At 39.0% G+C, this 144,179-nt stretch overlaps 1 protein-coding gene across 3 annotated transcripts; it reads left to right on the top strand.

The window, feature by feature from the left end:
- Positions 1 to 41,332: 41,332 nt before the first annotated feature.
- Positions 41,333 to 141,133, top strand: FERMT2 (FERM domain containing kindlin 2). Of its 3 annotated transcripts, none has more exons than XM_064292491.1 (15): positions 41,333 to 41,422; positions 43,013 to 43,178; positions 77,290 to 77,523; positions 104,168 to 104,302; positions 113,159 to 113,384; positions 113,481 to 113,583; positions 118,652 to 118,759; positions 122,502 to 122,636; positions 123,597 to 123,646; positions 124,875 to 124,999; positions 133,827 to 133,933; positions 134,061 to 134,282; positions 137,923 to 138,047; positions 138,372 to 138,513; positions 139,868 to 141,133. In XM_064292491.1, exons 2-15 carry the CDS (start codon positions 43,022 to 43,024, stop codon positions 140,039 to 140,041), a joined length of 2,043 nt encoding a protein of 680 aa, XP_064148561.1. In that variant the 5' UTR covers positions 41,333 to 41,422; positions 43,013 to 43,021; the 3' UTR covers positions 140,042 to 141,133. The 3 variants fall into 3 exon arrangements, with proteins under 3 accessions (XP_064148561.1, XP_003408675.2, XP_064148562.1); XM_003408627.3 differs by lacking the exon at positions 41,333 to 41,422 and adding an exon at positions 42,552 to 42,651; XM_064292492.1 differs by lacking the exon at positions 41,333 to 41,422 and adding an exon at positions 42,595 to 42,617.
- The last annotated feature ends 3,046 nt before the right edge of the window (positions 141,134 to 144,179 follow it).

Below are 144,179 nucleotides of genomic sequence, written 5' to 3'. Positions count from 1 at the left end.
GTATTCACTTCAAATTCAGCCCATGCTCAAGGAGAGGGGAGTTAAGTTCCACCTCTTGAAGAGTATCAAAGGATTTGAGGATGTATTTTTTTAAATCACCACAGGACCTTTGCACTTGTTCCCTCTGCCAGGGATCACTGCATGGCTTTCCTCCTCTTTCATTCAGATTGCTGCTCATCAGAGAGGCTTCTTGCACCCATCCTATCTAAAATAGCATCATTCTCTATCCCCTTCCTCTGCATTATTTTTTTATAGCACTTATCACCACCTGATGTATTAGGTTTCATTTGTTTATAATTTGTCTCCCTACTAAAATATTGACTTCATAAAAGCAGTGTTATGGATTGAACCATGTCCCCAAAAAGATATGCTGAAGTCCTAACCTTGGGATCTGTGAATATGACCTTGTTTAGAAATAGAGTTTTGAAGATGTTATCACTTAACATGAGGTCAAACCAGGGTAGGGTGGGTCCTAATCCAATTTAAGGGGCATCCTTATAAAAAAAAAAAACAGATACAGAAAGACACACAGAAGGAATATGACCATGTTAACAACAAAGCCATCTACAAGCCAAGGAATGCCAAGAAACACCTGGGGCACCAAAGCTGGGAGAGACAAGAAAGGATCCCCCCCTGGAGCCTTGGGGGGAACACGGCCCTGTCACACCCTGGTTTTATATTGCTAGCCTCCAGAACTGTGAGACAATAAATTTCTGTTGTTTAAAATACTTCGCTATGGCAGCCCTAAGAAACTAATACAGGCAGGAACTTTGTTTTACTTGCTGCTAAATTTCCAGCACCCTAGACTTATGCCTGACATATAGTAAACAAAAATCCACTGCTGTTGAGTTGATACTGACTCATAGTGACCCTACAGGTCACGGTAGAACTTGCCCCACAGGGTTTCCAAGGAGCTGCTGGTGGATTTGAACTGCCAATCTTTTGGTTAGTAGCCTGAGCTCTTAACCACTGCACCACCAGGGCTCCAGCATATGGTACACAAACCAAAAACCAAACCCAATGTCATCAAGTCGATTCCGACTCATAGCGACCCTATGGGACAGAGTAGAACTGCCCCATAGAGCTTCCAAGGAGCGCCTGGCAGATTCGAACTGCCGACCTTTTGGTTAGCAGCCGTAGCACTTAACCACTATGCCACCAGGGTTTCCTCTCAGCATATGGGAAGCATTCAGTAAATAGCTGTAGGGAAGAAGAGGAGAGAGGGGAAGAGGGAGGCAATTCCAGAATAGAGACCCGACTCTTTGATGTCTTTCAGAGGGATACCTGGTTCACATCATCTAGAGTGAAATATCCGTCTGGACCAGCTCCTTGGAGATCTAGGGGAATCCCAGGTCCTGGGTGGCAGGCCAGGTAGGAACTTGTGGTTTTTCTACATATGGGAGTTTAAGCATTTCTTTGAGACCCTGTCCCTTGGACCTCAAATTATAAGTGATCGATAAGGATCATTTCCTTAACTTACATACAAATCAGGTATCTAAGGTCATTTTATGATCCTATATGCAAAATAAAAACCCTTTAAAGTCATATTGGTAACTACATATAAAACCCCCAGTGCCGTCGAGTATAACTTTGTAAAAAGAACTTTGCTTCTATATGCTAAAAAATTCTCTCTAAGGGTATACAAGAAATCATATCATTAGACACTCCTGGTAAAGGGGACTAAACAAACAAACAAACAAACAAAAACCCAAACCCCTTGCCATCGTGTCAATTCCAACTCATAGTGACCCTATAGGACAGAATAGAACTGCCCCATAGAGTTTCCAAGGGGTGCCTGGTGGATTTGAACTGCCAATACTTTGGTTAGCAGCTGTAGCACTTAACCACTGCACCACCAGGGTTTCCAAAGGCGACATGATGGAGGAAAATGTTGGAGGGGGACATTTAAAAATATATACCCTTTTGGGAGCCCTGGTGGCTCAGTGATTAAGAGCTCAGGCTGCTAACCAAAAGGTCAGCAGTTCAAATCCACCAGCCACTCCTTGGAACCCTATGGGGCAATTCTACTCTGTCCTATAAGGTCACTATAAGTTGGAATTGACTCAGTGGCAATGGGTTTATACCCTCTTGTGCTATTTGAAATTTTACCTTGTGCCTTTCTTGCTTTCTTAAATCCAACATACACATCCAGACAATTGAGAAAAGAAACAACATGGAGTTCCTATTTCTTCTATAAACTGTGATGTAGTTTCCACAGAGTTACATAAAAGTATCTTTTAGCCAACAACTCCTTAACCAAAATCAAACATCTATCAAGCTATTAATATGTTTTTACAAAAAAAAAAATGATACTACTCGTAATGATTTGCCAAACAGTAGTGCTTCGTTATGTTGCTATGACCTGAATCTGTTTGCAAATCAATTTTTTCTTTCTCCACTTGTTTAATTTCTTTCCTATAACTTTGTTTGGATTGTTAGGGCATATTTGCACCTCCCTAAATATGGCTGAATGAAAGTTAGAACATGTTGTTAATGATTGTTACACCTAGATTATTTTTTTTTTTTTTTTGAGTGGGGGAACAATGACCCCAGAACACATACCTTTTTTTTTTTTTTTTAATAGAAAACAGACCAGATAACATGTGAATGTTACAGCTAAGGGTAATGATTATTGTTCTGTCTTGATTAGTAAGTACTTTTGAAGACCCAAAATAAAATTTCAGTCATTAATATTTATTCATTCTTTCATTCAAATGTATTGCCTTGTAATGCATTAGAGGCTAAGGATAAAAGCACTAAAGCAGGGAGCCTGCTCTCAAGATGGTGGCAGAGATGTAAATAAGTGAGAGTGATTCACTATGATGGGTGCAGTAACATGCTGCGGAGGCCAGGGAAGCTTCAAGAGGACAGCATGCAAAATGTACAATTAGAGTCATATGGATTATTAGTGTTGCCAATGGATCCACGATGGACTATATTATAATACTGTAACTATAGTTCCAGGCCTTTTAAACTGAATAGTTTCATCCCCTTATGCTATTGACTTCTTTGATTATTGGTGGTATATTTTTGATGTTCTCTTAGCAACTTCTAAAGACCTAATTGGGTTAATTACATATGCCAAGGGAGGAAGACAACCGCCAAAAACAAATAAATCGGAAGCAGAGAGAAGGTTTACTGAAAGGGAAGTAAAATACAGGACTTATAATTTTTTTTTTTTTTTAATTGTACTTTAGATGAAGGCTTACAGGACGAACTAGTTTCTCACCAAACAGTTACTATACACATTGTTCTATGACATTGGTTAACAACCCCAGGACATGTCAGCACTCTCCCTTCTCAACCCTGGGTTCTGTATTACCAGCTTTCCTGTTCCCTCCTGCCTTCCAGATCCTGCCCCAGGGCTGGTGTGCCCCTTTAGTCTTTTTTTTTTTTTTTTTCATGAGCCTGTTCAATCTTTGCCTGAAGGGTGAACCTCAGGAGTGACCTCATTACTGAGCTGAAAGGGTGTCCAGGGGCCATACTCTCAGTGTTTCTCCAGTCTCTGTCAGGCCAGCAAGTCTGGTCTTTGTTTTTGAGTTAGAATTTTGTTGTACATATTTCTCCAGCTCTGTCGGGGACCCTCAATTGTGATCCCTGTCAGAGCAGTCAGTGCTGGTAGCTGGGCACAATCTAGTTGTTCTGGACTCAGTATGGAGGAGGCTGTGGTAGATGTGGTCCGTTAGTCCTTCGGACTAATCTTTCACTTGCATCTTTAGCTTTCTTCCTTCTTCCTTGCTCCTGGAGGGGTGAGAGAGTGGGGTATCCTAGATGGCTGCTCACAGGCTTTTAAGACCCCAGAAGCTACTCACCAAAGTAGACTGTAAAACATATTCTTTATGAACTGTTATGCTAATTGAGCTAGATATTCCCCAAGACCATGAGCACCTATAAACTTTGATATTAAAATTTGACATCCTTGGCTAATTCATCTGTTTAGTGATTTGTCCATGCACTGCAGTATGCGTGGCAATTTTCACCAATGCCTTCAGTATAACTTGGACTTCTTCCTTCAGTACTATAGTCTCTTCTTTTTTTTTTCTACATGTACAATTTAGTGACATTGATTACATTCTTCAAGTTGTGCAACCATTCTTTTTTTTTTTTTTTATCGTGCTTTAAGTGAAAGTTTACAAGTCAATTCGGACTCTCATACAAAAATTTATAAACACCTTGCTATATACTCCTAACTGCTCTACCCCTAATGAGACAGAACATTCCTTCCCTCCACTCTCCCTTTTCATGTCCATTCAGCCAGCTTCTGACCCACTCTACCCTCTCATCCAAACTTCAGACAGGAGATGCCAACATAGTCTCATGTGTCTACTTGATCCAAGCAGTTCATTCCTCACCAGTATTACTTTCTATCCCATAGTCCAGTCCAATCCGTGTCTGAAGAGTTGACTCCGAGAATGGTTCCTGTCTTGGGCTAATAGAAGGTCTGGGGACCATGACCTTTGGGGTCATTTCAGTCTCAGTCAGACCATTAAATCTGATCTTTTTACCAGAATTTGGGGTCTGCATCTCACTGCTCACCTGCTCCCTCAGGGGTTCTCTGTTGTGTTCCCTGTCAGGGCAGTCATCAGTTGTAGCTGGGTACCATCTAGTTCTTCTGGTCTCAGGCTGACGTAGTCTCTGGTTTATGTGGCCCTTTCTGTCTCTTGGACTCGTAATTACCTTGTGTCTTTGGTGTTCTTCATTCTTCTTTGCTCCAGGTGGGTTGAGACCAATCGATGCATCTTAGATGGCTGCTTGCCAGCATTTAAGACCCCAGACACCACTCTCCAAAGTGGGATGCAGAATGTTTTCTTAATGGATTTTATCATGCCAATTGACTTAGATGTCCCCTGAAACCATGTCCCCAAACCCCTGCCCCTGCTACGCTGGCCTTTGAAGTGTTCAGTTTATTCAGGAAACTTCTTTGCTTTTGGTTTAGTCCAGTGTGCTGACCTCTCCTGTATTGTGTGTTGTCCTTCCCTACACCTAAAATAGTTCTTATCGACTATCTAATTAGTGAAAACCTCTCTACCTACTTCCCTCCCTCCCCGTCTAGTAACCATCAAAGAATATTTTCTTCTCTGTTTACACTATTTCTCAAGTTCTTATAATAGTGGTCTTATACAATATTTGTCCTTTTGCAACCGACTAACTTCACTCAGCATGATGCCTTCCAGATTCCTCCATGTTACGAAATGTTTCGCGGATTCATCATTGTTCTTTATTGATGGATAATATTCCATTGTGTGGATATACCATGATTTATTTATCTGTTTATCCGTTGATGGGCACCTTGGTTGCTTCCATCTTTTTACTATTGTAAACAGTGCTGCAGTGAAGATGGGTGTGCATATATCTATTCGGATAAAGGCTCTTATTTCTCTAGGATATATTCCAAAGAGTGGGATTGCTGGATCATACGGTAGTTCTACTTCTAGTTTTTTAAGGAAGTGCCAAATTGATTTCCGAAGTGGTTGCATCATTTTACATTCCCACCAGCATTGTATAAGTGTTCCAGTCTCTCCACAACCTCTCCAACATTTATTATTTTGTGTGTTTTGGATTAATGCCAGCCTTGTTGGAGTGAGATGGTATCTCATTGTAGTTTCAATTTGCATTTCTCTAATGGCTAATGATTGTGAGCATTTCCTCATGTATCTTTAGTGAAATGCCTGTTCATATCCTTTGCCAAGTTTCTGATTGGGTTATTTGTCTTTTTGTAGTTGAGTTTTTGCATTATCATGTAGATTTTAGAGATCAGGCGCTGATCGGAAATGTCATAGCTGAAAACATTTTCCCAGTCTGTAGGTAATCTTTTACTCTTTTGATGAAGTCTTTGGATGAGCACAGGTGCTTGATTTTTACGAGCTCCCAGTTATCTAGTTTCTCTTCTGCATTGTTAGTAATGTTTTGTACCCTGTTTATGCCAGCATTAGGGCTCTTAGCGTTGTCCCTATTTTTTCTTCCATGATCTTTATTTTTTAGATTTTGTATTTAGGTCTTTGATCCATTTCGAGTTCATTTTTGTGCATGGTGTGAGGTATGCGTCTTGTTTCATTTTTGTGCAGATGGATATCCAGTTACGCCAGCACTGTTTGTTAAAAACACTGTCTTTTCCCCACTTAATTGGCTTTGGGCCTTTGTCAAATATCAGCTGCTCATATGTGGATGGATTTATGTCTGGATTCTCAATTCTGTTCCATTGGTCTACGTATCTGTTGTACCAGTACCAGGCTGTTTTGACTACTGTGGCAGTATAATAGGTTCTAAAATCAGGTAGAGTGAGGCCTCCCACTTTGTTCTTCTTTTTCAGTAATGCTTTACTTACCTGGGGCCTCTTTTCCTTCCATATGAAGTTATGCAACCATTTTTACCTTCCTCCTCTGAGTTGTTCCTCCCTCATTAACATAAACTCACTGCCCCCTGAAGTTCCTATCTAATCTTTCCAGTTGCCTGTTGGCAATTTGATCCCATATTGATAGTTCTTAAAATCTTGTATGCTCAAGGCAGACCTTTTTTCCTAGTTAAGCTGAGCTATTGTTCAGTTTTACGATGATTTCAGGGGAAATTTTTGGTTTAAGGCTTAAAGATTATCTCAGGGCAATAATTTCAGGGGTTCATCCAACCTCCATGGCTCCAAACAGTCTAGAGTCCATGAGAATTCAAAATTCTGTTGAGCATTTTCCCCCTTTTGATCAGGATTTGTCTATGGAATCTTTGATCAAAATGTTCAGTAATGGTAACTGGGCGTTATCTAGTTCTTCTGGCTCCATGGCTGAGGACGCAGTTGTTCATGAGGAAATTAACCACACATTCCATATCCTCCTCCTATTCCTGACTCTCCTTCTTCCTCTGTTGCTGCAGGTGAATACAGACCAGTTCTTGAGCCTTGGATGTCTGCTTGCAAGCTTTTAAGACCTTAGCACTACACAATGAACTAGGAGGCAGAGCAGAAGCACTAAACACATTATTATGCCAATTAACTGGGATGTCCCATGAAACCATTTTCCTAAACCTCCAAACCAAGAAACCAAACCCCATGAGTTGTTTGGTTGTACATAAGCAGCCTCAGCAACTATTCTTTTTTTTTTTTTTTTGTAAATATATTTCATGCACAACTTCTGACAGCTCGATTTTTTTTACAGGTGTACAACTTATCGACAGCAATTACAATAATCTATTTGTGCAACCCTACCTTTAATCAATGGGAATTTTCCATCACTGTTAACCCCCTTTTTCTCCTGCCTCTCACCCTTGGTAACCACTAATAAACTCTGGTCTCTATACATTTGCCTTTTCTTGTCTTTTTATCTAAGTGAGGTCATACAATATTTGTCCTTTTGTGATTGGCTTATTTCACTAAACATGATGTCTTTAAGCCCCATACATACCGTAGCATATATCAAATTTCATTTTCCCTACTGCCTGATTAGTATTCCATTGTACGTATGTACGACATTTTGTTTATCCATTCATCTATGATGGGCATTTAGGTTATTTCCACTTTCTGGCTATTGTGAATAGTGCTGCAATGAACACTGGTGTACAAGCCTCTGTTTGAGTCTCTGCTTTCAAGTCTTTTGAGTATATACCTCTAAGTGCAATTGCTGGTTCCTATGGTAGTTCTATTTTTAGTTTTGTGAGGAACTGCCACACTGTTTTCCACGATAGCTCTACCATTTTGTATCCCCACCAGCAATGGATAAGGGTTCAAATTTTCCCACATCCTTGCCAACATTTGTTATTTTCTGGTTTGTTTGTTTCCTTTTTCTTAGCCATCGTAGTGGGAGTGAAGTGATATCTCATTGTGATTTTGATTTGCATCTCTCTGATGGCTAATGACACTGAGCATCTTTTCAAGTGTTTGGTGACCATTTGAATGTTATCTCTGGTCAAATGTCTATTCATTTCCTTTTCCCATTTTATGGTTGGGTTATTTGTCTTTTTGTTGTTAACTTGCAAGTTTTACATATTTTTGATTATTAGATTCTTTTCCGAAGATATTCTCCCAGTTAGTAACTTATCTTTTCACTTCTTTGGTAAAGCCTTTTGATGAACAAAAGTTTTTAATTTTTATGAGATCCTATTCATTTTGTCTTTTGCAGTTTGTGCTTTTGTTATTTTATTAGATAATTCATTGTTACAAGTTAGGCCCAACAGCATTGCTTCTGCTTGTTCTTCTAAGAATTCTATAGTTTCAGCTTGCACATTTAGGTCCTTTATCGATTTTTAATTTGTTTTCTTGTATGGTGTGAGGCATGGATTCTGTTTCATTTTTCTGCATGTGGAAATCCAATTTTTCCAGCACCATTTATTGAAGAGACTCTTCTTTCTCCATCGAGTGGGCTTAACACACTTATCAAAAATCAGTTGACCATAGATGTGTGGGTTTATTTCTGGACTTTCAGTTCTATTCCATTCATCTCTATGTCTATTGTTATACCAGTACCAGGCTGTTTTGATTACCGTAGCTGTATAATATGTTTTAAAATCAGGAAATGTGATTGGTTCTTCGTTCTCTTTCAACATTGTTTTAGCTATTCAGGGCCTCTTACCATTCCATAAAACGTTAAGGATTGGTTTTTCTACTTCTGTAAAGAAGATTATTGGAATTTTGATAAGGATTTTGTTGAATCTGTAGATCACTTGGGTAGTATTGACATCTTAACAATATTAAGCCTTCCAATCCATGAACACGGAACTTCTTTCCTTTATTTAAGTCTTCTTTAATCTCTTTCAGCAGTGTTTTATGATTTTCATCATACATGTCCTTCGCATCCCTGGTTAGATTTATTCCTAGGTATTTTATTCTCTTAGTTGCTATTGTAAACAGAATCGTTTCCCTAATTTCCCTTTCACATTTCTCATGGCTGGTGTATAGAAACCCAACCGATTTTTGTTTGTTGACCTCATACCCTGCAACTTTGCTAAATTCCTCTATTAGCTCTAGTGAACCATAGGTTCTTGATCATATGCTACCTCCTGAAATGGTTAAATGTTGATCAATTCTTTTTGCTACAGTGACTCTGTGTATTCTTTCTATCTCCTTTTGATGCTTCCTGCTTTATTCAATATTTTGTTTGTAGAATCCTTCAGTATTGCAATTCAAGGCTCGAATTTCTCCTTCAGCTTGAGAAATGCCAAGCGTGTTCTTCCCTTTTGGTTTTCTAACTCCAGGTCTTTGCGTATCTCATTATAATATTATATTTTGTCTTCTTGAGCCACTCATTGAAATCTTCTGTTTAGCTTTTACTTCATTATTACTTCCTTTCACTTTAGCTACTCTATGTTCTCCTGGTATTTGAAATACCGGTGGCATAACTTCCAGCAGCACAGCAACATGTAAGCCACCACAGTACGACAAATTGACAGACACGTGATGGAGAAAATCAATAATTTTAGTCAGTAATAATTCACAGGCAAATTTTCTAAGTCCTTAGCCTGGCATTCAAGGCCCTGCATAATCTGGCCCCTGCCTTCTCTCCAGCATTGTGTTCCCCGACTGCCACTCTCACTCCTCCCTCAACACATAAGCCAGGAGAATCGCTGAGCTCTACCATGACTTATGGCAACTCCATCTCTGCCTGAGTAGAACTGTGCTCCATAGGGTTCTCAGTGGCTGATTTTTTCAGAAGTAGATAGCCAGGCCTTTCTTCCAAGGTACCTCTGCATAGACCTAAAACATCAGCCTTTTGACTCTTTCTTCTGAGGTGTCTCTGGGTGGACTCAAAGCACATTAACTGTTTGCACCACCCAGGGACTCTGTATCCCTATAACACATTGCTGTTGGGTCAGTTATCAACTCATAGCTACTCTGTAGGACAGCGTAAAACTGCCGCATTGGATTTCCAAGGGTATATTTTATGTATTTCTCCGACGGAGCAGCTGGTAAGTTTGAACCACTGCCCTTTTTGTTACTTAATAAATGTTTGTTGAATGCATAAGTCTTAGGATCGTTATGGTTGTGTGTCAACTTGGCTGGGCCATGATTCTCAGTGGTTTGGCACTTATGATGTAGTTGGGCAGTCATGTGATGATATGATCACTTCCATGATGAGATTTGACATAATGTGATCACGTCCATGATGGAATCTGCTATGAGTAGCCAATCAATTGAAAGGGAGATTCCTTGGGCATGTGACCTGTGTCGAATATAAGTGGACATTTTAGCAAGGCTCATGGGCTTTCACTTGTTCTGAATCGTGCAGCTGGCTCCTAGTCATCTAATCTCTGGTTCTTGGGACTTGAGCTAGCAGTTTACCTGCAGCCTTGCCTGCCAATCTTGGAATTTGTTGGTCTTTGCAGCCTATAATAAGAGCCCTGATGTCTGACGTGCCCATCTTGGGTTCTCCAGCCCCCGTGGCTACGTGAATCAGGAGAAGCCTCCAGCCTGACCCACAATTTGGGACATTCCAATCTCTACAACCACATGAGCCATTTCGTTTATACAAATATCTCTATATAGATATTTATATGCTTTACTGGTTTTGCTTCTCTAGAGAACCCAGCCTAAGACACGTTTCCAGTGGTTTTAGGCTTTTGTTAAAAACCAGTAGGTACACTGAAATTCCTGTAGGGAACCTAGGTAAAACTGTGGTAGAAGTGGGGACATGTCCCTCTTCTCTTCCCATTCACCTCGCTACAAAATCTGCAAACTTGGAGGAAGAATGGAAGAGTCCTGTTTCTCTTCCAGGACCTCTACACCTCCCTCCTCCCCATGGAATGAAGAGATGACTCATCACCTCGCCTTTAACGTGTTCAACTCACCACTAATTCCCAATGAGTAGCGTTAAGGATTGAGTTGTGTTACCCCAAAATATGTGTTGGAATCCTAACCCTTACACCTGTGGATAAGGAACCCTGGCTGTGTAGTGGTTACGCATTCATCTGCAACTGAAAGGTTGGCAGTTTGAACCCACCAACCTCTCACTGGGAGAAAGATGTGGCAATCTTCTTCCCTAAGGATCACAGAGTAGGAAGCTATGGGATAGTTCTACTCTGTCCTTTAGGGTTGCTATGAGTTGAGATGGACTAGGTGGCAACAAGTTTGGTTTCTTTTGTTTGTTTTTAATATCCGTGCATGTAAATACATTTGGGAATAAGATTTTCTTGGTTATGTTAATGAGGCCATATCAGTGTAAAGCGTATCATAAACCTAATCACTTCTGAGTTTTAAGGAGCAATGTAGACACAGAGACTAGAAGCACCAACTAGGGAAGACAGATGCCGTGTGAAGATCACCAAGGAACCCCAGGGCTGCAGAAGCGGACAGAGAGAGCCTTTCTGCATAGCTAGTGACTTGAATTCAGATTTTTAGCTTTCTAAACTGTGAGGAAATAAATTTTTATTCTTTAAAGCTACCAACTTACGGTATGTCTGTTACAGCAGCACTAGGAAGCTAAGACAAGTAGGATATGAATTAATGAAGCCTTGCTGTTATACACATTTATTCTTTTTGAAAAAATTTAGATTGTTTGAGTAGGTAACACATTCTCACCTGTCAAAACCAAAAAGAATAAAAAGCTATATAGTGAAAAGTCTCTCCCCACCTCAACCCATGTCTCTCATTTGCCCAGTTCCCAAACTACATAGATAATTACTGTTCTTAATTTCTTACATATACTTAGTTCTAGAGTTGTTTAATGCATATCCAGACAAATGCAAATATACATTCTTATGTTTCTCCCTTTTTTACCGAAGCATGGCATGGTTTACATATTTTCTGAACTTTGCTTTTTTTTATTTGATATGTTTTGGAAACCTCTTCTTACCTGCTCATAACTTGCTTCTTCATTCTTTTGTACAGCTGCATAGTATTCCAGTATGTAGATAGATAATAACCTATTTAACTAGGCCTTTATTGATAAACATATGAGTTACTTCTAATCCTTTTTTTGTAAATAGTGTTTATAATAATGCACATTCAATTTTGGTATGATTCGGTGTACAATTCTTTTAACTTTTTGACTTTGTGTTTTATTTCAAAAAACTTTTAATCTGTGGGTTAATCAATATGTAACATTTGCTAAAGGGTAAATTAAGGTTACAGAATAGATCAATGGTCTGAAAAGTTATTTAACTTTATGAGTTCATTTCTGGGCAATTATCCATAAGAATGTTGGACGATATAGCAGGGTATGAGTTCATTTAAATGGAGCAGGCAGCGTATGTGTAAACTTTGCAATTTCTGCCAAGGTCATTTGGACAAACCAGCATTCTGGAATTCCCCTTGGGAAAAAGCTCATCATTTTGGTACTTCTGATGATCAGTAATGCTTTTAATATTATTTGGGGTGCTGATACATTGTTTTCACCAGAGGTTTATAAAAAGGGGCAGATTTCAGCATGTCTACCTGCAATTACAGTACCAATGGCCTTTGAGGCAGGAAAAATGTGTTAGTTTCAAGACCTGCTCATTCTAGAGCTGAGCGGTCGCTTGGAGGTTCCTTGGCTACTCCCCAGTACAGAATAGACATGTGTGGGATAGTGTATGTTTATCTGGCACAGATCTGCTGCTGTGGAGGCTGGCGTTCCATTTGACCGATAGAGAAACTCCATTCAGCTACCCCTCTTATGTGGCTAGGTCCGGTGCTGGGCTGGTTGGGATGTTTGCTGTATTAGTTTCCTAGAGCTGTGGTAACAAAATATCACAAACTAGGTGCCTTGTAAGAACAGGGATTTATTGTCTCAGAGTTCTGGAGAGATTGTCGTCGTTGTTGTTAGGGGCTGTCGAGTCAGTTCCAACTCATAGCAACCCTATGTACAACAGAATGAAAAACTCATAGCAACCCTGTGTACAACAGAATGCCCAGTCCTGACCCATCCTCACAATCATTGTGCTTGAGACCATTGTTGCGGCTACTGTGTCAGTCCATCTTGTTGAGGTTCTTCCTCTCTTTCATTGATTCTCTACTTTACCAAGCATGATGTCCTTCTCCAGGGACTGGTCCCTCCTGGTACCATGTCCAAAGTATGTAAGACCAAGCCTCATTATCCTCCCTTCTAAGGAGCATTCTGGCTGTGCTTCTTCCAATACAGATTTGTTATTGTTCTGGCAGTCCATGATATATTCAACATCTTTCACCAACACTGTAAATTCAAAGGCATCGATACTTCTCTGGTCTTCCTTATTCATTGTCCAGCTTTCCCATGCATATCAGGCAGTTGAAAATACCATTGTTTGGGCAGGTGCCCCTTAGTCCTCAAAGCTAAATCTTCTGGAGATTAGAAGTCCAAAATCAAAGTATCGATAGGATTGGTTCCTCCTGGGGGCTCAAAGGAAGAATCTGTTCCAAGCCTCTCTCTTAGCTCCTGGTAGCTCCCAGCAATCCTTTGGGTTCCTTGTCTTGTATCTTGCACTCCAATCTCTGCCTCTGTCATCACATGGCTGTCTTCCTGCTGTGTCTTTCTGTTTCTTCTCTTCCTTTACAGAGACACCACTTAGCTGGGATTAGGACCCACTCTACTCCAGTATTACCTGATGGTAACTGATAACATCTGCAAAAACTCTATTTCCAAACAGAGTCACATTTACAGGTACCAGAGGTTAGGACTGTAACATAAATTTGGGGGGACACAATTGAATCCATAGATTGCCAAGTGAGGATAGCCCTCAGGCATGGCATGTGCTACATCTGCTGGAGGGCAGAGTAATGAGTTGAAAGGGGCCAATTGAATACTACTGGAGCTTTCTTCAAGGCTTTTGGTAATTCTGATGATCAGTAACGCTCTTAATATTATTTGGAATGCTAGTACATTGATTTCAGCAGATGTTTATAAAAAGGGGCAGGGTTCAGCATATCTTGCCCTCATTTCCTCCAAGGAGGGTGGTGGGAATCATTATGAAGCCACTCAGCCTAAACAATGCCTGGGCTCAAGACCAAACCTGTAAGACACAGACACGTCTTAAGTCAGGAGGGCTGGACCCCCAGGGCCTCGGAGGCAGAATGCTCAGCCAGGCTGCAATGGCATTGGTCAAACCTTTCTTGTCAAGCCTAAAGATTGAAATGTTTAAAGCAGTAAGATACTCTCTTTTATCTTATGTCCTCACATGTTTATTTTATACTTTCCAAGTAGATCTTTTTCTGATTTAAGAAAATAAAAGAAAAAGATGGAAGTAATATTAGAGGTCTAAATTAGAGTGAATCACTGCTGAAGGAGGGAGCCCTGGCAGTGCAGTGGTTAAGAGCTCAGCTCCTAACCAAAATGTCGACAGTTCAAATCCACCAGCCACACCTTGGAAACCTTATGGGGTAGTTCTACTGTGCCCTAGAAGGTCTATGGATCACAATCAACTTGACAGCAGTGGGTTTGGCTTTTGGTTTTTTAACATTCCGACTCTCCTTGGCCTCTCCATGGTATCCAGTTGACAATGATTCTTCTTAGAGTTTAATCCTCCTACCAGTATATCTGCCTAGAGTACATTTTTCTCATTTTAAATTGTTATACACATAAAATGAAAACTTTTGACAGGTTAAATTTTTTTTTTTTTAATTTATTGTTTCTTTTCCTTCAACCAACTCATAGTGACCGTATAAGACAGAGTAGAACTACCCCATAGGGTTTCCAAGGAGCAGCTGGTAGATTTGAACTGCCGACCTTTTGGTTAGCAGCCAAACACTTAGCCACTGTTCCACCAGGGCTCAGACTTGACTCTATGGCAACGGGTTTGGTTTTTTGGGGTTTTTCCTTCAACCAGGCTTATCTGCCAAAGGAGGAGATTCAATGAATCGAGCAAGGATCATTTGTTTCAAAACCATATCTTGTACTTTGTTCTCTTCTCAGCATTTCTAAATTGATATTTTGCCAGTTTATTGCATAACTTTTCAAAGTATTGCTGCTAGCTTCATAATTTTCAAGATCATCCCTTTCATCCTTTATTCAGAAAGAAGTTAAGCTGGCCTTTCTTCAATTTTTGGGAATGTATTAGTTCTCAGAAACTGCTACAGCAAAGCAGCACTACAGAGGCCTTAACTAGTTTGTGATGTATCGTAGAAGGCAAAACCTTGAATACCTTGATAGTGTCAAATAGTCTTTCATAAGCAAGTCAAAAATCATTGCTAAGTGTCTACAGTGTGCAAAGCTTGTGCTAGTTCTTCTCTGTGGTTTTTCTTCTTGCCTTCTCATTAGTGGGTGTGACACCAACTGAGGAGTTAATCAAGTGCTGCCGTTTGCACACTGGGCGAACAGAAAGAGACAGAATGGAGAGGATCCATGGGCTTTAGCAAACTCCACGTGATTTTCCACATTTTCGTCCCTGGCAGGGGGCACAGTCTCAGTGGCCCTATTTCAGTTGAAAACATAGTTTCCTGTTTATGTAATAATCAGTGAAGACCACCTCCCATTCATTCATTCCTTCACCCAACACATACTTATCGAGCCCCTACTCTACACCAGGTGCTGTGTTTCTAGTGCTGAACAAAACCAAATTCCAGCTCTCAGGAAGCTTACAACTAGTCATATATTCCTTTCTACAGTTCTTGCTTTAATAACTACAAACATCTACAGAAAACACCTCAGACTGTTGATGACTGACGCTATTATGACTCCCAAAAAGCCTTGGGCCAAAAAAAAGGAGAAAGGGGAGCTGTGCCCCAATTCTTATTCATATTCCTAGTAAGCGTCATTCAGACATGTTGAAAATATGTGAGTAGATGTCATTTTACCTGCCTTCTCACTCGAGGCCTCTGTAACCCCATAACAGCTCTTCACTGTTATGTGCCTTTCCCAAAACAATGACTCCCTACTGTGTTATGAGCTATTGCTACTGAGATATACCCTGTGAGCAGGGTCTCAAGGGCTGTAAATGTTGTATTTGGAGCAGCTCCTCATCATAAAATTCAAACGCCTAAATGCTATACACACACATATGTATGTATATATTCCAAAAACCAAACCCATTGCTGCCAAGTCAATTCCAACTGGTAGCAACCGTACTGGACATAATAGGACTCCATCATAGGGTTTCCAAGGAGCAGCTGGTAGATTCGAACTGCCAACCTTTTAGTTAGTAGCTGTAACTCTTAACCTTTGTGCCACCAGGGAGTGTGCGTGCTCTCTCTCTCTCTCTCTCTGTGTATATTTACAAACAGTTTTCTTTTACCATTCCCATCCTGTTCAGTTGGTGTAGCCCATCAAGTTTCCAGAGCTTTGGAGCTTGCTTTGTTTTCCACCTATTATTTGCTCCTTGAGGAGTCCTGCCTACAAAGCTACAGGATTTCGCTCTCTTCCCTGAAGTTGAGGAACTAATGCTAAATAAATCTCAGAAAACTTGAATACAGTTGGCTTTTAGCAAGCATTGAGCACACAGAATGTGAGGCGAGGTGTTTTCCAGCATAGGTAATGAACAAAAATTAAAACAACTTCTGAGAACCTGGATAAAAAGAGATAAACATTAGGATGGATGAGGCAGAGTCGTTTGGTAAATCTTCAGTTCAGTGCAACAAATATTCTCTTGAAACACTCTCTTTCCTTGGCTTTCTTCTCCACATTCTTCTGCTTTACTGCCACCTCTGTGGCTGCTTCTTCTCAGCCTGTTCTGTCAGTTGCACCTCCTCTATCTGACCTTTAGTTGGAGAGCCCCAGGGCCCAGTCTTGGGCCAGATTCTCTTCTCGATCTACACTTTCTTCTTAGATCTTATCCACACCCTGGTCTTTAATTATTATATATATATTGCAATCACTCACTGCGGTATGATGGATTGCTTTTGTGTGGCCTTTTTTGCCATGGTCTTGTAACTCCCACCAAACGATTGGGTGGGACCATGCTAATAAGGTATATGGAAAATCTCCTAGAACCAGGAGACCGAGAGAGAGCTGTAACACTGAAAACAGCGAGAAATGGTGGCAGAGAAATGGCAGCAAGAGAGACTGGCAGGAGATGCTGGTGCAATGAGCTTCCCAGCCCACAGAGCAAGAAAGCTGAGTGCTTTTGGGCCGAGGCTTCCTGGTAGAGTGAGGTGCCTCTGGGCACTTACTAGCAGAGCTAAAAGGGCTTTGTAATACTTCCCTGAGTGGGGGAGAGGCCAAGGGGCCAGAGAGAAGTGTGCCTTCTGCACAGCTGGGAAGAGACTGTCCTGATGGAAGAACTGTATCTTGAGCATTCCTGAACCTGAATTGTAACCTGTTACTTCTCCTGAAAACCCATAATCGTGAGTATTGTCTGTGAGTTCTGTTTGGCCATTGCGATGAATTATTGAACTCAGCAGAGAAGTAGATTGTGTCGTGGAAGGGACAGTTGGTGTCATAATTGGTAAAGATGGTGGAGAGAAGAGGCACATCTGACCTCTGCCTCATAAGAATCAGCCTTGGGCTGTTGACCTTGATTCTCCTTCCCCTTGTGAAGTTTGGAGAAGGTCAGACACTATCCCCATGCCATTTTTACACTCACAAACGTATAGAGCTTCAGCCCAGGCCTGAACTCTAGATCCACACATCCAATGCCTTCTTAACATGTCCATTTGGAAGTCTCAAAGGCACCATAGACTCAACATGTCAAAATGGAGTTCATAATCTCCTCCTTAAAGCCTGATCTTCTGCTGCTCCTGATATTAGTGAGTGGTGCTTCTTATTCACTCAGTTACACAAGCTGAAAATGCAGGAGTTATTTTTACACTTCCGTATCTTTCTTACTACCCACGTCTAATCTATCACCAAGTTTTGGCAACTTTCCCTTCTAACTATCTCTCAAATCTGTCCTCCTCTTTTCCTATTTACCCCCTTCACTTCAGTTCACACAGAGATCTTACATTCTCTGGATTTGTCTCTTCCTGATTCACCTACATCCATTTTAGTCTCCTAAAAGGCATTTTTCCACAGAGTAGCCAAATAGATAATTCAAAATATGATGTTCTCTAATGGCTCCACCACCGCTATTAGAAGAAATTTGGCCCCCCAGGGCCTTGGTGGCCCAGCGTTTGAGTGTCCACCAGCTAACCAAGAGGTCATCAGTTTGAATCCCCCAAGGGCTCCTTGAAAACACTATGGGGCAGTTCTACTCTGTCCTATAGGGTTGCTGTAAGTCAGAATCAACTTAATGGCAATGGGTTTGGTGTGTTTGTTTGTTTGCTTGCTTGCTTGCTTCCTTGCTTGCTTGCTTGTTTGTTTGTTTTCTACCTACAACATCAGCCCTCATTTGATCTACATTCCCTCTCACTCTCTCCATTCAACCCCCATGGTCTTCTTTCAAGCTCTCATACCTGCATGCCTCACCTACCACAGGGCCATTGTCCTTTAACCTGGAAATCTTTACCATACCTTCTTCTCCGAATTTGCTCTGATTCTTCCTTCAGAGCTCATCTTTCTCTTCCACAGCACTTAGCACAAGAATATTAAATGATGTTGGAGTTTGAGTGGGGGGATCAATAAATAAGACCTCTTTCTCCTGCTGGGGTTTAGAACCAACAGAGAGATAAGACATGGTGGAAACAAGCAGGAGGTAGTCAAATTATCAGTTTTATGACCAATAGAGTTGTTGAAAATGAGGCTTAGTTGTGCAGTAACATTGGTATACCCAATAAAGAATCCCAGAATTACACGGCTTCATTTACCCAGTCACTGGCTATGCTGGAAAACTTAGGGCTCCCATGTGGGGAAGGTCCCTCACTGAACTCACCTCCTGAGAGAAGAACAGAATATCCAAGAGGAGTGAAATGGCTGTGCCCACCCCCCCTCCCCCCCCCCCCCCCCCACTGCCCTTGGGACCTTTCCCAAGCTCACCAGTCAGGTTGGGAAGGAATAAAGAGTGCAGTAAGTATACAAGATTGTAAAACCAGGGGAGTGGATAAGATGCATTCTACCCATAACAAATAAATAAATGGTTGACTCTGTGGCTGAATGCATGAGTGAATGAACATTGACCAGGCATCTACTACATGGCGGGTACAGTGCTAAGTATTGGGGATGCAAAGATAAGAATATCTAACATTTATTGAGCACATACCACATGCCTGGCTCTGCGTGGTTCTTTTCTAAGTACTTTATCTGTATTAGCATATTTAATCCCAGTAACAACTCTATGAGGTAGGAACCATTATCTACACACCCTTACCTTTCTGCTCAACAGGAGGAGGCCCGAATGATGTGATAGTGAGTTTGGGAAAGCAACTATCTACACCTATCTCAGCCCCTTCTTTCTCCTCTTCCAGCTCTGCCTGCCCACAGAGAGTATGCCCTCTTTGATAAGCTCGGCAGGATAAACCTAGTTTTGTAGACCTTATTTACTTTCTTAATCAAGAAAAATCCCAACAGATTAATCAAAGTTTCAGATTATGCTCACATTGAATATAGATCACTGAGCATTAGCTGAACATGACTCTACCAGGTTGGGCCATTAGTAAAAAATCAGCACCTTCCCACGCATAGTTTAGGTCTGATGCTTTGGAAGACAACATCATGTCTCTCGTTTTGATAACTACAGTTTGAAAAAGGTGTAGTGAATGTGCTTAAGGTTCTAAGGAAAGTGACAGAGATTATCAAATTGATACATAATAAGTTGTTACAATGAAAGTTTAAATTTCTTTATGGAAGAAAAGGCTAAGAAATTATTTGATTACTCTGTTCAAGTAAATGAAGTGTTTCAATACATAGGACGGTTCCTCTGCCCACAGGAAGAAATAAATTAAATTGAAGCAGGTGGGTCTTTCGTTTTAGAAACTTTAACTTTTACAACTACAGAAAATCGCAGGTGATAAAACAAAACCCATATTCCTGGTACCCAGAACTGGCAATCATTACCATTTTGTCTTATTTTTTTTCTAGCCTTAAAAAAAAAAAAAAAAAATCATACGGTACATGATAAAAAATAGAACCATATCAAAGGGCATACAGTGAAAAGTCAGTCCCACGTACCCAGGCCCCTGATCTTTTCATCCAGAGGCAACCATGGGCTTCTTGTATTTCCTTACAAAGATATTCTATGCATATATAAGTATATACGTAAATGTATTCTTCTGTTTCTTTTTTCACAGATGGAAGCTCCCAATATACAATATTTGTCTGTCTTGCTTTTTCCACTTAATATATCTTGGAGACTGCTGAAACAGGTGAGTTTTAAGGAAGACATGAGAGAGTACTTTTTAACCATCATGAGTCACTAAAACTGATAATATTACTTCTGGCCTCTCAAACCACTACTGGCACCAAATGTGCTGGTTGGGTTTCCTGGGAAGCAGACTCTGAAATGAAGATGAGTATGCAGCAATTTTAGAGGAAGTGCTTTTCATCAAGACCTATAGAAGAGAAAGGAAGAAAAATAAAGCAGGATTGGGCAGAGAGAGAGTTTGGGCTGCAATGCAGTCTCAGCAAAGGTCTCAGCTGACCCCATGGGGAGCTCAGAGTTGTCCTGAGTTGAGGAGTCGAGGCTTTTATACCTCCACATCTATCAACTAATGAATGCAAATGGCCCTGGGGAAGGGTGTGACCTTGGGCCAGGAATCTTTTTGCAGCCAAGACAATTTCCAAAGAAGGCCAACAGCTAAGGGCTATCTGCCAATGGCACTCGAAAAATATGGAGGAGTAAGTCATTCATTCCTGAAGGAGGATCTGGGCAGAGCATCATAGTATTCACACACACAAAAAAAAGTTCTTGTTTTTGGAACAGCATGCTATAGTATTTAGGAATGGAATTTCAAATGATTCAACAAAATATATATATATATATATTTTTAATATTTATTGTGCTTTAAGTGAAAGTTTACAAATCAAGTCAGACTCTCATACAAAAATCTTTAAACACCTCGCTATATACTCCTAACTGCTCTACCCCTAATGAGAGAGCACACTCCATCCCTCCATTCTCTCTTTTCGTGTCCATTTGGCCAGCTTCTGACCCCCTCTACCCTCTAGTCTCCCCTTTAGACAGGAGATGCCCACATAGTCTCATGTGTCTACTTGAGCCAAGAAGCTCATTCTTCCCCAGTATAATTTTCTATCCCATAGTCCAGTCCAATCCCTGTCTGAAGAGTTGGCTTTGGGAATGGTTCCTGTCTTGGGCTAACAGAAGGTCTGGGGACCATGACCTCCGGAGTCCTTCTAGTCTCAGTCAGACCATTAAGTCTGGTCTTTTTACCAGAATTTGGGGTCTGCATTCCACTGCTCACCTGCTCCCGCAGGGGTTCTCTGTTGTGTTCCCTGTCAGGGCAGTCATTGGTTGTAGCCAGGCACCATGTAGTTCTTCTGGTCTCAGGATGATGTAGTCTCTGGTTTATGTGGTACTTTCTGTCTCTTGGGCTCATAATTACCTGTGTCTTTGGTGTTCTTCATTCTCCGTTGCTCCAGGTGGGTTGAGACCAATTGATGCACCTTAGATGGCCACTTGCTAGCATCTAAGACCCCAGAAGCCACTCTCCAAAGTGGGACGCAGAATGTTTTCTTAATAGATTTTATTACGCCAATTGACTTAGATGCCCTTGAAACCACGGTCCCCAAAGCCCTGCCCCTGCTACGCTGGCCTTGGAAGCATTCAGTTTATTTGGGAAACTTCTTTGCTTTTAGTTTAGTCCAGTTGTGCTGACCTCTCCTGTATTGTGTGTTGTCTTTCCCTTCACCTAAAATAATTCTTGCTGTTGTTGTTCTTATTAAGTGCCGTCGAGTCGGTTCCGACTCATAGCAACCCTATGCACAACAGAACGGAACCCTGCCCGGTTCTGTGCCATCTTTACATTCGTTGTTATGCTTGAGCTCACTGTTGCAGCCACTGTGTCAATCCACCTTGTTGAGGGTCTTCCTCTTTTCTGCTGACCCTGTACTCTGCCAAGCATGATGTCCTTCTCCGGGGACTGATCCCTCCTGACAATATGTCCAAAGTATGTAAGATGCAGTCTCGCCATCCTTGCCTCTAAGGGAGCATTCTGGCTGCGCTTCTTCCAAGACAGATTTGTTCGTTCTTTTGGCAGTCCATGGTATATTCAATATTCTTCGCCAACACAATTCAAAGGTGTCAATTTTTCTTCGGTCTTCCTTATTCATTGTCCAGCTTTCACATGCATATGATGTGATTGAAAATACCATGGCTTGGGTCAGGTGCACCTTAGTCTTCAGGGTGACATCTTTGCTCTTCAATACTTTGAAGAGGTCCTTTGCAGCAGATTTGCCCAATGCAATGCGTCTTTTGATTTCTTGACTGCTGCTTCCGTGGCTGTTGATTGTGGATCCAAGTAAAATGAAATCCTTGACAATAATTCTTATCTACTACCTAATTAGTGAAGACCCTTCTCCCTCCCTCCCTCCCGGGCACCATCTAGTTCTTCTGGTCTCAGGCTAATGTAGTCTCTGCTTTCTGTGGCCCTCTCTGCCCCCTGGGCTCATAATTACCTTGTGTCTTTGGTGTTCTTCATTCTCCTTTCAGCAAAATATATTCATGGGAATATGAGAAAGAGATAAAGGAAATTTACAAAATTTACAATTAGTGAATCTAAGCAAAGGACACATGGGTGCTCATAGTACTGTTTGGTACCATCTTGCATCTTTACTTTGGCACAGGTAGCATAGTAAGAAATTGTACCCAGAACCCAAATGTCAGGTTTAGATGTCATGACTTGTTAAAGGCAGATTTTGTGAGTATCTCAGGTCAATATGCTGAAGTTTCAGGATGACATGATGTGGGAGTACAAAAAGCTTGGTGACATTCCTTGGGCTCCAGTGCCCATGCCAGTCATTAAATATTTGAATACCACCCTTGAATTAATACAACTGTAATAAGGTTATTGTCACTTTTTCATCATTTAAAATCACTTTATACATTAGAGTTCAGAGGCAACAGTTCCATTAAAAAACAAGAATGAAACCACAAGTAGAAAGTTAGTTCATATAGATAATAACAGAAGAATAGGAAATAAATGGCAGGTGTTCAGAAAAGCAATAAAAACATATGGTTACGGGTATTAATTTCTTTGAAGAGACAAAAGAAATAGATCATATACTGGGATATTACTGGTATACTAATATCATTTTTAAAAATTTTAACTTTCACAGAGGGGAAATACTTAATCTCCAAGAGAACAAGATGAAATTTAAAAATTTGGTTTGATTACTGGAAACACTCCCTTGTCTGGGAGATAAATATTAAGTTATGAAATGGTCTCCTTGGGGAAATTGTGAAAGTCATCATCCAAAATATTAAAAATTAAATCAGATAAAACAGTAGATGGGCCTAATGTAGGAAATGATCCTGTTCTGGTTTTGGGGAGACAGACTTATTGGGGCTTTTCTATTATTTATTTTAAAGATTCTGCCAAGAGGCAAAACCCACATGGTGTTAACTCTGAAATTGCTATGGAGAATTACTGAAGAAACAACTGTGTTATTAGAGGTCGGAGGTAAGATTTTCATTTGATTTTCAGTGTACTAAACCAGAAACCCAGGAATGCCCAGACCCTGCACTGCCACCCATCCTTCATACTCACCTGGTTTCAGCCACATGAAAAAAAAAAAAAAAGAGCCAAATGCAAAACAAAGTTCTACTTCATTAATAGCTGAGCAAGCACTAGATACTCCCACAAAGAGGAAGGGAGGAGGGGGAAGGTCTCTGGCTGGATTGAAGACTGTGGCTTCAGTTTCAGGTCTAGGTGAGATCTCCTGTTCCCTCTCTCCCCTTCCCCATAAAAGAAGCCCAAGCCTCTGTAACACCAAGCCTCACGGAATGAAAGGGAGGAAAGTTAGTGAGCCTGACTTCTCGTCATTGGTGTTAGGTGCCATCGAGTTGATTCCCGCTCATATGCACCCTGTGTACAACAGAAGCAAACACTGCCTGATTGTGCGCCATCCTTACCATCGTTGTTGTTTGAGCCCATTGTTGCAACCACTGTGTCAGTCCATCTCGTTGAGGGTCTTCCTCTTTTTCACTGACCCTCTACTTCACCAAGCATGATATCCTTCTCCAGGGACTGGTCCCTCCTGATAACATGTCCAAAGTATGTGAGATGAAGTCTTGCCATCCTTGCTTCTAATGAACATTCTGGCTGTACTTCTTCAAAGACAGATTTGTTCGTTCTTCCAGCAGCTCATGGTATATTCAATATTCTTCACCAACACCATAGTTCAAGGGTATCAATTCTTCTTTGGTCTTCTTTATGCAGCTTTCACATGCATATGAGGCAGTTGAAAACACCATGGCTTGAGTCAGGTGCACCTTAGTCCTCAAAGTGATATCTTTGCTTTTCAACAGTTTAAATAAGTCTTTTGCGGCAGATTTGCTCAATGCAATACATCTTTTTATTTCTTGACTGCTGCTTCAATGGGCGTTGATTGTGAACCCAAGTAAAATGAAATCCTTGACAATTTCAATCTTTTCTCTATTTATCATGATGTTGCTTATCGATCCAGTTGTTTTCTTTATGCTGAGGTGTAATCCATACCGAAGCCTGTGGCCTTTGATTTTCATTAGTAAGTGCTTTAAGTCCTCTTCACTTTCAGCAAGCAAGGTTGTGTCATCTACATATCTCAGGTTGTTAACGAGTCTTCCTCCAATCCTGATGCCACGTTCTTCTTCATATAGTCCAGCTCCTTGGGTTATTTGCTCAGCATAGAGATTGAAAAAGTATGGTCAAAGGATATAACAGTGATGCACACCTTTCTTAACTTTAAACCACGCAGCATCCTCTTGTTCTGTTCAAAAGACTGTCTCTATCTAAGTACAGATTCTTCGTAAGCACAATTAAGTGTTCTGGAATTCTCATTCTTCACCATGTTATCCACAATTTGTTATGATCCACACAGTCAAATGCCTTTGCATAGTCAGTAAAATACAGTTAAACATCTTTCCGGTATTGTCTGCTTTCAGCCATGATCTATCTGACGTCGGCAATAATATCCCTTGTTCCATATCCTCTTCTGAATCTGGGTTGAATTTCTAGCATGTCCCTGTTAATATACTGTTGCAGTCACTTTTGAATGATCTTCAGAAAAATTTTACTTGCATGTGATATTAATGATATTGTTCAGTAATTTCCACATTCTGTTGGATCGCCTTTTTTTGGAGTGGGTAAAAATATGGATGTCTTCCAGTCAATTAGCCAGGTAGCTGTCTTCCAAATTCTTTTGCATAGATGAGTAAGCACTTCTAGAGCTGCATCCATTTGTTGAAACATCTCGATTGGTATTCCACCAATTCCTGGGGCCTTGTTTTTCGCCATTTTCCATGCAGTTTGGACCTCTTCCTTCAGTACCATTGGTTCTTGATTATATGCTACCTCCTAAAATGGTTAAATGTCTTAAAATATGCTATACTTACCACAGAAAAAAGCAGGCGGTATGTAGGCGCAAACTGTAAAGTACCAAGTTGTTGTTGTTAGTTGCCTCGTGTCAATTCTGACTCATGATGACATCTTGTATGCAGAGTAGAGCTGCTCCATAGGGTTTCCCAGACTGTGACCTTTCAGAAGTAGATCACCAGGCTTTACTTCTGAGGTGTCTCTGGGTGGGTTTCAACTGCCAGCATTTAGGTTAGTAGTCAAGCTCTTAAGCATTTGTGCCACCCAGGGACTCCAAAGTACAGTAACCCTACCCATTAACAAAACTAATAATCTGGGCTCGATAGATCAGCAGCTCCTCCCTTGGGGTATGGAGACAATAGAGATAGGTAAAGAAGGGGAAAGAAGTTTCCCATTTTCTCACAAAAGAATGTACTATTTATAAAATCAAACCAGTTGCCGTCGAGTTGATTCTAACTTACGATGACCCACGTGTAAGGGCTGATTAACTCTCAGAAATGCAAAATTATTTAATGTTTATCGATATGTTCACCTCCTTTAGAAGTGAGAAGACCAATGGAAACCTGTGATTGAAAGCTTTTATAGACTTTAAGGATAGATGTCAAGGAAAATTATGGCTTGTTACAAAAGGAGACATGTCTGTAGTTAGGCTATGAGGGCAAATGTTTTAGTTGGAAGAGAAACACTTTAAAATATAGACTATTAAGGTAGAGTAGTAGCATTACATGGAGAATGACATTGTCCTAAACATGAATGAAAAAGAAAACTAGAAGGAATGTAAAATTAAAAAATGCCAAAATGTAGATGGCATGAAGATGACTAAGAATCTGAGGACTTCTCAGATAGCCCTTATGCAAGTTATATGCGAAAGAACACTATCCATCCATTCGATCATTCATTCAACAAGTATTTACTGGGGGTCTATTTTTGTACCAGGCCCTGGTAGGTGTTGAGAGTAGATGTTGAGAACAGTTGAGGGGGGGCTGGGGGGCAGCAGCAAAATAGACACTATTCATTCCTTCAAAGTAGGGGTATTGGCCATTAATCAAAGGATCACATAAATACCTGATTACAAACTGATAAATGCTGTGATACACAAGAAAGCCCAGACCCAGTGCTGCCGAGTCGATTCTGACTCGATACACAAGAGCAGGGCAAAAAAGAGCACATAACAGGGAACTGATATAGTTTGGTGGGTGAGAGAAAGCATCCTTTGCATGGAGTATTTGCATTGTGTGTCTTCGGTTGATCTCTCCCAAAAGCCTAGCCTGAGACAAGAATTCGGGCATCAGTGATGTATTTGAGAGGTGACCTCAGAAAGCACTGTGAAGGAGTAGGGAAGGGAGACAGAGAAGAGAGGAAAACCCATAATAGGTCCACTAAGTAAGTGGTTGACTTCTAACAGAAAGGTAGGCTGTTTGAACACACCCAGAGGTGCCTCGGTAGAAACACCTGGCGATCTGCTTCTAAAAGATCACAGCCTTGAAAACCCTACAGAGCACAGTTCTACTCTACAACACATGGAGTCACTATGGGTCTGAATGGAGTCGGCAACTGGTTTGGTTTTTTAAATGAGTGAGTACCACTGTGGGTATCTAGGGCTCAGTCCTGCTGGGAACTGTCTGAGAGATCCTGCAGAAAGTCTCACTAAGGGAAGTGAATATTTATCCACCAGCTCCCATCCCTCACTAGTTAAGGGTCACGGGGGGGTGGGGGGGAGGTTAAGTCTTTAGCACTAGCAGCCTCCCCCTTAGGCAGAGAGACAAAAAGCTTATGAGGACATTATAGGCTCTGGTGGCTAAGTGGTATTACTAACCGAAAGGTTGGCAGTTAGAACCCACCCAGCCCACCCAGAGGTGCCTAGGAAGACAAGCTTGGTGTCTGCTTCCAAAAGGTCACAGACTTGGAAACCCTGTATGGTGCACGTTCTACTGTGCACTCATGGGGTCACCACGTGTCAGAATTGACTGGATGACAGCTAACAACAACAACAAGAACTTTTATTGTATAATCTAACAACAGTATAGGCCAATGGTTATCAAACTATCAGAATCACTTGGAGGGCTTGATGAAACACAGATTTCAAGACCCCACCCTAAGAAATTTGCATTTCTAACAAGTTCCAGATGATGTTGATGCTGCCGATTCAGGGACAGCACTGTGAGAATCAGTGTTCTACGCCAGCTGTGGGGCTGAGACGTCAGCAGTATCCACTGAAAAAAAACAAAAAAGAACCATTGCTGACTCGTGGTAACATCCTGTGTGCATAGTAGAACCGTCCCATAGGGTTTCCTAGGCTGTAATCTTTATGGAAGCAGACTGCCACATCTTTCTTCTTCGAAGGTTTGGATTAGCAGTGGAGCTTTTAACCAATGCGCCACCAGGGCTGTTTAGCAGTATTACTACATATTTAAGGGATGAGAGTCATTAAGTAGACAAAGTAGACACTTGTTTAGGTAGAGGAACTTCCTATGCAAAGTACTTAAGAGAGGTGGAATGAGGCAGGAGGGAGTAAGCACGGTTAAACAAACTGAAAGGGGATTTCAGAAGGAATGAAGATGTACATCAAAGATCTTTATCAAGAAAGTCAAAAGACAACCTACGGAATGGGGGGAAATATTTGTAAATCATATATCTGATAAGAGTTCAATGTCCAGGATATATAAAGAACTCCTACAACTCAACCGCAAAAAGATAATTAAAAAACGGCAGAGGACTTAAACAGACATTTCTCCAAAGAAGATACACATGTGGCCCATAAGCACATGAAAAGATCCTCAAGGTCCTTAGTCATTGGGTAAATGTAAGCTAAAACCACAATAAGGTACAACTTTGCATCCACTATTGTTGCTGGGTGCCATGGAGTCAATTCTGACTCATATTGACCTCATGTGACAGAGTAAAACTGTCCCATAGGGTTTTCTTGGCTGTAATTTTTCTCTCACTGAGCCAGGTCTTTTGCAGAGCAGCTGAGTGGGTTCAAACCGCCAACCTTTTGGTTAGCAGCTGAGTGCTTAACCATTGCACCACCAAGGCTCCTTTCACACCCACTAAATAAAAAAGCAGAAAATAACAAGTGTTGGCAGGAGAGCTGTGGGATGCAGTTCTCAATTTCTCATGAAAAGACCAGACTTAATAGTTTGACTGAGACTAGAAGGCCTCCAGAGGTCATAGCCCACAGGCCTTCTGTTAGCCCAAGACCGGAACCATTCCCAAAGTCAACTCTTCAGACAGGGATTGGACTGGACTATAAGACAGAAAATGATACTGGTGAGGAATGAGCTTCTTGGCTCAAGTAGACACATGAGACTATGTGGGCAGCTCCTATATGGAGGGGAGATGAGAAGGTAGAGGGAGACTGAGGCTGGCTGAATGGACATGGGGAATACAGGTAGAGAGAAGGAGTGTGCTGTCTCATTAAGGCGAGAGCAACTGGGAGTACATAGCAAGGTATATATAAATTTTGTATGAGAGACTGACTTGATTTGTAAACTTTCGCTTAAAGCATAGTAAAAAAATAAAATAAAAAAAAGAAACTTCACTGAACATGCCAAAAGAAAATAACAAGTGTTGGTAAGGGTACATTGCCGGTGGGAATATAAAATGGTGCCACCTCTGTGGAAAACAGTTTGGGGATTCCTCAGAAAGTTGAATAGAATGATATGACCCAGCAATTTCATTCCTAGGTACATACCCAAAAGACTTTAAAACAAGGACTCAAACAGACACTTGTACACCAATGTTCATAAAAGCATTATTCACAATAGCAAAAAGATGGAAATAATCAAAGTGTCCATCAACAGATGAATGGATAAATAAAATGTAGTACATACACATGAAAACAAGTGATGTTCTGATTTATGCTATGACATGGATGGACCTTGAAAACATTCTGCTCAATGAAACAAATAAGATACAAAAGGACAAATATTGTATGATTCCACATATACGAAATACCTAGAATAGGTAAATGCAGAGAGTCAAAGGTAGATTAGTGCTTATCAACGGCTAGATTGAGAGAGTAAGGGATAGTTACTGCTTGAAGGGTACTTAGTTTCTGTTTGTGGTTGGTGATTGTTTCGTAACAACTCAGTGGCACCTGAACCCAAGTTCAGCAGCATCTCCAAGAGACCAAAGACTCTGGAACCAGTGATTATGACATATGTTTTATCGGGAAGCTTACTTACCTGACTGTCAGCCCAGTGCAACAGATGGACCAGTTTGGCACTCTGCAACCACCTAGGAGGGGGCACAAGCTTATATACTGTTCCAGCTGGGACCAAGGCTCACTGTTTTTCTCCTACATCCTTGGGCAGTCAGCATTCTCAGGGGCTTCACGTCCAGGCCCAGATGTTTTCCTTCTTATTGCTAAGGTGTTCCTTGGCCTTGGCCACCAGCCCAGTCACGACACTCCTGGCCATGTACCTTAGCCCAAGTCCGTCCCAAATTCATCCCCAGCATGCTTTGGGGAAGAGCAAAACTGACTCCATTAGAAGGGGGTGCATATAGCTGAATAGAATCACCCTACGGTGATAAAAAAGTTTTAGAAAAAGATAGTGGTGATGGTTGTACAGCACTGTGCATGCGATTAATGTCACTGAAATGTATCCTTAAACATGGATAAAATGGCAAATTATATGACAAGTTGTATTAATATATATATATATTTTACCACAAAAAAAATTTTTTTTAAAGGGAGGAGGGAGAGTAGAACAAGATGAGGCTGGCAAAGTGTTCAAGAATCAGATCATATGGGGCTCTGGGGACATGTTAAGGATTTTGGTCTTTTTCCTAAAAGAAAGGGGAAGGCATTGGTTTTAAATGGGGGAGTGGTCTGATCAAGTTTGCATTGTTTAAATTTTTATTCTGGCTGCAGTGTTGAGAACACTAGAAAAGGCAAGGAAGATGTGGGGCCCCTTTAAGGCTTCTACTGCAAATTCAGATGCCAGGCAATGATGGCTTGGACTAAGGTGATAGCAGAAGAGATAGAAAGAAGTGGATGATGGATTTAGTAAATACGTAGGCAATAAAACCAACAGTAAATGTGTAGGCAATAAAACCAACCAACATATATGATGGATTAAGAAGAGCACGGTGAGAAAAGTACCAAGGATGACTTCTAAATTTCTGGTCTGTGTAGTCGGATTGAGGAGCCACACCTGTGAGAAAAGACCCAGGTTTCAGTAGTGTGCATGTTGAGTTTAAAGTTCATGTGGGGCATCCAAGTAGAGAACTGGAATAAAAATTAGATACACAAGACTGGAGCTCAGAGAACGATCTGGGTTGATGATTTAAATTTGGGAGTTATTAGCAAATAGCTGATATTGAGGATATGAACCTGGATGAGACCCTTAGAGAGAGATCCCCGAGTGAGAAGAGAAAGGGATTCAGACAGAGCCTCAAAGACTCCAGCAAATAATGGCTATGATGAGGAAGATAAGCTAGCAAAGGAGTCTGAGAAGAAGCAGGGGAAGACCAGGAAAATATGTTGTCATAGGAGGCAAGGGAAATGCGGCAAAGAGGGAGTGATTACCAGTATCAAAAAGCTGTCAAGAAATCAAGTAAAATGAGAGTCAAAAATGCCCTTTCAATTTAGTGACATAGAGGCAATTCAGGACCCCAATAAGAGCTGTTTCAGTGGAGTAAGGAGGCAGAAACAAGGATGAAGTGGGTTCAATAATAAGAGAGTAAGGAAATGGAGACTGTGAATATATAAACCAAAACCAAACCTGTTGCTGTCGAATTGATTCCGACTCATAGCAACCCTATGGTACAAAATAGAACTGCCCCATAGGGTGTCCAAGGAGCAGCTGGTGGATTGGAACTGCTGACCATCTGATTAGCAGAACAGCTCCTAACCACTGCTCCACCAGGGCCCTATCAATATAGGTGATGCTTAAAATGCTTTTGAGAAGTTTGGCTATGGAGTGAAGAACAGAAATAAGGAGATAGTGAAGTTCAGGAAGGGCTTCCTTTCAGGCATCTCCATTGGGCCTTCCTAAGGATGAGAAAAGACTTGAGCATGTTTAAATGCTGACAAGAAGTCTCTGGGTTAAGGAGCGTGAAGACAGTGAAGAAGAATAATTGAGAATTTACTAATCGATGATAGGAGCAAACAAGATGCAGGACACAGATGGATTAATCTTAGAGAAGAACATGGAAACCTCCTCTGCCTAAAGGCAGGAAAGGAGGAGCGGATATCTCATGAAGATACCGGTAGGACTGAAGGCTCAGTAGTGTAAGTTCTGCTCTGATAGCTTCAATTTTCAATGGGAAGTAGAAAATGAAGTCGTGGGCGAGTGAGGAGTGACGTTAGGTTGGAAGGCACAAGAGTACATAGTTCAAGGACAGTGGAGAAGATTGGAGAATGGTTTTTAAAATGGGAGGAAAAAAAACCGTAGCTTAAATTCAAACTCATATTCTTAAACGGACACTCCTTGTGTGAAGATGAGGACAGTGTCCATGTACATCGATACATCGATCTTCATTATTTGGGATTGTGTTTACAAATTGGGCTACTCACTAACATTTATGTGTAACCCCATAATCAATACTCCTGCCTCTTTCCTGGTCATTCACCAACAAAACAGCAGAAAACTTGTGTTGCCAGAGACGTTGGTTCCCAGCTGAGGTAGAACTAGGTTGGTTCCGTGTTGGCTGATTCAGTGTTCAGATGATTTTTATAACGAGATTTGGCTGTACTTGTCAACAGCACAAAACTCAGAGGCTCAAGGCTACTAAATACGCATGTGGACCTGAAAAACACATCAATACTTATATGTGATGTTTTTACTCTTCGTTCTAATGGTCTCTACAGTTTAAGTTTCTCAGAGGCGTGGCTCTAAGACTTGCATATGGGATCGTATGGCACACTACCTTTCATTCTTTCATCCATTCAACAAATATTTATTGAGCATCTGCTATGTGGCAGGTGCTGTGCTAGGTGCTGAGGATATGGCTATGAACAGGAGGGATAAGGTCAGGGCTGCAGCCAGAGAGAGCTCTGTCCACATGGACTGCAATACGGTGCCCCGTGAGCTATATGTATCATGCTGGAAGGGAAAGGTCCCTCCCTTCCTGGAGCGTATACTCTAGTGGCAGAGGAAGGCTGGATGGGATAGAGACAACTGAACAAGAAAATTTCAAAGTTTTGGTAAGTTTCATGGAAGAAAAAAACAGATGAAGAAATACAAAATAACTATGGGGTGAGGGAAGGGCTGCTAAGATTTCCCGAGGAGGTGACTTTGGGGATGAAAAATAGAGTCATGGGGAAGAGCCAGGGAAAAACTTTCCAGGCAGGAGGAATGGCAAATGCTAAGATGGAAGAATAAGGAGGATTGTGTGACTGGGTGAGCAGTAAGTCAGAGAGGTAGGTTGGGGCCAGATTATGCGATGTCTTTGAAGCCATAGTAATGAGTTGAATTTTTATCCTAAGTGTGATGGAAAGCTACTGGGTGATTTTAGACAGGGGTAAAATTGTGATGTGAATATTCACATAATTAAAGGAGCACTCTGGCTCCTGTGTAGAAAATTAACTGGGGAGGGAAATACCTGGGAGACCGCTTAAGAGGCTATTGAATAAATAATCCAAGTGAGAAGGCAGCAACAGTGAAGATGGAGAGAAGTGGATCAATTTGGGATCTATTTTAGAGATAGACCAGCAGGACTCGGTGTTAAATTAGTCATTGGAGTGGGCAGGGCAATGAAAGAAAGTGGAAAATCAAGGCTAACTCCTAGTGTTTGGTTGAGCAAATGGCTCATTTACTGAGATGGGTAATACAGGAGGAGATACAAATATTGGAGGAAAAAAAAGTCAGAGTTTCCTCTGGTATATGTTAGTTTTGAATGCCTATTACACATGTATCTACAAGTCTGGAGCTTCAAGGAAAGGGCCAGAGATTTAGGAATTATCAGCATAGAGATAGTACTTTAAGCCTTCAGATAGATGGAGAACATCTAGGGAGAGAATGCATACAGAGAAAAAGAGAAGTCCTGAAAGCGTTCTACAGCACACTGACTTTAAAGACAGGTAGTGGAGAAGGAACCAACAAAGGAGATTGAAAACAGAGGCCAGAGATTTCGAAGACAAACAAGGAGATGGTGATTTCCACAGAGTCCAAGAGGGGTGAGCATTTAGAAGGCGAGAGTGAACAACTGTCAAATGCTGCTGAGGGGTTGAGCAAGAAGAGGATGGAAACGGCACCATTTGTTTTGCAACATGGAAGTCATTGGTAATAAGAAGAGGTTCAGTGGAGTAATGGAAAGAGATTCAACTGGGTGTGAGTTGAAAAGTAATTTAAAATTGAGGAACTGGAGATGTTGCCTATAGGCATGTCTTTTGAGTGTTTTGTTCAAGAGGACAATTGCAGTAAATGGGTAGTGGAGGGATCTATGTGATCAATAGAGAATTTTCTTTTTTTCTTTAAAAGCGTGAGAGTTATGGTGTTGGGAAGATCTGGAAGCAAGGGGAGAATCAGATGCAGCAGGAAAAACTGATGATGTGGGAAGAGAGTGTATACTCTAAGGGTGCAGTTCTAAAGAGAGGCTGGAATCCAAAATGGAGAGATTATCTTTTAATAGGTGCAGGGACACTTTTTCCATTTGCTTACTAAGTTCTTAATGAATTATTCGTTGACTTTGGTTCAAGGGAGAGAAAGCATTTGCAGTGACACCTCCCAGGCACCAGATGGCGATGTTCAGCTGCTAGTTAGTTCGCTCTCACCTGAAAGCACCTTCTTTAGAGCTAGTAGATAAAAAACACTTTTGTCCCTCCAAGTTGGACTGAGTTGGCCTGGGGCAATTGGAATTGTAGGTGTTTTTCTGGTTTGGCTCTTTTAGTGGAACTGCAACTTCTAGTTTGGAAGAATAGAGGGCTTATGCATTTGAAGAGGACAGATACACAGGACAAAATGTAGGGATCATTTCTCAGAATGGGCGTTGGGAGTCAGCAGTTTACCTGCCAGACAACAAATAACACTGAAAGCCAGAGGGGAGTCTAGTGTGTTTATTAACAAGGAAACACGGATCAGGTCCAGGTCCAGGTCCAGGTCCAGGTCCAGGTCCAGGTCCAGGTCCAGGTCCAGGTCCAAGTTACTGTTGTGTTGTAGAAATTGACTAGTGAAGGCAGCTGTGGGGACTGACCTCTCTGACCTGTGGCCTTCCATTGACTTGCAAGTGGCTGCCCAGCCTAGCTGACCCCCAGCAACACCACTGGGCTGGGCAAATTGGCATCTGTGCTGTCACCATTGGTTTTGTCTTATCAGGCTCTGAATCTGGGCCAGAGTCATACTGAAATAATCTCTCAATCACATCCTTCCTCTCTTACATCCTGGCCCAGATTCGACCTCCTGGGAGGGCATCCATCTGAGCAGCACAATAACCCAACCAACCCCACCCTCTCATTGACTAATATTGACTGGATTTCTTTAAATATGTTTACGGAGTGACTTACTTTATCCTGCTTCACCTTTCTACTTTTACAAGATGGTTAAGGCCTATCCTTGCAAACCGGTATATTTCTTCCGGCTTGTCAGGGCTGCTCCAATTTCCCAGGAATCTTTGTTTTATTCTAGTAAGGTATCTTGGTTTTGATTTGTTGTCATTAGCTGTCAAGTAGTCCCCCGACTCATGGAAACCCCAGTCCCCCCTATATTTCCCGTAGTCTTAACTTGTACTCAGGTCTCCTTCATTTTGAAAAAGTGTGTTTACTCCTGCTGCACCACCAAATTAGCATCCTATTTCTTGCTTTCCTTTCACTGACAAACTTCCATTTTTCTTCTTTAACTCATTGAAAACTTAAAAAAAAAAAAAAAAACCCAGTGTCTTCAAGTGAGTTCTGACTCATAGTGACCCTATAGGACAAAGTAAAACTGCCCCTTAGGGTTTCCAAGGAGCACCTGGTGGATTCAAACTGCTGACCTTTTGGTTAGCAGCTGTAGCACTTAACTACTACACCACCAGGGGTTCCTCGAAAACTTCAGGAGGCTATAAATTGTCCTCTGTGAGGTTAACAGTTACGTTCTCCTGGTGGTCCTCATGTTCCTCAATCACTGTTTATTCTCCTGGACTTCTCTCTGTCATTTGATACTGCTGACCACCCTTTCCTTCTTGAAATCGCTTTTTCTTTTCCCTTTTTTTTTTGGTTTGCCTGACACTGAACTAACCTCTTTCTTTTCCTTTTATTACCTTAGCTGACTTCTTCCTCTTTATCACCTTAAATTACTTCTTCCTGCTTCTGCCTTTGAGGCGCTGTCACCCCAAGGTCAGTCCTATTTGGGGGGTTTGAACTACCCATTTAGGCTGGCCTCTATGTGAATGACTTTTCTGTGTCATCTGATCCTTTCACAAGGCTGCCAGCCTTGTTTATCTAATTGCCCTCTAAATGTTTCCATAGGTTCAGTATTTCTTTTAAAAAACTCCCTATCTTTCTTCTGCTCCCTGAAGAGCTCCTCGCAACTTCCATTTCCCAGTTTAGTCACTCCACTGTTCTGTTCACCCAAGTGGTCACGTGAAAACTTCGAAGAATTTAAGACCTTCGCTTCAGACCTAGTTTCTAATCCCAGTTCTTCCACATACCAGCTGTGTAATTTAGGACAAGTTATATAACCAGATAAGGAGCCCTGGTGACACAATGCTTAATGGAGACTACTAACCAAAAGGTCAGGAGGAAAAAACTGGTGATCAGCTCCCATACAGGTTACCAAAAAACCAAACCCCGTTGCCGTCAGGTCAACTGTGACTCATAGCAACCCTATAGAACTCAGCTGCTTACCAAAAGGTCAGCAGTTCAAATCCACCAGCTGCTCCTTGGAAATCCTATGGGGAAAACCCTATGAGGTAGTTTTACTTTGTACTATAGGGTCGCTATGAGTTGGAATCGACTGCACGGCAAGGAGTTTCATAAAGATTACAGCCTATGAAATCCTATGGGGGCAGTTCTACTGTCCTACAGGGTTGCTGTGTCAGAATCGACTGGATGGCACACAACAACGTATAACCAGATAACCATCAGTTAAATAAGGATAAAAATAATAACTCCAGGTTATTGTGAGGAACATTTAAAGTGCCCCCCACAGGCACCTGAAACATCAAAAATACTCAGAAGTTTTTAAAAATAATTCTTGTGACATTCCCTTCACTACCACCCTTCACCCACCTCCTATTGCTTACCTTATCAAGCCAAAAGCTTTTTCGTACGTTTGGTTTATGAGCAGATTCAGATCAATGTTTTGGATTCTAGTCCTTAGCTCTTTTAATTCATGCACATTTTACCAGATTAATCTTATTTGAACATTGCTTTCATGACGATACTACTGTGCACCAACTTTTAAATGTCTTCCTATTTTCTACCTCAGAGTCTAAACTTCCATCTTCCCTGGCCTGGCCTCATTCAATCCTCACTCTTCCCCAGAGCATTTCCTCCACATTTTTTCCTCACTGTGCTCACTTCTGCCTTATGATTTCTTATCTTCCTCTCAATAGGTCTCAATCCATCTACTCCTTCGGGGTCTGCCTAGCTTTACCTTTTTCATAAAACTGTGACTTCACTGATGAACAACTTCTTTCAGAGAATAGATAATCACAGTCCTCAAAATGAATCTGTACTTTACAATTTAGTCTTTAGATCCATTGAGTTTTTCTCCTGCTTTTAATGAATCATTTTTTAAATAACAGCTTTATTGAGCTGTAATTCACATACCATTAAGTTCACTCTTTTGATGTATACAATTTGGTGGTTGTGGAACCATCACCGCTGTATGATTCCAGAGCATTTTCATCAGCCCCTGAAGAAACCTCAAACCATTAGCAGTCCCTTCCTACCCCCGCCCCTCCCCAGGCCCTGGCAACCATTGATCTACCTTCTGTCTGTATGGATTTGCCTATTCTGGACATTTCACATGAATAGAATCATACAATATGTGGACTTCTGTGCCTGACTTCTTTCATTTAGCATATATGGACACTTTATTCCTTTTTATGACTGAATAATACTGCATTATATGAATATACCACAATTTGTTTATCCATTCAGTTGATGGACGTTTGGGTTTCTACTTTTGGGCAATTATGAATAATGTTACTATAAACATTCATGTACAAATTTTGTGTGAACATGTGTTTTCTTTTCTCTGTATATTCCTTAAGAATGGAATTGCTGGTTCATATAGTAACTCTGGGGCCCTGGTGGTGCAGTGGTTAAGCACTTGGTTGCTAACCGAATGATCAGCACTTTGAATTTACCAGCTGCTCCTTGGAATCCCCATGGGACAGTTCTACTTTGTACTGTAGCATCACTATGAGTCGGAATTGACTCAACAGCAACAGGTTTGGGTTGGTTTTGGTGTAGTAACTCTATGTTTAACTTTTTGAGGAGCTGCCAGACTGTTTTCCAAGGGAGCTACACTTTTTACATTCCCGTCAGCTAAGTATGAGGGTTCCAATTTCTCTACATCCTTACCAACACTTGTTATTATTCATCTTTTTACAACAATGACTAAAGATGTTGAGCAACTTTTCATGTGCTTATTGGCCATTTGTATGTCTCTGGTGTATTGTCTATTCAGATCCTTTGACCATTTTTAATTGGGTTGTCTTCTTACTGTTGAGTTGTAATAGTTTTCTATATATTCTAGACACCCCTTCTAAGATTTATGATTTACAATTTTTTTTTTCATTTTGCAGGTCTTTTCTCTATTTTGATGCTATTCTTGAAATATAATTTTTAAAATTTTGGTGAAGTCTCTCATTCTGTGGGTCATCTTTTCTCTATCTTGATGCAATTCTTAAAGAATAAAAGTTTCTAATTTTGATAAAATTTTATTTATTATTTCTTTTGTTGCTTGTGACTTGGTATCTTATCTATGAAACCATTGCCTAATCTAAGATCACAAAGATTTATTCTTGTGTTTTCTTCTAAGAATTTTATAGTTTTTCAGCTTACAGTTAGGCTCATGATCCATTTGGAGTTAATTTTTGTATATGGTGTGAGGTAGGCATCTGACTTCATTGTTTACATGTGGATATTTCTTCTGATGTTTTCAATATAAACCTGCTTCATTAGATAGGTGCTCCTTAAGATAATATGGCATGTGTTACATGTCTACATGTCTGTCTCGGCGTTCTGTACTGTGCTAAACTCATAATTAGCACTTTGTGTGAGTATATGTGTGAGCATTTTTTTTTTTTTTCAGGGTTCAGAACATTTCACAAAATGGTCTGGTATTCAAACTTAAATCAGGGGAAATTCTAACACACACACACACACACACACACACGCCCTGAAGTATTACCCAGTGCAGTTTTCTACAAAGAGCTTTCTGTAATCTAGAGCAGAAAACGCTAAACAAAAGCCGTACATTTCTTTTCCCTTGAAGTAGAGATGTAATTGTTATCTCAACATTCTTTTAGTCTGTGGTGAAAACAACCCTCCAAAAAAACCAAAACCCATTGCCTTTGAGTCAATTCCAACTCGTAGAGACCCTACAGGACTGCCTCATAGGGTTTCCAAGGAGCAGCTGGTGGATTCGAACTGCTGATTTTTTGATTAGTGGCCGCAGATTTTAACCACTGCGCCACCAGGGCTCCAGGAAAGCAGCCCTACTCATAGCAAATCTTCCTTGTTTCTCAGTTTGCCAGTCATTTTCTTGATGATTATAGCTACTGCCCGCTTCTATCAAAAAAAGCGGCCTCTATAACCTTCCTTTTTTTTTTTTTTATAACCTTCCTTGCCATTCTTAGCTCACGCCTCATGCCTCTTGCTTTCTATCTCCTTAGTTGCTTTACTAGTATGTCCCATTCTTAATAATCCTTGAAACAGAGAGAGAATGCTGTTCACCTGGTATTTAATAGGAATAATTCCTTGCATTTCATCTTGCTGGCCTCATATTGTATTTTTAATCCTCTCCCCTTTACACATTTACACTCACACAAACCCCCTCTTACTTTCTCCTACCCCCAATCTTTCTTTCAAACCCAATAGTTGTAATATTTTGTATTAACTTTTTAGAAATATAAAGCACAATCTAAGTAGGCTCAGCAAAAAAGCTGAAGTCAACCCCAGGATGACCAAGCCCGAGGGCTGCATTTGACGGCAGATCTGTGAGATATCATTTGGTCTAAATCTAAGTCCAGTGCTTGGTACCTTATTTGGATATTGCTGCTTTCAATGCTTGAGCTGTTCTTCCAAACACTGGAGTTCTCGGCTACTTTTCAGTATGATGTAAGTACCACAAGTATTGCATTATCTTAGAGGCTCTAGTAGGGGATTTCAGATAAGATTCTACATTGGGAAACTTTAGGTAGAAGTAAACATTTAAGAAATACACTTGAACGCTTTGCTTAATAAACTAGGAAAAAAAGAGTTTCAGAGTCTGACTTCTCTTTAATATTCAAATCAAGCAACAGTCTGAAATACTCAAAAAGAAGGCCTAAAGGGACCAGCTGTACCCATCCTAATCTAATTATTTCCCAATGGTACTTGACTGAGGGTCACTGTTTTCCTGTGCATTATACTGCTCAAACTGCTAACTTATTAAAGCTGGTAAAAATCTCTGATAAAGCTATATTTAAGCTATTTTGAATGTTGAGAAACAGGGCAGTTATTTACAGTATTTATCTCCCCTTCTGTCATTAAACATAGGGAACATTCATAGAAGTGGATTAAAGACAGACAGTTGTCAGAGGGCAATAAACACTATGGTAGGAGGCTGTTTAGAAAGTAATTCTCACTGGAAAATAAGAAAAGAACAAAAACGTGGAAACCTGAGTATTGAAAAAGGGTTTCTGAGACAGGACAATTTTGTCTAAAGGAAGGGGAAGATTAAGAAAGGTGATGGATATTTTTGGTTCTAGAAAGGTGTGTTTGAGAACGGGTAGTTATTTGGAGCTTCCTGGAGGATGTGTGAAAGTCATCAAGGTATAATTTTTAGCCTCTTTCCCAGCTCCATTTAAAATCTCTACCCCTCCCTGCTTTTTTTCTTGTTTCATGCCGTTTGCAATGTATGCTATCTTATAGTTTATGCACTCTTATACATTACCGGAAATTTGGAATGAGGTGGGGAAAAAAATAAACAAAGCTATAAATTTTAAAAGTGGATATTTCCCCAATAATGAGATTTCTCCATGGGACAGATCTGGTTCTTTGACATTTATGTTGATTTGCATGTTTTCCTCGCAATCATTTGTTACTGATTTTCTTTGTGCCAGGCTATTTGTAAGTTTGCAGACAATGCATAGAATTTGAAGTCCCTGTTCTCGAAGAACTCATATTTGGGGAGGGGGGGATATTAAAAAACACAAACTTCTGAAATTCCTGCCCAGGAGTCCAGTAGCTGCTCTATCAGTTGTATCACTTAGAGTGTAATCGTATGTACAAAGACACTGAAATGCTGGATGCAATTCAAGGTGGTAGAAAAATCCTGGATGCAAAGATTTTCAGTTTGTAGCAAGTAAAGAATAGAAGAAAAAAAATTACCCAGGATCTCATCACCAAAAGCAGATTCTTAACATTTTGGTGTATTTCTTTCCAGTCTTTTTCTCTGAATATTTAAAAACAGATAAGTTTGTGATTATACAGCTGCGTGTATACAGTTTTCTACATTTTTTTTACATTAACAAGTGATTCTCTATTTTATTTAAAAAGCTTTCGTATATATTTTCAACACCATAATTTACATAAACATCCCCTCCTCTGTGAACATCCCTATTTTGCTTCCAAGCGAAATATTTTGAACTTTCTTGAGAAGAAATAACTGGAGAGTGGAGTGACTAGAGACTTGAGGCATCAATTTCTCCATGATGACTAGTTGAAAACGCTGTAGTGGTTTTCCTTATTTTTTGTGCCAAACCTCTGGCATCTGACTAAATTTTGCTGCTTTCCTTTCACTTCTTTATGGGTCCCACCCCTTTTCTATGATTTCCAATCTCTTTTCCATTTGTTGATGAACAAAAGGTTATTTGCCTGGTGGCTTCCTCTTCGAAGTATTTGAGACAGCTGAGAAGACGGGATTTTAAAACTGGGGTCTTTTCCAGAAACCTAGGATATCTTATCTGAGTCTTCCTGACACAGAGTTTTTGAGGCTTGCGTTTGCTAGCGAGGCAGTTTCCCTGACTTGCTGTTTCTGATTCCAGTCCCCTCAACAGTACGCAACAGTAGATGGGGGAAGTGGGAGTCAAGTGGGAAGCAGGACCATTTCTCCATCACTAGTCAATCTTCAGCAGGTAAGGCTCTTTAGCTTGTCCCTGTACCTGCCAGTGCTATTAAAATTCCTTCAAGGCGTGGCTGAGGGTGGGGTAGAGGATGTATATTCATTTAGTAGACTATTCTTAACTGCATATAAAAATACACAAATACAAAGACCCGAGGAAGCTGGGCAAACTGTTTCTGAGTAAAACCCACAGCCCTGAATTTTATTTTAATCAATTAACAATTAATTAACTTTGCTCAAGCAAGAGCATCGTAGGACTTACTTGGCTTCGCATCTTGTCCCAACTTCAGAATGGGTTAAGAGCGAACGCAAGCTCCTGGGAGTCCCATAGGAGTTGCTGATTGTGTCGGACACTGCTTATAAAGCAATTTTTGTGGTTCACCTCCCTCTGGGTTTTCTCATTCTTTTGTGGCACGTTCGTGGAGCTGGCTTGGGCATTTGCTTTTTAAAGTTTTTACATCCCAAACCCCTCTCTCCAGCTCCTGGGGTCCGGCATCCTTCACCGGGCCGAGACTTACAGACTAGCTCGAGGTCTGGGGAGGGGGCGGGGGACTTTGTTCCCTGAAATCGACTTTGCCCTGAGAATTTCCTCTGCCATGTCTCATGGACAAACCCCCTCCTCCGGCTGGAAGCACAGACACCCACTGCCACGGGCCCTCGCAAAGCCGTAGCCCCGCTGGCAGAGGCGAGCTCACTCGCACCCCGGCGGGAGACCGGAGCTGCCCCCTAAGCTCCCCCTCCTCAGGTCCCGCCGCCGAGAGCCCGGATGTTGGATGCAATCCCTGCGCCGGGTCCTTCATTTCCATAAAAGGGCAGCGGCTCCGCGGGGCCGAGATTGCTGCAGCGGCCGGCGCCCCCCGCCTCCCCCGCGCAGCTCCCACCCCTGCCGCGCGCGCCGCCCTGCCCCGCCCCCAGCCCGGCGTCCGCGCTGTCCCCTCTCCGGACCTCGGCCGCGGGGGAGGGTGGCGGTAGGGGGCGAGGCCGGCCCGACCCGCTCCGGGCGGCTCTGCGGGGCGGAGGAGGACGGCCCTGGCGCGCCCAGCCCGAGCCGGATTCGGACAGAAGGGGCGGGGAGAGGGGGTGGGGCGCGGAGAGCCCAGCGAGGGGCCGCGACCACAGGACTCCATTAGCCGCTCGGGCCGGGAGGCAGCGCTTCGGCCGCCGGAGAGGGACGCCGCCCAGCGAGCCGCCGCCCCCGCGCCTGTTGGGTGAGCCCCAGGCCGGGAGCGCCAGGAGCGCGCGGTGAGAGGCCGGCGTCCCGGCTGGTAGCTGACGGGGAGCGCGGGTGGGGAGGAGGAACGTTGAGTCCGCGGGCGGCGTCTCCGGGCCAGGGTGCGGCCGGCAGGTGAAGTCCCCGGTGGTCCGCTAGGCGGGGACTGGGCCGCTACGGGGCGGGCGCGCGGCGCGGCCGCGGGGAAAGGGCGCAGTCCTGCCCGCCGCGCTGCCCGCCGCCCGACCGCGCTCCCGCTCGTTTCCGAATTTGCACGGAAACCCTCGCGGCCTCCACCCTCTTCCACCCCACGGCCCACTGTGTGAATTCGGGGGAATTTGCCTTCCTTTGGGGGAGTGACGCTTACAAGAGCCATTTCCTCCCCGCTCGCAGGAAGGAGCCATGGCTCTGGACGGGATAAGGATGCCAGATGGCTGCTATGCGGATGGGACGTGGGAACTGAGCGTCCATGTGACGGATCTGAACCGCGATGTCACTCTGAGAGTGACCGGGGAGGTGCACATTGGAGGGGTGATGCTCAAGTTGGTGGAAAAACTCGGTGAGTACAGCCCCAGCGGCGCCTAAGTATCAAGACTTCCCAGGCTTTGGGGGGGGGGCGGGGGGCGGGAGAGGAAAGAGACTTACAGCGGGGGGAGGGGTGGATTTTGGAACTCCCGGCATCCCGCAAATACTGTTTTCAAAAAATGTAAATCTTTCAGTATTTAGAGCTTTGGTCTTTTGCATCTTGTTTTGTTATTCTCGGAAATTTTCATAAAGTAGTGATCAGGACCTCCCAATTAGAAACGTAATTACGTCATCACGAGGGAAAACTTAATTCTTTACATTTTCGTACTTCACGTTAAAAAAAATGAGAAAAGTGTTCAAGTGGATGTTGGGAGGGTGATATTACAGGCCATGGCTATCCATTACTTATTTATCTTCAGTGTACCTGAATGTTGGTGACATTTGGTGTTGAGGATGATGTAAAATCTGTTTAAGAATAAACTGTTCTTGGGTATGTGCAACTTCTCGGGCCAGTATGAATTTATCTACAGTTGTTTGAATCGACTCGATGCTGATGGGTTTGGTTTTTTTTATATATATATATATATATATATATATATATATATATAGTTGTGTTACTACGTGGTGAAGTATATTTAAATGTTCACGTCATCCAACCTTACAAGGGGTGGGTGGGACAAACTTGGTATCTATAATCCCTTCTTGAAGTACGCTCTTTCCAGCGTCCAATTTTATATTAACAACAAGCTAGGGAAAGCCTTTGTGTTAAGAAGCAGACTTTAATTCGAGATTGACAGTATTTGCTTGAGTGCAAATGTATACTAGACTGATCTGATACAGCTGTAAGTAAGTATCCTACCATATAACGTGTAAGAAGTTTTTGTGCTTACATATTTCGTTTGTGTTGGATGAAACCGTTTTCACTTGGGAGAATCAACTAAAATGACTCGTTAGACGATTTTATTGTAGAAAGTGCTCAGAGGACTGTCTTCCTGGGCTTTAATGTGTCTCTTGTATATAATACAACTGTGACAAGGTATTGTTGTTTTCTTAACCTGTTGTTTGTTTGTTTGTTTTATAAAACATAGTATTCATTCTTCAAGCCACTCTGGAAAAGTAGAGAACTTGTTATGTATTGGGACATGGATATCTTACTAAGAGTATTTTATACCTACCATATAAACTTACTGAAATACAGTGCTCTGAAGCCCCATTGCAAGATAAGCAGAATTCAGTTAGGTGGATCTCCTTTGTGCCCTTGCAGGAAGTTTAATTATTGAAGGACCGAAGAGTAGGTTCTTAGAAGGTAGCCTCCTTAGGATTGTGCATTGTTTGGCTCCCTGAGACAGCCCAGGAAAGAGAGACCTCCTGAGTAGCCCTTTGAAAATAAGATTTCTCTGTATTGTCAAGCCAGTTAACTGTTGGTTGACATTGTTCAGATCTGATTTGATTAAACCTTAATCATAGTTTGAAAAATATTTTTGGATCTTTTTTTGTCCAGCACTGGTGTGAAATTATTTAAGGAAAAAAAAAAGTATCGAATATAATTTTTACTTTGTTTTCAAGGGAATCAGGTGTTTGTATCAGAAATTGCTTTATATATGATTAATGGAGTTCATTAATAAACTAGTTTTGGTAGGAGTTTTTTTTCTATTGCAAAAAAGGAGCTGTTGAAGGTGAATGAGATAACTTTTAGTTCCCAAAAGCCAGGTCTTGTCTAATGAATAAATAATGGCTTATACTATATTTATATTGCATTGATTACAGTTGTTTATCACAGAATCATAGGCACAAATAGTAATAAAGAGAATAAACTATTGACAGACAGAATTAATGTTTTTAAGTGACTGTAATCTTAATCTTCTAATGCTGATGCATTTTTAATTTTTTTTATGCAGTGACAAGAAGCCCAATGAGGTAGGAAATGCTGTGCATATGAAAACCTTGCATCTTTCTTTTTTTAGTAATTTATTTTGTTGTTGAGAATATACACAGCAAAAACATACACCAATTCAAGTTTCTACATGTACAGTTCAGTGACATTGATTCCATTTTTCGAGTTGCACAAGCATTCTGAGCCCCTTTCTCCGTGTTCCTCCTCTGTTAACATAAACTCACCCTAAGTTTCCTATTTAATCTTTAGTTGCCGTTGTCAGTTTGATCCCATGTAGGCAGACCTTAAAAGAAGAGCGTAATGCTCAAGGCTTTGCATCTTTCTGGAATTGAACTAGTAGTATCTTTTGTGTGTTTTGTCTTCCAGTTAGAAAGTGCTTTTCAGCATAGTTCTGACTTTCCTGTTTTTGTAGAAGTAGAGCTTGTAAATGAGATTTTTGGCTCCTGGTTTTAAAAAAAAAAGGATAGATACTTTCAATTGCAGACTATTTTGTTACCTACTGGCAAGTAAATAGAGGAGAAATTCAGTAGGGTAGCATTTAAGACTTCTGTAAATGAGGCTAATCAAATTAGAAAAGAACTTTTTAATTCTTAAGACTTGCCTAAAACCAGAATGTCCTGTGAGTTGTGTCACTGAAGGTAATAAAGAGCAGACTGGATGGCTGCTTGTTAACAGTGGCTAAAGTAGATCAAAGCAGCTTGCAGAGTCTAGATGGTAAGAGGTGGAGATCACAGTAGGAATGAGATGGCACAGGGTCTCATGTCTCATTGGGCTGTAGAGCAGTAATGGACAATTAACAGAACTAGGTTACTGTGGTCTTGGGGCAGTTACGACTGAAGGTGCAGCAGCATTCATCGGTCTTTAAACTCCATGACTTAAAAACGGCAGATCTGATAAAAACCTTATTCTCATCAGAGGTTGTACAAATACCAAAAGCATTGATATTTCCATATAATGTTTAGTGGCAACAGTTATTTCCCTGGGGGTTGGTAGATCCTATAAGAACCCCTTCTGAACATTGTGTTAAAATTGTGTGTGTTTGCGCAAATGTGGAACTTTCTGGGAAGAGGATACTTAACCTTTCATTAGTTTCTTAAAGAGATCTGTGATCAAAAAAGCTTGTGACACAGATCAGTAAGTTTGGCACTTGAAAGTAATTAAGCACGTCAAAAAAGTAAATGATACTTCTTAGTATGTGTCAGCAATATCTTTGTATTTAGTATTTCGTATAGAACTTCTATACTTCTGTGAAGGTCATTAAAACATGAATCGGTGATTTATTGCTCTAACGCAAAGATCTGAAAGTTCCCTTTAAATATTAATACAAAACATGTTTGTCATTGTATTCATTTTTTAAAAGAGAATAAAGAATGTGTGCCTGAAGTAGTGGGTTTTAGGGAATTACATCCTTTTTATCTGTTAAAAAGTCAGACTGAAAGCTTTAAATAGAATCTTAAATTTTTTTTTTTTTTTTTGCGCTTAAGGAACATTTTAAACATGTTTAAATTTATGTATATATCTTCTATTGTACTTTAAATGAAGGTTTACAGAACAAACTATCTTCTTATTAAACAGTACACATATTTTATGACATTCGTTAACAACCCCACGACATGTCAGCGCTCTCCCTTCTCGATCTTGGGTTCCCTATTACCAGCTTTCCTGTCTGTCCCCTCCTGCCTTCTAGTCCATGCCCCTGGGCTCGTGTGCCCCTTTGTCGCATTTTGTTTTATGGGCCTGTCTGATCTTTGCCTGAAGGGTGACCCTCAGGAGTGACTTCATTACTGAGCTGAAAGTGTGTCCAGGGGCCATACCCTTGGGGTTTCTCCAGTCTCTGTCAGGCTAGTAAGCCTGGTCTTTTTTTGTGAGTTAGGATTTAAGTTATATTTTTTTATTAAAAGAAAAGAGTTAAAATATAAAGAAGCAGGGATAAGGATTATAAAATATAAAATGCCAGAGAATAAAATGCTAAAATAATTCAAAATGTAAAGAAGAAGCCCAGTTTTAGGAATTCCATGATGTTCCACTGGAGAAATAGTAAGCAAAACCATTCTACTTGATGGGATTCAGATCTTAGCATTGCAGATTCTAAATATTAAAGAGATGCTTAGTTTTAATTCTCAGTGGATTATTTCACTGCTTTCTAGTATCACCTTATAAAAATGATCTTTTTGTAAGCTGTGTACAATCAAATCTTTATCTTTCTATAAAATTTTTATTTTAGATGGAGAATAAGGAATTTGTTATAACAGAGCTCACTGAATGAAAACTTCGAACCTCCGTGAGCTTGGACAGCAGACTAGGTGACTTGATTTCTAGGTTTCTTCTAGCTCAGATTCTATGAGTAGAAGAAATTATAGGGGTTGGGTTAGATTAGGCCAAATAATAATCTAGGGAAAAAAAATGCAAGTTGAGGGACTCAGTAATAACTAAAAATAAATTTATGGAGTTGACTTAGAACATTTGAGGAGTGTGTTTCTGAATGTAATTTTTCAGTCTTTAGAAAGAAGTCAGCCTTGCTTTAAAACGTGTTATGTCCTTGCCGTAATGATGAAATAGAATCTTTATGTCGTAGTGCATTTTACAGTTGAGTTAGGTTGTGAAGTTAGCACACATTATTAAAAAAAGAGAAAAGGATTTTAGTCAAAATTACCCTTTAAAAATCTTCCGAAGTGCCTATTAAGTACGGTATGTTCATTCCATCGTTGCACAGAAGTGCACCATAGCTAGTTTTTCCCTCTTCAACAGTAGAACAGAAACAAGGTTCTCTAGCTGAGCACCAGGTGAAGAAGTTGGCTTACATTAAGGACTTTATTTTGCAAAAAATACTTGAAACTTTATGATCAGAGCTTTGGCAAGATGTGCACAGGGAGAGAGGCATATTTAACTGGGCAGTTTCCTTCTTGTGCTCACGCTTTCTTCTCCCTGAGGAAGCCGTATACTTATGTAGTTGAATGGTGTCTAGACTATTGAAATTCCTAATATTTCCCTCTGAGGGCTTATGGCTGAACCCATGGAAATATCTAAATGATGTACCTTTGCTGCATTCAGGGTGAAAAAACCATACAAAGATGATAAAAAATTTTTAAAAATCTCGTGAGGGCTTGGGAAAAACACTTAACGATGAATCAGGTCTTGGTTAAATCCATGCTGTTAACTATCTATAGGAAATGGCTATTGAATTTTTTCTCAGCAAATATTAAGTTCCATAAAAATAGAAGATAGTATGTAAATTTTACTGTAATCTTCATAAACCAAAAAAAAAAAAATCCTGTTGCCAGTGAGTCAATAGGACATAGTAGAACTGCCCTGTAGGGTTTCGAAGGCTAATCTTTATGGAGGCGACTGCCACATCTTTCTCCCATGGAGCTGCTGGTGGGTTTGAACCACCAGCCTCTCGCGTAGCAGCCAAGCAGTTTAACCACTGTGTCATCTAGTAAAGCACGGGCTATTCCTTGAGCTATTCCTGGATACTTTACGTGTTGGTTCGTGCTGTGTTTATGCTTTTTTTTTTTTTAAGTCAGCAAATACTATTTGATTGCAACTAGAGTTTATTTATGTAGACCCTTTAAAAGAATATACCTGTTTATTCAGTTGCTTACAAAAGACCTTGTTGGAAATGTCTAATAAGTATTGAAGAAAATATTTAAAGTTTTACCTCTTTTCTTCAAGTTTTTTTTTGCAATTTCACACTTAGAAGAAAGTTTGAGAATAATACAGTGAACACTGTATAATCATCTAGATCACCAGTTAGCATTTTGCCATTTGATTTCTCCCTTCTATACATAACACACACTTTTTTACTGAATTCTTTCAGTAGGTGCAGATACCATGACTTTTCATCCCTAAATACTTACATATGCATCACCTAAGAACAAGAACCTTTTCTTACATAACTGCGTTACAGTTAGCAAATCCAGGAACCACAACATATTGTCTAATATGCATTCATATTCAAATTTTGTCAGTTGTTCCAGTGATGGCCTTTGTTTTTCCTCATTCACGATCTTACTTTTCATTTAGTGTCACCTATCTCTTTTAGTCTCATTTTATCTACAGAGTGGGCACCAATTCTGGAACCACAGCAGAATATATTTATATATACAGATAGTCCCAGACTTATGATGGGGTTCCGTTCTGATAATCCTGTCCTACGTTGATTCTGACTCTTCCGTAAGCCAGGTCTGACATAAGTTGAATACCGTTTTTTTTTCTCATTATTGTTGCTTTTTATTATCAGTGTCTTTATAAATCCGATCTATATTTTTCTTTGGGGCTTGGTGTGAGAATGATAACATCAACAGATTACACACTGCAACATTGTATGTAGTACACATTGCTAATGAAAAAAAAAAAATGATAAGATGTTCAAAAAAGGCCAGATGGCCGTAAGTGGTGGCTCATTGTAACTTAAATACGTCACAAGTTGGGGACTACCTGTATATTGTTTATTGGTTTTAACGTATATGTTAAATAATAGTATTTGTTTCCAGACATTATGGCCAATCCTCTAGAGAAGTTCTGGCTTTGACTACCCTATAGATCCTTTCTTTGTTTTTCGAGACATTCTTTTACCTTTTTTTTTTTTTACATGTAAGATTCTTTATCGGTACAAATTTCACTTATGATATTTTTGTAGGTTATTTTTTGTATACTTTATCCTTAAAGTTCAATTTTCTTTTTACCTTACCATTAAATAAACTATTCATTACATTTTAGACATCATTGGGTATAGATGTCCCTTAGTGTTGGCTGTCATCAGACTATAGTAGGTGCTAATGGATGCACAGACTAGTAAAAGGCAGCGTGTGCCTAGTTGAAGTCAGAAGATCTAAATTCAAATTCTGACCTGGCCGCTTGATGGTTTGTGTAATCTTTGGACAAGTAATTCAACCTTCTGAACATGTTTTGACTTCTGTAAAACGGAGATTTAAAAAAAAAAAAAAAACTTTCTCATAACTTTTGGTGATGATCCAATGAGATAATACACGTCAAAATGCTTTATATAAACAATTGTTCTTGAGTGCCGTTGAGTCAATTCTGACTTACAGCACCCCTGTGTGGCAGAGTAGAACTGCCCTGTAAGGTTTTCTTGGCTGTAGTCTTTACGAAAGCAGAATTACCAGGTCTTTCTCCCGCAGAGCTGTGAGGTGGGTTTGAACCATCAACCTTTCCAGCCTTTCAGTTAGTAAGCAGCTAGGAGCCACCAGAGCACCTTTCATATGAACAATTAGTGCTGTACAAATGAGAGTGGCATGTAAAGTCTCTTAATATACCAACTGAAGTAAAAAGGAAGAGGGGGAATTGAAATCTAGAATATTTAACAGGTTCCAACATTAACAGTGGGTAATTGTAATCCTTAAAAGAAGTTCAGTTTGGGACTGCTTTAGTTTAGTTTGACTGTGTTCCCACCCCCTAAACAAGAAAAATAGCTATCATTCCACCCCCATACTCCCTTTCCAAACACACGTACATACACTCCTGCCTCTGTAATGTAACAAGGAGCTGTTTAATTACTGTTTTCACAAGATTTCTGAAATGCAGTGGGTCACTAAGTAGATGATGGTATTCCAGGGATTTGAAAAATTTATAACCATGAAGGTTTCAGTAGTAAATTCTCTCCTTAGTACAATTTATAAGAGCAATTTTTAAAATTCAGTTGTAACAAAGGAATGATAAAAAATTTGTTTCTTGGCATATAAAAAACATTGGCCCATTTATCAGGCAGCTAGCAGATACATGAGGAAATGCTCAACAATCGTTAGCCTTTAGAGAAATGCAAATCAAAACTGCAGTGAGATACCATTTCACTCCAACAAGGCTGGGATTAATCCAGAAAACACAAAATAATAAATGTTGGAGAGGTTGTGGAGAGACTGGACCACTTATACCCTCCTGGTGGAAATGTAAAATGGTACAACCACTTTGGAAATTGATTTGGCACTTCCTTAAAAAACTAGAAGTAGAACTATGATACAATCCAGCAATCCCACTCCTTGGAATATATCCTAGAGAAACAAGAGCTTTTACAAGAACAGATATATGCACACCCATGCAGCACCGTTGACAATAGCAAAAAGTTGGAAGCAACCAGGGTGCCCATCAGCGGATGAATGGATAAATAAATTAAGGTATATTCACACAATGGAATACTATGCAATAATAAAGAACAATGATGAATCTGTGAAACATCTCATAACATAGAAGAAACCGGAAGGCATTATGCTGAGTGAAATTAATCAGTCACAAAAGGACAAATACTGTATGAGACCACTATTATAAGAACTCAAGAAATAGTTTAAACACAGAAAAAAATATTCTTTGATGGTTACGAGGGTGGGGAGGGAGGGAGAGAGAAGTGGTATTCACTAATTAGATAGTAGACAAGAACTATTTTAGGTGAAAGGAAAAACATACAGTACAGGCGAGGTCAGCACAACTGGACTAAACCAAAAGCAAAGAAGTTGCCTGAATACAACGGAACGCTTCGAAGGCCAGAGTAGCAGGGGCCAGGGTCTAGGGACCATGGTTTCATGGGACATCTAGGTCAATGGGCATAACAAAATGTATTAAAACATTCTGCGTCCCACTTTGGTGAGGGCGTCTGGGGTCTTAAATGCTAGCAAGTGGCCATCTAAGAAGCATCAATTGGTCTTAACCCACCTGGGGCAAAGAAGAATGAAGAACACCAAAGACGCATGGTAATTATGAGCACAAGAGACAGAAAGGGCCACATTAATCAGAGACTACATCAGCCTGAGACCAGAAGAACTAGATGGTGCCTTGCTGTGACCAATGATGGGCCTGACAGGGAACACAACTCGGAGAATCACTGATGGAGCAGGAGAACAGTGGGATGCAGACCTCAAAGTCTTGTAAAAAGACCAGGCTTAATCGTCTGACGGAGACTAGAAGGACCCCAGAGGTCATGGTCCCCAGACCTTCTATTAGACAAGACTGGAACCATTCCCAAAGCCAACTCCTCAGACAGGGTTTGGACTGCACTATAAGACAGAAAATGATACTGGTGAGGAGTGAGCTTCTTGGCTCAAGTAGACACGTAAGACTATGTGGGCAGCTTCTGTCTGGAGGGGAGATGAGAAGGCAGAGGGGGACAGGAGCTGGTTGAATGGACACGGGGAATACAGGGTGGAGAGGAGGAGTGTACCGTCTCATTAGGGGGAGATCAACTAGGCGTACATAGCAAGGAGTATATAAATTTTTGTATGAGAGACTGACTTGATTTGTAAACTTTCACTTAAAGCACACACAAACACAAAAAAACATCAGCCTGTTTAGAAACTAGTGAAAGTGGTTTCAGAAGACTAATGTATGCAGTATTTTTATTGAAATGATAATTATTTTTTAATTGCACTTTAGATGGTGTACAGAACAAACTAGCTTCTCATTAAATGATAATTATCTTACTGAAATAAAATTTAAGAATGTCGATGCCATAATATGTTAAAAATATACATATGCATGCTCAGTGTGAAGAGGTAAATAAATATTCTGAAAGAATATTTAAAAATTATTTTAAAAATTAAGAGATGTGACATTGTATATTTGGATTTGTGGCTACATCATACTCATTACAATTTATTTTTAAATCATTTGCGTAATTGTTAATTTTTTTTCTTAAATTAGGCTTATTGAGGTATAATTTACATACAGTAAAATTCACCCTTTTTATAATAATGCTGAGTTCTGACAAATGCATATAGTCATGTAAACACTACCACCATCGAGATAAAGAACTTTTCCAGCACCCAAGACATTTTCTTAAGCTCCTTTGTAATCAACCCCTCCTCTTAACCACATCTGAAAGCCATTGCTCTGTTTTCTGTTCCTATAGTTTTGCCTTTTCTAGAATGTCTTATCAGTGGCATGGTATACTTATAGCCTTTTCGAGTCTGGTTTCTTGGATTTAGCGTAATAGATTTGAGATTAATTTATGTTGTTTCCCTGTGTGTGTGTCTTGAGTTTTAAAAGTTCTTCATATATTCTAGATACAAGTGTTTTATCAGCTAATGTGTTTTGCAAATAATTCCTCCCAGTCTATGGCTTATCTTCATTTTCTTAACACAGTGTCTTTCAAAGAGCAAAAGTTTGTGATTTTGATAAAGTCTAATTTATCAACATTTTTTCTTCTATAGATTTTGCTTTTTTGACTATATGTAAAAAATCTTTGCTTACTCAAGGCCACAAAGATTTTGTCTTCTTAAGTTTTATAGATTGTTTATTTTTATGTATTAAAAATATTTGAACTACTTGAGGTAAATGGAAGGACAATACTCAATACAGGGGAGGTCAGCATGACTGGACTAAACCAAAAGCAAAAAAGTTTCCTGAATAAACTGAACGCTTGAAAGGTCAGCCAAGCAGTGGCAGGGGTTTGGGGACTGTGGCTTCAGGGGGCATCTAAGTCAGTTGGCAAAATAAAAATCTATTAAGAAAACATTCTGCATCCCACTTTGAAGTGTGGCGTGTGGGGTCTTAAATGCTAGAAGTTGGCCATCTAAGATGCATCAATGAGTCTCAACCCACCTGGAGCAAAGGAGAATGAAGAACACCAAGCTCACAAGGTAATTATGAGCCCAAGAGACAGGGCTACATGAACTAGAGGCTACATCATCCTGAGGCCAGAAGAACTAGATGGTGCCTGGCCACAACCAATGACTGCCCTGACAGGGAACACAACAGAGAACCCCTGAGGGAGCAGGAGAGCAGTGGGATGCAGACCCCAAATTCTCATAAAAAGACCAGACTTAATGGTCTGCCTGAGACTAGAAGGACCCCAGCAGTCACACTCCCCAAACCTTCTTTTGGCTCAGAACAGGAACCATTCCCAAAACCAACTTGTCAGATGTGGATTGGACTGGACAATGGGTTGGAGACAGTTGCTGATGAGGAGTGAGCTACTTGAATCAGGTGGACACTTGAGACTTTGTTGGCATCTCCTGTCTGGAGGGTAGAGGGGGTTAGAAACTGACAAAATGGTCACGAAAGGAGAGACTGGAAGGAGGGAGTAGGCTGACTCATTGGGGGAGAGTAAATGGGAGTATGTAGTAAGGTGTATATAAGTTTATATGTGAGAGACTGACTTGATTTGTAAACTTTCATTTAAAGCACAATAAAAATTATTTAAAAAAAAATCAGCATGAACAGACTATGGTAATTGTAGAACCTGAATGATGGATACCTAAGGGTTTACTATAATATTTCTATATGCATTTGTTTAAAATATTCCATAACAAAACTTAAAATAGGTAAACATCAAAAAATAGTAAACTATATAATAAATTAGAAGGTGATGATGCTATGAAAAAAAGAAGTATGAGGAGTGTTGTAGATTCGGGGAGGGAGTTGCAATTTTAAACAAGATGGCCAGGGAAGGCCTCATTGAGAGGCTGCCATTTAAGCATGGAATAAAAGAGATTACATATAAGAATGTCTTAAATATCTTAACCTGGAGTATCTTGAATCGCTTAAAATATTTTGATACAATTATAAAGTTGATCAATACTGAAAAAAAAATCTGAAGTATAGAATTGATCATGTATCAAGGCAATAAGTGCATCATATCATTTTAAAATGATGTAATTAGTTTTAATTTGGTAGAATCTGTGATATAAAATAGTAGTTCAATGAAGAGTCAAATTTATTGTCAGTTAACTAGAAAACAGGTTTCTAGAAATTTGTTCCTAAAAGTGGACCTAAAATGAAGCATCTTGGAATAATGAAAGAAAGATTTTAAGGTTTATTGTGTAGAATGATGTAGAAAGAATTAGGTAAGTCTAGGTCCAGATCCTAGCTGTGCCGCTTAAAACTGTGTGACTTTTTTCGGCAGGTTTTTCAGTGTTCAGAATCTGTTTCCTAATCTGTACTGCATAGATAACTACAGAATAACCATCATCTAGGTTTGCTCCCTTTGTGATGCACTAGAGTTACTTGAAAGTTCTTCAAATGTGGGAACTCTGTAAACCAGAAGTATCATTCTAAAACAGTACTGTTGTGGTCATATCTAAATGTTCCTCTCCTTTCACTTGTTGAGTATATTATACTTAATTACTCATAGCGAACTCAACTAGAGTTACATAGTAAAATGTTTTGAAAATTATACCTCTGGCATTTTCTCTCAACTTTCAATAATTCTGCTTCATAGAAAGTCATCATATAGGAAGAGAGAAGGGAATAAGCAGTAAATGATTACAAAGTGAGGTTTACGTTTGGTTTTCCTTTCCTCATTCAGTTTTCAGACTCAGGCATCTATTATCTGGTTATATAAGGACCAGCCAGCTTCAGCGCATCCTTGGAGTGACCCTTTTTCAGGTTTCAAGGTTAGTGAACTGACAGTCTCTAGCCCAAAAGAGGTTTAGACTCTATAAGGAATCATTTCTTAGGTATCTGTTGTTGTTGTTGTTGTTGTTAGGTGCCATCGAGTTGGTTCTGACTCATAGCGACCCTGTGCACAACAGAATGAAACACTGCCCGGTCCTGAGCCATCCTCACAATCGTTGCTATGCTTGAACTCATTGTTCCAGCCACTGTGTCAGTCCACCTTGTTGAGGGTCCTTCCTCTTTTCCGCCGACCCTGTACTCTGCCAAGCGTGATGTCCTTCTCCAGGGACTGAACCCTCCTGACAACATGTCCAAAGTATGTAAGACGCAGTCTCGCCATCCTTGCTTCTGAGGAGCATTCTGGTTGTACTTCCAAGACAGATTTGTTAGTTCTTTTGGCAGCCCATGGTATATTCAATATTCTTCCCCAACACCACAACTCAAAGGCGTCAGTTCTTCTGCAGTCTTCCGTATTCATTGTCCAGCTTTGACATGCATATGATGCAGCTGAAAATACCATGGCTTGGGTCAGGCACACCTTAGTCTTCAAGGTGACATCTTTGCTCTTCAACACTTTCAAGAGGTCCTTTGCAGCAGATTTACCCAATGCAATGAGTCTTTTGATTTCTTGACTGCTGCTTCCATGGCTGTTGATTGTGGATCCAAGGAAAATGAAATCCTTGACAACTTCAGTCTTTTCTCCATTTATCATGATGTTGCTCATTGGTCCAGTTGTGAGGATTTTTGTTTTCTTTATGTTGAGGTGCAATCCATACTGAAGGCTGTGGTCTTTGATCTTTTCACTAGTAAGTGCTTCAAGTCCTCTTCACTTTCAGCAAGCAAGGTTGTGTCATCTGCATAACGCAGGTTGTTAATGAGTCTTCCTCCAACCGTGATGCCCCGTTCTTCATATAGTCCAGCTTCTCGGATTATATGCTCAGCATACAGATTGAATAGGTATGGTGATAGAATACAACCCTGACACACACCTTTCCTGACTTTAAACCAATTAGTATCCCCTTGTTCTGTCCAAACAACTGCCTCTTGATCTGTGTAAAGGTTCCTCATGAGCACAATTAAGTGTTCTGGAATTCCTCTTCTTCCCAGTGTTATCCGTAATTGGTTATAATCCACACAGTCAAATGCCTTTGCATAGTCAATAAAACACAGGTAAATATCCTTCTGGTATTTTCTGCTTTCAGTCAAGATCCATCTGACATCAGCAGTGGCATCCCTGGTCCCACGTCCTCTTCTGAAACCGGCCTGAATTTCTGGCTATTCCCTGTCAATGTACTGCTGCAGCCGTTTTTGAATGATCTTCAGCAAAATTTTGCTTGCATATGATATTAATGATATTCTATAATTTCCATATTCAATTGGATCACTTTTCTTGGAAATAGGCATAAATATGGCTCTCTTCAAGTCAGTTGGCCAAGAAGGTATTTAGCTATCTTAATTTTATACCATGCTATAACTAAAAAATATAAATAAAATATAACTAAAAAATACATTAGGTATTTTAAAGATCAATTGTAATTTCAAAGCATCACTGTAATGATGCTTTTGATTTTTTTTCTTAATAGAACATTCAGGGTTATGAATAAAACACTAATAAAGTGCCAGCACTATTGACTGTAGATGGAGTTGTCTATTAGATGAGTGCTTCCTGCTTAATTCAGTGCTGCAGGTCCTGGGTTTAGTTTAAGAATTTCATGACCATCGAAATTAAAAATAAATTTTAAAAAGCTAGCTATTGCTGTATCAGTTTTAAAGGTTTTATGCAAGATGTTGGTGAATTCTTGTGCTGTGATAGGATACTCTTATTATGGAGCACAGACTCGGGGTGGGAGGTGGGGTAGCCCACCTGTATCGAAATTCTAGTTTTACCATATGCTACCTATGTGACCAGGGGCTGTGTGACCTACCTCTAGGTGTCTGTTTCCTCATTTGTAAAATGGGGATAGTAATAGTACCTGCATTATGGGACTGTTGTAAGAATTATGTTAGTTAGTACATAGAAAGTGTGTAGAATAGGGTTTTTAAATGTAGTTATGATAATGATGATTGCAGTCCAAGCTATTTTAGCAGTCTGTAAAATTTCCCCTTCTACTGAGCTAGAGAAACAAGAGTATTTTATAAAAGATTGAGAATGTTCCTTTTATATGGGCAAGCTGAGTAGTGCTAACTTTATCATGGTAAAAATGTATTCTAACTTTATTGTGTTATTGTGCCATCACTATTAGTGATATTTCAAAGGAAGTATGAAGATGTTTTAGAAGCCATAGATTTTATGCTCCAACATGAGCAAATTATAAACCATGCAAAAATGAGAGTATTTCCATAAATTTAATATTCTGGCTTAGACAAATGCCTTCTTTAAAAGATGAACTTTGTTAGTGGGTGAAGAACTTAGTCTAAGACAAGTCTACTTACTAGTTACATATGACCTTGGGCAAGTTATTGTAACCTCTCTTGATTATTTAATCTATGTTAATTTTAGTTTCCTTACCTGTTCCTTGGAGTTCATATAAGAACCAAATAACATGGTGTTAAAAGGATGAACAGAATCTCTGGTAGTTAGCAGAAGGCCTATAGTAAGAGCTCAATAAAATGTTACCCATAGTTGTCCTCCACATACTTACAGTAAATCTAAAACATTAACTTGAATTTTGGATTGAAGTATTCCAGCTAATTGATTTATTTTCATTTTATTTACATAGTGTTTAACCAGAAATTCTTTCTATATAATTTTGTTAAATTCTGATAAATGGTTCTGATACCTCTGAACATGTTCCCTGAAGCTAGGTTGCCTGGGTTTGAATACTGTATTCATTACTTACAAGCTTCGTGACATTGAATTGGCTCTGAGTTCGGTCTTGGAACTGAGCCAAGTAGAGCCAAATTAGTAGTAAGCCTTGAGGATTGGACAGAAAGTTACTAACTCCCTTAAAAGTGAATAGTTGGCATACCTTCTATCTGTGTGCCCTCTGTAATTGCTTGCATGACTTACGTGGTTTGATAAAGATTCCCAACTACCTGGAGTTATCAAATAATGAAAAATATCAAATAATAAATTGAGATTCGTAGACATTATTTTAGATTTGTAACTTCAGAAGGTGATTTGTAAACTTAATTGACCTCTTTTGTTTTGAAAAGTGAAACCCCAAATTTTCTATCAGTTAACTATGTGAAAGAAATAACATGATTTGTCACTTTTTGTGAGAAGTTCTGTTACTAAATGTTTTCCGTAATTGGGCAATCCATCTACTTTAGTCAGTCATTGAAATCTTAATGTAAAATAATAAGTTTTCTTAAGCTGAAGTTGCATAGGATACTTTAATTGATATATGTCGGAATGATGGGGATTAATACCTATATAAATTTGAAGTAGTTTACAGATCTGCTAACAGATTATTATTTTGGAAATAGAACATCACACAAGATTTTGGGACAATTTTATGCTTTTCATGGTTCCAATGTGCATGTATTTTAGTAACCATTGTTCAGTTAAATAACACCAGTTGTCCAGCAAACATGGTTTACATTTTAGTTATCTTGATGTTTTTACTGTGAGTAATTACATAAAGTACAAACTATGCTGCTAGCTCTTCACTGATCACCACATAAACAATAGATGTACCTCCTGATTAGTGACCAGTAATGTCATTTATTTCAGAATCTGCCCATGATTGGTTACCATGCATGTTAGTTCACACGTAGGCAGCAAAGTGTATAGTTGTGCTGTCTTCAGTAATAAACTCACTTGATATTTTATAAACATAGATAATTGAAAGAGGGAATTGACCAACAAAAATAGAAGTGCAGCAAAAACCAGAAAGTAGTAAGGTTGGAAGTGAATTTCAATAAAGTGTAAATTAGCGTTGTAGATGAAAAGCTGCCCTGGGAATGTTGACACTGCTGCCATTGGAGAGTTACTACATAGGCAGGAAGAGGAATTCAGTGAAGGCAAACTTTTTGACAAAAATGAGGAAAGTGGTTGTGATGAAGAGGATGAAGATGTCCCAGAGGAAGTGATGCCAACCAAAAAACTGTACATTAAGGGAACTCTCAGAGATACATTGTGATGTTGAAAGTACAAAGGATAAAATACTGGAAACTGACCCAGACTTAGAAATGGCTATGACATTTTGCCAAGGCAGAGAAAACAGATGCTATTCAAACTACTTTTTTTTTTGGTTTTACAAAAAAATATATTTTTTCTTTTTTTTAAAATAATCATTACTGAAGTGGCTGGGAGGAGGGGCAAAAGTAGAAGTAAAGCTAGAATAGAGAGATACATAGAGCTGCTGTTGAGTTGACTTCAGTCATGGCAATCTTATATACAATGGAATGAAATGTTGCCTAGTCCTGTATCATCCTTAGGCTCTCTTGCCTGTTTGAGTCCATTATGGGACCATTGTGTCAGTTATCTCACCAAGAGCCATACCCTCAGTGACCCTTCACCTGACATGCTCTCTTTCTCCAATAGTTGATCCCTTATGGGTGGTCTCTCTTGTTTCATTTAGAATTTTTTGAAACCTGGAAGACAATTGGTATAGGAAGAGTTACTCATTTATTATGTTTATTAATAGACGGAATACCAGTTGAGATGTTACAACAAATGGATGCAGCCCTGGAGGTGGTCACTTGTGTGTGCCGAGAAATTTGGAAGACAGCTCTCCTGCCCCTTGGCTGGAAGAGATCCATATATGTGCCCATTCCTAAGAAAGGTGATCCAACTGAATGTGGAAATTATCAGTGTCATTAATATCACATGCAAGTAAAATTTTGCTGAAGATCATTCAGAAGCCGTTCAGCAGTACATCGACAGGGAACTGCCAGAAATTCAAGCCAGATTCAGAAAAGGACGTGGAACAAGGGATATCATTGCTGATATCAGATGGACGTTGGCTGAAAGCAGAGAATACCAGAAAGATGATTACCTGTATTTCATTGGCTGTCTTAGGCTGGGCTCTCTAGAGAAGCAAAACCAGCAAACCATACAAATATTTATACAGAGAGATTTATATCAAGGAAATGGCTCATGTGGTTGTAGAAGCTGGAACATCCTAAGTCCTTAGGTCAGGCAGGACGCTTCTCCTGATTCACATAGCCACAGGGGCTGGTGAGCCCAAGATCGGCAGGCAAGACTGCAGGTAAACTGCTAACTCAAGTCCCAAGAACTGAAGCTCAGATGAACAGGAGCCAGCTGCAGGATCCAGAGCAAGCAAAAAGCCCTCGAGTCTTGCCACAGAGTCCACCTATATTAGATGCAGGCCACACCCCCCAGGAAACTCCTTTTCAACTGATTGGCCACTCACAGCAGATCTCACCATGTAGGTGATCACATCATATCAGATCTCATCATGGAAGTAGTCACATCATCATATGACTGACAGACTGCATCATAACTGCCTTACCACTGAGAAACATGGCCCAGCCAGGTTGACACACAACTTTAATGATCTGTGCAAAGACATTCAACTGCGTGGATCATAACAAATTATGGATAACATTGCAAAGAATGGGAATTCCAGAACACTTAATTGTGATAATGCAGAACTTGTACATAGACCAAGAGGCAGTCATTCAAACGGAGAAAGGGAATGCTGCATGGTTTAAAATGAAGAAAGTTGTGTAGCAGGGTTGTATCCTCTCACCTTGTGTGCTGAGAAAATAATCCAAGAAGCTGGACTATGTGAAGAAGAATGTGACATCAGGATTGGTGGAAGACTTATGAAAAACCTGTGATACACAGATGACACAACCTTGTTTGCTGAAAGTGAAGAGGACTTGAAGTACTTACTGATAAGGATCAGAGAGTACAGCCTCAGTATGTATTACACCTCAACATAAAACAATCCTCACAACTGGACCAGTAAGCAACATATAATAAATGGAGAAAATACTGAAGTTGTCAAGGATTTCATTTTACTTGGAGCCATAATCAATGTCCATGGAAGCAACAGTCAGGAAATCAAATGACATATTGCATTGGGCAAATCTGCTGCAAAAGACCTCTTTAAAATGTTAAAAAGCAGAGATGTCATTTTGAGGACTAAGGTGTGCCAGATTCAAGCCATGGTATTTTCAGTCGCCTCATAGACATGCAAAAACTGGACAGTGAATAAGCAAGAGTGAAGAAGAATTGATGCCTTTGAATTATGGTGTTGGTGAAGAATATTGAATGTATCATGGACCCCCCCCCCCACCCCCCCGGAAGAACCAACAAGTCTGTCTTGGAAGAAGTAAAGCCAGAGTGCTCCTCGGAAGCGAGAATGGCAGGACTTCGTCTCATGTAATTTGGACATGTTATCAGGAGGAACCAGTCCTTGGAGAAGGATATCATGCTTGGTATGGGGTCAGCAAAAAAGAGGAAGACCCTCGATGAGATAGATTGACACAATGGCTGCAATAACGGGGTCAAACATAAGGATTGTGAGGATGGCGCAGGACCAGGTGTTGTTCCATTCTCTTATACATAGGGTTGCTATGAGTTGGAACCGACTTGATGGCACTTAACAACAACAACATAGGAAGAAGAAGGTTATCCATTTATTATAACCAGGAAGGATACAAGTGAAGAGATATATCAGGCAAGGTCTGGGAGAGGTCCCGGCAGCACTAGGCTTCCGTTGTTCACAGAGGCAGGCAGCACCCTCTCAGGCATGGATGTTCTCACCAACCCAGGAAGCCCAAAAGAGAGCGAGCTACTCTTGTTAACATTCTTAAAAAGAAATAGAACTTTACTTCTCAGTTTCTAATTTTTTAATTATAGTGTAATTTAAATATGTTTAAAATGAAAGAAAACAACTTAAATACGGTAAATATTAGTTTTACCACTTTTTAAATTTCCTTATACATTTGTAACTGATTTTTTTTTAACATTTTATTGTGCTTTAGGTGAAAGTTTACAGAGCAAATTAGCTTCTCATTCAAAAATTAATACACAAATTGTTTTGTGACATTGAATGTAAACCACACAGTGTGTAAGCACTCTCAGCCTTTCCACCCGGGTTCCCTGTTTTCATTCGCCTGCTTTTCCTGCCCCTTCCTGCCTTCTCATCTTTGCTTTGGGGCAGGTGTTGCGCATTTGGTCTTGTATACTTGATCGATCCAAGGAGCATGTTCTCACAGGCGTTATTTTTTGTTTTATAGCCCTGTCTGATATTTGGCTGAAAGGTGAACTTTGGGAGTGGCTTCATTTCTGAGTTAGAAGAGTGTCAGGGAACTACAGACTATAGGGTTTCTCTGGTCGCTGTCAGACCAGTAAGTGTGGTCTTTTTTGTGAATTTCATTTTTTTCTTCCACTATGTCCAGGACTCTGTATTGTGATCTCTGCAGAGTGGTAGGTAGGGGTAGCCGGATACGACCTAGTTCCTTTTTTTCTGGGCTCAGGCTGGTAGAAGCTGAGGTTCATGTGGTCCATTGATCCTTTGGACTAATTGTTTCTTTCTTCTTTTTTTTTTTTTTCCATTCTCCCTTATTCCAGTGGAATGAGATGGATAGATGTATCATAGATGGCCACTCTCAAGGTTTTAAGAGAGAGCAAGAGTTTTTAATGTTTGAAAAAAAAATTTGAAGGTCACAGAACATTTGTAATTTTTTCTCATTGAATATCTGTGCACATTTCTGTATACCAAAACCCGAACCCTTTGCCATCGAGTCGATTCCAGCTCATAGCGACCCTATAGGACAGAATAGAACTGCCCCGTAGAGTTTCAAGGAGTGCCTGGTAGATTCAAACTGCCAACCTTTTGGTTAGCAGCTGTAGCGCTTAACCACTGTGCCACCAGGGTTTCCAGAGTGCAAAATCTGGAGAATGTGGTCATTGATCCCACTACCTCTCACATGCTAAGCAAGCACTCTGTCACTTGAGCTAATTCCCCATAACACATTTCTGTATATTACATGTATCTGTTGGTTTAATTCCATGTGCCAGGCCCTGGACTCTGCCTTTGAGATACAGGATAAGATCAAACGCCCTTGCCCTCAAGGGACCTCTAGTCTAGGAAGGGAGTTAGTTACATAAAAAATAATGAAGTGTGATTTTATTTAGAGTGCTGAGTGTCCTGACTGCTTTGACAGGTAGGTCAGTGAAGACTGGGAGATGATAATGGTTGAGATATTCTTGTGTAGAATTTTACCAGCTTGACAAAGCTGGAAGGGAAGGGTATCTGAGCAAGGAGGCCCAAAATGCCAAATTATGCCCTAAGTAGTTTAGGAAGCCAGAACATGAGGTGTACTGGGGGATGGCTCGGGGCCCTAGCTAAAGGAGATTTGGGGCACAGATTAAGATTTGAATAACCTGCTAAGGGATTATAAACCACTTTACCAACAGAGTGGGCCCTGGTGGTGCGCTGGTTAAGTGTTTGGCTGCTAACCAAAATTCAGCAGTTCAATCCCCCACATGCTCCTTGGAAACCCTATGGGGCAGTTCTCTGTCCTATAGGGTTGCTGTGAGTTGGAATCAACTCGGTAGCAACAGGTTTGGGTTTTTTGTTTGTTTGTTTGTTTTTAGCAACAGAGACTTGAAAACTTTTAAAGTAGGGAGGTAAAATGATCAGATTTGTGCTCTAATAGATAACTCTGATAATGGTTGTAAAAAACAGGATTGTAGTAGTCCAGGCAAGAGATGTTGATAACCTGAACTAAGGCTGTGTGAAAGGAGAGGAAGGGACAGTTTTAACAGCTAGTTCTTTAATGGAAAGAAAAACGGAGAGAGGAAGAAGTAAAATATGACTTGGAGAGAGAGATTTGATTTCAAAGATTACATATTAATTACTGTTTGTGGTGACCTTGGTGTGAAACCAAATCCATTGCTGTAGAGTCGATTTCGACTCATAGTGACCCTATAGGACAGAGTAGATCTGTCCCACAGGGTTTCCAAGGCTGTAAATCTTCCCCCCCGCCCCCCATATTTTATTGTGTTTTAGGTGACAGTTTATATAGCAAATTAGGTTACCATTTAACAATTTTTATACAGCTTGTTCCATGACATTGGTTATATTTTTCGCAATGTGTGAACATTCTCATTATTTCTTTTTTTTTTGTTCCATTTCCATTAATCTAACTTCCCTGCCCTTCTTTGGCATCTCACCTTTGTTTTAGGGTAAATGTTGACCATTGGGTCTCATATAGTTGGTTATTTAAGGAAGCACAGTATTCACGAGTGGTAACTGTTTTATTTTATAAGCCAGTCTGTTATTTGCCTGAAAGGAGACCTCTGGGCATGGCTTTGGTTCCAAGTTCAAAGGGTATCTTCGGGTGATGGTCTCTGAGGTTTCTCCAGACTCTGTCGGTCCAGTGAATCTGGCCTTTTTTTAGGAGTTTGAGTTTTGCTGTACACTTTTCTCCGTTTCTATCCAGGACCTTCTATTGTGTCTCTGGTTAGAACGGTTGGAGGACTGTAAATCTTTATGGAAGCAGACTACCACATCTTGCCCCCATAGAGCGGCTGGTGGGTTCGAACCACTGACCTTTTGGTTATCAGCAGAGCACTTTAAGTACTGCATATAGTCTTCCCCTTAATTTGCTGCATAGGATGGGGGTGGGGCAAGAGACAGTTACTGACGTTATGAAATATTTGCATGTTTCATTGCCAGTGTTCTTTTTTTCACTTTATTGATTAATAATAACTCCACAAGGGAGTGTAAGGTCCAGCAGAGTACAAAATTAGATGTCAGCTAAATTGAGTTGGGCTGTTTTTTCTTTTTTAAAGCATTCTTTTTCTGGTTTTCATAGCTGTGGGAAGTCAAGAATACATATCTTTTTGGTAAACTAATAACCATGTTATAAAAACTTCAATTAAGTCTTAGGTGATAGGGCTATACATTGCACTGCCGTGAATTCATTTGGGAATTGTCCCCTAGGATAAGAGGTAGTTCTGGAAGGACAGGGCAGCCCCTTCGAAATAAGATTAATTTAGGAATTTATTCCTGGTCTCTGTAGAATAATCTGATTACCAATGAACAGTCTTAAGAGAGGAATGACTTGGAAGGTATCCCAATTATTTTTAGATAATGGAGCATTCATTTTATATTAACATGTGTCTCTAATTTCCAATATAACACCTAAAGTGGTTACATTATGTAAGTTTTTTTCTAAATTGCTTCTTTGCATTGATAGCTGTCTATGTATTTCAGTTGCTATAAAGGTCAGTTTAATTTTCCGTGTTAGTATATGCATTCTTCAAATTGTTACATAGCTGCTAACCCTGATCTTCTTGAGTTTATAGTTTGTAGTTGCTACTATTAAATCAGTTAACAGACATAATAAAAATATTACTTCACATTTTGTGTTTTGGGTGTGAACTGATGATTTGTTAGTGTTGACTGGTTCCAGGCAGGGCCACTTAGGACCAGCCCTCCCTTGCTTGAGTTAAAATTTTCATGGTCCAGTCCTTAATTTTCAGGTCTAATAATCTTTCTTGGGGTAGTTCAAATTGATTAGCTTCTTGGTGATGAACTGCTAAGTGTATGGTGAGTGACAGGGTCCATTATTAGCAGTAAATTGACATTCCAATGTATGATAGTATCACAACTGGGAAATGGAATGGTTTGAGTGATTATTTCGCCGTAACTCTGGGGAACCCTAATGAAATAGCCCCAGACAACAATAGCAATCTGTGGTGACAGGATTGCTCTGTGCCTTTGGAGCAGTGCTTGTTTACCTTAGACAGAGCTAGGTGAACATAAATTTAGTCTGTTAAACCATTTTTTGAGCCGACCACTTCTATTCAGTTAACATATGTTTTAGATTTCTAAGAACTTGATTCGGTTCTCGACCACGGAGGAAATGTTGGTCCTCAGGCAAGTCACTTAACCCCATAGGACCTAATTTCCTTATGTCTAAGAAGAATTCAGATTGCATTGATTCTGTGTACCTTTTCATTTCCCACTGCTAACCAAAATGTTAGAGGTTTGAGTCTACCCAGAGGTACCTCTGAAGAAGGGCCTGGTGATCTTCTTTCAAGAAATCAGCCATGGAAAATCCTCCGGAGTACAGTTTACTCTCATAGACGTGGGGTTGCCGTGAGTTGGAATCAACTTGATGGCAGCTTACTTATTTTTCTAATGTGCATAGGCTTCATAGCATTCCTGTGATACTGGGGGAGGAAAGCCACAAACTAAGCAAGCTTCACTGAGGTCAGGTAATGTCAGACTTTACTTGAAAAGTTTGTGGAACTCTTACCAGAATGTTAGTCTCTGTTATAGCCCTTTGCCTTCAGGATTACTAGTCGTCCTCTGTCACCTGTGTGGAGTCACGTGGGACCCTGAGATACGAATGGCAGATGCCAAATTAAGGAAGGGAACATAATCATTTTGTACGGTGGGGATTGTCTCGAATGAAAGAATTTGTGTTTTTTAGAAGATGTGAGAGAGAAGAGGAAGTTGTTTCAGTTTGACTTCCCGTGTCTAGGGCAGTCTCTGCCAGTTGTCTAGTTAATGTGGTAGAAACATATTTTAACTCTGAAGGTGAAGAAGATAAATGGATTTTTCAAATATACAACTAAAAGCTTAAATAGTTTACATTATTTTTATTGATTATTTAAAAATAATTTCCCAATTGGGATTAATGTTTTCTTGGAGTAATGAGGGATCTTTAAACTTTTCAAAATGAAATTTATTCATTTATCAAATATTTGTTGTATGCCCAGCACAGTGCTAGGTGCTAGAGATGCAATAGTGATTAAGATTGATGTTGCCCCTGTCTTCTCAATCAGGGATTATAGTCTGGGGAAGAAACACACCCCTCCCCACGATGAACTGTAAACAGAATGGATACAAATTTGGTAAGTGTGGTATCCCATGGCACTGTGATAGATAATAATGGGGGATGCATACGAAATTGGAGGGCTCATTTTAGGCAGAGTGGTTAAGAAAGGCTTCTCAGAGGACATGGAATTTAAGCTAAAATCTGAAAGATGAGAGGGAATTACATATTCAAAGAGTAGAATAGCATGTGCAAGGGCACCGAGGCAGGAAAGAGCTTACTTAGACTGTTCTTGGAACTAAATGAAGGCTATGTGGCAGGAGGAGAGGAAAAGCAGCACAAGATAAGTTTGGAAGAGTAGATGGGCCATATTATGTGCCGCTTTGTAGAGCATGATAAGATGTTTGCATTTTATTCTTAGTTGGAAGCTGTTGAAAAAGATTTTCGGCGGGGAATGACATGAAAGGGTTGAACAGAAGATCGCTTTGGCTGTTGTTGGAGAATGCTGAGCAGAATCAGGGAGACCAGCTAGGAGTCTGTCCCAGTATTCAGTGGAAGAGATGTTGATGACCAGAGGGTGGTGCCAGCAGAGAGTGAAGTGAGGACTTTGGAATTGGAACTGACAGGGTTTGCTGATAGATACAGGAAAGAGAAAAAGAAGAATCCATGACTTTAAGATTTCTGGCTTGAACAACTGGATCGATGGTGCTATTTAGTAGCAATAGGGAAAGAGTGAAAATTGGGTTCGGATTTGGTTATATTCTTCTGAGATGCCTGTAAGATACCAAGGGGGAGATGTGGGATAGGCAGTAGGATATATAAGCTAGCACTCTGAGCAGAAAGTTGGACTGGAGATAAAAATTAGGATGGAAAATGAGTAGGTGCCATTTAAAGCCATGGGAATGGACTCAGTCACCTTAGGGAGACAGTAAGGAGACAGTATGGGTTCCTGGGAAGGTGGGAAGGATAGGACCGTAACACAAAGGCAAGAGGCCAGTGTGGGTACAAGATGCAAGTAGGTTTGTAGATTTGATGGGCACGAAGGTGAGATAGTTCTAATCTGGCTTCTGTATTTTGTGAAGTAGAATCCATGGTTGTCTACCAAGAAGGAGGAAGATCCTTGGGAGCTTGAGGGGGGCTGAAAAATTTGAAATATAGTGGGGAACCAGAGAAACATAACAAGATGACCTGATAGTGTTGCGGGCCCCATTGACCATAACTTTACAGTAATTGTTTCAGTCTGTCTGGTTGTGAAATGAAGGAGGGGAATTCCTCTAAGTTTGGTAGATGAGTGATTAGGTGATATACGTAAATGGCATGAGAGGGGGAAGAGTTTGAAAGTGTATTTTGGAAGTCAGGAGGTCACTGGCTTATGTTGTCTGGTCAGTCTGCGTGACTTGTTTGTGATGATGTCGGACCACCTGCTGAGTAGCTTTACTACGAGTACACTAGGGTTGTAGTGTTCTTTACCATCAGTAGAGACAGGCTAAAACTCTTTGACGGTTACGCTGTTATCGTTTGGGGTTCGAAAGGATTCTGACACAAAAGAAACAAAGTGTTATAATATTAGCAAAATACAAAAATATATGTCTACCAAAAATAAGGTTTGTGCTCAGAAACTTTTTCTGAGTCAAAATGAAGTGTCACCTTATCAAAGATTACCTAATACATACAGCTTATGATTTATGGAAGTTGTGAGTATGCTGAACAAATTTTATATTTTTTTCCTGAATGAATATTTTCTAAATATTCACAACTAAAATCTAATTAAGCCACTTAAAAATATCTTGTTTCCTCTTCATTCCAAACTGTTGGTATAAAAGTTATTTATTTTTAAAATGTGGATACTTAAGAAAAAGAATGTTATTTGATTAACTTTTTATTTATTATTTTTCTAAACATTTTAAAGAATTTCATTTTAAAAACTTTTAAAGGAAAACAACTCCATTTAAGAAGTCATTACCAAAACAGTAGAATTGATGATCCTGTTAGAAAAAGATTAAAGGGGGTGTTTTCAGTAGTATCCTCTTCTCTGTGCTTAAATTTTCTAGAGGATAAGCTGGCTGTCATTGTAAAGAGGGGCATAATATTTTATGTGCAGCAAAAATCTTTTTGAAATATTTTATTTCTTTGCTTTTGTGACTTACGGAGTGGCTGAAAGCTGTGATACCAAAAGCAGTTTGGTGGAATAAGCAATATTTGTATATGCTGCCCTCAGTGGCAATACCCCAAGTCGTCTTTCTGTTCATAGAATACACAATGGCATTTTTCTGTGTGTTTGTTTTTAAACAGCTTTATTAAGATTATTCCTTTACCATGCAATTCACTCATTTGAAGTATACACTTCAATAGCATGTGTGTGTGTGTGTGTGTGTGTGAGAGAGAGAGAGAGAGAGAGAGCCATTCATTTGCTTAATGCAGGTTTGAAACACCAAGCTTGCCATTCTGAAAAGTGAAAATGTTTATTTAGAACATGGTCTGGGTCCCAGATTGGGACGTGAAAAGCTATTCTAAAGCTTTAGAATATGCAGAGAATTTCAATAACTTCCTTTCTCAATCCTGATACCATACACTAAAAATGAACCATTACTGACCTGATAGCGTTTTCCTTTGCTTAATGGTATAATTGTTTATAGATGTCTGCTTTCCTTTAAAGTCAGCATCATTTTTTTTTAATGCTTCTACTCTGTCTAGAGGAATACTTAAATATATGAGTTGATATATGAAATCTATTCTGCCCATAGTGATTATACAAGTTACAGTTGCATAGCGTGTTATGGTTTAACTTGCCGCTGTAGAGGTAAGCTAAGAAGTAATAGATAAATTTGGGTGCTTTCAAGAGCTTTTGCATTGAAATATACTCCTGCGGACGTGCACACGCACACACACACAGCTCAGAGCTTTTTGATGTGCATTTGGCTGGTATGTTTCCCTAGGTGAGTGGTTCTCAATTAGTACTTCATTTTTGGTACCTTTAAATAGAATAAATTCTTGCCTTGATGTGGAAGTATATTCATTTAGATACTTAAGACACATAGTATATGTATGTATATACTATGTATATAAATATATATATAGTATTTACGGTAATATACTTATATACATAAGACACATAGTATGAAACAAAAGAATGATAATAATTATAAATGTTTTTAAGCTTTATGGGATCATTCCCACCTATGTTTAAATAATGCTGAAATAGCTTTCCCTCCTTAAAAACAAAACTGAAACTACTCCTTGGATCCACTATCCACTTTCTGTTCATCTACCACTCATTCTGCCCCTCATTATAGAAAAATATCTAGGAAAAGTTTTGTATATTCTTTATCTCTCCTTCTTCACCTCGCAACCATTGCAGTTCAAGCTTTCATCATTTTCGCTCCCACGTTAATTTCTTACCTTGCACAGTCTTCCAGTTTCACTCTTGCACAGGCCCTCTTCTGCCCCCTGCAGTTTTTTAAAATGATCAGTGATGATTTTGGAATATAAGTCACTCCTCTTCTTAAAACAAATTTTCAGACTCACACCTAGAAATTCTGATACATTTGGTTCGGGTGTGTAAAAGTTTTGGTATTTTTAAAAAGCTGCGTATGTAATTCTAATGTGAAATCAAGCTGAGAACCATGCTGCAGTGGCTTCCTTCATATTCATAATAAAATGTGAACAATTTTCCTTGATCTACAAGGCTCCTACCTAGCTCTCTGATACCATCTTCTACTAATCTCTGTATCTCACTCACTCCACTTGAGTCACATTGCCCTTTTTGGAAAGATACGGGAACTTTGTTCTCTTTGTCACTGTATCTCTGTAATAGAACAGTGCCTTCTTGCACACACAGGTGCTTAATAGATATTTGTTGAATTAATGAATGTTATATAGACACTGTGAGATGTTCTTATTCAGTAGTAGTGACTATGTAATTAGTGCTGACTAGATTGGTAGTCAGCATTAATTGTTCTTGCACATAGAGTAGCTGAAGTGAAAGGAAGAAATGATAAAGTGAAAGAGCTGTTCAGAAGATTTCAAAGGGTGGCTCGAGAAGATAAAGTTTAGTGAAATGTGCAAAGACCTGGAATTAGAAAATGAAAAGCGGAGAACACACTTGGCATTTCTCAAGCTGAAACAACTGAAGAAAAAATTCAAGCCTCTTGTTACAACATTGAAGGATTCTACAGACAAAATATTGGACAACGCAGGAAGCATCAAAAGAAGATAGAAGGAACACACAGTACCGAAAAGAATTGGTCAACATTCAGCCATTTCAGGAGGTTATATATGATACAAGAACAGATGGTACTGAATGAAGAAGTCCAAGCTGTGCTGACAGCATTGGTGAAAAACAAGCCTCCAGGAGTTTACTGAATACCAATTGAGATGTTTGAGCAAACACATGCAATGCTAAAAGCACTCATTCATCTATGCCAAGAAATTTGGAAGACAGCTACCAGGCCAACTAACTGGAAAAGATCCATGTTTGTGCCCATTCCAAAGACAGGTGATCCAACAGAATGTGGAAATTATCGAACAATATCACACATGTGCAAAATTTTTGCCGAAGATCATTCAAAAAGCACTTGGCAGCAGAACATCGACAGGGAACTGCCAGAGATTAAGCCAGATTCAGAAGAGGACCTGGAACAAGGGATATCATTGCTGGTGTCAGATGGATACTGGTTGAAAGCAGAGAATAGCAGAAAGATGTTTACCTGTGTCTTATTGACTATGCAAAGACATTCGACTGTGTGAATCATAACAAATTTTGGATAACATTTTGAAGAATGAGAATTGCAGAGCACTTCATTGGCTCGTGTGGAATCTCTACATAGACCAAGAGGCAGTTTTTCAGACAACGAGGAGATAATGTATGGTTTAAAATCAGGCAAAGTATGCTTCATGGCTGTATCCTTTCACCATACGTCAATCTATATGGTGAACAAATAATCCGAGACGCTGGACTATATGAAGAAGAACGTGGCATCAGATTGGGGGAAGACTTATTAACAACCTATGATATACAGGAAAACCCTAGTGGTGTAGTGGTTAAGTGCCACAGCTGTTAACCAGAAAGGTCCGCAGTTCAAATTCACCAGGCGCTCCTTGGAAACTCTATGGGGCAGTTCTACTCTGTCCTGTAGGGTCACTATGAGTTGGAAATCGACTCGATGGCAATGGGTTTGGGTTTTATGATATACAGATGACACTGTTGTGCTAGCTGAAAGCTAAGAACACTTAAAGTACTTACTGATGAAGACCAAAGACTACAGCCTTCAGTATGTATTATACCTCAATGAAAATCCTCACAACTGGACCAGTAAGCAACATCATGATAAACAGAAAATATTGAAGTTATCAAGGATTTCTATGTACAGGTTCCTCATGAGCACAGTGAAGCATTCCGGAATCCCCATTCTTCACAATATTATGCATAATTTGTTACGACCCACACAGTTGAATACCTTTGCACAGCCAATAAAACACAGGTAAACTCTTTGTGGTATTCTCTGCTTTCAGCCAAGATCCATCTGGCAGCATCAATGATACCCTCATTCCAGGTCATTTTCTGAATCCAGCCTGAATCTCTGGCAGTTCTCTGTTGATGTACTGGTGCAACTGTTGTTGAATTATCTTCAGCAGAATTTTACTTGTGTAAGATATTAGTGATATTGTTCAATAATTTCCTTATTCTGTTGGATCACCTTTGTTTGGAATGGCACAAATATGGGTGTCTTCCAGTTGTTTGGCCAGATAGCTGTGTTCCACATTTCTTGGCATAGATGAGTGAGCACTTCTAGTATTGCATGTGTTTGTTGAAACATTTCAATTGGTATTCCGTCAATTTTTGGAGCCTTGTTTTTTGCCCGTGCCTTCAGTGCAGCTTGAACTTCTTCAGTCAGTTCTGTTGGTTCTTGATCATATGCTGCCTCTTGAAATAGTTGAACGTCGACCAATTCCTTTGGTACAGTGACACTGTATTCTTTCTATCTTCTTTTGATGCTTTCTGCATCATTCAACTTTTTGCCCGTAGAATCCTTCAGTATTGCAACTCAAGGTTTGAATTTTTTCTTTAGATCTTTCCACTTGAGAAATTCCTACCGTATTCTTCCTTTTGGTTTTCTGACTCCAGGTCTTGGCACATTTCATTATAATACTTTACTTTTTCTTCTTGAGCTGCTCTTTGAAATCTTCTGTTGAGCTCTTTTACTTGCATCATTTCTTCATTCACTTTAGCTACTGTACAGTCAAGAGCAAGTTTCAGAGACTCTTCTGACATCCATTTTGGTCTTTGTTTCCTGACTTTTTTTGATGACCTTTGCTTTCTTCACGTCTGATGTCCTTGATGTCATTCCACAACTCATGTTGTCTTTGGTTGATTTGCTTCAAATCTGTTCTTGAGGTGGTTTCTAAATTCAGGTGGGACATACTCAAGGTTGTACTTCAACTCTCACGGACTGGTTTTAATTTTCTTCAGTTTCACCTAGAACTTGCATATGAGCAATTGATGGTCTATTCTGCAGTCAGCCCCTGGCCTTGTTCTGACTGTTGATATTGAGCTTCTCTATCCTTTGTTTCCACACATGTAGTCAGTTTGATTCCTGTGTATTGTTTGGTGAGGTCTACATGTATAATTGCTATTTATTTTGTTGAAAAGGTATATGCAATGAATAAGTCATTAATCTTGCAAAATTCTGTCATGTTGTCTCTGGTGTTATTTCTGTCACCAGGGCCAAGTTTTCCAACTGCTGATCTTCTTTGTTTTCACCTTTCACATTCCAGTCACCAGTAATTCCTAATGCATCTTGATTATGTGTCCGATCAATTTCAGACTGCAGAAGTTTGTAAAATTCTTCAGTTTCTTCATCTTCAGCAAAAGTGGTTGTCATAAATTTGAATAATAATTGTATTAACTGGTCTTCCTTGTGGGCATATGGATATTATCCTATCACCGACAGCTTTGTACTTTAGGATGGATCTTGAAATGTTCTTTTAGATGATGAATGCAATGTCATTCCTCTTCAATTTGTCTTTCCCCACATGGTATACCATATGACTGTCCAATTCTTAATGGCCAATATCAGTACAAATCAGCTCACTAATGCTAGGATATCAATCTTTATGCATTCCATTTCATTTTTGAAGACTTCCAGTTCTCTTAGATTTACATTTTATACATTACAGTTTCTGAGTATTAATGGATGTTTGCAGCTGTTTCTTCTCATTTTGGTCATGCCACACCAGCAAATGAAGGTCCTGAAAGCCTGACTCCATCCGCGTCATTAAAGTCAACTCTACTTTGAGGAGGCAATTCTTCTTCATTCATATTTTGAGTGCATTCCAACCTGAGAGGCTCATCTTCCAGGATTGTGTTTGTGAAACTAGTTATGAATAATGAAAGTTGAATGTTATATAAAAAGCATATAAAATTAAAAAAAAAAACTTTTTTTCAGCCACAAAATACTATTCTTTTGATCCCCCATTTAAAAATAGAAAAACCATTCTTAGGTGGTAAGCCATTCAAAAGCAGGAGGTAGGCAAGATTTGGCACTTGGGTCATACATAAATTGTTTGCCAACCCTTGTGTCAGTAATGGCATCCATTTATTTAATTTTGACTGAGATATCAGATTCTTGACCAATAGTCTTTTTTCGCACTGCACAGTATAGTGTTTTAACTTTTGTGATTGGTGGCTAATTGCCTCTGTAATAAAAAGTTTACCTGTAAATTTTATTTCACAGAGCTATTAGCCCCTTGTCAGGTTGGTGTCTGTGCATCTGAATTTTAACGCTTCACTGCTGGGCCATATTATTTGAGTCTGTCTTTTCTTATGTCGTTACATATCTTTTGTCTTACTACTGTCTATAGCAATTTATAAACCCTTTATTGACTTTTCTTTCTATCCTGTCTCAGTTTTCCCACCTCCCTCAGATGTGCTTCATGGGCTACTACCACTCCCCTCACAATAAACTACTTGCACCCAAGTTCTTATTTTAGGGTTGGCTTTTGGCAGAACCCAAACAATATAAGTCAGTGCTTACAGATTGTATCATATTACTATTAGCAGGATACAGCTCTCTCCCTCCCATGTCCCCCCTACTAGGAGTGTGTGACTTAACTTCCGTAGTGGTTGACATGGACACAGTGTACAGCAGAAGTGACAAGTCTCAACCTTTGTTAGTCTTTGCAAATTTTCTGCCCTTGATTCTCTATTCTTAAAGAGAAAAGTACATCATCTGTAATATGTGTAACCAATTACTTTATTGTATGGTAGTCTCCCCTTATCTGCGGGGGACACGTTCCAAGACCCCCAGTGGATGCCTGAAACCACGGATAGTGCTGAACCCTGTATGTACTATATTTTTTCCTGTACATAGGAGCCTATGATAATTTATAAATTAGGCACTGTAAGAGATTAACAGTAATAACTAAAAATAGAACAATTATAACAATTGTTATAGCAGTTTCACTTCTGGGCTAAAGCATTGATGGAGCCATTTCATAAACAAGATGGCCGTCACCCAGTTACTGGGAACACAGGCACCGTGATACTACAGCAGTCGATTTGGTAACCTAGGTGGCTACTAAGTAACTAACGAGTGGGTAGCAGGTAAAGCTTGGATATGCTGGACAAAGGGATGATTCACATCTGGGTGGGACGAAGTGGGACAGTACAAGATTTCATCACACTACTCAAAAAGTAGCACAATTTTAAACTTATGAATTGTTTATTTCTGGAATTTTCCATTTAATATTTTCAGACTGTGGTTGACCGCAGGTAACTGAGACCACTGCGGAAAGCAAACCCACTGTATAGGAAGATTCCAACCATGGTTGTCTTCTGTGAGCCAGATTAGATGTTATTTTCAAATGTCATTCTGCAGATTCTGCCTGGAAAATAATTTAAGATTCAGGGTAGTTGATAAATTGTCAATTTTTAAAAGCCACTGTTACATTAAAATGAGCTTTATACAAGAATCATGACAATAGTTTTTTTATATGCAAAGATACTCTTCAGGGTTTTTATATCCTCCTTTCTTGCCCTAGAAGGCTTTGTTTGGCTGCTGTTCTTGTTTTTGAAACACCAGTTTCTTTCTTTTTTGGCTCTTAGTAAGTTTAAACTATAATTGATCCAAAAAGTCTTTACTTTTATTGCTTCTAAAACTTGGCGAAGTTGGATTTTACTGCTGTAAGTTTATTGTTAGATCTGCTTTATCTGTGGATAGCTAAATCTTATGTAAATAACATTGTTTTCTTTATTTGATTTCAGTTTATTTGCTTGCATAAAGCTGTTAGTTTTTAATGTTTCCTTTTACACCTGTACCAAAATATGTGGAAGAGAAAAAAGTTGGACAGTGTGATGTTTTTACATACTTTTCTTGGAATGTGTTTGGGAAAGCATGTATGGTTGGGGTGTTTGTTTTTTTTTTAAAAGCTCTTTATTAGGTTATAGCATGTACTCGTGGGTGTTTTCTTTTCTACGCTCTTTTCCTTCACCCAGGATATTGTTTTTTATTTACTTGTTCCCGATCTTTTTACCATCCCTTGCCCACTTTATTGGAGTCCCTGAGTGGTGCAGATGGTTAAGCTTGATGGTTTGAGTCCTCCCAGAGGCACCTTGCAAAAAGACCTGGCAATCTACTTCTGAAAAATTAGCCATTGAAAACCCTATGGAGCACAATTCTACTCTGACAGACACAGGGCTGCCATGAGTTGAAATTGATTCCATGGCAGCTGGTTTTTACCCACCTTTACACATGGCTCTGACCTCATAAACCCCAGCTTTTCTCACCTACTTTATCATCAGAGTGTTATCCATTCTTCAAGTTAGGCTCAAAATCCACCAATGCTGCTTCTTTATTAACCCTTCCCATTCTAGCCCCCAGGGTTCTGTTTGTTTCCTAAACAACTACAGAGAGTATTTACTCTTTCTGTCATCCACATGTTTCTTATTGTATGGGACATAGCATTATTAGTTATCCTGTGTATTCTGCCTCAGCTACCTTGTATACTGGCTTTTCCGGGCAAGAGAGTGTTTTTTCTTGGCTCTGTATTTGTGTGTATAATCTATCATATAACAGGCACTTGGTATTTAATTAATTACTTACGTTAAGTACCTAATTAGTTTTCTGCTTTTAATTTCTCTCAGGGTAGCCTTGTTGATTCTTATGGGTCTTGTTTGTTTACTGTTTCCTTTTTATAGATGTAAAAAAAGATTGGTCTGACCACGCTCTCTGGTGGGAAAAGAAGAGAACTTGGCTTCTTAAAACGCACTGGACCTTGGATAAGTACGGTATTCAAGCAGATGCTAAGCTTCAGTTCACTCCTCAGCACAAATTGCTCCGTCTACAACTTCCCAACATGAAGTATGTGAAGGTGAAAGTGAATTTCTCTGATAGAGTCTTCAAAGCAGTTTCTGACATCTGTAAGACATTTAGTAAGTATCAGATACATTCTTTCTGTAAATTATGAGTTGTGATGATGTTTACATGACTGATAACTGACATTTAGCTTATCCCAAGGGCTGGGAATTGGGTTGAAATATCTGTGTATACGCGTGTGAAAATTGTACTTTATTCTTTAAAGTTTTTATGTTGATTTAGGATAAATAAATACTGGATTGAGGTGGAAAAAAGGAATCTAGTCAGATTCTTTCCTCGCTAGAATTAGATCAAATATTTTAAATTATTATGTAGTTCTACAGAAAAGGCATTATTTTGAGATGAATATATGGCTTTTGCACTCTTTCCTTCACATGAGCCACTATTTGATTTTAGTAATTTCAGGGGCTCATAGTCACTTCCTTCATTGAAGGCCTGGCACAGCTCCAAAGGACATGGCTATGAGTGTTGTATACCTTAACCAGGCTACAATTCGAGCACTTTCATAGTAATTCTGTTTGTACTTTCTGAGATGAGCTGTGGATTACTTTAGGCTGACCCAGTTATGTCGTATGACAGAAAGTAGCCAACCATTGGAGAAAATGTAAACTATTATCATCACTAGTAGTACGTGGCTCTCTTTACTGAATTTGTTCTTTTTTAAAATTCTTGGTTAAAAATGCTTCATGCTTTTTCATATTTGTTTTTCAAATAGACTATAGCTTTTTAAGCATATGTTGTGTTTTAAAATTATACTAGTAATTTATGAATATACCCTTTGTTGTAGAAGAATAACAATACAGAAGTAGAAAGGAAGGTTTTCCTCCCCATAAGTAACCATTGTCAACAGTTTGGTGTTTTTCTATTCATTTATTTATATGATTTATTCACATATATTAGATTTTTTGTTTTTTTTTTTTCATAAATTGGACCATTGTGTATATATTTTTTCTTGCTCAGTACTGTCTTAGAAATTATTTTTTTAAACTGTCTCACGATAATTCACAGTTTAGATGTACTATTTACACCCTGATTTCCCTATTAGCGGACATTTAGGTTGTTTCACTATTAAAGAAAGGAACCCTGGTGGAACAATGGTTACGCACTCAACTACTAACCAAAAGGTCAGCGATTCGAACCCACCAGTGGCGCCATGGGAGAAAAGATGTGATGATCTCCTCCTGTAAATATTACAGCGTAGGAAACCCTATGGGGCAATTCTGCTTGGTCCTGTAGGGTCGCTGCGAGTTGGAATGGACTCGATGGTACACAATTACTGCTGCTACTAAAGAAGATGCTGCAGTGAGCTTTTTTTTTTTTCTTATCGTTGAAAATACTTGAAAGTCTTTGGTTTGGGATAGTTACAGGGGCTCACAGTCTTCTTGCTGTCATTAGCCACACATTCATGGCTGTACCCTACGAGCAAATGTTGGCTCCTGTGCAATGTCTCAAACACTAGCTGAGGATGGCGTGGAGCAGCTGTGACTGTTTTCCCCTCAATCCAGGACCCTCTCCTGCCCTTTATGATTGTTGACTTAGAGTTTGGAGGAATCAGATCCTCTTCCGTCTCTTGTGTATGGTTTAGACCGTCTCTTTCTTTGAGCGTTTGTAACTTGTTTGTCTTTTAAGGATCACTCATCATTTTTGGCCCTCTTACTGTGATTTTTCTTGTTTTCTAGCAGTGTTACGACTTTCTACCCTCACCCTCAATTTTTAAGTATCTTTTTCTGTCATTTCAGAGGATTTGGGGTGGGAGGGAAAATATGGGTAGATTTTAAGTTACCATTTTGATCTAATGCCATTGGAAAAATAATGCCTTTTGTATTTAATGGCATTTTTAAGAAAACAGAAATAATGTAGAGAAAAGTACAATTAATTTTCATTATCTAGAATTAATAGCTGTTAATATTTTTGTCATTTTGCCAGCTTTTTTTTTACTCTTATTGTACTTTAGATGAAGGTTTGCAGAGCACACTAGTTTTTCATTTAAAAACTAATGTGCATATTGTTCTGTGACGTTGGTTGCCAACCCCACGACATGTCACCACTCTCCCCTTCTCGACCTTGGGTTCCCTCTTACCAGTTTTCCTGTCTCCTCCTGCCTTTTCATCCTTGCCCCTGGGCTGGTGTGCCCATTCAGTCTTGTTTTGTTTTATGGGCCTGTCTAATCTTTGGCTGAAGGGTGAACCTCAGGAGTGACTTCAGTGTCGAGTTAAAAGGGTGTCCAGGGGCCATGCTCTCGGAGTTTCTTCAGTCTCTGTCAGACCAGTAAGTCTGGTCTTCTGTGTGTGTGTGTGTGAGTTAGAATTTTTTTCTACATTTTTCTCCAACTCTCTTCAGAACCCTCTGTTGTGAACCCTGTAAGAGCAGTCAGTGGTGGTAACCGTGTACCATCTAGTTGTATTGGACTCGGTCTGGTGGAGGCTGTGGTAGTTGTGGTCCATTAGTCCTTTGGCCTAATACTTCCCTTGTGTCTTTGGTTTTCTTCATTCTCCCTTGCTCCAGATGGGATGAGATGGCCACTCACAGGCTTTTAAGATCCCAGACACCACTCACCAGAGTAGAATTGTAGAACATTTTCTTTATAAACTATGTTGTACCAGTTAAGCTAGATGTTTCCTGAGACCATGGTCCCCACAGCCCTCAGCCGAGTAATTTGATCCCTCACGGAGTTTGGATGTGTTTGTGGAACTTCTGTGACCTTGCTTCGGACAAGTTTTCCTTGCCAAATTTTTTTAAGGCAAGACAATACAAAGCTCCTGAGTCTAAGTCTCCTAACTTCCCTTCACAAAGCAGCTACTGTCATAAATTTATTCTGTATGCTTTCGGTACCTTAAAGGAGCCCTGGTGCTGCAGTGGTTAAAAGCTCAGCTACCAACTGAAAGGTCGGCAGTCCGAACCCACTGGCCTCTCCTTGGAAACCCTGTGGGGCAGTTCTACTCTGTCCTATAGGGTCGCTATGAGTCGGAATCAGCTCAATGGCAACAGGTTCAGTACTTTTAAAAAATATCAAAAAAATACACACACACACACGTGTACATGTGTATCTTAATCTTTGTGTGTATATGTCCATAAACAGTATATGATGTTGCCGTTGCTGTCTGGGTATTTTTAATACAATTTTATACATATGTGCAAGAATTTTTCTTGAGTGTTTTAAGTATACACATAATTCATTTCGCAGCGTACTGTCAAATTTCTTTCGCAAGTGGTTATGCCAATTTACATTCTAACTAGCAAGCAGCATATAAAAATACTTATTGCCTGACAGTCTCACTGACACTTGAATACTTCACATTTTAGTGTTTGCTTCTCTCTTTGGAAAACTACAGTATAAAGTTTAGAGTGCCTTTATATCTTTGTTGGCCATCTCAGTTTCTTTTTTTGAACTGCGTATTTACCTCAATTGCTCGTTTTCCTTTTATCTTTGGCTATCGATTTTAGGAGTTCTTTGTAAATTCTAATTTTTGAAAGTTGCATGTGTTGTAAGTAATTTCTCCCAATCTGTTCCTTGTTTTTAACCTTTGTTCATGATTTTATTTGTAATATAGAAGCTATAAAAATTAGCTTTGCGGGATTTTTTTGGGGGGGAGTATTGTTTATGAAAACTTTTTCTATACTGAATTATAGGCATCATTTATATTCTTTTAGTTTTAAAATTCTGCTTTTCATATTTAACTCTTTAGTCTACCTGGAATATACTTTTGCATGTTTTACGAAGTACAAATAGTCTACCATTCTAGCCAACACTTAACGGAATTGTCCGTGATTTCTCCACATATTTGTTTTTGTTGATTCTGTTTTTGTTGTGTTGCTGGTGTGTGACTTTGGAGAGACCCCATCTGTTACAGAGTACAGATGCTCCATAGGTCTTCTTGGCTGTGATTACCAGCAGATTACCAGGACTGTTCTGCAGTGCTGCTGGGTGAGTTTGAACTGCCAACTTTTTGGTGAGCAGCTGAGTGCAAACGTTTTGTACCACCAGGGACCTTTCTCCCACGTATCTGTAATGTCAGTCCGGTCATATACCAACGTTCCATGTTGTGTAGGCTTTTGTTTCTGGAATTTCTACTCTTTTTCATTAATATATTTTTTCTTATGTAAATACCATACTATTTGAATTTCTGTAGCTTTATAATAAATCTTTTTATCTGCTGGGGAAAGTACCCTTTCCTTGTTCTTTTTCAGAATTGACTTGGTTGCTTTTGGAGCTGTGTACAAGTCTGTGTGAAAATTGGAATCAGTTTGTTAATTTCCCAAAAAAATTCCACAGTGATTGATTGGCAGTGCCCAAGGTCTTGCATTGAATATATACATTAACATGGAGAGATTTTATTTTTATTATGTTAATTTTATTGTGCTTTAGGTGAAAGTTTACAGTGCAAATTAGTTTCTCATTCAAAAATTTATACACAGATTGTTTTGTGATATGAGTTGCAATGCCCACATTGTGTCAACACTCTCCCCCTTTTCCATTCTACCCATTGTTCCCAGTGTCGATTTGTCCTGTTTTTCTGTCCCTTCCTGCCTTTTCATCTTTGCTTTTGGGCAACTATTTCCCATTTTGTCTCGTATACTTGAATGAACTAAGAAGCACGTTCTTCGTGTGTGTTACTCTTTCTTTTATAGGCCTTTGGACTAACAATTTCCTTGTGTCTTTGGTTTTCTCATTCTCCTTTGCTCCAAACAGGATGGGACCAATAGATGTGTCTTAGATGACCACTCCCAAGCTTTTAAGACCCCAGAAGCCACTCAACAAAGTAGGATAGAGGACATTTTCTTTATGAACTATGGTATACCAGTTGACCTAGATGTCTCCCAAGACCATGGTCCCCAGCCCTCAGCCCCAGCAGCTCAGTTCCTCAAGGTGTTCCTCAAGGTATCTAGGAAGCTTCTGTGACTTTGCCTTGGTCAAGTTGTGCTGACTTCCCCCTATATTGTGTGTTGTCTTTCCCTTCATAAAGTTGCTACTTGTCAGCTATCTAGTTGGTGATTTCCCCTCCCCACCCAATACCTACCCACTCTAGTAACCATCAAAGAGTGCTTTTTTCTGTGTGTAAACCATTTTTTGAATTCTTACAATAGTGGTCTCATACGGTATTTGTCATTTCGTGATTGAGTGATTGACTTATTTTACTCAGCATAATAATTCCTTCCAGATTCATCCATGTTGTGAGATGTTTTGCAGAATCATCATTGTTCATTATTGTTGCGTAGTATTCTGTTGTGTATATGTACCATAATTTGTTTATCCGCTCATCTGTCGATGGTCATTTAGGTTGTTTCTGTCTTTTGCTGTTGTGAATAATGCTGCACTGAACATGGGTGTGCATATATCTATTCATGTGACCACTCATTTCTCTAGGTTATATTCCTAGGAAATGGATTGCTGGATCTTACGGTATTTCTCTTTCTAGCTTTTTGTGGAGACATCATACTGTTTTCCATAGTGGTTGTACTATTTTGCATTCCCACCAGCAGTGCGTAAGAGTTCCAGTCTCCCCGTAACTTGTTGAGCATTTGTTATTTTCTGTTTTTTTTTTTTTTCTTTTCATGCCAGTAATGTCAGGATGAGATGGTATCTCATTGTAATTTTGATTTGCGAACCTGTAATGGTTAATGATAGTGACACGAACATTTTCTCCTGTGTCTGTTAGTGCCTGAATGTCTTCTTAGGTGAAGTGTCTGTTCATATCCTTTGCCCCCTTTTTAGTTGGATTATTTGTCATTTGTTGTTGAGGTGTTAAAAGTATTCTACAGATTTTAGAGATTAGACCTTTGTCAAATATGTCACAGTCGAAAATTTTCTTCCAGTTTGTAGATTCTCTCTTTTCTCTTTTGGTGAAGTCTTTTGATGAGCATAAATGTTTAATTTTTAGGAGCTCCCAATTATTTAGTTTATCTTTGGGTGTTTGTGTGTTGTTGGTTGTGGTTTATATTGAATTTATGCTGTGTATTAGTGCCCCCAGCATGTTCCCTATTTTTTTCTTCCGGTATCTTTATCATTTTAGGTTTTATATTTAGGTCTTTGATACATCCTGAGTTAGTTTTGTGTATGGTGTGAGGTATGGGTCCTGTTCCATTTTTTTACAGATGGGCATCCAGTTTTGCCTCCACCATTTGTTAAAAAGACTATCTTTTCCCCCATTTAATGGACTTTGATCCCTTGTCAGTGATTGGGTGACCCTAGGTGGATGGCTTTATGTCTGGGTTCTCAGTTCTTTTCCATTGGTCTGTATGTCTGTCCTTATACTAGTACTAGGCTGTTTGGACTACAATAGGTTCTGAGATCAGGTAGTGTAGGGCCCCTCTGTTACTTTGCTCTTTTTCTTCTGTAATGCTTTGCTTATCCCAGGCCTCTTTTCTTTCCATATAAAGTTGGTGATTAGTTTTCCTGTCTCGTTAAAAAATGTTGTTGATGTTTGGATCACAGTTGCATTGTAATTGTAGATTGGTTTGAGTAGAATTGACATTTTCACAATGTTGACTGTTCCTATCCATGAGCATGGTGTGTTTTTTGACTTTTGGTTTCTTGCAGTAGTGTTCTGTAGTATTTTTTGTATAGGTCTTTTCTGTCACTGCTTAGATTTATTCCCAAGTATTTTATCTTTTTAAGGACTATTACAAATGTTATTGTTGCCCTGATTTCCTTTTCAGGGTTCTTTTTGTTGGTATATAGGAGTCCAGTTGATTTTTGCATGTCAGTCTTCTACTTCTCTGCTGAAACTATTAGTTTCAGTAGTTTTCTTGTGGAGTCTTTGGGATTCTTTATGTATGGGATCATATCATATCATCTTTGAATAGGAATAGTTTTACTTCTTCCTTTCCAGTTTGGATGCCCTTTCTTTTTCATGCCTTATAATTGTTCTAGCTAGGACTTCCTAGCAAACAAGATGTTAAGTTGGACTGGTGGTAAACGGCATCCTTGTCTTAGTCCCGTTGTCAGGGAATGCTTTCAGCCACTTCCTGTTGAGAATGATGTTAGTTGTTGATTTTTTATAGATGCCCTTTTTTATGTTGGGGAATTTCCGTTCTATTTGTATTTTATTGAGAGTTTTTATCAGGAATGGGTGCTGGACTTTATCAAATCTAATTTCTGTGTTGATCAAGGTGATCATGTGATTCTTTTTTTTAGTTCTATTTATGTAGAGGATTACGTTGATTGATTTTCTTACATTCAACCATCCCTGCATACCTGGTATGAATTCCACTTGGTTGTGGTGTAATATGTTTTGATAATGATGCTGAATTCTATTAGCTAGAATTTCATTGAGAATTTTTGCATCTGTATTCATGAGAGATATTGGTCTGTAATTTTCTTTTTTTGTGGTGTCTTTGCCTGCCTTTGGTATCAGGGTTATGCTGACTTCATAGAATGAATTTGGGAATATTCCTTTCTTTTTTATTCTGAAATAGTTTGAGTAGTATCGGTGCGAGCTCTTCTCTGAATGTTTGGTAGAATTTTTCAGTGAAGCTGTCCAGGCTAGGGTTTTTTTTTGTTGTTGGAAGTTTTTTTATTACCTCTTCAACATCTCGTAATGGGTCTCTTCAGATTTTCAACTGCAATTTGTGTTAGTTTAGGTAGGTAGTGTGTTTCTAGAAATTTATCCATTTTATTTTGTCTAGGATCTCAAATTTGTTGTACAGTTTTTGATAGTATTCTGTTATGATCCTTTTTATTTCAGTTGGTCTGTTGTAATATCCCATCTCATTTCTTATTTGGGTTATTTGCTTTCTGTCCTGTTTTTCTTTTGTCAGTTTTGCCCATAGTTTGTTGATTTTGTTCAACTTATCAAAGAACCAACTTTTGGTCTTGTTGATTCTGTATGTTGTTTTGCCATTCTCTATTTCTGTTCTTTATCCTTTCTTCTGTTGGCTATGGGCCTCTTTTGCTTTTGTCTTTCAGTTTGTTCAAGTTGTAGAGCTAACATTTTGATTTGGGCCCATTCTTCTTTTTTGATGTGTACATTTATTGCTATAAATTGGCCTCTGAGCAATGCCTTTCCTGTATCCCAAAGGTCTCAGTATGTGTTTTCATTGTTATTTGATTCTGGGAATTTTTTTTATTCCTCCTTTGATTTCTCCTGTTGCTAAGTTGTTTTTAAGCAATGTGTTATTCAGTTTCCTTGTATTTGTTTTTCTTTCTCTTCCCGTTACTGATTTTTATGGCATTGTGATTAGCTCTCTCAGTTTCATTGAGGGTTGCTTTGTGGCCTAAAATGTGGTCTGTTTTGGAGAATGTTTCATGTGCATTGCAAAAGAATGTATACTTTGCTGGTGTTGAGTGGAGTGTTCTATGTCTGTAAGGTCAAGTTGGTTGAATGTCACCTTTAGACCTTCTCTATGTTTGTTGAGTTTCCTTCTAGATGTTCTCTTTACCGAGGGGTGTGCTGAAGTCTCTTACTGTTATTGTGGAACTGTTTAGTTCTCTTTTTAGTGGTATTAGAAGTTGTTTTATGTATTACAGAGTCCTGTCATTGGGTGCGTAGGTATTTATTAAGGTTATATCTTTTTGGTAGGTTGTCCCTTAATCATCATATAATGTCCTTCCTTGTCTTTTATGGCGGATTTTGCCTTAAAGTCTATTTTAGTAGAGGTTAGTATTGCCACTCCTGCTGTTTTTTGGTTTTTATTTGCTTAGCATATTTTTTTTCCATCTTTTGATTTTTAATATATTTATGTCTTTGTGTAAGCTGTGTGTTTTATAGATAGCATATTGATGGGTTGTGAGTTTTTTTTTTGTTTGTTTTTTTTTGGTCCATTCTTTGTCTCTTTATGGATATATTTAAGTCATTGATATTTGCTGTGGTTATCAATAGGTATGAATTTATTCCTGTTACAGTGTTGTTTTGTGTGTGTGAGGTGCTGACATTTTCTTTGTGCCTCGTACTTTCTGTATTGAGTTCCTTTTTTTTTTTTTGGATTTTCTTTTCTTTCATTATTACAGATTTTGTGTTTACTGAGTCTTTATGTTTTTCTTCTTTTTTTTATTTTGATGAGTAGGTTTGTTAACTTTCTTTGTGGTTACCTTGAAATTTACCCCCATCTTCCTGAGTTTGAACCAGTCTTTTATTATTTGATATAGCCTTGACTTCCTTTCCATTTGACGATTCTATACCTATGTTGTTCCTTTAAATTGTTTTGACTTTGCTGACATTTATAAATTGATGTCTTGTTTCCCTGTTTTAATTCTTTTAGCTTTATTTGATTATTGAGTTATTTACCTAGGTTGGTACCTGGCTGATGCTGTCCTGTGACCTAACCTCCGATTGTTGTCTGATGTTGTAAGTTTGGATTGTTTTTGATATACTGTCTTAATTTCTGTTTATCTAGAAATATCCTAATATCACCATCTTATTTGAGAGAGCATTTTGCACAATATATTAGTCTTGGTTGTTAGTTTTGTTTTGTTTTTTTTCTTTCAGGTTTTTTATGTCATCCCATTGCCTCCTTGCCTGCATAGTTTCTGCCAAGTAATCAGAGTTTAGTCTTAAATTGTTTCCCCTTTATAAGTGACTTTTAGTTTCTCTTGAGCTGCTCAGAATTCCTTGTCTTTGCTTTTGGCAAGTATGATTATATGTCTTGATTACTTTCCTTTCAGGTTTATCCTATATGGGGTTCATTGAGCTTCTTGGATAGTCACCTTTTTCTTCAACAGTCTTTTTTATGGTTTCCATTTTTCTCTCCCTGTTCTGGAATTCCAGTCACTCACAAATTTTTGCTCTCAATTATGTCTCACATAATTCTTAGGTTTTCTTTATTCTTTTCTGATTCCTCAAACAAAGTGGTGTCCATGGATTAGTCTTCAGTCTCACTGATTCTGTCTTCCATTATTTCAAATATGCTCCTAAAACCTATCGAGGTGTTCATTTCTGAAATTTTGTTGTTTATCTTTTGTATTTCTAGTTGCTGTTTTTGTATAACTTCTGATTATTTATTTTGATGTTATATTCTTGTATTATTTTTCTGAATTCTTTTATTGCCTTGTCTGTTTTTTCCTTGATTCTGGCTGTGTTTTCTCTGATTTTGCCTAAGTTTTCTATTATTGTTTTCTGTTTTTTATTTGGTTTTGTCTGTGCTTTCTTTGATTTCTTTCCCAATCTCTTCATATCGGTAATTCCACTGCCTCTTCTGCTCTGGAAGTTTATCTTATTCTTTATTTTGGCCATTGGCTTGAGTCATCTTGGCTTGTTTTTATATGTTTTGATATGTCTGCTGTCTTTGAGACATTAAGGTATTATTTTATTTATTGATCATATGTCATTTGTTTCCTCTTGCTGTTTTGTTTGCTGTGTCAAGGTAGGCCAGACTTGCTTTGCTGCTTGCTCCTCCATGGGCACAATAGCCCACCACCTTGCCTGGGTGTTCAGGCAGCAGCAGGCAATGCAAACCTGCTTCACTGTACACTGGTTTGGCGAGGTGGCTGAGGGTGGACTGGGCAGGTGCAGTCTGCCCTATGTTGGTTCAGCAGCAGTGTGGGAGCATTCACAGCTCATCGCCAGATGGGCAGGGATGTCAGACGGGGAGTGGTACGGGCTCACTTCATACCATTCGGTAGCTGGTGGAGTGACAGGAGGGTAAGGGCAGTGTGGTCCCAGTGTGGTGGCAGGCCTGTGCACCAGGGATGCTCTAGCTGCTGTGGCGTGGCAGGGGCCAGTGAGAAGGGGGTAGAGGTGGCATACAGGTCTAGGTGAGGGGAGAAAGGAAAGAGAGAAAAAAAAAGAGTGGGTGGGTTGTGGGACAGACCTGTGGGCTGGCAGGAGGTAAGGGCTGGTGACGTACAGGATTAGGTGGGGGGGTAGGGTAGAAAGAACAAAAAATAAATAAATGACTGCACGGTAGGGGCTGGCAGGTGGGTGCAAGGTGGACCTGGGGCAGCAACAGGTTGGTGTTACTTTATCCGCAGCCATGCAGCAGGGGACTAACAGGAAGGGTGGGAGGAAGGAAGAAAAGGAAGGAAGGAAAAAAATGGCAACACGGCTTGGGCTGGCAGGTGGTGGTGGGGGAGATCTAGTGGCCCTTGGGAAGGGAGAGGGAGGTTGCTTACAGGGCTAGGTGAGAGGGGGGAAAGAGAAGAAAAAAAATTTGCACTGTGGGAGTTTATGGCTGGGGGTGGGGTAGACCTGGGGTAGCAGTGATCCGGTGGTTTACTATCCGCATTAGTGTGGTTGGGGTCATGGGGTAGGGGAAGGTGGTGTACAGGACTATGTGGGAGGGAAAAAGAAAAGGAAAAATAAATAAAACTGGCAGCATGTTTGAGGCCTGTGAGTAGGGGAAGGGCAGACCCTAGGGCCAGTGGGAAGGGAGGGGAGGTGATGTACGGGGCTGGGTAGGAGGGAGAAACACAAAAAAGCAAAAAAACAACTTGTGGTGTGGAAGAAGTTGGTGGGTCGGGGTGGTGCAGACCCAGCGCAGCAGTGGGCTGGTGGCCCTGTAGCTGTGGCAGCCTGGTGGGGGTTGGCAGGAGGGGTAGAAGTAGCATGTAGGGCTACGTGGGAGGGAGAAAGGAAGAAACAGGAAAAAAATTGCACAGCAGGAGGGCGTAGGACAGGCTGAGACAGGAGCTTATAACATGTTGTAGACCCCAGGTGTGGGGACTGCCATGATGTAGGTTGGGGGTGGGAAAGCATGTTCCTCTGGTTACCAGGTGCTTTGTCCTCTGTGGAGAGCTCTGTGGAGTTGTCTTCCAGTACACCCTGTCCTGGGTCATTGCTGTCTGTGTTCCAAGATGGTGACACTGTGCTGTATTAGCTGGTAGGGGACTTCCATTCCATATGTCCCTTCATTCTGTTTTCTGTCAGTTTCTTATTCCACTCAGGGTTTGATCTAGTTCTTTATTCCTTCATTTGACGCTCAGGGTTCAGGATTGACATTTATATCTGCTTCACTTAGTTTTTCAGGTGTTTGCTACAGAGGGACTGCATGGTGTGTTCTTCTGGGGTGCCAAGTTGGCCCCGCCTCTATTTTTCTGTAGAATCTTCCCCTCTGTGAACAAGGCCTATCTGTCCTTTTTTTTTTTTTTAAATAATTTTTATTGTGCTTTAAGTGAAAGTTTACAAATCAGGTCAGTCTCTCACATAAGAACTTACATACACCTTATCTGTCCATTTCTTGAAGTGGTCTTTTATGTCCTTGAATAAAGTTATATAATTTTATCCAAAAAAGTATTATACTTTTTTTTTTTTTTAGGTTTATTTCTAGATGCTTTATATTTTTTCTGATTGGATACAGTTTTTTGTAAGAATGCTGTTGATTTTTTTCTTTTAATTTGATCTGTAATACCTTGCTGAACTCTTAATGAATTCTAATAATTTAACTATTGACTCCCTTGTATTTTCTATGTAAGTGATCATTATTTCTTGCAAATAAGTTTTCCCTCTTTTTCCAATTTTCGTACATCATATTTGTCTTCTTGAATTTGATCAGACCTCTCGTACAGTGTTGAATAGTAGTAGTGATCGTGAATATTGTATTGTTCTTGAGTTTAATGGGAATGCCTCTAACATTTTAAAAATTTACATTATGTTTAATACTTGTTGTGTTTTGGGAGTTGTTTGTTGCTTGTTTATGGTTTTAAACTATAAATGTATGTGAGATTTTAATCAGATGGAGCTCAGGGAGTGACTTGCCCAAAGTCTTGCAGAGTGACAAAACCAACCTAAGTGCCCTAACTCATAGCTCTTTATACCATACTGTGATTTATACCTAATCTTCATTGCCCACGTGCAGTCACCAAATCTCATCGATTTTTCCTACTGATGTTTTACACATCATTTAGTCTCCACTGTACTATAAAAATGAGGTTAAGTGTTGAGCATTAGGATTTTCAAGTTGTTACACAAATAATATTTATGCCTCCTTCCTAAATATACTTGTAGTGGGTTTTATCTTTTATTATTGTTTTATTTATTTATTTTGGCTACCTAACACCTCTAAGTCTCTACCTGTGTTTTGGAGATTTTCTACCTTATGAGTCATGGTGTGAGACACAGCCTGCCTAACTCTCTCTCTGTAAACCAAAAAGACCAGTTGTCCCCAGACCTCCTCACAGCTGGGGTGCAGGCAGTTGGCCAGACCCCACATAACATGCCCATCAGAAGTTATCCTGGGACTCTGAGAAACTAGTGACTTAAATAAGCTGAAGCAGTCCATTCTAGTTACGTGGCAGCCATAGGCAGCTTTTAAGAGCAGAGTAGCATAGTGCCAGTGAGAGCACTCTACTCATCTGTGCAATGGGTTATATTGTCCCGTTTTAACCCTGGGGTCTCTTCATCATACTAAAATTTTGTATCTGCAAAGTTTGAAATTTAGATTATAAGAAGAATGGTGATACTCTCTTACACAAAGAAGTTAGGAGAGAAACTTGATTTATGAATAGATGATACAACTTTTTTCTTAGGTTCTTATTTCAAAGTAACTTCAGAATTACTGAAGAGTTATAAAGGTAGGAGAGAGAGCTTCTTATGCTTTTCACCTAGCGTCTCCCAGTGTTAATATCTTATGTAAACACAGCACATTTTATCAAAACTAAGTGTTTACCATTACCAGCGTTAAACTGTAGACTTTTTTCATATTTCACTAGTTTTTTCACTAATGCTTCTTTTCTGTTCTCAGGATTTCTAATCTAAGATACATGTTGTATTTAGTCATCATACCACCTTAGTCTTTTCCAGTCTGTGACAGTTTTGGAAATCTTTCCTTTTTTCCATGACCTTGATTCTTTTGGTCAGTTATTTTGTAGTTGTTCCTAAATTTGGGTTTGTCTGTTTTCTCATGATTAGACTGAAGTTGTGAATGTATGGTACGTGTACCACAGAGGTGAAGTGCCCTTGTCATCACATCACATCAGGTGTACACCATATCAGTGTTGCTTGTCACTGGTGATGTTGGTCATGATCACTTGGTAAAGGTAGTGTCTTCCACGTTTCTCCACTGTAAAGTTAGTATTTTTTCCTTTTTAACAGTCCATTTCTTAAAAGTGTGTCATTAACAAGACTGCCAGCATTCAAAAGGAAGGGAATGAAGTTCCACTTCTCGGAGAAAGGAGTATCAAAGAATTCATCTACATATGTTAAAACTAACACAATAGTTAATAAATATTTTGGTAGAGATACTTTGGGGCTATGCAAATATTGTTTTTAAGTTTCACCTACTAATTTTAGCATAATCACCTTGCCTGCAGCGGTTATTGCTGTGGTGTTCTAATGGTGCTTTTTTTTTTTTTTTAATAGTTCTCTTATTCTTTCTACATATATTATTTGGAATCCTTTTACAAAGACAGACTTACTCAAATTGGTGTTCTTTTGGTTTAATCCAGTACTATCATTTTTATCATTATTTTGTTGTTCACATTGTTCTAGCTTTGGCCATTGGGCGCACTTTCAGATTGGCTTCTGAGTCATTTGACACGCCCCCATCTTTCCTCCTTTCTGTCTTTCTAAATTTATTTTATTTTACTTCATACAACTGGTTTTGAACATATTTTAAAATGTGATGGGACATACCAGTTAAAAATGTCATGGGACAATTGATGAGGACTGAACTCATATTATTAGGTTGTAATACAAGAGTGATAGTAACCAAAGCTGGGAAAATGAACGGATGAATGAGCTCTCAGGGGATATTTGTGAGTAGCATCAACTGTTTTAAAATCTAACAGAAAAAAACAGAAGCATCCTGGAAAATCATTCGATTAGAATGGTAAAGAATAGTTTTTATTCATTCCTTTCTTTAAATATTTATTTTGAAATAATTTCAAACTTAAAAATTACAGAACTCTTATGTATACCTTTTACCCAGATTCACCAGTTTTGACATTTTGCCACGTTGTTTTATTCTCTCAGTGCATGTATAATTTCTTTTCTGAACATTTGAAAGCAGATTTATTATGCTCTTTTACGCGTTAATAACGTAGTGTATATTTTCTAAGATTAAAGATACTTTCTTACCTAACCATAGTTACCAAATTGAGAAAATACAACATTGATAAAAGTAGTATATGACACTTAACATCCATGCTCCAGTTTTGTCGTTTGCACCATCAACGCCCTTTATAGCATTTTCCTTCCAGTACGGGATCTTGGATTTTGTTGTCCGTTCTCTCTGGTGCCACCCATAGTAACTCACGCTTTCTTTGTCCTTCTTGGCATTGACATTTTTGAAGAGTACAAACTAGTTCGTTTTTATTTTTTAATAGACTATTGCTCATTTATGTTTGTTTCCTTGTGATTAGATTTAGGTAATACATCCATAGCCAGAATATTATGTAAATAACGTTATGTCCATCTCAGGGAATCACATATACAGTGTTCACCTGCCTGTCACTGGTGATGTTATTTGTCATTATCTGGTCAAGGCAAAGCTTGGTTTTTTTCACTGTAGGGTTACTCTTTTCCCCCTTGCAAATTAATAGGCAATCTGTGTGGAGAAATTGAAGACAACATATATATTCTGCTCCTCTGCAAATTCACCTTCTCCAGTTTGTTTTGTTTTTGATATTACTGACATTAGAAATTGTTGCCCCATCAGGTATCTTCTGTAGATGTTGTCTCAGTTTATATTAATATCAAAGATGTTATATGTTGCCTTTTAAAAAATAATAATAATAATCTATACACTACCACAGGCTTGATTAAAAGTGTGTATTGGGCAGAGACGAGGGAAAGATGTCATCAGTGTGTTTGTTTTAGGCCCTCAGCCAGCATGGCCTTTTACATTGTTGGTCAGCTATTAAAGGTGCTTGAAAACCCCAACAAGAAGGGGATGGCTTCTAAGAAGGAAGTAACTTGAACATTTTGACTGTTGGTGCTGTAGACTATTAATTGCAAAAACTGAGGGGAAAACAGTTAAATTATGTTTTGTGTATTCATGTTATCTTTTTAAGATTTAAGATAGCTTGAAAAGATGTGGAAGGAAGATCTGGACAAAGGATACTTAAATAATGGGTATACTTTCTACTCTTTAGCTGATTTTTTTTTTCCCATGCTCATACATACATGCACACATACAACAGTCTTTTGGGATTATAAATTGGTAAAACCTTCTTGGGCTATTTGGCAGTATTTATCAAAACTTAAAATGTGTTTACCATCCTTTGACACACGGTTCCATTTCTAGAATAACTAATAGGACAAATTCAGAGATGAAGATAGCAGGCTGGTTTAGGTTGTGGACAAACTAAGATCCAAAATTAGCCCAGTGTCTGTTTTTGTAAATAAAGTTTTATTGGAACACAGCTATGCTCATTCACTTCCATGGTGTCTGTGTCTGTTTTTATGCTAGAACCGCCAATGTTGAGTAGTTGCAACAGAGACTGTATGGCCTACAAAGCCTAAAATATTTACCATCTGCCCCTTTACACAAAAAGTTGTCAAAAAACTGGAAACAAATGGCCTTCAGTGGAGCATTATGCTTTGTCCGTTATTGTATCTTTTAAAGGTGATTGTGCAGAGTTTTGGAACTTGAAAGGTGTGTATGACACACGGAGTGAAAAACTTAAGTTCCATGAAGGCAGTGATTAGGTCCGTGTGGTTCACAATAGCATATCCTCAGAACTAGCATAAATTACAGGGCACTCAGTAAGTTCTCAACATACCAACTACTAGGTATAGTACCTAATGTATGTAGTGTCTTGCTTACGTTAAAATATATTTGCATAGGGATAATAACAGGCTATCCTCAGTAGCTATTCATTTAATTTCTAGTGCTCTTTTTTATTTCCACTACTTTATTCTTTTGAAATTGATTTTATTTAAAAAAAAAAAAACTCAGCATGTAATGTTTTTATGAAAAGAAAGCTATTTTCCATTTGGGGAGCAAAAACATTTAGCTTTTGATACTCAGGTCACAACCATGTCCTTCCATCTTCGTATTCTCAGTCTAGGACGTGACCTTATTAAAAATTAAATTGAATAAAAGAAACATGTAAATAAAGATTAATTTCCTATCATTGGAATTGTATATATGAAAATAGTAATTTATTACAGAATGTTCAGGGGCTTTCTGTTTCATTGGGCGGTTAAATTAGATTTCCTCTAAACAGTTTTACAGTTGTTAAGGGCCTGTGAATTACCATCAGTAATGGGTGGGAGTTTACATAATATTCTAATAGGTTGTAAGGCTGAAAGTCTTGCTTGCAGAAGAGAATTTTAATGAGTGGTAATTTTATTTGTACATATGTTAAAAAGCAGGGACTAAGACACTTGAACGAAATTGTGCAAAACAAAAGAGGTTGAGCTTTACTCATCAGACATGTCTAACTTGAAGGAGTAAGTACTGAGGGCACAGGTTTCAGAAATCCAGGTGGTTTGTACAATTCAGGTGACCAGAGAGTTTGGTGATTGACAATAGGTGAGAGTTCAAGTAGGTATTTAACATGTGGGAATAGATAGATGCCTTAGTCAGCTGGCAGCACTACAGGGAAGTTGCCTTATCTGGGAGCAGGTTCTGTGCTGCAGTCTGCTAGTATCGTGGAGAATTCAGGGGTAGGGTGGGGGTGGATATCACAGTCCCATCTGCACAGCAGGGGTCGTAAGACAGGTTCACCATTTGTAGAAAACCAGAAAGAATCTCAGGCATGAAGTTCCACTTACTAGAAATAATGATTCAAGTTGGAGCTTAATTACAGAAATAAACTCCTAATTGGCCTTAAATAATAATTCTAAACTCTTAAATTAAATATAATCCTAGGCTTTTATTACACTGTTCTTATTGCTATTAATTATTCTTTGGAAACATGATAAAAATGTTTTCTGTATTAGGAAAATGGAAAGGCAAGATTGGCCAGCTGGCCTACTGCCCTTTTTTTATGGCTCATTAACTAAGAATGACTTTTACATTTTTAAATGGTTAAAAATCAAAAGAAAAGTAGTATTTTGTGACATGTGAAAATGATCTGAAATTCATATTCCAGTGTCCATAAGTATAATTCTATTGGAACACAACTGTGCTCGTTCACTTACATGTCGTGTATAGTTGCTTTCATACCATAGCAGCAGATTTGAATAGACTGGCAAATTCTGAAATATTTACTATCTGGCCCATTGCAGAAAGTTTGCCAACCTGAATTTAGTTATTGGGAGACGCTACTCTAGTGGTGTGTTTTCTTTTCACCGCTAGAAATTGAACACTGAAGTGATGGTATATTTGGTTAGTCTTTCCAGGAATAATTGTTTTTTCTGTTAACTATTTTAGGTTACTTAATATTCAAGCCAGGCAATTGACTGTTTCCCCAAATTACAGTGAACTCACTTGAGTACTGGTCACCGTGATTAAACTCTCCTGTGTTGTCTACTCTTCTGGCTCTTGCTCACTGTAAGAGCAATAGAATTAGAACTCAGAAAGAAAGGTGAGGAAATTTCCAATACTACCAAAACATATTGTTAGCCAAGATTGTCAAGGAATGTGAAGAGTAAGCTAGCTCCTGAAAAAGGACAGTGATGCAAGACAGGCAGAATGCAACTTTTTTTTTTTTAAAGGGAAGTAACTGATTTTGCTAAATAATGACAAATTTCCTTGGTTTGTTTGTTTTTGGTAAAAATTATCTTGGTTTTCTTTTATAATAAATTTAAAAAATGCTTCTGTGTAATGATTAAATAAGGTTTTAATTGAAGTTTCCTTTTTCCTTTTCCTTTTTGAAAGAAACACATTTGTTGGCAAAGCATGCCAGATTCTTTTATGTATCATGTATTCTAGCATGCAAGCTTGGCAAATGAAGAACTTTATAAAAGGAAACGGAATTTTTTTTTCTCCCAAAGTTTAATTGATACAGATGGCTATAAAAGAACACATTCTTTACTGAAGACTAGTACCATTCCATGTCAGTAGAACATGTAATTTGGATCTTTCTGATAGTGGCATTAGACACATATACTAATTAATTAACATTTTTCCTATCTCTGTCCTACCCTTGTGAAGAAGACTCTGTATTTGGTAAAAATAGAGAAACATGGCGGTGGTAGTGGAACAGAACTCCGATTAACTGAAGCTTAGTATGTTTTTACTTTTTTAATTATAAAAGTAATTTGATTTAGATAAGTTGTATCTAAGAACTTTAATACAAAAGGTTTGTTTTCCAAGTAACAGTAAAGATTTATTTTTCTATAAAGATGAAAAGGAAACGGAGAATCACTTAAACCACTTTTTGGGCTTTCTATCTATCCTGTCTCTACCCCTAAGGGAGAGATTATACTTTCTCTTGATTCTAAAAAATTGCTTAAAGTTTGTTACTTTCTTCCCAAACTATTTCTCTCCATATACGTTTAGCCCTTTATTAGTTAGTAGTGCTTTTGGCTACAGAAATCCACATTTAGCAGTAGCTTAAAAAAAAAAAAATTTTTTTTTTTTTTTTAAACAAATAAGGAAACCCTGGTGGCATAGTGGTTAAGTGCTACGGCTGCTAACCAAAGAGGTCGGCAGTTTGAATCTGCCAGGCGCTCCTTGGATGCTCTATGGGGCAGTTCTACTCTGTCCTGTAGGGTCGCTATGAGTTGGAATCGACTCGACAGCAGTGGGTTTGGTTTTTTGGTTTTAAACAAATAAGAACTTAGTTTTTCACATAAGAAGAAGGTATGTGAGAAACCTTGAAAAAGTGGTTACAGGAATTCGGTTATTCAGTTGTGTCTCCAAGGACAGACTCTTTCAATCGTTTAGTTCCCCACCCTCAGCATGTTGGCTTGGCCTTATGTTTATAAAATGGCTCCTAGAACCTCAGGCATATAGCTGTATCCAGGAGGCAGAGGAGCTACTGAGTTCTTCTCTCATACCTGTGTCTTACCACTAAAGCAAAACTTAACTCAAAGCTCCCCTCACATCTTATTGGCCCACCTTGGATCATATGGCCATCCCTAGCTGCAAGGACAACTGAGAAAACATGGGTATTTATTTAACTCATCCAATTTCCTTATACTGGAGGCAAACAAAGGAGAAGTTTGAGAAATGGCTGGTGAATTAGCCTGCCAGCAGATATGCCACAGCTACTTTCGTAAATGTCTAGTTAATCAAACTGAGTGAAAGGCTCAGTGATATTTTGCATAAGATTACCTAGGGGCTTAATGGAAACCCTGGTGGCATAGTGGTTAAAGTGGTACGGCTGTTAACCAAGAGGTCAGCAGTTCAAATCTGCCAGGCATTCCTTGGAAACTCTATGGGGCAGTTCTAGTCTGTCCTATAGGGTCACTATGAGTTGGAATCGACTGGATGGCAGTGGGTTTAGGGGCTTAATAGGCTATGTTTTTTAATTTTACTTATATTTTGGTCAGGTTTATTGAATAGGTGTAATTTAAGGTAAAGTCATTTTAAGGGTAGAATTCAGTGAGTTTTGACAAATGCGTATAGTCATGTAACAATCAGCAGAATCATGATATACAACAGTTGCATCATCCTAAAAAGTTTTCTCTTGCCTCTTTGCAAGGTAGTCCTGTTTCCCCTCCCAGCACCTGGCAACCTCTGATATGCCTTCTTTCACTCTAGTTTTTGCCTTTTCTAAAATGTGTACGGCTTCTTTTACTTAGCAAAATGCTTCTGACATTCATCCAAGGTTATTGTATCAATTCGTTTCATTTTATTGCTAAGTATCTTGTCTGGATATACCACCATATATTTTATTCATTTGCCAGTTGAAGGGCATTTGGGTTCTTTCCAGTTTTTGGCTGTTGTGAATAAAGCTTCTGTGACCATTCACTTACAGGTCTTTGAGTAAACCTAGTTTTCATTTGTGTTGGATGAATACCTATGAGTTGGATTCCTGGGATGTGGTAAATGGGTGTTTAACTTTGTAAGAAATAGCCAGATTGCTTTCCTAAGTGGTTGTACCATTTTGCGTTCTGACCAGCATTACTTGAGAGTTCCCTTTGCTTCTGTGTCCTTTCCACTGTTTTATTTTTAGCTTTTTTAGTGGATGTGTAGTAGTATCTCCTTGTGGTTTCAGTTTGTATTGCCTAATGACTAGTGATGTTGAGCATCTTTTCAGGTGCTTATTTGCCAGCCATGTTTCTTCTTTGGTGAAGTATCTGTTCAAATCCTTTGCCCTTTTTTCTTTTAATTGGGTTGATTGTCATATTATAGAAGGCCCTCCATACCTGCAGATTCAACCAACCGTGAATCGAAAATATTCGGGGCGGGGGGAGAAGATTCCAAAAAGAAAAACTTGAATTTGCCGTGCACCAAGCACTACCGTGATTCCATGTGAATGAAGTGATGTGTGGGCATACCCTGTTGTAGCCTCCCACCATTTCACAGATCCTCAGTCTCTCTTTCCAGCGCTCGTTGTTTGAGCATTGTTCACCTGCTGTCTCCTTCGTTTGACACTTGCATGCACCCTTTGGTTCTGTGCAGAATGGCTCCTAAAAAGCTATGAAGCAGTCAGAGCAATCCTGCAGAGGCTAAAGTGTGAGGAGGTTGAGGCAAGCGAGAGAGGAAGGTGTTTAAGGCTAGTACAGGAGGCTGGCTACCTGTGTAAAGTGCTGCAGGCTCCAGAACTTCAAGATCATGGGATAATCAGCATCACTGATGGCCCAGGCAGCATCAGTGTTCCCAGGAGAGCTCAAAAAATTCCTAGAAAGAAGGGCTACCTTCTAGAACAGGTCTTCAGTTGTGATGAAACAACTATTTACATAGCATTTACATTGTATTAAGATATTAGAAGTAATCTAGAGATGATTTAAAGTATACAGGAAGATGTGCATAGGTTATATGCAAATACAAAAAACCGCCAAACCCGTTGCTGTTGAGTCAATTGCAGCACATAGCAACCCTATAGGACAGGGTAGAACTGCCCCTTACAGTTTCCAAGGAGCGCCTGGTGGTTTCAAACTGCTGATGTTTTGGTTAGCACTGTAGCTCGTAACCACTATGCCACCAGGGTGTCCATATGTAAATAGTACACCATTTTATACAAGGGCTTGAGCATTCAGGAATTTTGGTATTAGTAGGGGTTCCCAGTTGGCTCTAGTACCCCGCCCCTCACAGATACCAAGCAATTCTCAAGAACACATCTATTTAAGAACTACTTCATATACTTATGCCTGAATGTTATCAGTATTCACTCTTCTAATTGTATTAATAGCTGGTTTGGGGGCTGGGCAGGAAATGACTTATGAACAAAAATCTCTAAGTATGAATCATGTAGTGAGGTGATTCTCAAGCTGTGGGGGACATACCAGATGTATTTGGTAGGCTTGTTCAAATTATACATACTTGCTTTCCCTTCTCCCACTAAATGTGAATTGTGAGTTGTGATAGAAGCACGTCGTATCTGTCAGCTGTGGTTCATTTTTATGTTCTTCTGTACTTTTTGGATTTTTCACAGTGTACATGATTTACTTTGGGGGTTGAATGGGTGAAGAGAGAGATTATGATCACCATCCTGCTCCCATTTAATGCTGAAACAGTATATATACTGATTATTCAGAGGCTTGAAGTTCTCTAATGCCTCCTTTTCTCCCAGTATGGCTTAGCCGTGTGGCATTTAAAACTGAAGGGACACTGAGAATTGAAAGTGCAACTCATACATTAGCTCTCTTGTATGTTAAATCTTGTTCCTTTTAAAAGTGGTCTAGGAAATGATTCAATTCTGTTAATTAAATGTATAGTTCAAAGGCTTTTTTTTTTTTTTTTGGAGTTTCTGCATCTACATAATTGTAACAGTGTGACAGAGTATTCCTAATAGTAATGCTCAGCCAACAGACAGACAAAAATCATTAAAAATGAGCAAGGATAGAAATATCAATGGTTAAAAACCTCTGAGAAAATATATAACATCACTACTAATAAAAATGTAAAGTAAGACAAGGAGATAAGAAAAATAATGTTTTTCAAATGAGCAAAGTTTTAGAAAGAAATAGCACATGTGCCTATCTTGCTCCACTTTTACTGGCACAAAAGTGGAGCAAGACGGCTCCATTCTGAAAGTTAGAAAATATGACTTAAAATTATTATAGCTTTTGATCCAGTGAATTCCACCCCAGTGAATTTCTAAGGAAATAAAATATGGAAAAAAAGTACATATACAGATGTTTGTAGAACCACTGCTCATGATGAGCTCAATATACTGGAAGAACGGTTAAATTATATTTACCAGCAGAATATTATGCTTATTTACATAGTCATATTCCATTCTACAAAAACAAATTTTAGATGATTCCACTATTTATACTTTTTTGTAATTTCCAAATTTCTACCATGATTGTATTTTTTTTATAATTTGAGGAAAGTATTAATACATAATACTTATAAAGCACTTATTTTATGCCAGGCTGTATTCAAAGAAATTTCTGCATGTCAATCATTTGATATTCACAACAGCCTCCTAAGGTGCTGTTGTTTTCCTCATTTTACAGATAGGAAATACAGGCTGAATAAGTAGCCCAAAGTCACATAGTTAGTAAATGGTGGAGCTGGGATTTTTGAATCCAGGTAGTTTGGCTTACTTAAATTGTGCCTCATCAGCTTTACAGCAGTAGGGTTGATCTTAATTTCAGGTCACCTACAAATACTGTAACTTCAGGTTATAATACTAGGTTGAATCTAGTAGTTGTTGTGGGCTCCTGAAGGTACAGACTGCTACGTGTTATATTTTGCTCCAGTAATTTAGCAATCTGTGGCATTACAAGGTATATAGTAACTTGCATTTTGTTGCCTTTTCTGTTCGTAATGTGACATATGGCGTGAAGACGACATCTGACCTCCACGAACTTTACAAGGAGAATCAATAGCCCAAGGCTCTTTCCTATGAGACAGAGGTCAGACATACCTCCTCTCTCTGCCATCTTTACCGGTTCTCATACCAACTGTCCCTCCCATGGCACTCTCTACTTCTCTGCTGGGTTCAGTAATAACTCACAGACCATACTCACAGTTATGAGGTTTATTAGGGAAGTAAAAGGTTACAGCTCAAGTTTAGGAACACTGAGGATACAGTTCTTCTATCAGGGCAGCCTCTTCTTAGCCATGCCCGCAGGCACACCTCCCTCTGGTCCCTGGACCTCTGCCCTGCTCAGGTGAGTATTTACAAAGCTCGTTTAAGCTCTGCCGACAAGTGTCCTGAGGCACCCCACTCCGTCATTAAGCCTCGGCCCTAAGGCATTCAGCTCAAGTTCCCAAAGGCACCCTACTCTTTCAGCAAGCCTCCTGCTCAAAGGCACGCAGCTTTCTTGCTCCTGAGCCGGGAACCCCACCGCGCTTCTGCCACCTTCAGTGTTACAGTTCTCTCTTTCTGCCTCCTGGTTCCGGAGCCATAGCACCACAGCCACCAAACATTATGATATATAGACAGTTTCTCCTTTCTGCTGATTTTTTTTTCTTGGCTCTCTCTCTCATCACACTCTTTGTTTAATCAGCTTTATTGTGATATAATTGATGTACCATAAAATGCACCCACTTAAAAGTGCACAGTTTGATGAGTTCTGACAAATGTTCAGACCTTTGAAACCACCATGATCAGGATGTGGAATGTTTACTTCCATCACCCTTCAAACTTCTACTCCAGACAACTATTGACCTGCTTTTTTGTCTCTATAAATTAGCATTTTCTGGAATTTATATTCATGGATTCGTTCAGTACAGTATATACTCTTTTCTGGCTTCTTCCACTTAGTATAATGATTATGAGATTCATCCTGCTACTGCATGTATCAGTAGTTTGTTTGTTTTTGCTGTTGAATAGTATTCCATTCCACCACTTAACCGTCGGTTTGTCTTGTCATACTGTGGTGGCTTACATGATTCTGTGATGCTGGAAGCTCTGTCACTGGAATCTCAAATACCAGCAAGGTCACCAACGGTAGATAGGTTTCAGCAGAGCTTACAGACTGACTAGGAAGAAAAGGCCTAGGCAGTGAAAACTATGAATGCCTGTGGACTATTGTCTGATACAGTGCTGGAAGATAGCACAGGGCCAGGCAATGTTCTGTTCTGTTCTATTATACATAAGGTCACCATAACTTGGAGTAAACTTGAGGGCAACTAACAGCAGTCTTCCATTGTGTGAGTTCTGTTGATATGAAAATATTGCATTTTATTTATCCATATGGGTTGTTTCCAGTTTTGGCTTTTTGAATAAAGCGATTATAAGCATACTTTTTATTTTTCTTGAATAAATATTCAAGAATATTTATTGAGTAGAATATCTGGGTCGTATGGCAGGTATATGTTTAACTTTATAAGAAATTGTCAAACTTTTTCAAAAAATTGTGCCATTTTACATTCCTACCAGATGGATATGAGAGTACCAGTTCTTCCACATCTTCACCAACGCTTGGTATTATCAGTCTTTTTAATTTTAGTCACACTGATACCATGTAAAGCTGTATCATCGTGGTTTTAATTTGCATCTCCTCAGTGACTAATCATGTTGAGGGATCATTTCATGTGCTTCTTGGCCATTCTTATATGTTCTTTTGTGAAGTGCCTGTCCAAACCTTTAGCCCATTTTTCTTCTTACTGTTGCGTTTTTAAGAGTTCTGTATATATTCTGGATACGTTTGTCGTATATACATATATGTATTATGAATATTTTATTACACGGTTTGGCTTTCTCAGTAGTATATTTCAAAGCGCAGATTTTTTATTTTTTAAAAAAAATTTTTATGGTTCTTTTTGTGACTTATCTAGGAAATATTTGTCTACTTATGTTTTCTAGAAGTTTTGTAGTTTTTGCTGTTACATTTACATCTATGATCCATTTAGTGTTACTTTTTGCATATTTTAGGTAAGGGCTAATGCTCTTTTCACATACAAATCGCTAATTGTTCTAGAACTGTTGAAAATAATTGACCACTTCTATCTAGAGGTCTATTTTGGGGCCCTGTTTTCTGTTCCGTTGATACATCTGTCTGTCATTTAGCCAGTAACCGTACTGTCTTCATTGCTGTTACTTTATGTCTTAAAATCAGGTAGTGTAAATCCTCTAACTTTGTTCTTTTTAGTTTTTTTTTTCACTGTTCTTGGGGTATTCTCAGTTCTTTATACATCTTAAAATCAGCTTGTCATTTTCTACCAAAAAAGTAGTTCGAATTTTGACTGGGACTCTATTGAATCTTTACTTCAATTTGAGGAGAATTGATATCTTAACAATATTGAGTCTTGGAAATTCACAAACATGGTATGTAATACATATATAAAATATATAACGTAATGTAATATATATCTATTTAAGCCTTCTCTGGTTTCTTTTGCTGCTTTCCTTTTAATCATTTTACTTCTTATCATACTCCTTACGTGAAGACAAAGAGGATATACACAAACACAGAAACCTGTAGTCATTCCATAGGAGACAGAAAAATTTGAATCATTTAAAATTTTGAGCTTTGACAGTGATGTGAAAGTATTACCATTACCTTTACCGCATGTATCATGTAGCTCTCCTGACACACAGAATGAGTGAGGGGTGCTGTATACTGTAAAACTTAATTTCTTTCTTAACTGTTTTAGGTAAAAAAAAAAATAATAAAAATAAGGATTCTAATATTTTCTTTTGTCACCCCAGCAGATGGTTATCTCTCTGCACTTTGAAGTCGTTGTATTATATAGTTATAACTTTTGCGTGGCATCAAAACAGAAAACAAAAGCACGTGTACACAGAAGGAAATTCTAGATTCTTATCTGAAAATAGATCAATAGATTTACCAAGTGTAAAGTGTTTCCATTTTCCTCTGTTCTAGTAAAATAAGCTTTTTTTTTTTTTTTTTTTTTAAATCTTAACAGATATCAGACACCCTGAAGAACTTTCTCTCTTGAAAAAACCCAGAGATCCAACAAAGAAAAAAAAGAAAAAGCTAGATGACCAGTCTGAAGATGAGGCACTTGAATTAGAGGGACCTCTTATCACTCCTGGATCAGGTGAGACTTTGACTAAACAAGAACTCAGTGTGAGAAAGACGAGCTAGGTGCCTGTGTCTTCTTGATAGCTGGGTAAATAGATCACTGAGGTCATGAGAATGGTACAAGTTTAAAAAAAAATTCCGTAGCATCTTTTTTTTCAATCATCAAGTCACTGTCAGAGTCACCAGTATCTATCATGTGCAGATTCTCATGTCAAGTGTTAATAGTTGTACCAACAATAATGAAGGCTAGTTCTCTGCTGAGGAAAAAGAGTCAAAAAAGGAACAGTACCTTAACTGGGCTTAGTTCTTTGCTTTGCAGAAATTGAACAATTTTAAGTATTTAGTTCCTTTTTTCTGTGTTCTGTGAAAACCACTACTATTTAGTTTAATGTGTTCTTATTCTGTCAGGTTACTTTTTAAAACCTTCTCTGTGCTTTGTACATGCTGCTGCCTTTGCCTCTCTACCTTCTTTTCCTCTAAGAATTGCTCCTGTAATAATTGTAAGCTCCCTGCACGAAGGGACTGTCTTTTACCTCTTTATTATCAGAATCTAACTTAGCATTTAGCATTTGACGCGGATGTAGGAGATACCTTGTTGGGTAGCTAGATGACTGGTTAAGTTATGTAGTTCAGTTAGTCCTAGACCATACAGTACAGTTTCCTATGCTTCCATCAGCTACCCAGAATCGGCTACACATTTATAAATTCATTTCTTAGGGTGGGTCCCTCAGCAAATACCTAATTTTTACTGATTTAGTTCATTCCTGGCTTTATAAGCTCTTTGGTGGTGGATGTAATAGCACTTACATAGTACTTAAGGTATGCCCAGAACTATTCCATGTACTTTTACCCATGGCAACTCATTTAATTCTCACAACAACCTTTTGAAGAGTAGTTCCACATTTTAAGAATGAAGAAGTTATGGCACAATAAGCTTAGGAACTTCTAAGGACAAAGACCTTGTAACTTTTCTGTACTTAGTCATGTACTGATTGCATTTTGGAAGATGGAAAGAAAAAAACTCAGGGCCATTAAGTCAATTCTGACTCACACTGACCCTATAGGACAGGGTAGAACTGCCGTATAGTGTTTCCTAGGCCGTAAATCTTTATGGAAGCAGACTGGCACATCTTTTCCCTGTGGGATGGCTGGTGGGTTTGAACCACTGGCCTTTCAGTTAGCAGCCGAGTGTTTAACTGTACCACAGGTTCCTTACAAGAAATAAAACAGTCCCTATTCTTAAGTAATTTATACCAGTTGCTATTGAATTAATTCTGACTTAGGGCAACATCACGTGTTTCAAAATAGAACTGTATTCAATGGCTGTGATCCTTTGGAATTAGGTTGCCAAGGCTTTTTTCTAAGGTGCCTCTGGGTATATTTGAACCACCAACCGTTTGGTTAGTAGCCAAGTACGTAACCGTTTATGCTGCCCACGGACTCCTAAGTAATTTGCAGGCTACTTGATAGAGTAGTTATCATATTTAAGAGGGATTACAGAAATGCCAAATGAACATTGTAGAAAATAAGGTTTAAAAAATTCAGAAAATAAAATGATTAATCCCAAATAGGTTATATTCATTTTTATGGACTGAAGAAGTAGGTTTGTAAATTAAGCTTTTAAGTTCTGGTAGATAGGATTTTGATGGGAAGAAAAGGCAATCTAAACAGAAAGAATCATACTGACAAAGAATGTCCTGGCCCCAAAACAGAAAAAAAGTACAAGGCATGCGTGTAGACCATTTGAGACAATTCATGGGGGGAAGACCTACAAGGTAGTTTGGAACCAAATTGGAGAGTTTTTATTGACAGGCTTAGGAATTTAGACTAGTTCATTGTAGAGCCATTGGTTTCTGAGCATATTACAAAATGAACAAATCATTATTTTAGGAAGAATGTGACATTTGCTTCCAGTCAATAAATGTGAAAGAAGGAATGAGGGGAAAGGTTGGGAACAGTGGTAAAAGCCTACAGACTGAGCAGGAAGTAAAAGAACATGCTTATCCTTAGGATAACATTAGTTTTGAATTTGATTTAGACATGAGTTTCTACTTATAAAGGCATTGGACAGTATACACAATCCGTGCTTTCAGTTATTTTATAGTTTAAATGAAAACTCATTTAATTCTCAGAACTACATATAAAAGTATATTTATAGGATGATTTTGTTTGATTGTAATCAGACAGGGTTCATGTTAGAATTGCAAAGAAGAGAGATTTTATACAGTGCTTTAAGGGAAGGCAGTGTGGAGATTAAGAAATTGATGACTTAAGATGAAGGTCAAATATCTTTTGGACTAACAGGGTTTTTGTTTGTTTTTAAATTGAGGTTTTACATACAATGAAGTAAAGAAATTTTAAATTACAGACGGATGAATCTTTACATATACATACACATCATTGTACCTACCCAGGTCATGATGTAGCATGACATGTCCCTCTATCTTGTCCCACAAATATAACCACTTCTTGCCTCTATCACCACAGATTAGTGCTGCCTGTTTTTGAAACTCATATGACTGGAGCCATAAACTATGTACTTGTCTTCTGTCTGAAGTGATTGTATTTTGAGTGAGAGAACTAAAAATAGATTTTAGTTGTCTATATCCAAGCAGTTTAATGAAAAGAAAAAAAAAATCGAGGCATTCCAACAAATTCATATGAAATGCTAAATCTTAAAAACAAACAACACTCAATACATGGAAGGTCAGCTCAATTGGACTGGACCAAAAGCAAAGAAGTTTCCGGGATAAAATGAATGCTTCAAAGGTCAGCGGAGCAAGGGCGGGGGTTTGGGAACCATGGTTTAAGGGGACTTCTAAGTCAATTGGCAAAATAAGTCTATTATGAAAACATTCTGCATCCCACTTTGAAATGTGGTGTCTGGGGTCTTAAATGCTAACAAGCGGCCATCTAAGATGCATCAATTGGTCTCAACCCACCTGGAGCAAAGGAGAATGAAGAACACCAAGGTCACACGACAACTAAGAGCCCAAGAGACAGAAAGGGCCACGTGAACCAGAGACTTACATCATCCTGAGACCAGAAGAACTAGGTGGTGCCTGGCCACAATCGATGACTGCCCTGACAGGGAGCACGATAGAGAACCCCTGAGGGAGCAGGAGATCAGTGGGATGCAGACCCCAAATTCTCATAAAAAGACCATACTTAATGGTCTGACTGAGACTAGAGGAATCTCGGAGGTCATGGTCCCTAAACCTTCTGTTGGCCCAGGACAGGAACCATTCCCGAAGACAACTCACCAGACATGAAAGGGACTGGACAGTGGGTAGGAGAGAGATGCTCATGAAGAGTGAGCTAATTATATCAGGTGGACACTTGAGATTGTGTTGGCATCTCCTGTCTGGAGGGGGCATGGGAGGATAGAGAGAGTTGGAAGCTGGCAAAATTGTCACGAAAGGAGAGACTGGAAGGGCTGACTCATTACGGGGAGAGCAAGTGGGAGTACGGAGTAAGATGTATATAAACTTATATGTGACAGACTGACTTGATTTGTAAACATTCACTTGAAGCTCAATAAAAGTTAATAAAAAAAAAAAAAAAGTATACCAAGATAGTGATATATGGAAGACTGATGATCAGTAGGGAAAAAGTCCACTGAGTGCCATATACAAGTAAAAACTAACAATTTTTAAAAGAAATATTAGCTATCTACTTTTATAATGTGTTAGCACTCTAGTCATTTATTGGACCAAATACTGGAAAATAAGCTCAGTTCTATATTGTGTCCATAATAAATAGCAACAGGTCCTCTATCTCCATACATGATGTCTTTGAGATGATAGACACCATGCTCAGTGTTTTACAGATGTTCCTACTGTAGGCTCTTGGTAAGGATTAAATACTATCTTCATTTTGCTAATGAGGAAACAGTTTCCCTAGCCTCCTACATTGCTGCTTGAACTGTGGACATACCAGTTGTGAGCATGTGATTCTGCTATTTAAAGATACACTAGAAACTGTTTTTTGCAACCAAAAGGGACAGTTTTTGGTTGGGTTTTTGACAAAGTCAGATAAAGCAGAGAATATGAAAAGGTATATTCATATCTTAAACAGTTTATCTTGAAAGCATAAATATACATTTGTCAGCAGCTTCATATAGGGCTAATGGCCTTTTCTCTTAGTATGGGTCTGCTGGTTGGAGTTTTGAATCTTTCTCACATAAACCACATCTGTAGTCCATGTTCTTTGATTTCCAGTTCAGGTGTCTTTAAAGTTGAGTGAAAGTTCAGAGCCTTTATGAAGCAATCTGAGTACAGAGTCTAAAATCTAGAGATGTTTTCCATCCCTTACTTCTCCTTCCTTTTTAATTCTTGGACAACAACTAATTCAACATGTTATTTTAGCTACTGTTCATCACATTTTCAGAATCTTCAACTTTAGCTATCGCAGGAGCTACAACTTTCCTTTTGTATTTATGGTTCTCACGTCAGTTAAATTACAGTAACAAATAAAACTGACATAAACGGTAGGTTTACAATTATTTACCAGTTGGAAATTTTAAGGTGTTGTGATGGTTTTTATAGAGGGACTGTTGAGGTGAATGGGAACCCTGGTGGCGAAGTGGTTAAGAGGTATGGCTGCTAACCAAAAGGTCGGCAGTTCGAATCCACCAGCCACTCCATGGAAACCCTTTGAGGCAGTTCTACTCTGTCCTGTAGGGTTGCCGTGAGTCGGAATCAACTCAACGGTAACGGGTTTGGTTTTGGTTTGGTATTGAGGTGAATAGATAAAACAGATGTCTGTGAAGTGAATAAAACGGCTTTTGCTGCACTTCATATGGTGCTCAAAGATAGTGTAGTTTATAGCTATTTAAGAGATTTTTCAAGGATAATTTTGATTGTGTCCTGCGTTATACGTTGCCTTTAGAAGCTAACCTCTACTTTAGGCACTAACTCGCGCCTTTGTGATGGTTCCATCTTTGTGCTATTCCTGAACGGCCCGAGCACTCCCTCCCAAGAAGCAACTTTTCTTGACTGCTGTGTAAAATTATGTTGTATAAATTTGGAGTACATTTTACCAGTACCCTTTATATGTGCTTATATACATATGTGGGAATATATTGCATGTCTAGTTTTTTTTTTTTCAATACATAAGATCTTAATATATATTGTATATTGTCCTGTAACTTGCTTTTTTTACTGAACAATGTTTTGGTGATCTTTCTGTGTCAGAACATAGAGACCTCCCTACCAAAAAAAGCAAACTCCCTGCTGTTGACTCAGTGATCCTGAAGGACAGAGTAGAACTGCCCTTAGGGTTTCCAAGGCTGTAAATCTTTATGGAAGCAGACTGCTACATCTTTCTCCTGCGGAGTGAGTGGCTGGTAGGTTTGAGCTACTGACCTTTCGGTTAGCGGTCAAGCACTTTTAACCACTGAGCCACCAGGGCTCCTGAGGTTTCCCTAGTTCTTATAAATGGCTTCAGAGTTTTCCGTACAGGAAAAGTATCTTTACCTGTTTCTCTACGTAGGTGGTGTCTAATATTTCTGTCTACTACAAAGCTTCTGTGGTTTTACACTCCCATCAACGTTATATGAAAATGTTCCTTTCGTACATTCTTCCCAGTATTGAATGTTGCAAATCTTTCAGTATTTTTATTATTCTTATGTTTTCATTTACCTGTAGTTTGTTTTTATGAATGGTATAAGATAGGTATTTTGATGGAAAATTTTTTTAAATGTATTGCTTTAGTGTATTCTCTTATAGAAAGGATATGTATGAGAGTACAGTTTGTAATAACTGAGTTATCAGGTACACTTTACTGTGTTAAAATATATCCACACTCAGGTGCAACTAGGGTTTTTAAGACCTTTTTACTGGTTGGTGCTACAGTTTTTTTTTGCAAACAATTCAATATGTAGAATGGCGCAAAACTCTTTATTTCCCCTTTTTTTGGTTTCTTGGTCGTCCTTCCGTGTAGTTCAGCAATCTTTTTTTGTTGCCAGGTAAACTAAATACTGGCATTCCCCGCTTTCTGAAAGTTTGTTTTACACCACTTCACTTTTAGTAAAGACTTAGGAAAGCACCTATTTTTGTTTATCAAAAGAAATCTGAAGAGGATATTTGCTTTTAAGAAAAGAGGTGAAAAGCAGAGATAGCCTTTAGCATTTGTTTTGCAGCGTTCTGAGGGTGAGGGGTATCACCAAGCTCCTTCCCTGGAGACTAACTTTACCTGCTCACTCAGCATCTCAGTTTTTATTATATGTTAGCATTATTTTAGGTTTTATGGTGTGGTGGGTAAGAGCCCTGCTGCTAACTAAAAGGTCAGCAGTTCGAATCCACCAGCTCCTTGGAAACACTGTGGGGTAGTTCTACTCTGTCCGATTGGGTCCCTGTGAGTTAGAACTGACTTCATGGCAATGAGTTAAATTAGTGGTAATTGCGTCTTGTCTTTACGCCATTTTGGCTTATGAAAGATTTCATAGGAATGCTGTAGCAGCAAAAACCTGTATGCTACTTCACTTTATCCCTTCTGCTTCAAATCTGTTTTAAATTTTAAATTGTAAACCGTGCTAGTTGGGGTTGATACCCAACTGAGATTTAAAAGGAATTTAAAATACACGTACCCTCTGACCCAGCAATGCTGCTAGAATTGGGAAATAAGTACAAAAAATGTTTATTGACACACTGTAATGGCAACAGTAACGTCGGTAACAAAACTCTAAACAAATAATTGCACACCAATTGGGAATAAGTAAGGATACATGGGAGGCAGTTTGTGTAGCTGCAGCCCATCTGCCTGATTAATAGGTTGGCTCTGCAACTTACTAGCTCTTGACTCTTTGGACAAGTTATTTAGCTGCTCTGTGCTTCGTTTTTCTCAACCAAGATGAGAATAATAGGGTTGTTGGGAACATTTGATGAGTTAGTACCATGTAGTGCTGAACAAGAACAAATTAGAACTGTGAAATGATAATATGCAAAATGTAGACAGACTGTACACACTGTGTAAAAGTTCAGAGGGAAGAGATTTGGGTGGGTGGCTGATTCCAGTAAATATGTGATTTAGGAGAACATGTTTTTTGTTTGTTCTAGAAACTTTATAAAGAAAATTGTCAGTTTTCACTCTAAATAGTAATTTCATTACACGGAACAAATCTTCCATATTCTGGCATTCTTAATAAAAAGATTTATTTAGTAGATCTTTGAAATAAATAATTAGAAGATTCTGCCACTGCATGATAAAAGTTAATGAGTTTCCACATGTTATCTACATGTGTACTCTCTTTTGCAGAATTATTTTTTGCCCAGCTGAGCTGTAGTAATGTTTTCAGCCCTTTTAGTAGGTCTGGGTGCCCAGTTAACCCTTTCACAAAGGTGCCACACAGGTGTAGTAGGTTTGAAAAATATCAGTCTAGTTTCAGGTTCCAGCTTTTAAACAAAGTCATGAATAAATATCCCAGTATTCCTTTATTCTTTTTTAAATCCTATAAAAGGAGAGTTCACAATATTCCTTACTGCCTGGTGAACAGTGTTACATTCTACAAGTTCTTTCAGTACTAGCATTGGAAGAACACATATTAGAGACATAAATCAGATAGTCTGTGGCCAAGAAGAGGTCGCTTTTTTTGTTCCTTTTTTTTTGACTTCTTAGCATGGCAACTACAGAAATCTTTAGCATTAACTACCACTTTTTCACAGATAATTCTCTTATCACATGAGAAAAAAGAAATACAGAGGAATAGAGGGGTTCCTAAGCATATTCCTAAAATTCAGTAAGAGAATAAGCTATTCTCTTTCCATCATCCATTAACATGTTCTACCTATTACATGCTTTTTTTTTTTAATTATGACTAAAGGACAAAATATCAACAGAGTTAGGACGGGGGGGGCGCTAAGTGCTTTTACTTAATAACTGTCATTTTGAACTTTTTAAAAAGTCTGAATTAAACCCAATCTCTTTAATTGTAATTTAAACAAAGGAGGCTGCATCGTCAGACTAATTGAACAAATTTTTACTTATATATGATCTCTGCTGTATGCCCAGCACTGTCATACTGAGCTATTGGAAGATAAATAAGACAATACCCATTCTTCATGAGATTAATTGTAAAATGTACCTTTCTTAGCCTCTTTCTAGGACAAATTTTATCCACCCTTTACCTTACTACTGTATTTGTAAACCTGACAGAACCAGTTTAGCTACTCACTGAGAAAACAGGATTGTTCTCCTGGTTCATGTGAGTTTATTCAGTTACGTTGAACTGTCTTAAACAGTGTGGACTTCAAAGGGTGATAAATGTTGTGGACATGTTTGTCAGTAGGGGCTAGACCAGAGTCCAGTGAACTGGACAAAGTTGTTGTAGCTTGCGAGGTTGTTCTTTAGTCGTAAACCCACTTGATGTACTTCAGTTTATGATTCACAATTAGGAAACTTTTTTTTCTTTTTCTCACGTTTCCTTTCATTTTCATTCTTTTGTTGCTGTCCTCTATTGTTGCCTTTCCTTTACCTTCTGAATTCCTTTCTTTCCTTTCCTATAGGCACTGATGTTCTTTACATTGGCCCTCTGAAAGGTGAGCCTTGCCACAATTAAAAACAAAGTGTTGGTCTGTCTACTTCAGCTATATCCTTAACTTTCCTCCTAATTCTCTTGAACTGATTTTTTTCCCCAGAATTTCCACCAGCCTAATTCTGTTCTTAATGGTATGTTATTACGTGTTCTAATGTTATATACATAGATTTACGTTAATTTTACATGTTTTCGAGACAGGTAGAATAATGTACTAAGCTTTCTTTCCAGAACGAAGCTTGTGTTTCCCAATGTGCTTTATATCATTAGAGCATTTATTATTGAAAACTAAGATTCTGTACTTCGTGCTTACTACCTGTTTTTCGTGTTACTTATTAGGAAGTATATATTCAAGCCCAGGACTCTATAGTAAAACCATGACCCCCACTTACGATGCTAATGATGGAAGTCCCTTGTCACCAACCTCTGCTTGGTTTGGTGACAGTGCTTTGTCAGAAGGCAATCCCGGTATACTTGCCGTCAGTCAACCAATCACATCACCAGAAATCTTGGCCAAAATGTTCAAGCCTCAAGCTCTTCTCGATAAAGCAAAAATCAACCAAGGGTAAGTTTTAAAATATACGTTTGAAGAATTTCTGTATCTGACTAGAGATAGAAGTATTGTATTAACTCTGTCTTTCACTGTTGTTAATTTAACCAGGTGGCTTGATTCATCAAGATCTCTCATGGAACAAGATGTGAAGGAAAATGAGGCCTTGCTGCTCCGATTCAAGTATTACAGCTTTTTTGATTTGAATCCCAAGGTACCGAGGGTTTAGAGGGATTTTGTTTCTTTCCTTTTTTTGGTTTGTTGATTTGTTCAGTTTATGTGGATATTTGTTTCTGGAAGTTAGTGGGTAAGGAATTATTTTTATATAGCAAGTCTTGAATAACATTAAAAACCCAAAGCTTTAAGGCAGAGGCGTTAGTAATTTACATAAGTCCATTGTTTAAACTTTTTTTTTAAGATTTTTTTTTTACTTTATTTTTTGTGTTTTAAAGGTACTATTGGACCACTGGTGGCACAGTGATTAAGAGCTACAGCTACTAACCAGAAGGTTGGCAGTTCAAATCCACCAGCTGCTCCTTATAAACCCATGGGGGTACTTCTGGTCTGCCCTGTAGGGTTACTATGAGTCGGAATGGACTCAACAGCAACAGTTTTTGGGGTTTTTTTGTGTGTGTGTGTACTAAAAAATTAGTAAAGTTAGTTTTTTGTACACCTTGTTTCAATTGTACTTTAGGTTAATTTTTTTTTTCCTGAACGATTACCTTTTTCACTTACTTTCATATTTCTATTTATATTTCATATTCATATTTCTATTTCATATTTCTAATTATATACCAAAAGATCTTGGTATAAAAAATTTTTAATCACATGTTTTTAAGGTTTACATTTCTCTCTATGTAATAAGCAGCCTTTGTTTGGGATATGTTTTCACTGTTTGGCATCATCTGTGCTTTGCTTTTCTGATAAAACTGGAATTTGCTATTAGAGATCTGAATTTTTTCCCCCAGAAAACACTTGGCACAGAGGGTTAGATCCTTTTCTTCCCTATCATCCTGGGGAAAACACTTCTCTTGGGTCCCCTCTTACCAATTTACAATGTTTTAGTATGTGATTAATTCTTTATAAAAGAGTAATGTCTATGTAATAGAACTGTAAAAATATTTTTACTCTACTTTAAGGTAATATCATATCCAATTTTAGTAAAACCCAAAGCAGTTTTAGGAACAAAGTTACATTTGGGGAGAGGTGGCATGTATTTTGTCAACATCCTAAGAAAGTATTTTAATAAAGATGTTACTGTTCTTTATTAAAGGAGCCTTTGTGGCACAGTGGTTAAAGCAGTCGACTGCTAACTGAAAGGCTGGCAGTTAGAAACTCCCAGCAGCTCCACGGGAGAAAGATGTGGCAGTCTGCTTCCGTAGAGATTTACAGCCTTGGAAACCCTGTGGGGTTACTATGAGTCAGAATCAACTCGAAAGCGGTGGGTTTGGTTTGGCTGGTTCTTAAATGGATAAATCCATAAGTAAATTATTTTCCACAAAGTATAAAATAAACGTACTCTCTATTTTGGGTACTTAAAATGATAGCTTATTTCTAAGACCTGCTGCTTTGTTTGGGTAAGCTTTTCCACAGTGAGCAAGATGTTACCAAACACACTTGAATCACTCTCTGATCACATCATTTTAGTATGGCCCGATGCAATAACCATACTGAAAAGCACTCAATAGTACTTTAACACCTTCAAGTTAGATTTTTTGTGTTGTTGTTAGTTGCCCTCAAGTTGGTTCCAACCCATAGCGACCATATGTACAACAGAACGGAATACTGCCTGGTCCTGAGCCATCCTCATAATCATTGCTATGTTTGAGCCATTGTTGCAGCCACTATGTCAGTCCATCTCACTGAGGGTCTTCCTCTTTTTTGTTGACTCTCTCCTTAACCAAGCGTGATGTCCTTCTCCAGGGAATGGTCCCTCCTGATGCCATTTCCAAAGTACGTGAGATGAAGTCTCACCATTCTTTGTTCTAAGGAGCATTCTGGCTATACTTCCTCCAGGACAGACTTGTTTGTTCTAGCAGTCCATGGTATATTCAGTATTCTTTAACAACACCATAATTCAAATGCATCGCTTCTCCTTTGATCATCCTTATTCATTGGCGAATTTTTGCATGCATACAAAGCAATTGAAAATACCGTGGCTTGGGTCAGGCACACCTTAGTTCTCAAAGTGACATCTTTGCTTTTGAATACTCTAAAGAGATCTTATGCAGAAGATTTGCCCAATGCAATATGTCGTTTGATTTCTTCCATGGGCATTGATTGTGCATCTAAGTAAAATGAAATCCTTAATTCAATATTTTCTTCGCTTATCATGATGTTGCTTATTGGTTCAATTGTCAGGATTTTCATTTTCTTTATGTTGAGGTGTAATCCGTACAGAAGCCTGTAGTCTTTGATCTTCATCAGTGAGTGCTTCAAGTCCTTTTCACTTCAAGCAAGCACGGTTGTATCATCTGCATTTACCACAGGTTGTTAATGAGTCTTCCAATTCTAATGCTGCATTCTTCACATTGTCTGGCTTCTCAGGTTATTTGCTAAGCATCCAGGTTGAAATGGAATGGTGAAAGGATACAATCCTGATGCACACTTTTCCTGATTTTAAACCACTTGGTATTCCGTTGTTCTGTTCAGATGACTGCTTAGTCATGTGTAGATTCCACGTGACAAGAATCAAGTGTTCTGGAGTTGCCATTCTTTGCAGTGTTATCCATAATTTGTTATGATCCACACAGTTGAATGCCTTTGCATAAGTCAGTAAAACACAAGTAAACATCTTTTTGGTATTCTCTGCTTTCAGTCAAGACCCATCTAACATCAGCAGTGATATCCCTTGTTCCATGTCCTTTTGTGAATCCAGCTTGAATTTTTGGCAGTTCCCTGTCAGTGTACTACTGCAGCCATTGTTGAATTATCTTCAGCCGAAATGTTCCTCGTGTGTGATAATAATGAAATTTTTCAATAATTTCTGCATTCTGTTGGATCACCTGTTTCTAGAATGGGCACAGATACGGATCTCTTCCATTCGGTTGGCCAGGTAGTTGTCTTCCAAGTTTTTTAGCATAGACAAGTGAGTGCTTCCAGCATTGCGTGCATTTGTTAACATCTCAATTGGTACTTGGTCAGTTCCTGGAGCCTTGTTTTTCAACAATACCTTCAGTGCAGCTTGGACTCCTTGTTTCAGTACCATTGTTCTTGATCATATGCTGCCTCCTGAAATCGTTGAATGTTGACCAATTCTTTTTGGTACAGTGACCCTGTATATTCCTTCCATTTTCTTTGATGCTTCTTGCGTCATTCAATATTTTGCGCATAGAATCCTTCACTATTGCAACTTGAGGCTTGAATTTTTTCTTCAGTTCTTTCAACTTGAGAAATGTTGAGCATGTTCTTCCCGTTTGATTTTCTAATTTCAGGTCTTTACACATTCCATTATGATATTTTATCTTGTCTTCCCAAGCCACCCTTTGAAATCTTCGGTTCATCTCCTTTACTTCATCATTTTTTCCATTTGCTTTAGCTACTCCACATTCAAGAGCAAATTTCAGAGCCTTTTCTGACATCCGTTTTTGTCTTTGTTTTCTTTTCGATGACCTTATGGTTTCTTCATGTATAACGTCCTTGATGTCATCCCACAACTCATCTGGTCTTCAGCCATTAATCTAATGTTTAATGTATCAAATCTGTTCTTGAGATGGTCTCTAAATTCAGGTGGGATATACTCAAAGAGGTTGTACTTTAGCTCAACCAAAAGCATTTATCTTAGTGTTATCTTTAATAGAAGATTAGATGTGGACTTGTTCTACTTTTCTTCAGCTTCAGCTTAGATTTACATATGAGCAATTGAAGATCTGTTCCATAGTCGACCCCTGGCCTTGTTCTCACTGATGATACTGAGCTTCTCCATTGTCTCTTTCCACAGATGTAGTCAGTTTGATTCCTGTGTGTTCTATCTGGTGAGGTCCATGTGTATAGTAACTGTTTATGTTGTTGAAAAACGGTATTTCCAATAAACAGATTGTTGGTCTTGCAAAATTCTATCATGTGTGCTTCGGTTTTGTTTCTGTTACCAAGTCTGTATTTTCCAACTGCTGATCCTTCTTTGTTTCTGACTTTCTCATTCCAATCACCAGTAATTCTCAGTGCATCTTGATTGCATGTTTGATCAATTTCAGACTGCAGAATTTGATAAAAATCTTCAATTTCTTCATCTTTGGCCTTAGTGGTTGGTGCGTAAATTTGCATAATAGTCATATAAACTGACCTTCCTTGTAGGTATATGGATATTATCCTATCACCTACAGCCTTTTTACTTCAGGACAGATCTTGAAACGTTCTTTTTGATAAAGAATGTGATGCCCATTGCTCTTCAGTTTTTCATTGCCGGCGTAGTAGACCGTATGCTTGGTTTGAAATGGCCAATACCAGTCCATTTCAGGTCACTAATGCCTAGGATATTGGTCTTTATGCATTCCATTTCATTTTTGGCAACTTTCAGTTTTTCTAGATTCGTACCTAGTACAGTCCATGTTCCACTTATTAATGAGTGTTTGCAGCTATTTATTCTCATTTTGAATCATGCCACATCAGCAAATGAAGGTCCCCAAAGCTTGATTCCATACATGTCATTAACATCAACTCTACTTTGAGGAAGCGGCTCTTCCCCACTCGTATTTTGAGTGCCTTCCAACCTGAGGATCTGATCTTCCAGTGCTGTTATCACACAGTGTTTCGCTGCTATTCATAAGGCTTTTAATAGCCAACTTTTTAAGAAGTAGATCGTCATGTCCTTCTTCCTAGTCTGTCTTTGTCTGGAAGTTCTGCTGAAACCTTTCTACCATAAGTGACCCTGCGTGTATTTGAAATACTGATGGCAGAATTTCAAGCATCACAAGAACACGTAAGCCACCACAGTACAATGAACTGATAGACAAGTGGTGGTTTTTTTATGTTAAGGACTATAATATCTAATGGCTATTTCCCTGGAAATTCATATACAGTACCCATTTCTAATACTGAATAATAAATTATCTTTTGGCATATTTTAATGTTACCTTTAATAGAAGATTGGATGTGGGTAATGTGTGAAAACCCTACAGGGACCTGTCTTTTTTATAATTGGGTACTTGATAGTGAATAAAAATCCAAGAAAAAATTTATATGTTAAATTTCTCTTGTTAAGCTTTAAATATGAATATTTGGAATTTTCATACATTTGAGTGTTTAAGATATATTACATATGCACTGTGTCTTTTTTGCTGCAGTATGATGCAATCAGAATTAATCAACTTTATGAGCAAGCCAAATGGGCTATTCTCCTAGAAGAAATTGAATGCACAGAAGAAGAAATGATGATGTTTGCAGCTTTGCAGGTAGTTGAGAGAATTGGTAAATGGGACTTTTGGTGGGAAATGGCAGGGGACTATTTTTAAATAGTGAAGTGGCAAAGTAATCCCAGTAGTTTTTTGATAGATAGCATTTACTTTTCGCTGTGTAGAAAGTGAGTACTTAGGAAAACAAAAAGTATGTGAATTTAGGTGAATTTTTTTTCTTAAGACTTCAGTGGCATACTTAGTAGTTACTTATCTGTGTTCTGTAAGGGAAAAACTAGTCTCCCACCTCCTTTTCCTTGGAGATAAAATTACATAAAGAACTTAAAGAAATGAGTAGTTTCTGTTTTCCTTAGATTAAACCAATGTTCCTCCAAGTGTGGTCCTTGCATACCCTCTGCTTCAGAATTACGGATGGTGGTATCTGTTTAAAAAATGAATTGTATGCTTCATTACCACTGCTCCCTTTAAAATGGCTTTGGAGGGAAGCACAAGCAGTGCTTACGTTTGGTGTCACCCTGTGTGGTAACTCAGTGTCACACACACACACACAATCCCGCCTGGGAAGGATGGGGCCAGCTGGCAAACCCACCCCTCCACAGGGCTGGGCAGCCCTGGCCCTGTCCCAGCAGCTCCTGCCCTCCCCATTGGCCAAGGTGTAGATCTTCTCTCCACCCATTGGTGGTCGCCTTGGTCCTGCAGCCCACCCTGACTGGCAGGTGACGGGGAGAGGGAGTGTGAAGGGGGTTGGTGACAAGTTACTGCCCTCGTTGACATCAACCCTAGTGACTGATGGGTGACATTTGATCCAAGTGATACCACTGCCTTCATGGCCCCTCCACCGGCAGTGCCGTGGACCCTAGGGTCGTTTTGGTGTCACCCTCTCTGCCATTGTCAGGGGATGCATTCCATACTCCTCTAGTTACTTCACTGTCCACTAGTCAACATTCTTAAGAGATACTGTGGTCCAGTGACTACCAGCTTAAGAATTATGGTAGAATTCTGGTTTTGCCTAAAGTTCTGGTAAATGTAATGTTGTTTAAATAACAAAAGTACAGGAAGCAAAGTTGACATTGAGTTATGACATAAAAGTGATTCCATTATTTTTTCATTAGAAAACAAAATGGTCTCAATCCGCTAAATGTTTTTATGTACCTAGAAAATATTTTCAGTTAAAAAATCCTTTATAGGACAAGAACAGCTGATTTTTCCTTAGTTTACATGATGCAAGAAGGAAGTCGAGAGGAAGCAGAAGCAGGGAAATCATTGTTGACAAATGGATTAGTGTACTCACTTTTCTAGAGACTGGATTTAAAGAGGGGAGTCAACTGCCTAAGAATCCTATTGTGTTTCCAGATCATTCAGACTCACTGAAGAATTTCTTGAGTTGAATTACGGAGCAGCTATATTGAGAGTCCATCCTTTGGTTATGACTTTCTACCTATATCTTTCTCACTTTGAAAAAGGGCTTCTAATTTTCCAGTGGAAGTTTGACCCATATCAGAAGAATACTACATGTAAAATATATTAAAGACCAAAGGTTTATTATATTGTGCTTCATTTTATCCTTTTTTTTTTTTTTTTTAATTATAAAAGTAATGCATTTTTTTAAAAAGTCAACAGATACATACAATGCCTGGCACATAGTAGATGCTCAAAAAAGAATGTTGGATGAGCGTATACATCGTGGTGTTTTTACAGAAAGTTCTGCAGCAGCCCCCAGCCCACTAATACATAGTGGAGATTCTATTTTAGTACAGTAGAAATACCTCAGTTAATTTATGGAGACTGAATGGTCTCAAAGCATATCCCTCCTAAATCTAGATGTAATAGAATTTTAGACAGCAGATACACTGAGTTGTTAGAAGGCATCACAGAGACTGACCTGAAGGCCATAGAAAGCCACCTAGTACCAGAAAACTGTTTGGAAGTATGGTAAGGAAATACGTAATATTTTCTGTCTGAGAAATAGCCTAGACTCGAAACTATCCTCCCCTTGGGGCTTCTGGTTCCTCCTGTAAAAGAAATATAGGTAAACCAATAATAAAAAGAAAATTTATTCAAAGTGAGAAACTGGATAAAAAGTGGGTAAGTTAGTAACATTGTTTTAAAAGCATTTAGATCCAAGTATGTAGTGTAATTTTTAACAGATGTCCCATGCATCTTTCAAAGCCAAGCTGGATTTTATGACATTCACAGCCAGGTTTTCTCCAAGTATGACTCCTAAAGACCTTTTGCATCAGCATCACCTAAGGCACTTAGTAGTAACACTCTAAGTTGGACCCCAGATTTACTAAATCAAAATCTCTGGGGTAAACCTAGAGATCTGTATTTTTAACCTACTCTGCATATGATTCTTAATATACTCTGAATTGAGGGCCCACTGACAGAGGGCCCCAGCCTACCTTGTTTCCCATGATTTGTGAACATGGAAGCTTCTACTACTGTATGGATCTCATTTTGGCACAACTTTTTTTTTTTTTTTAAAGGTATACCTAGAGCTTTGGTGGTATAGTGTTTTAAGAGCTCAGCTGCAAACCAAAAGGTCAGCAGTTCAAATCCACTAGCCGCTCCTTGGAAACCCCCTGGGGCAGTTCTGCTCTGTCCTATAGGGTCACTATGAGTCAGAGTCAACTCGACAGAAACAGTTTGGTTTTTAAAGGTACAGCCAAAGACTATTCATCATAAATTCACTAAGTCTTAAAACACAGAGAAACATTGATAATTATTTGGCCTCAGATTAGTTCATTAAATACTCCCTTGAATAGATTGTATTGAGTGAATGAATATTTCAAGAATTTGGAGCGTGTTACTTAGTGCTTTGAAATGTACCTGAGGTCTAATTACTTCTTTGTAAATTCCAAGATTTAGACCGAATCCTAATAAATTATTAATTGTTCTAAGTCACTTACCCAAATGTGCTTAAAAGCAGCGACCACTTGCTGTTGATTTGATGCCGAATCGTGGCGACCCGTGTGTGTCAGCACGGAACCGTGCCCCACAGGGTTTTCAGTAGCATATTTTTCAGAAGTAGATCACTTGGCCTTTCTTCCCAAGTGATTTTGGGTGGATTTTAAGCTAAATGCTTTAAAACAAAACGGACCTTTCAGGTAGCAGCCAAGTGCATTGACCGTGTGCACCACTCAGGGACTCCCATCTAAAAGCAGTGACTAGTTATTTTTATACTCAAAGGTTTTTCTGTTTATATGTAGAGGTGGCGATTACCACTCACTACTCATGTGTATGTGTCTTCACACATAATCCATCTTTATCATTCTTATGTAACTGAGAATGTAAACACCATCTGGCATAATTGCAGCTTGAAGTGAAGATGCGGGAAAAGTGAAGTTTAGCTTTCAACATAATGGTGATCACTTTTAGTCTTAATGTAATCAAAGTTAACCATTTCTACAAAAGACCTTCTGCATATTCTGTTCATTCATTCAATATTCATTGATAACGAGGCCCTGTTCTAGGCACAGGGAATATCGCTGCTCATCCAGAGCTTAGTGGAAAAGTGTCAGTTAAGTCCCAAGGCCTCCCAAACTAGTAATTCACATTGGTGTATGTCCAGAGACCCAACATCCTGTGAAAAACGTTTATTACTCTGCCTAGGACATTGATTTCTGGTGCTGTACCCTTGATTTTCTTATTGTTCTAGTTCCTGTACACTTATCTTTTAAAATCAGGTCATGAACAGTGTTCAACATAGATAATAATTGCCTTTTAAAGTTATTTTACAGTTATTACAGTCATTTTAATGAAATGTCATTTCTGGTTTTAGTATCATATCAATAAGCTGTCAATCATGACATCAGAGAATCATTTGAACAACAGTGACAAAGAAGTCGATGAAGTTGATGCTGCCCTTTCAGACCTGGAGATTACTTTGGAAGGGGGTAAAACATCAACAATTTTGGTAGGGTCAATCTTTTTACCTACTAATTTGAGTCGATGGTGTCTAAGCATTGTTTGAACAGTGACTTTAGGTTTGATGCTTGTCTCTTTGTAGATTAGGTTCTCACAAACAGGATGGGGAACAACACTTAATGCTTTAGAGAAGTCAGACATTGAGTTTTCAGGAACTTTCAGAGAAAATTTTTTAATGAATGTTGTACTTTAAGTCTCTATTGCTCCCAACACAGTAAAGATAGATCCTTACTCTGATACTCTGTACATTCTTTTAGAAGTGGAAGAACATTTCTGCAGAGGAAGGCCTAATCTCAAGCCATTGTAAAAACCTTAAGTAAATTTAGTGACACACACATTTGAAATATTACAGAAAAGGAGAGAATATAGGCCTCAGGAAAAATTTTAAATGCTAAGCTTGGTTTTTAAAGCTTAGGAATTAGTTACTGTGGAAGGAGCCCCAGTGGTGCAGTGGTTAAGTGCTCAGCTGCTAACCGAAAGGTCAGTGGCTTGAACCCAACAGCGGCTCTGTGAGAGGAAGATGTGGTAGTCTGCTTCTGTAATGATCACAGCTTTGGAAACCGTATGGGGTAGTTCTCCTCTGTCCTGTAGGGCCACTGTGAGTTCGAATCAACTCAACGGCAGTGGGTTTTTTGTTTTAAAGAAAACACTTAGGGCGGTTATGATTTGAAAAATTGCCATGTCCAACTACAGTTTTGATTGTATTAGAAGTAATATCATAATATATTCCTCTGGGTTATATAAATTGCTATTTTTATTAGCTTTTTCTGCCATTTGAAAATGGTACAGTCCATATGATCATATGATCCATATGGCCTTATCTTTATGGTCTGCATTTTATGTAATTCTATTTTGCTTACTAAATAAACTGATTCTTGATTATCAGATACTAAACAGAAAAAAATTGCAAATTAAAAAAAATTTTCTTTAATGATTTAACTCTTCCTAGGGTGACATCACTTCCATTCCTGAACTTGCTGACTATATTAAAGTTTTCAAGTAAGTACAAAAAAAGGAAAGGATCCCAAGTGTTAATGAATAAGTGTTACACAGTCATGTTCCCATTATTGAAATTCACTTAAGTTTGACAAATGCATTGTAAAAGATGGTATTTACCAATTAAATAAATACCAAAAGTATAATTTGAGAAAATAACCATCTTTAACAAATTAGGCATACTACTCATTAAGCTTTTTCATCTGATAAACATTTTTCTTTAAAAAAAATTGTGAAACCTAGATTGTATCCTAGAGAAGCTGAAACATAGAACTGCAGTGGCATATTAGTATAAAGCATTCTGTCCAGGTCCTCAGGTGACAGCAGTAGGTAATGACCTGTTACTTCCAGTGGGCTTGTTCAGAGCCCCAGATTCTATTGAATTGTTCATGAGGCATATTATAGTAAGGTTCCAGGGTATCTTATTTAGACTTGTAAACAATCAATGCAGCCATATTCCACAGAATCAAGAGAGCTGGGAATTAAGGGAGAGGGAAAAGGAAAAGAGGTGATGTGGAATATACTTTTTTCTACTACGTAAGGTTTAAAGGCATTATGGAATAAATCATTCAATGTAGCCGAATATAAAACAGCTCAAAATATGAAACATTTCTGAGATAAGTGCAAGATTTCCGATGCTACTACCCTACCCCCTTTTCCTTCTCCCTTAATATGCCTTTTTGTCTACCTGTACTTTCCTTATCCCCTTTCCACATGGCTCTGTCACCTGTGTTTGACATTGAAATAGCAAGTTGATGTCACCACTGAGATATATCCCCGAGGGCTGTAAGTACTTCCCCCTCTTCCAATCATGCCAACTAAACACAGGCGCCACAGGTAGCCCTACAGCACACGCATGAACCTGCAGATAATTATGGGACCTAGGAAACTGCCAAAAATTGAAGTTACCTTTCTTTTCCTGTCCTTTCCATGGTAGGTGAAATGGATACAACTGACAGAAGTACTAGAATGTTGGCCCTACTCTTTTCTGCTGCTGGCTTACTGTGTGTGCGATCTTCCTGAGTAGATAGGTTAGATTTAGAAAGGAGGGGCAGATAAATAGGAGCAACATTGAATATAAGATTCTGGCCAAAGGGAACTGAATTCAGCATATGTAAAACTTGGCCTCGGGCTTTTAAAACTCAGCTATGCAGTAGCGTATATTCTGTGGTAGTTAGCATTGATAAAGTTACTTCAAAAATGGTTTTTCTCTTAATTCTATTTGACACAGGCCAAAAAAACTAACTCTAAAAGGTTATAAGCAGTACTGGTGCACCTTTAAAGATACATCTATTTCTTGCTATAAAAGCAAAGAAGAATCCAGTGGCACACCAGCTCATCAAATGAACCTAAGAGGTAAGGAGAGCCTTGGAATGATGGTGGACTATAACACAAAATTTGCTGTTTAAACCATTTTTAAGTGTATTAATTCTGTGACATAAATTGCATTCACCGTGTTGTACAACCATCAATACTATCCATTTCTAAAATTTTTTCATCACCCCAAACAGGAACTCAGTACTGCGTAAGCAGTAACTCCCCTCTCTCCCTAGCCATTGATAACCACTAATAAACTTTTGTCTCTATGCATTTGCCTATTCTAGATATTTCATGGAAGTAGGATCATCTAATATTTGTCCTTTTGTCTGACTTAATTCAGCGTAATATTTTCAGTGTTCATCTGTATCATAGCAAGTATTAGAACTTCATTTTAAGGCTTAATTTTTTCTTGTATATATATATTATATTTTGTTTATCCTTTCACCTGTTAACGGACACTACCTTTTGGCTATTGTGAGTAATGCTGCGATGAATATTGGTGTACAAGTATCTCTGCTTTTCCTGCTTTCATTTCTTCTGGGTATATACCTAAGATTGGAATTGCAGGGTCTCATGGTAGTTTTTTTTCTTTTTTTTTTTTAATTGTGCTTCAGGTGAAAGTTTGCAGCTCAAGTTAGTTTGTCATACAAAAATTTATACAGATATTGTTATGTGACCCTAGTTGCAATCCCTATAATGTGACAGCACGCTCCCCCCTTTCACCCTGGATTTCCCATGTCCGCTCAACCAGCTCCTATCCCATTCTGCCTTCTCATCTTGCCTCCCAGCAGGAGCTGTGCATATAGTCTAGAGTATTTACTTGAACGAAGAAGCATCACTCTTCACAAGTATTTTACGTTTTATAGTCCAGTCTAATCTTTGTCTGAAGAGTTGGCTTCAGGAATGGTTTTAGTTCTGGGTTAACAGAGAGTCTGGGGGCCGTGTCTTCTGCGGGTTCCTTCAGTCTCGATCAGACCATTAAGTTTGGTCTTTTTACGTGAATTTGAGTTCTGTACCTGTTTTCTTCTGCTCTGTCACAGGCTCTCTGTTGTGTTCCCAGTCAGGGTGGTTATTGGTGGTAGCCGAGCACCATCTAGTTCTTCTGGTCTCAGGCCAATGGAGTCTCTGGTTTATGTGGCCCTTTGATCTCTAGGGCTAATATTTTCCATGTGTCTTTGGTGTTCTTCATTCTCCTTTGCTCCAGGTGGGTTGGGACCAATTGATGCATTTTACATTGCCACTTGCAAGGTTTTAAGACCCCAGACGCCACTCACCAAGGTGGGATGCAGAACACTTTTTTTTTTCTTTTTTTATTGTGCTTTAAGTGAAAGTTCACAATTCACATCAGTTTCTCATAGAAAGACATATACACACATTGTTATTTGACCCTAGTTGCTCTCCCTATGATGTGACAGCACACTTCTTTCCACCCTCTATTTCCTGTGTCCATTCAGCAAGCTCCTGTGCCCCTCTACCGTCTCATCTCACCTCCAGGCAGGAGCTGCCCATATAGTCTCATGTAAAGAACGACACTCCTCACCAGCATCATTTTATGTCTCATGGTCCAGTCTAATCTTTGTTTGCAGAGTTCACTTTGGGAATAGTTTTAGTTCTGGGCTAACAGAGAGTCCAGGGACCATATCCTCTGGGGTCCCTCCAGTCTCAGTCAGACCATTAAGTCTGGTCTTCTTACATGATTTTGAGTGCTGCATCCCAGTTTTCTCCTTCTGCATCAGGGATTCTCTGTTGTGTTTCCTGTCAGGGCAGTCATTGGTAGTAGCTGGGCACCATCCACTTCTTCCAGTCTCAGGCCAATGGAGTTTCTGGTTTCTGTGGACTTTTCTGTCTCTTGGGCTCATATTTCCCTTGTGTCTTTGGTGTTTTTCATTCTCCTTTGCTCCAGGTGGGTTAGGACCAATTGATGCATCTTAGATGGCTGTTTGCTAGCTTGTAAGACCCCAGATGCCACTCAACAAAGTGGGATGCAGAAAGTTTTCTTTAACAAATTTTGTTATGCCAGTTGACGTAGATATCCCCCGAAACCATGGTTCCCAGACCTCTGCCACTGCTACTTTTTCCCTCAAAATGTTTGGTTGTGTTCAGGAAATTTGTTAGCTTTTTGATGTAGTCTTGTTGACTTCCCCTATATTGTGTGTTGTCCTTCCCTTCACCCAAGATAATTCTTGTCTACTATCTAGTTAACTCCCCTCTCCCTCCTTCCCCACCCTCATAACCATCAGAGAATGTTTTCTTCTGTGTTTAAACGTTTTCTGGAGTTCTTATAATAGTGGTTTCATATGATATTTATCCTTCATACGTTTAACTTTTTGATGAACTGCCATACTGTTTTCCACAGTGGTTTTACCATTTTACAATTCTACCAGCAATGGACGAGGGCTCTAATTTCTCCAAATCCTCGCCAGCACTTGTCATTTTTCCTTTTTCTGATAATGGGCACCCTAGTGGTGTGAAGTGGTATCTCATTGTGGTTTTGATTTGTGGCTCCTTAATGACTACAGCAGGAGCCCTGGTGGCACAGGGGTTAAGAGCGACAGCTGCTGACCAAAAGGCTGGCAGTGTGAGTCCACCAGCCACTCCTTGGACACCCTGTTGGTATAGTGTGTCCTATAAGGTCACTGTGAGGCTGAATCAATGGCAATGGGTTTTGGGTTTTTAATGCCTAATGCAAGGATCCCTGATACAATGGTTAAGTACTTGGCTAACCAAGAGGTTGGCAGTTCAGATTCATCAGCGGCTCCATGGGAGAAAAGACCAACAGCCTGCTCCTGTAAGAACTGTTGTTGCGCGCCATCGAGGCATTTCTGACTCATAGTGATGCTGTAGGACAGAGCAGAACTACCCCATAGGGTTTCCAAGGCAGTAATCTTTATGGAAGAAGACTACCACATCTTTCTCCTGTAGAGCAGCTGGTTTGTTTGACCTTTTGGTTAGCAGCTGAGTGCTTAACTACTGCATCACCAGGGTTCCTATAAAGATTACAGCCTAGGAAACCCAATGGGGCAGTTCTACTCCGCCCCATAGGATTTCTGTGAGAGTCGAAATCGACTTGATGGCACACATCAACAGTGACTAATGGAGTCTTTGGGTGGCCCAACCAGTTAACCTTTTGGTTAGCAGCTGAGTGTATTAACTGTTCAAGTCCACCCAGAAGCACCTTGGAAGAAAGGCCTGGTGATCTACTCCCAAAAATCAGCCACTGAAAACCTAGACCACAGTTGTGTTCTCACCCACATGGGGTCACCATGAGTTGGAATCGACTCAGCAGCAGCTAGGTTGGAGTCCCTGGGTAGTGCAAACTGTTAATGCACTTGGCTGCTAACTGAAAGAGTGGAAGTTTGAGTCCACCCAGGGACACCTCAGAAGAAAGGCCTGGCAAGCTATTTGCAAAAAACTGTGGAATACATACATCAGTGTTCATTACAGGACTTTTCACAACAGGCAAAATGTGGAAACAACTGAAATGTCTGTCAACCGAAGAATGGATAAATAAAATGTGCAATGTACATATAATGGAATAGTACTCAGCCATAAAAAGAAACACCTACTGTGGTAGCTTGCATGTTGCTGTAATGCTGGAAACTATGCCACCAGTATTTTAAATACCAGCAGGGTCACCCGTAGTAGAGAGATTTCAGCTGAGCTTCCAGACTAAGACTAGGAAGAAGGACCTGACGGTCTGCTTCTGAAAAAAATTGGCCAGTGAAAACCTCATGAATAGCAGTGAAACATTGTCTTATATAGTGTTAGAAGTTGAGTCCCTCAAGTTGGAAGGCACTCAATACGATGGGGGAAGAGATGCCTCCTCAAAGTAGAGTTGACCTTAATGATATGGACAGAATCAAGCTTTCGGGACCTTCATTTGCTGATGTGGCATGACTCAAAATGAGAAGAACCAGCTGCAGACATCTATTAATAGGAACATGGAATGTACGAAGTATGAATCTAGAAAAATTGGAAGTCTTCAAGAATGAAATGGAATGTATAAAGATTGATACTGTAGGCATTAGTGAGCTGAAATGAATTGGTACTGGCCATTTTGAGTCATACAGTCTACTCTGCTGGGAATGACATCGTAGAGCAGTGGAGTCATAATCATTGTCCAAAAAATTTCAGGAGCTTTTATGAAATAAACGCTGTCAGTGATAGGATAACATCCATACACGTACAAGGACAACTAGTAAATATGACTATTACTCAAATTCACATACCAACCACTAAGGCCAAAGATGAAATTGAAGATTTTTACCAACTTCTGCAGTCTGAAATTGATCAAACATACAATCAAGATGCATTGATAGTTACTGGTGATTTCAGTACGAAAGTTGGAAACAGTGAAGAGGGAACAGTAGTTGGACAATTTGACCTTGGTAATAGAAACAGCACCAGAGAGTGCATGATAGAATTTTGCAAGACCAATTATCTGTTCGTTTGAAATACCTTTTTTTCAACAACATAAACAATAACTATACATGTGGATCTCACCAGATGAATACGCATGAATCAAATCAACTACATCTGTGGAAAGAGACAATGTAAAAGCTTTATCATCAGTCAGAACAAGGCCAGGGTCCAGCTGCGGAACAGAACATCAATTGCTCATATGCAAGTTCAAGTGGAAACTGAAGAAAATTAGAACAAGTCCACAAAAGCCAAAGTACTACCTTGTGTATATCCCTTTTGAATGTAGAGACCATCCCAAGAATAGATTTGACACATTGCACACTAATGACCTGAAACCAGATGAGTTGCAGAATGACAGCAAGGACATCATACGTGAAGAAAGCTAGGTCATTGAGAAGACAGGAAAGAAAAGACAAAGATGGATCTCAGAGGAGACTCTGTAGCTTGCTCTCGAATGCAGAATAGCTAAAGCGAAAGGAAGAAATGATGCAGTAAGAATGCTGGACAGAAAACTTCAAGGGCGCCTTGAGAAGACTAAGTATTGTAACGAAATGCGCAAAGACCTAGAGTTAGAAAACCAAAAGGAAAGAGAATACATTTGGCATTTCTCAAGCTGAAGAACTGAAGAAAAAATTCAAGCCTCGAGTTGCAATATTGAAGAATTCTGTGGGCAAAATATTGAGTGACACAAGAAGCATCTAAAGAAGATAGAAGGAATACACAGTCATTGTACCAAAAAAATTGGTTGACATTCAGCCATTTCAGGAGGTAGCATATGATCAAGAACCAGTGGTACTGAAGGAAGAAGTCCAAGCTGCACTGAAGGCATTGGTAAAAAAGAAGGCTCCAGGAATTGACGAAATACCAGTAGGGATGTTTCAACAAATGCATGCAGTGCTGGAAGTGCTCACTCTGTTGGAAGATAGCTCCCTGGCCAGCAGCCTGGAAGATATCCGTCTGTGCCCATTCCAAAGAAAGGTGAACCAACAGAATGTGGAAATTACCAAACAATACCATTAATATCATACTTAAGTAAAATTTTGCTGACGATTATTCAAAAGTGGTTGTAAGCAGTACATCGACAGGGAACTGCCAGAAATTCAAGCCAGATTCAGAAAAGGACATGGAACCAGAGATATGAATCCTGATGTCCGATGAATCTTGGCTGGAAGGAAAAGAATACCAGAAAGATGTTTACCTGTGTTTTATTGACTAGCAAAGGCATTTAACTGTGTGGATCATAACACATTATGGATAACATTGCAAAGGATGAGAGTTCCACAACACGTAACTGTGCTCATGAGGAACTTGTACGTAGATCGAGAGGAAGTCGTTGGAGCAGAGCAAGGGGATACTGAGTGGTTTAAAATCAGGAGAGGTGTGCATCAGGGTTATATCCTCTTACCATACTTATTCAATCCATATTCTTAGCAAATAATCAGAGAAATTGGACTATATGAAGGAGAATGCTGCATCAGGATTGGAGAAAGACTTAGTAACAATCTGAGCTATGCAGAAGACAAATCCTTGCTTTCAGAAAGTGAAGACTTGAAGATCAAAGACTACAGCCTTCAGTATGGATTACAACTCAGCATAAAACAAAAATCTTCACAACTGGACCAATAAGAACATCATGATAAACGGAGAAAAGATTGAAGTTGTCTAGGATTTCATTTTACTTGAATCTACAATCAACACCCACGAAAGCGGCAGTCAAGAAGTCAAACAACTCATTGCATTTGGGCAAATCCGCTGCAAAAGACTTCTTTAAAGTGTTAAAAAGCAAAGATGTCACTTTAAGGACTAAGGTACACCTGACCCAGACCATGGTGTTTTCATTTGCCTCACGTGCATGCAAAAGCTGAACAATGAATAAGGAAGACAGAAGAAGAATTGATGCCTTTGAATTATGATGTTGGCGAAGAATATTGAATATACCGTAGACTGCCAGAATAACGAACGAGTCTGTCTTGGAAGTACATCCAGAATGCTCCTTAGAAACAAGGATGGTGTGACTTCATATAGTGTACTTGGGACATGTTATCAGGAGGGACCAGTCTCTGGAGAAGGACATCATGCTTGGTAAAGTAGAGGGTCATCAAAAAAGAGGACGCCCCCTCAACAAGATGGATTGACACATTGGCTACAACAATGAGCTCAAGCATAATGATTATGAGAATGGCACAGGTCCTAGCAGTGTTTCATTCTGTTTTAGATAGAGTTACTCTGAGTTGGAACAGACTCGATGGCACCTAACAGCAACAACAATAAAGAGAAATGAGGTCCTGGTGTGTGCTATAACATGGATGAACCTTGAAAACATAATGCTGTGGGAAATAAGTCAGTCTCAGACGAAATACCCATGCAATCTCACTTATTTCAAATAAAGCAATCTACATAAAACCGGTTGTCGTTGAGTCATTTCCAACTTGTGATGACTCAGATGGTCCCTGGGGAGTACAAATGGTTTGTACTCAACTGCTAACCTAAAGATTGGCAGTTCGAACCCATCCACCAGCACTGTGGAAGAAAGACCTGGCAATGTGCTTCTGTAAAGATTACACTCAAGAAAACCCTATAGAGCAGTTCTACTCTGTGCACATGATGCAGTCACTGTAATATATAGAAACCAGAGATAATTAGTGGTTATCAGTGTTGGGAGGGATGGGGACAGGGAGCGGTTTTGCTTAGGGAGCATTGAGTTTATGTTAATGGTGGTAGAATAATTTGAAAAAAGCTAGCAATACTGGCTTGCACAACATGAAGAATGTAATCAGTGTCACTGAATTATAACATGTAGAAATTATTGAATTGGCAAATGTGTATATTTTAATCATAACGAAGAAAAAAAACTCTTTGGAGCACAGTTCTGCTCTGACACCATGGGGTTGCCATGAGTTGGAGTCGACTCAACAGCAGCTGGTCTGGTTTTTAATATTAATGATGTTGAGCATCTTTTCATGTGCTTATTAGTTATTAGCCATTTGTATATCTTTGGTAAAATGTCTATTCAAGTCCTTTGCCCATTTTTCAAATTGGGTTGTTTCTTTTTGTGGAGTTGTATGAGTTCCTGTATACTCTGAATGTTAAACCCTTATCAGATAAATGATTTGCACATATTTTCTCCCATTCTGTCTCTTCATTTTCCTGATAAAATCCTTTGCTGCACAAAACTTTTTAATTTTAAAGTTCAACAGAGTTGAGTATGGAGGGCAAAGTACAGTCATTGAGAATAGGAAACAAAGACAGCTTTTTAATGAACCTTAGATTAAAAAAAAATTTTTTTTTTTTTTTTTATCTATGATGAGGAAGAGGGAAGAAAGAGGCAGGTGTAACGTGGACGGGAAAGGTGGTGTCTAAAATAGGAGAGATGCAAGTTAAAGGCCAATGGAAAAGTGACAGTAGAGAAAAAGAAGTTCCGTATGCAAGAGAAGATCTCCTCCATGGAGCCAGATTCCTGAGATGGTAGAGTCTGTGTGGATAGGAGAGCTCCAGGAGGAGGGGTGCGCATCAGTGTGGAAGCAAAGGCAGCTAGTTTCATCTGCTGTGGTGGCACGAAGCTGAGGGACTTTTTATCTCATGGCTCTCATTTTCTTTGAGAAGAGGTTAGGTGTCCCCTGAGAGTGAGCAGCATTGTAGGAGATTTGAGGTTTGAAATACAATGTTTTTACACTAATAACACACATTCTGTGTTTGTTTGCCAGCTGCACCCTCCCTCCATGAGGAATTTACGTGTGCTATGCTAATTTTTTTAAATACGGCAACATGTAAAAAAAAATTGGCATAGCAGCACTTATGAAAATACCTCATGGGGGAGGGTGCGGTTGGCAAACAAACGTAGAAGGTGCGCATTATTTGTATAAAAATACAGTAGACATTCCTGACAACGTGTTCATAAACACAGAAGGGTTGCCAGTTTCGAGAGCCCGGTGAGTTGGGATCCATGAGTTTCTAGTAAAACCTATTTGTTCAGTTCTGTGATATTTTTGCAATGCTAAGCAGACTGAGTATAGGCAAGTAAAAGATAGATGCTTAGATTGAGCTAAGGTTAAGGTTTTGCTGAGTGGATATAATGCAAAGACAGTTGAGTCTAAAGACAGCTGGAGATTATATCCAATGTATAGGGTCCAGACTGGAGAAGGGAGAGGTGAAAACATGGTGCAGATGAGAACACTGAGGGGCAGGGTTGCAAGATAGGGTCACTCAAAGAGTTTGAAGAGGCTTAGGAGGATTAGAGATTGTGATCAGAATAGAATGTTTACATCAAACATCCACCTCAAACAAAATTTCTGTGCATGAAGAATTTAGTCCTTGATTTATAGATGTCATAACAGCAAAATTCAACATGTTAAGATGTCATAAAATGAAGGTTGTATATCGGTTTGGAATTTCTTAAAAGTAAATTAGTTTGTTTTAATAACGGAGTTATCTTTTGTTACAGGATGTGAAGTTACCCCAGATGTAAACATTTCAGGCCAGAAATTTAACATTAAACTCCTGATTCCAGTTGCAGAGGGCATGAATGAAATCTGGCTTCGTTGCGACAATGTAAGTTTTCCAATTAAAATGTAAACCATAATATTCTTTGATTCCTAAGTGAAATTGACCAGTCATCCTTATATTTTAACACTCAAAAGACCCATCATGTGATACATCACTATTTTCTTTTCAATAGGAAAAGCAGTATGCACACTGGATGGCAGCTTGCAGGTTAGCCTCCAAAGGCAAGACCATGGCGGACAGTTCTTATAACTTGGAAGTTCAAAACATTCTTTCGTTTCTGAAGATGCAGCATTTGAACCCAGATCCTCAGTTAATACCAGAGCAGATCGCAACTGATATAAATCCTGAATGTCTGGTGTCCCCTCGCTATCTAAAAAAGTACAAGAACAAGCAGGTACTCGATTCATTTTACTGCATCTACTCTGCTTGTTTGTTTTATAATTGCAGACATAAGCAAACTTAGTTTTCTTTCTTAAGCAAAACTTTTTAGTCAATTCTGTTAGAGGTAGTTAGAATAAAAATAGGAAATAGCCTTAAGTCAGTTTAAATTGGTCATTTTTTAAAAGATTTATATCTTTAGTAGGACAGATAATTACTATAGTGGTTGGAAGCATGTTTATTCTAAACAACCTGAGGAAAAAACATTTCAGTGTCTTAATGCTTTGTGTTCCTTAATTCATTCAATTTTATTCGTTCTGTAATTACTAAGTAAAGGTGATATAAAACAGCCAACATTTCCCGACAAATCTACAGTACCTATTCATGCTGTCTAAATGAACTTTTCTAGCATTGGAAATACACTTTACAGGGGTTCATACATTTACTACATTTTAACATATTCTTTTATTTACATCAGCAGTCAAGATCTAACCACAATTTGTATAAGGTGACAGAAGTTTGGTAAATTACCTCACTGGAATTCACTGTTTCTGTCCCCTCTGTTTAGAATTCCTTTCCTGGAAAGTTATACCATAAAAGGATTGCTATTTAGGAAAATGGTTCGTCAGTACAACATAAAAGGCCCTTTGCAGGGGAATTTCACTTGGGATAGCCCTCGGTATTCTCCACATCAAACATCATGCCATAAAAGGGAAAAGGCTTCATTTTAGGGAGGGAAAAGAAAACCTTTAAAATAAGTATTTTATTTTTATCTAGTTTCATTTTTATCTTTAAGGAATAATTTTAAAACGTACTGAAAAAGCCTAATGAAATACCCAGAACATTAATTCCTTAATATACTTTAAATATGTTAATTTATATGGGTCTGAAATCACTTAGTTGGAATTGTGCAGAAGTCTTAGTCACAAAGTCTTTAAGTTTCATAGGTTGTGTAAGCTACATGGGAATTGTTTATCCCACAGTTCTACGATGTGGGAGTAGTAAGGAATGGAGGAAATGCTGCCCTGGGGAGTTTTGTGGAATGCAGATTGTAAGTTAAAAAGGGAAAGTGAATCAAGTATCAATTTCATTTTTTACTCTTAGTTATTTCACTTAAAGTTACTTGTAAAAAAAACTGGTTTGTGAAAGTGAATTCATTTGCCCTTAAAGACAGTGAGTTTCAAATCTTAGCAATTTTATCATTTCACTATCAGGTAAACCCAGTGCCGTCGAGTTGATTCCAGGGAAAAAAAAGCTTACAGAATTAATTGTGAGGATTGCCAAACATTGGTTTAGCTATCAAAGATATGTATTGACTTATTTTACCAGAAGCCTTTAAAATGATAGTGTTCACTTTAAAATTATATAGTTTTCCATCTGAGTTCTGGACTAAATGGTCGGTGAAAACTTCTCCTAAGGATGAAGGTCATGTCTTACTCATCTTTAACTGACAGGAGGGCGGTACATGTGGGGTCCATGCTTCAGGATCCTGCTAAGGCATCTTATCTCCCACGTTGGCATCTTACGAAATACACATTCTCTTTTAATCCCTTTCCCTGACTAGACTTACTAGGTGCCAGGGCAATAATACACGGCCAGTACCCTCTGAGAACAGCCTGTAAGTGCTGCTAGTTTTGTTGCTACTGTGTGTCAGATGCTGTGCTGGTTGTTGGCCGTAGTCCCCAATGCACCTCATGTACAGCCACCACGCTGTGTCAGTGGAGGCCTGCATGTTGCTATGCTGCTGAACACGTTTCAGCAGAGCTTCCAGACTAAGACCAGGAAGAAAGGCCTGGCGATCTGCGCCCAGAAATCATGCTATGGATCAAATGGTCTGATTCCCAACAGTTGGTGGGGATGGGGCAGGACCGAGCAGTGTTTCGTTCTGTTGTACATGGGATCACCATGAGCAGGAGCTAATAACAACGTACGTGTATTCAGTTAATTATTTGTTGTGAATATTTTTAAATGAGTATGACTCCCAAATTGGATTTTAAAATTTTATAGAAAAGTTCTACATTTTTAATCTATGTTAACTCAAATTGAGATAGACTAACACATTTTAGCCATAGTTCCTAGTTTAGTGTGTGGCATCTCTTTATTTTCCCTTCCAGGAAAAAGGATGTAAAAAGCAGATGGTAATTGAGGACTTTGCTTTTCTTGTGTAAATAGTATGGTCGTTGGACTTATTTTTTGCCCTCAACTTCGACTTATTTCTGAAAAGCAGTGCATGAGTCATATTCTGTCACTAAATCCAAGACAACATTTAAGGGTTTTGAATATTAATTTTGGTTTTGCTACTAAGGCAATTAGCTTTAACTAGTAAGAACTGGTATGTAAGGGGGGCAGAGTTATTTGCTCTATTTTATGTCTACACTTAATTCTAGTAACTCTTAACATTCTAAAATAATGTGGAGTGTTTCTCAGTATTCTGAATTGAAAGTAATTGCTCCTTCCTCATTTTCATTTTCATGCTTGCATTTACTTTGCCTGGTTTCCATCTAAAGTCATTTTTTGCATGATTTTTGGCTGGAATTTTGGGTTGCAGGTGACCACAACTTTTTCTTTGCTTCATTGCCATTTTTTTCTGATCGCCTTTTTTTTTGTTTCTGCTTTCTTTTTCTTTCCTCGCATTGCCATCTACAGCCAGGCTATATAAGAGATTTGGTAAGTTCTCCACATTTACCAAAAAAAAAAAAAAAAAAATTTTTTTAAATGTTTAAAACCCTAGTCACAACCTCCCCTCACAGATTAATTAATCCTTCCCCGCCTCTTGTGGAAGCAGTCACCCCAAAATAAATATAATTTAAATTTGAAAATTAACTTCTAATGATTTTTAAAAGGAGTCCTGGTGCCACAACACTTAAGTGCTTGGCTACTAACCAAAATGTTGGCTTTTTTAACCCACCCAGAACCTCCATGGGAGGAAAACCTGGCGTTCCGCTTCCATAAAGATTTTGGCCTAAAACCCTATGGGGTTCTATTCTGTCACATGGGGTTGCTTTGAGTCAAAATTGACTCAACGGCACCTAACAACAATTCTTTTAGAAAACTTTTTTAATTATTATGGTGAACCCTGGTAGCACAGTGCTTAAGCACTTGGCTGCTAACTGAAAGGTCGGTGATTCAACCCACCGACATGTGGCAGTTTGTTTCTGTAATGATTACAGCCTTGAAAACCCTATGGAGCAGTTTTATTCTGTCCTGTAGGGTTGCTATGAGTCAGAATTGACTCAACCCCAACAGGTTTATGGTGATTTTAAGTACTTTAAAGCTGCTAACAAATATTCCTGCTAGAAGCTAATATTCAGGGTCATTCTGATCATATATCTTGAAGCTGAATTTAAAACTCATCATGCGTACGAGGATTATAGTATGTTCTATATAGTAGCATCAGATACATGTGTACATTGAGTATGTCTTAACAGTGACGGTTCTGTATTCCTAATCTTAGTTTCCGTATATGAAGAAACAAAAAATACTATTAAGAGATGTATTTATTTTGAAAAGTCATTACTTTATCAGATATTTTCTAATTTTAACTTTCGCAGTACATGATTTGCAGGGTGGGGTGTATAATCTTTTAAGTTTTTTAACTTTATTCTTTCATGGTAGAATCACATCTAATGGTAAAGGTGATATTTAATCATGTTTAGATAACAGCAAGAATCTTGGAAGCCCATCAAAATGTAGCTCAGATGAGTCTAATTGAAGCCAAGATGAGATTTATTCAAGCTTGGCAGTCTCTGCCAGAATTTGGCATCACACACTTCATTGCAAGGTCAGTGGTTCTACTAAACACCTGTATGTAATCCTGAATCTGGATTTTTACTTAATCTACTTCACAAAATTAGATATCAGACACTTAAAGTGTGTCTACTTAGAGCTGGTAACCTGTTTTTACAGTAAAACTCAAAGAATGTTCGAATGTATTCTCTCTACTTAAAATTTTTACATTAAAAACTCAGCATCTTGTTTCTGGTTACATTTGTTTTTACTTATACAAGAATAGCACTTTTTAGAATTAAAAAGCATGTGTTGAGGGAAAAGAGTAAGCATGTTTCTTGAGAGAGAAGATTAAGCATGTTTTTTAACGTCGTTATAGGTTCCAAGGGGGCAAAAAAGAAGAACTTATTGGAATTGCATACAACAGACTGATTAGGATGGATGCCAGCACAGGAGATGCAATTAAAACATGGCGTTTCAGCAACATGAAACAGTGGAATGTAAACTGGGAAATAAAAATGGTGAGCCTAGTTACAGTGTGATTTGGATATATTTAAGTAAAACCAAACCCAGTGTCGTCGAGTCCATTCCGGTTCATAGCGACCCTACAGGACAGAGTAGAACTGCCCTGTAGACTTTCCAGGGAGCGCCTGGTGGATTCAAACTGCCAAGCCTTTGGTTAGCAGCCGTAGCACTTAACCACTGTGCCATCATAGTCCTTTAAAAATCAGTAAATTAAGAAAAAAAACAAATTCTGAAAATTTTTTGTACCATTACCTCTTAAACCTCAGAATATAGTTGGTTATTCCTTTCCTCACTTAAACTTATTTCATAACTAGCCCAGCTGCTGAAATGGTAAGGTCATAATGATTTGCTTAGAATATTGCCTGATCTTTCCTAAGGTTCTCTTTCCGTAATGGATTGGTCCCTTCTGCTAACAGTGACAGCTTCTGCTTATGGACTGCCTGCTTTCTACCGGGCATGGTTCTGGATGTTTTACATTTGTAACCTATCTCTAAACCTCACCACAACCTTGCAAGGTAGATAAATTAGATAAATTATTCCTACTTTACAGTTGAGGACACTAAAATTTAGAGGCCTAAGGGCTGTCTGTATCTATGGCCACATACTTGGTAAGTAACAGAGTCAGGATGTAAACTTAGATCCTTTGGGCTCTAAAAACTGGCACATTTACCACTATATACTATGCCATCCTAGCTTCGGAATACATGACGATCATTTGAAATAAATAGAATCTTTTACTAATGAGTCTTAGGGTCATCTTGTGTTTATCAGTTCACTCCATAGAATCTCTTATTTCTGGACTATTCAAATGTGACACCTAAAGGTTACATATCTGAAGCATTAAACACAGGAAGTTGGTGTTCTCCCAGGACTTGAAGAGAGACATTCTCATTAATTGAACCACCAGAGACCATTTGGGAACTTAATGACCTAAATCCCTTACAGTCAGTCCTAGAAAGGGAGGTGGGGGAGGGTTAGTCAGGGGCAAATGAACCAGTAAGCAAAGCACCACGGGCTGCGTTGTGCTTACTTACTAATTGTAGTGCACAGCTTCACATGGGTTTCACCACATCTATGGTGAAAAACAGATGAAATTGTGCACTATAGATTAGTAAGTAAGCACAGGTAAGCCCATATGTACCTTGCTTATTGAGTAATCCATCCCTGGGTTAGTAAACTTTCCTTCTTTTGGACTTGAAGGCATTACTAGTTTAGGATTTTTAAAAAGTAATTATTTGAATATCAAGAAGTATTCCGTGATAGACTAGACCTAAAGCAACACAAAAGCATTGCATGGACCCAGCCAGCTTGAGTCTAACTGGGCCTGATTGTTCTTTGCCTTTGTTCCAGGTCACCGTAGAGTTTGCAGATGAAGTGCGATTGTCCTTCATTTGTACTGAAGTAGATTGCAAAGTGGTTCATGAATTCATTGGGGGCTACATATTTCTCTCAACACGTGCAAAAGACCAAAATGAGAGTTTAGATGAAGAGATGTTCTACAAACTTACCAGTGGTTGGGTGTGAGTAGGAAGTACTGTGTAATGAAACTCCATGGCCATATTTAACTTTAAAAGCTGTTGTTATATGCTGCTTAATAAAGTAAGCTTGAAATTTATCATTTTATCATGAAAACTTTTTTGCCTTACCAAACCAGTTAATATGTGCACTAACAAGCACGACTTTTAATCTGCTATCGTGATACAATATATGGACAGTTGAATGTGGCACACATTCCTTAGGGCCATGAATTGAAAACTAAAGTAGTGGGCAAGTCAGAAAGAAAACATCACTGATTGGAGCTAGCCAAACTGTAAGAAACAAGCCATCCACTTTAAAGCTATCCAGGGCTTAAACTATATGAAGTCTATTTATCATGTTTAATGCATGTGTTTTAATGTGTATTTAATTTGACCTCATGTTTTAAAATACCTTGCTCCTGCTAGCCATTTGATTTTTTTTTTTTTCCGCCTGCATAAATCGAGGCCTGCAAAAGATGCCTGATATTTAATAATGACCTTGAAGGAAATGCTGTTAGTCCGTTACGCTTGGTTTGTTTTTGTCCCTCAGTGAGCATGTATATTGTCTTGTGTTATTTTTACACCATATTGTATTACAACACTTTTAGTATTCACCAGCATATTCACTGTCTGCCTAAAATATGCAACTTTTGCATTACGATATGAAGTAAAGGTCTATGAAGTATGTAACTAATGTACAAACACAAATTTTATAAAATTGTACAGTTTTTTAAAAACTACTCACAGCTAGCAAATTGCTTAGATAATAGCATCTTTGCATTAATTAAATGCTTTTAAAAGATATAAATATCAATTTGGTAGCAGTTAATTATATGCAGTTTTAGTATCTGCTAAATTAAGAATGACTTCATTATAGTCATGATTTGCCACAATGTCCTTAACTCTAATGCCTGGGCTGGCCATGTTCTAGTTTTTTGCGCTATTACAATCTGCATTGGTGCTAGTCAGAAAATTCCTAGCTCACATAGCCCAAAAGGGTGCCAGGGAGGGGTGGATTACCAGTATTGTCCAATAATCCATGGTTTAAAGACTGTATAAATGCATTTTATTTTAAATAAAAGCAAAACCTTTTATTTAATACTTGTTTTTGTGTACTTCTTGTTTTTACTGATTAGGTAGCATTAACTTTTCGGAAATTAACTTCTGCCTTTTAGAAATGCTTTGCCTAGCTCGTGTATTGTGAATATTTCGGTGTGACATGATATACCTATCTCTGAGATAGATTCTTCCACTTAAATTGAGACCAATCATTTTTCTGAATACTTAAAAATGAATGTGTAGTATTTACATGTTAGAAATTAGTTATAAACAGAAATATAACAGATGAGCAGACACTGTTGACTCTGAACAGCAAATTGATTCTAGTTGAAAACACACATTCAACACATTTACGAATTTACTCACTGTTAGTGCTGTCATCATTCAGACTCAGAATTTCAGTCCTCGACTTTGACCTTTACCCTTTGCATTCATTCAGGTCAAGTACTGTTGATTTTTCCTCACACAGCCTTGTATCCTTGCCTTGTCACTGCTGTTACCATCACCCACATTCAGGCCTGTGTCCTGGGCCTGCTGTAGTGCAGCAGCCTCTTAAAGCCCTAAACACATTCTCTCTGGCTTTCTTTGTACTCCAAGGCCGTATCATATCAGGCTGCACTCCAAAATTGGAGCTCTTCCCCGTTAAAAAATACATATATATATATATGTATATTTCCTTTCTTCATCTGAAGTATAGGTCACCAAAAAGTATAGTCACCTGCTAAAAGCCGTAAAATATATTTCATTTAGACTGTGTCATGCCCAAGTCCTTTGTAGTCCCACTGCTTCCACACACACATGGTAATGGCCTCTTTGCTGATTTCTCTGCTTTGCCCCACTGCCTTCCCAATGATTTCAAGGTTAATCTAGCCACAGCACAACGCTGGCTATATTACAGCTCTAATGATTCCTGGCTGCATACAGAACAGAAGCCAAAGTCCCCAGGCAAGTGCTCAGAGGTCTTCTGTGGTTTCCATATCCCTTGGCAATAGTCTGTAAGACACATGCTTCATGAATTCTGAGGAACCCTGTCACAGTGAGCATTCCAGCTCTCAAGAGTAGATAGACTGCACTTTGGTGGCGGCATCTCTAGAGAAACACATGGGTCAGTGAAAATGGTGGATGGAGCCTCGAAAGACCCGGGTTCTGGCTTGTGCTGTGTGTGACTCAATTTCATGTGGATATGAAGGCACTGGGGTCAGGACACCAACCAAGGTCCCTTCCAACTCTGTTTCTCTTAAATTAACAGGTAGGAGACCTGCTGGAAGCCCTGATGTAGTTAATCAGTAATCCTAGCTTGGTACAGATTACTTTTACACAACCTTGAACTTTAAAGGTCAGGGAGCTAGAGAACATAAACTTTGTGACAGGGACACTGCTTATGGTCTTGACCCTCACTCTTAAACAAGCTAAAGGTGGGGACAGATTTTTTTCTTATGTATACTGTAATTCTTGCTCTTTTGTATTAAAAGTCATTAAATGTATGTTTTAAGTTTTTTCCCATATTTAGGTATTAATCATTACTGATGTAGTAGAATTGGACCAACCTGGGCTCAGATTGATTAACTACATAGGTAGCTGACCTTGACCAAGTTCCTGACCCTTAATTTATCTGGAAAAATAAAAAAACGAAAAATACATGGGGTTAAACAAAATGTTTAAAGTACCCAGCACTGTACTACTTTGAAAATGGTAGCTTCTCAGTAAAATGGTAGTTTTTTACTCAAACCTTTTTCTGAGCCTCTGGAATGCACATATAAAGGAATGCCTTTCATGATTATTTCTACTCCCTATACTTAAATTTTTTTGGAGCCTGGTGATACAGTGGTTAAGTGCTTGGCTGCTAACCAAAAGGTCAGCGGTTCAGATCCACCAGCTGGCTCCTTGGAAACCCTATGAGACAGTTCTCTGTCCTGTATGATCACTATGAGTCGGAATTGACTCGACAGCAACGGGTTTGGTTTATACTTAAGTTTCTTAAGAGATGCTGCCGTTTTTAGGCTAGCTTCTTAAAACATGGGAGCATCTTCACCATTTGGATAATTTCAGAGAATATGAGAACAGGATTTTTAAAAATCCATATTATCATCACTGATGCGTACTGAATGTCTCTCCTAAATACATAACCCTGCACAGCTGCCATCTATAAGTCCTGAAAATGTAGATAGCTGCTAATTGAAAAATCTTGCCACCCCCAAAAACATTTTTGTAGCTATATGGTTGCAGAAGAAAGGCAAGGATAGGTCAACTTGTTATGGCTGTGGACCTAATAGACATGGTACAAGGAGAAGTTGATTCAGCTCTTATTCTGATAAGGTTCCAGTCATCCAGGCCAGATGATACCCAGGAAGAAGTTGTTTACTGAAGAGCTCAGTGCTCTTCAGCAAATTAACTGTGTCTTTATCTGTTTAACTGCTTAGGATTTGGCAGCTCAAGAATGTGGGAGGTGGTAGAGACAAGTCACAGGAAATGGGAAATTTGTGATCTGGTTAAGGGGAATGAAGTTCTCAGAATGGATTGCAGAGCTACCAGAACAGGAAACAGTAGCAAAAAAAAAAAAAAGCTTATCTGGTGACCTTATTTCCCACTGTACTGATTCCTCTCTTGTTTTCTCTGGTTTATTTAATAAACAATACAAAGTTTCCCAGGCTGAATGTGTACATTAAAATTCTCTATTCCTTTAGTAAACAGTTATCAGCACGTTACACACTGCCAGTTGAGTTTCCCTTCTGATATTTGTGCATGGGCTTGTATATCACTGAAAACGACAACCACTTAAAATAATTTTAGACCATTATTTCATGAGATCTAATTATAGTCTCATTGGCCAGGCATTATCTGTAGTCCTGCTCAGGAAAGTGGTCCAAGTTCATTGCTAATTAAATTTGTGATAAAAACGGCACAACTAAACAGATTTAAAATCACATTTATATTAATATTGTTTTTAGAGATTGCATGATAAAGAAGAAAACATCTTTTATGACCATAAATTCTCATTTCAAATTTAATTTCTGTGAAATTTGTTTTTATGACCAAGTAAAATTCAGTAAGTACATCTTCTCTCAGGTTTACTGATCGGAACAACT

Source organism: Loxodonta africana, chromosome 10, assembly GCF_030014295.1.
Source record: "Loxodonta africana isolate mLoxAfr1 chromosome 10, mLoxAfr1.hap2, whole genome shotgun sequence".
Classification (NCBI taxonomy): Eukaryota; Metazoa; Chordata; class Mammalia; order Proboscidea; family Elephantidae; genus Loxodonta; species Loxodonta africana.
The sequence above is the reverse complement of the archived record's forward strand: the minus strand, read 5'-3'. Positions and strand labels throughout refer to the sequence as shown.

Coding starts and splice junctions, on each gene's coding strand:
- FERMT2 (XM_064292491.1), top strand. CDS start 43,022: ATGGCTCTGGACGGGATAAGGATGCCAGATGGCTGCTATGCGGATGGG. Junction 43,179..77,289: donor CAAGTTGGTGGAAAAACTCG/GTGAGTACAGCC, acceptor TCCTTTTTATAG/ATGTAAAAAAAGATTGGTCT. Junction 122,637..123,596: donor GTAAAACATCAACAATTTTG/GTAGGGTCAATC, acceptor AACTCTTCCTAG/GGTGACATCACTTCCATTCC.